Here is a 144,179-nt window from a genome sequence, read left to right as displayed (position 1 = left end):
CCTACAACAATTGTACCGATGAAAGCTTCCAAGTCCCGTGGAAGAGGTTCATGAATATCCCCAACGTAAGGTAATTTGCAAACATTGCAAAAATCCTGGAGTCACATGCGCCGGGGGATATCATAAAGTTTAAACTCAACCATTGGAGAATTCTTCCTCGGATAGAAGTTAAAGCTTTGTACGAAGATATTAGTGAGGAGGAGGTATTGTGGACACTTATCTTCAACGAAGGCGGTAAGGCCTGCGTTCTCCACCAAATGATAAAAGTCCTCATAAATTCCAGCGACGCGTAAGAACACATCGCTTGGCCACTCGCACGCTCGAACTTCTGCGACTCGAGGGACCAGATGCTTGGGCTTCTTCTCACTCCTATCATCCTTGGGGTCACGGCTTGACGAGCCTCTAAAGAACCTCCTCATCTTTTCCTTTTTCTATATCTGAAAATTTCTGAAATTTTTAGTGATTCTAAGGAAAAGTGAACAAGGCTGAACTAAACTCGTAGCAACTACTCCCACAAGTGCCTAGAGTCCATATTACGCATCAAAACTACTTGGGACCAGCTAAAATTAGCATACAAAGCTCAAGAACATGGTCACCCAGGCAACAAAAATACGCGAACTATAAGGCACTAGAGCAAAAACTAATTGGACCAATGGAGGAGTCACTTACCAAGGAGTAATTTCCCAAAACAGTTCGAAGAACGGTGATTTGAGCAAAGAGATCGAAAATCCCAACAAGAGGAGCAAGAACACGGGTTTGAGCTGCGAAACAATTTTTTCTCGAGGTAGGAGAACCAGATGAGAGAAAGAATGAGTGGAGGGGGTGCCTATGGGCCCCACAAGCCTGGGTGGCGCGGCCAGGGGGTGCCCGCGCCCCTAGGGCTTGTGGCCCACTGGTGTGGCCCGCAGACAAACTCTTTGTCTCAGAATTTTTCAAAAGTTCCAGAAAAAACCATACTTTATTTTCACGACGTTCGGAGAACTTCTATTTTTGGGGTACTTTTCTACCGGACGCGAAAACAGAAAACAGGGAAAACTAAACTAAATCTATCGTTTTTATTCTAAGCAACCGAAGGTGAAAGCTTGGAACAGATGTTCGTGACTCCTCGATTCATCCATCTCATGGTCATCGAAAGAAATCCGTCAATGGGGTTGATTAAGTCTCCTCGACAAACCTTTTCGAATCGCAGAAGAGAACGGATAATTCTCAAATAGCCACTAGGTCACCTCAATGGGGATGTGTATCTCCCCAACAAGCAAATAATACTTCATCTTGACACGAGGAATAGGGCATTCAAAGCTCCCAATAAGAATCCATGAAGTTTTTTTGATAGCATTGATGCAATGTACTCGATATTGTTTCTTCGGAAAGTGCACTGTATACTCATTACCGTTGACATGGAAAGTGACATTGCCTTTGTTGCAATCTATAACAGCCCCTGCAGTGTTTAAAAAGGGTCTTCCGAGGATGACCGCCATGGCATCGTCCTCAGGAATATCCAAGATAACAAAGTCTGTTAAGATGGTGACGTTAGCAACCACAACAGGCACATCCTCGCAAATGCCGATAGGGAAGGCAGTTGATTTGCCGGCCATTTGCAGAGAGATTTTAGTGGGTGTCAACTTATCCACTTCAAGTCTGCAATAAAGAGAGAGAGAGGCATAACACTAACACCGGCTCCAAGATCGCATAAAGCGGTTCTAATGTAATTGCCTTTAATGGAGCAAGGTATAGTGGGCACACCGGGATCACCTAGTTTCTTAGGAGTTCCACCCTTGAAGGTATAGTTAGCAAGCATGGTGGAAATCTCAACCTCAAGTATCCTCCTCTTATTAGTCACAATATCTTTCATGTACTTAGCATACGGAGACATCTTGAGCATATCCATCAAACGCATTTGCAGAAAGACAGGTCTAATCATTTCAACGAATCGCTCAAAATATTCATCATCCTTTTGCTCGGATGGTTTGGGAGGAAAGGGCATAGGTTTCTGAACCCATGGTTCCCTTTCTTTACCATGCTTCCTTGCAGCGAAGTCATTCTTATCGTATCTTCTATTCTTAGGCTGTGGGTTATCAATATCAGGTTCAATCTCCACATCATTTTCATTGCTCGGTTGAGCATCATCATGAATATCACTATTGATATTATCATTAGGCTCATGTTCATCACCAGATTGTGTTTCAGCATCAGAGACAGAGGCGTCGTTTCGACTCTCAGGGGTAGCAGCAACAGTGTTGATAGTGTGCAAGTTCTTATCATCTTTCTTCTTCTTTCTAAGATGACTAGGTGCATCAGTGCTAACTCCTTGAGACTCTTGTTCAATTCTCTTCGGATGACCCTCAGGATACAAAGGTTCCTGGGTCATTCTACCGCCTCTAGTAACGACTCTGACAGAATTGTCATTCAACTCATTGAGCAAGTCATTATGAGCTTTAAGTACTTGTTCTACTTGAGTAGTAACCATAGAGGCATGTTTACTCAGAAGCTTAAGATCATTGACATTTCTGTCCACACAAGCACTTAAATGACTAAGCATACGAGCATTCTGTTCCAATTGTCTGCTAACATAATCATTGAAGCTTTGTTGTTTGGCAACAAAGTTATCAAATTCATCCAGGCATAAGCTAGCAGGTTTATCAAAAAGGAATATCACTCTCATCAAACCTACGCAGAGAATTTACTTCTACTACCTGTATCGGGTTATCGAGACCATGGATCTCTTCGATAGGTGGTAGATTTTTGAAATCTTCGGATTTAATGCCTTTCTCTCGCATAGATTTCTTGGCTTCTTGCACATCTTCAGGACTGAGGAATAGAATACCTCTTTTCTTCGGAGTTGTCTTAGGAGGTGGTTCTGGAATAGTCCAAGCATTTTCATTGCACAAGATGTTATTCAACAGAATCTCAGCTTGTTCTACAGTTCGTTCCCTAAAAACACTACCAGCACAACTATCAAGTATTTCATTCTTCTCAAGAGGGTGATCAGGCAAAGCATTCAGTAGCTGGATGAGCCTCCCCCAAGCTTGTGGGAGACTCTGTTCTTCAGCTTGAGCAAAGTTGTATATTTCCCGCAAGGCAGCTTGCTTCTTATGGGCAGGGAAATATTTTTCAGAGAAGTAGTAGACCATATCCTGGGGGCTACGCACACAACCAGGAGCAAGAGAAGTGAACCAAGTCTTAGCATCATCCTTTAGTGAGAAAGGAAACAACTTGAGCATGTAGTTGTGGTGGATCTTTTCCTCACTAGTGAATAGGGTGGCTATATCATGCAGTTTGGTAAGATGGGCTACAATTGTTTTAGACTCATAACCGTGAAAATGATCTGATTCGACCAGAGTGTTTAACTCAGGGTCGACAGAGAATCCATAATCCTTATCGGTCACAAAGATAGGCGAAGTAGCAAACTTCGGGTCGTATTTCATCCTAGCGTTCAGAGATTTTTCTTTCCACTTGCGCAGTAAATTCTCAACATCTTAGCTATCCTTACACACAAGAAAATCCTCAGGTACCTCTCCCTCCATAACATAGCGCGTATCAGGCATAACAGGTAATTCAGGCATAGTAGCAGGTTCTACTTCAATAGTATCAGCAGTTTCACGAGTATCATCACGTCTAGCGGCAACTCTAGCAATATGTGCATCAAGGGCACCTAGTGGCAAAGCAGTATCAGGCATAGAATCATCAGGCATAGTATCAAGCATAGCATCATCATAAGCATCATGGGCAGCAGAAGTAGCATCATCAAGCACAGGCGACATATCAAGATTTCTAGCAGGAGGCGAAGTCGCAAACTTTCTCAAAACCGATGGTGAATCAAGTGCTGAGCTAGATGGCGGTTCCTTACCTCTCCTCGTAGTGGAAGGCAAGATTTTAGTTCTTGGGTCTTTTGGATTCCTCATAGTGATCAGCAGACGTCAATCCCAAGTGACTCAGAGAATATAGCTGTGCTTCCCCGGCAATGGCGCCAGAAAAAGGTCTTGATAACCCACAAGTGTAGAGATATTCGACCCAAATTTATTGATTCACTCACCAGGGGAAGCTAAAGTATATTCTCAAGTATTACCAGCTGAGTTTGTCAGATTCAACCACACCTGAAAGATTAGTGTCTGCAAGCAAAGTATCAGTAGCAAAGTAGTATGATAGCAACGGTGCCAGAAACGATCTGTTGACGACAGACTATTCCTAACTGTTGTATCAATGGCGCCAGTAGGTTGCACGTTGATGGGGGATTATTCTTGAGAAGAATTCTTCCCTGGCTACGGCTCCAGAAAAGTCTTGCAACAAGTAACAACGAAGTAGCAAGAAACAACAGTAGCGGGAGCAACAAGGTAACAACAGTAGGAACAGTAGCAGCAAAGTGACAACAGTAGCAACAGTAGCAGCAAAGTGGCCCAATCCCTTTTGTAGCAAGGGACAAGCCTAGACAAAGTAACTTAGCGAGAATCAGTAGTAAAAGACTCGTAGGCAGTGGATCGGTGATGGATGAGTATGACGGATGTGATTCATCATGTAACAGCTATAACACGGAGAGATATGTAACTAGCTCCCGTTAGTCAATCTAATGTAGGCATGTATTCCGTAAGTAGTCATACGTGCTTAGGGAAAAGAACTTGCATGACATCTATTGTCCATCCCTCCCGTGGCAGCGGGGTCCTAATGGAAACTACGGGATATTAAGGTTCTCCTTTTAATAAAGAACCGGACCAACGCATTAACACGTGGTGAATACATGAACTCCTCATACTATGGTCATCCCCGGGAGTGGTTCCGGCTATAGTCACTCCGGGGTTGCCGGGTCATAACACATAGTAGGTGACTACAACTTGCAAGATAGGATCTAAAACACACATATATTGGCGACAACATAATAGGTTCAGATCTGAAATCATGGCACTCGGGCCCTAGTGACAAGCATTAAGCATAGCCAAGTAGTAGCAACATCAATCTAGAACATAGTGGATACTAGGGATCAATCCCCGTCAAGAACTAACTCGATTACATGATAGATCTCATCCAACTCATCACCGTCCAGCAAGCCTACGATGAGATTACTCACGAACGATGAAGAGCATCATGGAATTGTCGATGGAGAAAGGTTGATGATGACGATGGCGACGATTTCCCCTCTCCGGAGCCCGAAACGGACTCCAGATCGGCCCTCCGGATGAAGAACAGGATGTTGAGGCGCCTCCGTATCACAAAACGCGATGAATCCTTCTCTCTAATTTTTTTCCGGGCGAGACGGAAGATATAGATCTGAGTTTGGGGGTGATGGAACCACGTGGACCCCACAAGCCCTCACGGTGCAGCCAGGGGGGTGGCCGCGTTCTGTGGGCTTGTGGGCCAGTGGTCCACCTCCTCCGGTGGATCTTTGCGCAGGTATTTTTCTTTTATTCCAAAAAAAATCTCCGTAAATTTTCAGGACATTCCGAGAACTTTTATTTCTGCACAAAAACAACACCATGGCAATTCTGCTGAAAACAACGTCAGTCCGGGTTAGTTCCATTCAAATCATGCACATTAGAGTCCAAAACAAGGGAAAAAGAGTTCACAAAAGTAGATACGACGGAGACGTATCACTCCCCTCCTTCCTCCTCCTCCCACGGTGCTTGGCGAAGCCCTGTCGGGAGATCTCGTCTCTCCAGCGACACCACGCCATCGTGCCGTTGGAGATCTTCCCCAACCTCTCCCTCCTCCTTGCTGGATCAAGGTGTGGGAGACGTCACCGGGCTGCACGTGTGTTGAACGCGGAGGTGTCGTGGTTCGGCACTAGATCGGAATCACACCACAATCTGAATCGCCGCGAGTACGACTCCATCAACCGCTTTCTAGCAACGCTTCCGCTTAGCGATCTTCAAAGGTATGAAGATGCACTCACCCCTCTCTCATTGATGGTCTCTCCATAGGAAGATCTGAATATTCGTAGGAATTTTTTTGAATTTATGCTACGTATCCCACCAGTGGCATCCGAGCCAGGTTTTGTATGCGTAGATTCTATGCACGAGTAGAACATAAAAGGTTGTGGGCGATGATTTGTCAATTGCTTGCCGCTACTAGTCTTATTCTTTTCCGGTGGTATTGTGGGATGAAGCGGCCCGGACCGACCTTACACGTACGCTTACATGAGACTAGTTCCATTGACAGACATGCACACCGTGCGTATAGTTGGCTAGCGGGTGTCTGTCTCTCCCACTCTAGTCGGAGTGGATTTGATGAAAAGGGTCCTTATGAAGGGTAAATAGCTTTGACATATCATCGTTGTGGCTATCATGTAGGTAAAAAGGCGTTCTTGCTAGAAACCCATATCATCCACGTAAAAACTTGCAACAACAATTAGAGGACGTCTAACTTGTTTTTGCAGGGTTTGACATGTGATGTGATATGGCCAAAGTTGTGATGTTGCATGTATGATGTATGAGATGATCATGTTATTGTAATAGGTTTCACGACTTGCATGTCGATGAGTATGACAACCGGCAGGAGCCATAGGAGTTGTCTTAATTTATTGTATGAGATGCAACGCCATGTGCTTACTACTTTTACTTCATTGCTAACGGTTATCTATAGTAGTAGTGATAGTAGTAGTTGGCGTGACGACTTCACGGAGACACGATGATGGAGATCATGATGATGGAGATCATGGTGTCACACCGGTGACAATGATGATCATGCGATGCCTGAAGATGGAGATCGAAAGAGCAAAGATGATAATGGCCATATCATGTCACTATATGATTGCATTGTGATGTTTATCATGTTTTTCATCTTATTGCTTAGAACGATGGTAGAATAATAAGATGATCCCTCTAAAAAAATTCGAGAACGTATTCCCCTAAGTGTGCATCGTTGCGAAGGATCGTTGTCTCGGGTGTGATAGATTCTAACGTTCGCATACAACGGGTGTAAGCCAGATTTACACACGCGAAACACCTCGGTTGACTCGACGAGCTTAGCATGTACAGACATGACCTCGAATACAATAGACCAAAAGGTTGAACATGAGTCGTATGGTTGAATACGATCAACATGAAGTTGCTCACCATGATGACTAGTCCGTCTCACGTGATGTTCGGACACGGGTTAGTCAACATGGATCATGTATCACTTAGATGACTGGAGGGATGTCGATTTAAGTGGGAGTTCATACCTAATTTTATTAAATGAACTTAATTTTCATGAACTTAGTCTAAAAGTTGTATTTATAAATATTGTAGATGGCCAACGTCAACCTCAATTTCAACGCATTCCTAGAGAAAAACAAGCTCAAAGATGATGGTCGCAACTATGCGGACTGGGTCCGCAACTTGAAGCTCATCACTTGCACGCTCCATTGTTCCGGAGAACGGAGTCTTAGTCATCTTGTCCATGAGGCATGGTTCGCACGTGTCAAGTGATTCAAAATCAAGTGACTCCAAAAGCCCATCAGTATGGAGTTTCTTCATGCGCTTTACTCCAATATGACCTAAGCGGCAGTGCCACAAAAACGTGGCGCTATCGTTGTTAACTCTACATCTTTTGGTCTCAATGTTATGTATATGTGTGTCATCACAATCAAGATTCAATATGAACAAACCTCTCACATTGGGTGCATGACCATAAAAGATATTACTCATAAAAATAGAACAACCATTATTCTATGACTTTAATGAGTAACAGTCTCGCGATAAACAAGATCCCGATATAATGTTCATGCTTAACGCAAGCACTAAATAACAATTATTTAAGTTCATAACTAATCCTGATGGTAACTGAAGTGAGACTGTGCCGACGGCGATTGCATCAACCTTGGAACCATTTCCCACGCGCATCGTCTCTTGATCCTTCGTCAGCCTTCGTTTATTCCGCAATTCCTGCTTCGAGTTGCAAATGTGAGCAATAGAATCGGTATCAAATACCCAGGCACTACTACAAGAGTTGGTTAAGTACACATCAATAACATGTATATTACATATACCTGATTTTTCTTTGGCCGCCTTCTTATTAGCCAAATACTTGGGGCAGTTGCGCTTCCAGTGACCCATCCCCTTGCTATAATAGAACTCTGTTTCCGGCTTAGGTCCAGCCTTGCGTTTCTTCGTCGGATTGGCAACAGTTTTGCCGCTCTTCTTGGAGTTACCCTTCTTGCCTTTGCCGTTTCTCTTGAAACCAGTGGTCTTATTGACTATCAACACCTAATGCTCTTTCCGGAGTTCTGACTCTGCGACTTTCAGCATCGCGAATAACTCGCCGGGTGACTTGTTCATCCCTTGCATGTTATAGTTCAACACAAAAATCTTATAGCCAGGTGGCAGTGATTGAAGAATTATGTCAGTGACAACCTCTTGCGGGAGTTCAATCCCTAGCTCAGCTAGACGGTTTGATTACCCAGATATTTTGAGCACTTGTTCACTGACAGACGAATTCTCCTCCATCTTGCAAGCATAGAATTTATCGGAGGTCTCATACCTCTCGATCCGGGCGCTCTTCTGAAAGATAAACTTCAACTCCTGGAAAATCTCATATGCTCCATGACGCTCAAAAAACCGTTGAAGTCCCGGTTCTAAGCCATACAAGACTGCACATTGAACTACTGAGTAGTCCTCCTTACGTGATTGCCAAGTGTTCAAAGCATCTTGGTCAGACGTAGCGGGTGGTTCATCTCCTAGTGCAGCATCAAGGACATAATTCTTTTTCCCAGCTTGTAGGATGAGCCTAAGATTACGTGCCCAGTCTACAAAGTTGCTCCCATCATCATTCAACTTAGCTTTCTCTAGGAACGTATTAAAATTCAGGGTTGCTATTGCATGAGCCATTGATCTACAACATAAAATATTGCAAAGTGGACTTAGACTATGTTTAAGATAATTAGAGTTTAACTAATCAAATTAATAAACTCCCACTCAAATAGACATCCCTCTAGTTACTTGAGTGTGGCATGATCCAAATTCACTAACTCAAGTCCGATCATCACGTGAGTTGAGTATAGTTTCAGTGGTAAACATCTCTATGCTAATGATATCAACTATACGATTCATGCTCGACCTTTCGGTATCGTGTGTTTTGAGGTCATGTCTGCACATCCTAGGCTCGTCAAGTTTAACCCAAGTGTTCCGTGTGTGCAACTATTTTGCACCCGTTGTATGTGAACATTGAGTCTATCACACCCGATCATCACGTGGTGTCTCGAAACGATGAACTCTCGCAACGGTGCACAGTCTGGGAGAACACAATTTTATCTTGAAATTTTAGTCAGGGATTGATACGTCCATTTTGCATCATGTTTTCATGTTGATATTTATCGCTTCTTGGGCTGTTATTTCACTTCACGGTACAATTCTTATGCCTTTTCTCTTTTATTTTGCAAGGTTTACATGAAGAGGGAGAATGCCGGCAACTGGAATTCTGGCCTGAAAGTGGAGAAAAGTTGAGATACATATTCTGCGCAACTCCAAACACCGTGAAAATCAACGAGGATTTTTTCCCGATTTATCAAAAATACTGGGCCGAAGAAGTGCCAGAGGGGGGCGTGCAGGTGGCCACAAGCCTGCACGGCGCGACCACCCCCCAGGCCGCGCCATGAGGTCTTGTGGGCAGCCTGTAGGCCCACTTGCCCCCCTCTTTTGCTATATGAAGGGTTTCATCCAGGAAAAAAAATATCAGGGATGAGCTTTTTCGTGGATTCGTCGCCGCCACGAGGCGGAACATGAGCAGAACCAATCTAGAGCTCCGGTAGGACGATCCTGCCGGGGAAACTTCCCTCCCGGAGGGGGAAATCGTCGCCATCGTCATCACCAACACTCCTCTCATCGGAGGGGACTCGTCACCATCAACATCTTCATCAGCACCATCTCATCTCCAAACCCTAGTTCATCACTTGTAACCAATCTCCGTCTCGCGACTCCGATTGGTACTTATAAGGTTGCTAGTAGTATTGATTACTCTTTGTAGTTGATGCTAGTTGGATTGTTTGGTGGAAGAGTTTATGTTCATATCCTTGATGCTACTCATTACCTCTCTGGTCATGAATATGATTATGCTTTGTGAGTAGTTACTTTTGTTCCCGAGGACATGGGATAAGTCATGCTAATAGTAGTAATGTGAATTTGGTATTCGTTTGGTAATTTGATATGTTGTATGTTGTTTTTCCTCTAGTGGTGTTATGTGAACGTCGACTACATAACACTTCACCATTATTTGGGCCTAGAGGAAGGCATTGGGAAGTAGTAAGTAGATGATGGGTTGCTAGAGTGACAGAAGCTTAAACTCTAGTTTATGTGTTGCTTCGTAAGGGGCTGATTTCGATCCACTAGTTTAATTCTATGGTTAGACTTTGTCTTAATTCTTCTTTCGTAGTTGCGGATGCTTGCGAGAGGGGTTAATCATAAGTGGGATGCTTGTCCAAGTAAGGGCAGTACCCAAGCGCCGGTCCACCCACATATCAAACTATCAAAGTAACGAACGCGAATCATATAAACATGATGAAACTAGCATGACAAAAATTCTCGTGTGTCCTCGGGAGCGCTTTTCCTCCTATAAGACTTTGTCCAGGCTTGTCCCTTGCTACAAAAGGGATTGGGCCACTTTGCTGCACCGTTGCTACTTTTGTTACTTGTTGCTTGCTACGAATCGTCTCACCACACAATCACTTGTTACCGATAATTTCAGTGCTTGCAGATATTTCCTTCCTGAAAACCACTTGTCAGATCCTTCTGCTCCTCGTTGGGTTCGACACTCTTACTTATTGAAAGGACTACGATTGATCCCCGATACTTGTGGGTCATCAAGACTCTTTTCTGGCGCCGTTGCCGGGGAGTGAAGCGCCTTTGGTAAGTGCAAGTTGGTAAGGAAACATTCATATAGTGTGCTGAAATTTATTTTCACTTGTCACTATGGATACTAATCCTTTGAGGGGCTTGTTTGGGGTATCTTCACCTCGAACGGAAGCACAAATAGTTGCTCCTCAACCTGCTGCACCTACTGAAAATATTTTCTTTGAATTTCCTTCGGGTATGCTTGAGAAACTGCTGGCTAATCCTTTTACAGGAGATGGAACATCACATCCAGACTTGCATCTAATCTATGTAGATGAAGTTTGTGGTTTATTTAAGCTTGTAGGTGTGCCCGAGGATGAGGTCAAGAAGAAGGTCTTTCCTTTATCTTTGAAGGATAAGGCATTGACATGGTATAGGCTATGTGCTGATACTGGATCATGGGACTACAATCGGTTGAAATTGGAATTTCATCAAAAGTTTTATCCTATGCATTTAGTACATCGTGATCGGAATTATATTTATAATTTTTGGCCTCGTGACAGAGAAAGCATCGCTCAAGCTTGGGGGAGGCTTCAATTAATGCTATATTCATGCCCCAATCATGATCTCTCGAGAGAAATTATCATTCAGAACTTCTATGCTCGGCTTTCTCATGATGATCGCACCATGCTTGACACTTGTTGTACCGGTTCTTTTATGAAGAGAGATATTGACTTCAAATGGAATTTATTGGAGAAAATTAAACGCAACTCTGAAGATTGGGAGCTTGAAGAAGGTAAGGAGTCAGGTATGAATTTCACGTTTGATTGCGTTAAATCCTTTGTTGAGACAAATACTTTTTGTGACTTTAGCGCTAAGTATGGACTTGACTATGAGATAGTAGCTTCATTGTGTGAATCCTTTGCTGCTCATATTGATCTCCCCAAAGAGAAGTGGTTTAAATATCATCCTCCTTTAGAAGTCAATGTAGTTAAACCCACTCCAGTTGAAGAGAAATTCATTGCCTATAATGATCCTGTTGTTCCCAGTGCTTACATTGAGAAACCACCTTTCCCTGTTAGGATAAAGGATCATTCTAAAGCTTCAACTGTGATACGTAGAGGCTATATTAGAACACCTACGCCGCCTGAGCAAATTAGAGTTGAACCTAGCATTGCTATTGTCAAAGATCTTCTGTCCGACGATGTTGAGGGACATAATATTCACTTATGTGAAGATGCTGCTAGAATTGCTAAACCTCACGTTAGAGACAAACATAGGCATGTTGTTCGCACGCCTGTGGTTTCTGTTAAGATAGGAGATCATTGTTATCATGGATTATGTGACGTGGGTGCTAGTGTTAGTGCAATACCTCAATCCTTATACGATGAAATCAAAGACGAGATTGCACCTGTTGAGATAGAGCCTATTGATGTCACTATTCAGCTTGCCAATAGAGATACTATCTGCCATGTGGGAATTGTTAGGGATGTTGAAGTCTTGTGTGGTAAAACGAAGTATCCTGCTGATTTCCTCGTTCTTGATGCCGCACAAGATAGCTTTTGTCCTATCATATTTGGCAGATCCTTCCTCAATACCGTCAATGCTCATATTGACTGTGAGAAGCAAATTGTCACTGTTGGCTTTCAAGGTGTGTCACACGAGTTCAATTTCTCCAAGTTTGGTAGACAACCTCATGAAAAAGAGTTGCCTAGTAGGGATGAAACTATTGCCTTAGCTTCTATTGTCGTGCCTCCTACTGATCCCTTAGAGCAATACTTGCTTGAGCATGAAAATGATATGCATATGGATGAAAGGGATGAGATAGATAGAGTTGTCTTAGAACAATATCCTATCCTTAGGAATAATCTGCCTGTTGAACTGCTTGGGGATCCACCTCCACCAAAGGGTGATCCTATGTTCGAGCTTAAACAGTTGCCTGATACTCTTAAGTATGCCTATCTTGATGAAAAAGAGATATATCCTGTCAATATTAGTGCTAGCCTCTCAGAGCATGAAGAAAAGAAGTTACTAAAAACTCTGAGGAAGCACCGTGCTGCTATTGGATATACTCTTGATGATCTTAAGGGCATTAGTCCCACTCTATGCCAGCACAAGATTAAAACCAATCCTGATTTCAAACCAGTTGCTGATCATCAAAGGAGATTGAATCCTAAGATGAAAGAAGTAGTAAGACAAGAAATACCCAAGCTCCTGGAAGCGGGTATTATCTATCCTGTTGCTCATAGCGATTGGGTGAGTCTGGTGCATTGCGTCCCTAAGAAGGGAGGCATTACCATTGTCCCTAATGATAAGGATGAATTGATCCCACATAGGATTATTACTAGCTATAGGATGGTGATCAATTTCAGGAAACTGAATAAATCCACTAGGAAAGATCATTACCCTTTGCCTTTTACCGACCAAATGCTAGAAAGGCTGTCCAAACACACACACTTCTGCTTTTTAGACGGATATTCTGGTTTCTCCCAAATACCAGTTGCACAATCTGATTAGGAGAAAACCACTTTCACCTGTCCTTTCAGTACCTTTGCTTATAGGCGTATGCCTTTTGGCTTATGTAATGCACCTGTCACCTTTCAAAGATGTATGATGGCTATATTCTCTGACTTTTGTGAAAATATTGTCGAGGTTTTCATGGATGACTTTTCTGTTTACGGGTCTTCTTTTGATGATTGCCTCAGCAACCTTGATCGAGTCTTACAGAGATGTAAAGACACCAATCTTGTCTTGAATTGGGAGAAGTGCCACTTTATGGTTAATGAAGGCATCGTCTTAGGACATAAAATTTCCGAAAAAGGTATTGAAGTCGATAAGGCTAAGGTTGATGCAATCGAGAAAATGCCATACCCCACAGATATCAAAGGGATAAGAAGTTTCCTTGGTCATGCTGGTTTTAATAGAAGGTTTATTAAAGACTTCTCCAAGATTTCTAGGCCTCTTACCAATCTCTTACAAAAGGATATTCCTTTTGTTTTTGACGATGATTGTGAGGAAGCCTTCGAAATACTTAAGAGCGCTTTGATAACCGCACCTATTGTTCAACCACCTGATTGGAACCTACCTTTTGAGATCATGTGTGATGCTAGCGATTATGCTATTGGTGCTGTTCTAGGGCAAAGAGTTGATAAGAAGTTGAATGTTATTCATTACGCTAGTAAAACTCTAGACAGTGCCCAGAGAAACTATGCTACTACGGAGAAGGAATTTTTAGCAGTCGTGTTTGCATGTGAAAAGTTCAGGTCTTACATAGTTGATTCCAAAGTCACTATTCACACTGATCATCCTGCTATTAAGTACCTCATGGAGAAGAAGGACGTTAAACCTAGACTTATCAGATGGGTTCTCTTGCTACAAGAATTTGATTTGACGTTGTCGACAGAAAGGGTGCTGATAACCCAGTAGCAGATAACTTGTCTAGGTTGGAGAACGTTCTTGATGACCCACAACCTATTGATGATAGCTTTCCCGATGAGCAACTGAATGTCATCAATGCTTCACGTAGTGCACCGTGGTATGCTGATTATGCAAACTATATCGTTGCCAAATATATACCACCTAGTTTCACGTAACAACAAAAGAAGAAATGTCACTATGAGGCCTACAGAGGACACCATGCGGGAGATAGAACTGCACACAAGGTATTGCAATCAGGTTTTTATTGGCCCACTTTCTTCAAGGATGCCCGTAAGTTTGTCTTGTCTTGTGACGAATGTCAAAGAATAGGTAATATTAGCAAACGTCACGAAATGCCTATGAACTATTCACTTGTCATTGAACCATTTGATGTTTGGGGCTTTGATTATATGGGACCTTTTCCAAAATCTAATGGGTATACTCATATCCTAGTTGTTATTGATTACGTCACTAAGTGGGTAGAAGCTATCCCCACTAGTAGTGCTGATCAGAACACCTCTATCAGGATGCTGAAAAAAGTTATCTTTCCTAGATTTGGAGTCCCTAGATATCTAATGACCGACGGTGGTTCACACTTGATTCATGGTGCTTTCCGTAAAACGCTTGCTAAGTATGATGTCAACCATAGAATTGTGTCTCCCTATCACCCTCAGTCCAGTGTTCCAGTAGAGCTAAGTAATAGAGAGATTAAACTAATTCTGCAAAAGACTGTTAACAGGTCTAGAAAGAATTGGTCTAAGAAGCTCGATGATGCACTGTGGGCTTATAGAACTGCCTATAAGAATCCAATGGGCATGTCTCCATACAAAATGGTGTACGGTAAAGCATGTCATTTACCTCTTGAGCTAGAGCATAAAGCTTATTGGGCAATCAAAGAGCTCAACTTTGATTTCAAACTTGCCGGTGAGAAGAGGTTATTTGATATTAGCTCGCTTGATGAGTGGAGAACTCAGGCATATGAGAATGCCAAGTTGTTCAAAGAGAAGGTTAAGAGGTGGCATGATAAGAGGATACAAAAGCATGAGTTCAATGTAGGTGATTATGTCTTGCTATATAACTCTCGTTTAAGATTCTTTGCAGGCAAGCTTCTCTCTAAATAGGAAGGTCCCTATGTTGTTGAGGAAGTATATCGTTCCGCTGCTATCAAGATCAACAACACGGAAGGTAATTCTCCGAGAGTGGTAAATGGGCACAGAATCAAGCATCATATCTCAGGTACTCCCATAAATGTTGAAAGCAATATTATCAATACCATAACTCCGGAAGAATACCTAAGGGATATTTATCAGCCTGTTTCAGACTCCGAAAACGAAGAGGTATGTGATTCGGTAAGAAAACAGAGTCCAAAACTTTTCCAGTAGGAATTTTTCTCCGTTTTGGAATATTTGAAAAAATAAGAAAATTGCAAGTAGTCCGGAAAGTGCGCGAGGAGGCGACAAGCCTGCACGACGCGGGCCCACCCCCTGGCCGCGCCGTGAGGGCTTGTGGACACCTCGTGCGCCTCCCGGACTTCGTTTTCATCCAGGGTACTCCTTCTGGTATGAAAACAATCATTATATATACTTCCGTTTGGTTTGACCCCTGCATCACGCAGATATCCTATGTTTTTTGTTTCAAGCCTGTTTTCTGTCGCAGATTTAGAGCAAGATGTCATCCCAGGAATCTATGGGGAGAACAAACTCCGTCAAATCTATGGAGAAGTTCATGCTGATCTAAAAAGGATGGAGGTCATGGAGGCTAAGGAAAGGCTATCTAAAGAAAACAAGTTCAAAGCTAAGGGGAAGGATCAGGCATGGGACGAAGTGCAATCTGTGCTCAACAAGGAAGAAGTTGAAGAAGTGGATTTCCTCCAAGCCTACCTCGACCTATCGTCTCCATATTTGATTGAACTCTTGAGGTTTTGTGAAACAACTCGTGCTCGCAATACTTGTCTCACTCGTGAAGTTGTTTTGCTAGAGAAACATATCACAGATCTCCAAGGTATAAATCAAAGATTGATGGCCCTCTTGGAATCAAAGGTTGCAACAACTCCACCATCACCACCCAAGGAAGACAACTGAGCATTGGTATGGGCAATCCCCTTGGCTTGTGCCAAGCTTGGGGGAGTTGCCCCGGTATCGTATCACCATCACATATTTTGCCTTTACCTTTGTTTTAGTTTTCCTTTTCAGTTTTCTTTTTCTCTAGTAGATTAAAAGTCTTAGTGTTTTAGTCTTGAGTTTTTCTTTGTGTCACCCCCGATGTATTCGAGCTCGTGAGCCATATAATAAAGAGTGTCTTAGTTGAAGGGCTTTGCCTCTTGCCATGATCAAAAGAGTGAGAATAGAACAAAAGCATGAAAGATCATGTAATGATCTTATGGGAAGTGATGGCTTCACATATAAAAAGAATGAGGATTGAAACTTGTTGAGGGTAGGCAAAACGTAGACCTTGGTCATGGTTGCAATTAATAGGAAGTGATAAAGAAGGAGAGGTTCACATATAAATATATCATCTTTGACACCATCTATGATTGTGAACACTCACTAAACTATTGCATGCCTAGAAATAGATGTTGGACAAGGAAGACAACATAATGAATTGTGTTTGCTTGGCTCCGAACAATGTTGTATGATTAGAGATCCCTTAGCATGTGACGATTGCTTCCACCTCATATTAGCCAAAACCTCCCACACCAAGTAGAGATACTACTTGTGCATCCATAAACCTTCAGACCAGTTTTACCATGAGTGTCCACCATACCTACCTATGGATTGAATAAGATCCCTCAAGTAAGTTGTCATCGGTGCAAGCAATAAAAATTGCTCTCTAATATGTATGATCTATTAGTGTGTGGAAAATAAGCTTTGTACGAACCTGTGATGAGGAAGACACAAAAGCGACAGACTACATAATAAAGTTCTTTATCACAGGAGGCAATATAAAGTGACGTCCCTCCGCACTAAGAGGACACGCATACAAACCTCAAAAGCGCATGACAACCTCTGCTGCCCTCTGCGAAGGGCTTATCTTGTGCCTTTACTTTTTGCCCTTGAAAGAGTCATGGTGATCTTTACCAATTCCTTATCTCGCCTTTATCTTGGCTAACGTCATATGCTAGGGAAAGAGCTATATTCTTATGTCAACTTGGAGGTAATCATTCATGAATTATTATTGTTGACATTACCCTTGAGGTAAGCAGTTGTGAGGCAAAACTATAAGCCCCTATCTTTCTCTGTGTCCGGATGAAACTTTGATCTCATGAGTACCACGTGAGTCGTAGCAATTGTAGAGAACGAAAGAATGATTGAGTATGTGGATTTGCTTTACAAGCTCTTACTTGACTCTTTTTGATGTTGTGATAAATTGCAATTGCTTCCATGACTAAAGGCTATCGGTTGTTACTTCTGGTAAGGTTCTTGATCCGTGCTTTACTTTGTGAAGGAATTATCACTTTAGCATGAGAGATTATATGTTGGTATTGTTGTTCTCATCATGTTCATGATGCATGCATGTTCGTATCCTGTTTTGTCGACACCTCTCTCCCTAAACACGTGGAAATATTTATTGAGCTAGGTTTTCACTTGAGGACAAGCTAGGTATAAGCTTGGGGGAGTTGATACGTCCATTTTGCATCATGTTTTCATGTTGATATTTATTGCTTGTTGGGCTGTTATTTCACTTCACGGTACAATTCTTATGTATTTTCTCTCTTATTTTGCAAGGTTACATGAAGAGGGAGAATGCCGACAACTGGAATTCTGGCCTGAAAGTGGAGCAAAGATGAGATACCTATTCTACGCAACTCCAAATGCCGTGAAAATCAACGAGGATTTTTTTTCCCGATTTATCAAAAATACTCGGCCGAAGAAGTGCCAGAGGGGGGCCGTGCAGGTGGCCACAAGCCTGCACGGTGCGGCCACCCCCCAGGCCGCGCCATGAGGGCTTGTGGGCAGCCTGCAGGCCCACTTGCCCCCCTCTTTTGCTATATGAAGGGTTTCGTCCAGGAAACAATCAGGGAGGAGCTTTTTTGTGGATTCGCTGCGGCCACGAGGCGGAACTTGAGCAGAACCAATCTAGAGCTCCGGCAGGACGATCCTGCCGGGGAAACTTCCCTCCCGGAGGGGGAAATCGTCACCATCGTCATCGCCAACACTCCTCTCATCGGAGGGGACTCGTCACCATCAATATCTTCATCAGCACCATCTCATCTCCAAACCCTAGTTCATCACTTGTAACTAATCTCCGTCTCGCGACTCCGATTGGTACTTGTAAGGTTGCTAGTAGTGTTGATTACTCTTTGTAGTTGATGCTAGTTGGATTGTTTGGTGGAAGAGTTTATGTTCAGATCCTTGATGCTACTCATTACCTCTCTGGTCATGAATATGATTATGCTTTGTGAGTAGTTACTTTTGTTCCTGAGGACATGGGATAAGTCATGCTAATAGTAGTTATGTGAATTTGGTATTCGTTCGGTAATTTGATATGTTGTATGTTGTTTTTCCTCTAGTGGTGTTTCCTTCCCGAAAACCACTTCTCACATCCTTCTGCTCCTCGTTGGGTTCGACACTCTTACTTACCGAAAGGACTACGATTGATCCCCTATACTTGTGGGTCATCAGGGATCACCTTATAGTGCTACCGTCGTTCTTAGCAAGATAAGGTGCATAAAAGGATTAACATCACATGCAATTCATAAGTGACATGATATGGCCATGATCTTGTGCTTCTTGATCTCCATCACCAAAGCACCGGCATGATCTTCTTGTCACCGGTGCCACACCATGATCTCCATCATCGTGCTGCCATCGAGATTGTCGTGCTATCTATGCTATTACTACTAAAGCTAGGACCTAGCAATATAGTAAACGCATCTCCAAACACAAATGTTAATTTAAAGACAACCCTATGGCTCCTGCCGGTTGCCGTAGCATCGATGTGCAAGTGGATATTAACTATTACAACATGATCATCTCATACATCCAATATATCACATCATGTCTTTGGCCATATCACATCAGAAGGATGCCCTGCAAAAACAAGTTAGACGTCCTCTAATTTGTTGCTGCATGTTTTACATGGCTGCTATGGGTATCTAGTATGATCGCATCTTACTTACGCAAAAACCACAACGGAAATGTGCAAGTTGCTATTTAACCTCTCTCCAAGGACCACCTCGGTCAAATCCAATTCAACTAAAGTTGAAGAAACCGACACCCGCTAGTCATGTTTATGCAACAAGTTTCATGTTGGTCAGTGAAACTAGCCTCTCGTAAGCTTACGAGTAATGTCGGTCCAGGATGCTTCAATCCAACAATACAACCGAATCGAGAAAAGACCAAGGAGGGAAGAAAATCAAACATCAACGCCCACAAAAGCTTTTGTGTTCTACTCGAGATTACATCTACGCATGAACCTAGCTCATGATGCCACTGTTGTGGAAAGTTGCATGGGAAACAAAAAATTTCCTACGCACATGAAGACCTAACATGGTGATGTTCATCTACGAGAGGGAGATCGGATCCACATACCCTTGTAGATCGCTAAGCGAGAAGCATTAAGAACCGCTGTTGATGTAGTGGTACGGCTTTGTGATTCAAATCACTGTCGTCCCACGATCAATCCCACGATTCGTCCCGATCTAGCACCGAACGGACGACACCTCTGCGTTCAGCACATGTACAACTCGATGACGATCTCCGCCTTCTTGATCCAGCAAGAGAGTCGGGGAAGTAGATGAGTTCCGCGGCAGCGTGACGGTGCTCCGGTGATGGTGATGATCTATTCCTGCAGGGCTCCACCCGAGCTCCGCAGATATCCGATCTAGAGGAAGAACTACGAGGTATAGGTTTGAGTTGCACGTGGCAAAGTTGTGTATCAAAAGCCCTAAAACCACCAATATATGTAGGAGGAGGGGAGGGGCTATCCTTGGGACTCAAGGGATCCCCAAGGGCGCCGGTCGAGAGTAGGAGGTGGACTCCCACCCCAATTCGGTTTGGGGAAGGAGGAGTCCACTCCATCCTTCCCACCTCCCTCTTTCCTTTTTTTCTTTTCCTTTGGGTTTTCTTCTTGTGGTGCCATAGCCCACTTGGGCTGGCCTCACCAGCCCACTAAGGGTTGGTGCGCCACGCTAGTGGTATTGGGCTCACTCCCGGGTGGGTGGGCCCCTCCCGGTGAATATCCGGAACCCATTCGTCACCCCCGGTACATTGCCGGTAATGCCCGAAATCTTTCGGGTGACCAAATAAAACCATCCTATATATCAATCTTCGTTTCCAACCATTCCGGAAACCCTCATGACGTCCGTGATTTCATCTGGGACTTCGAACAACCTTCGGTCACCAACACATATAACTCAATTATACTAAAACGTTACCGAACCTTAAGTGTGCACACCCTGCGGGTTCGAGAACTATGCATACATGACCTGAGACACTCCTCGGTCAATATCCAATAGCGGGACCTGGATGTCCATATTGGATCCTACATATTCTACGAAAATCTTATCGGTTGAACCTCTGTGCCAAGGATTCATATAATCCCGTATAACATTCCCTTTGTACTTCGGTATGTTACTTGCCCGAGATTTGATCGTCGGTATCTCCGTACCTATTTCAATTTCGTTACCGGCAAGTGTCTTTACTCGTTCCATACTAGAAGATCCCGTGACTAACACTTGAGTCACATTGCTTGCAAGGCTTATATGTGATGTTGTATTACCGAGTGGGCCCCGAGATACCTCTCCGTCACACGGAGTGACAAATCCCAGTCTTGATCCATACTAACTCAACTAACACCTTCGGAGATAACTGTAGAGCATCTTTATAGTCACCCAGTTACGTTGCGACGTTTGATACACACAAGGTATTCCTCCGGTGTCAGTGAGTTACATGATCTCATGGTCATAGGAATGAATACTCGACACGCAGAAAACAATAGCAACAAAATGGCACGATCACATGCTACGTTCATAGTTTGGGTCTCGTCCATCACATCATTCTCCTAATCAAGTGGCAACACTTGCATATGGTCAGAAAACCTTAACCATCCCTGATCAACTGGCTAGCCAACTAGAGGGTTTACTAGGGACATTGTTTTGTCTATATATCCACACATGTCTCTATGCTTTCATTCAATACAATTATAGCATGGATAATAAACGATTATCTTGAAATAGAAAATATAATAATAACTATTTTATCATTTCCTCTAGGGCATATTTCCAACAACACGTTCAAAACGGTGCAACGGTTCAACAATTACAAGCAAAACAAGAAATAACTACAATCTGCCAAAAACAATAACATGGCATTTTCTACACCCTAAAACAACAATCTACAAGATTCGAAAAAGCTCAAGCAAGGCATGAGGCAGTAGTGGTAAAGATGCACAACAACACCCTACTTAATACAACTAGTATGGAAGCATGGATCGCTAGGGAAAGAACTCACAAAATGACAAGTTGCACACAGTTTCAGACTTAGTGAAAATAACAGTTTTGGACAGTGCAGTTTTCAACCAGAAGGCATATTGGCAGCATTAAAACTATATTCTATATGGCATATAATGGCATGAAAATTTATAACATGCTAGAGAATCTTCAGAACTACAAATAACTCCATTGTGCTAACCGCAAAGGGGCTGTAGATCACTAGAAAATCTCATGGCAAGACATCAACAAAATATTATAGATTTCAGACTTAGAAATATTTTAGCACCTCAAATCAACACTATTTTTCTAGCATGTTGGCAACACGAAAACAACACCTAAACATGGATTTCTATAGCAACTAAAATTACTAGGGGCTAGCATGCATGTACAACGGCATATCTCATGTTCACAAGTAATTCATACCATGCATGGATTTAATCACACATAAATAACCAAAAGGGCATCATGACAAAATATCATGCACACTAACTTACTCAAAAGACAAAACTAAATGCACAGTTAAATGCTATGGATTTTTATACCCCGAAAACATATATAATATGTGGGATTTGGAATAAAACTAATGCCACTACATATATGCGAGAAAATGACATAAACCGGTCCTATCAAACTATTTTTGCCACCTACATAAGAACAACAATGTACCTATTTTACCATGCATGGAAACACGGTGCAAACAACATGAACATTTTACATACTAGGTTTGAGTAAACTGGATGCACACATAAATAGCTACGGAATAAAAACACCTAAACATAATAGCATGCAAAACTAGGCAAAAGCAGGTCAAACAGTTTCAAACATTCATGTAAGTTGGAAAAAATTAATCTACACGAAATTCTACATGATTTAGATATAAAACTTATTTATATTTGACACACGGTTTAAAAGATATAAGCATTTTCATATAAGCATGTTTTCTGCAAATAAATAGCAGGTTAATAAATATTACATACGGGTCGGATCTAGTGGCGTCGGATAGTTAAACTGCGCTCACGATGAGGGATAGAGGGGCTGGTAGGGGGTGCTCAGCGTGGCCACATGGGCCAGCTGGAGAGGAGGGCGACGGGGCTGGGGCGTTGGCCCACCTGGCCGGCGGACGACACTGGGGGTGGCCTCGTCCCGATCATGATCGGGACCGAGAGAGGCTAGCAGTGGCGGCAGCCTCCCACGACGGCGGTCGGTGGGGCTCCGACGAGAGGCGGTGCTGGCGCTGCGACAGGGCATGGCGGTGGCCGGCGGCAGGCGGCGGGGACAGGAGGAGGTCGGAGGAGGCGAGCTCCACGGCTAGCTAGCCGGAGCAGATCGCGACTGGCGAGATCCCCACGGTTGCTGGTGCTGCGGTCCGGTAATGGCGACGGCTGAGGTGGGATCCGCCCGAGATCCAGGCGAGGGCTGACCGAGGCGCGGGATCCGGCGGCTCCTTGCGGCGAGGGCTCCGGTGACCGGCGGGGAGCTTCGGCACGTGGTGGAGCTCGGGCTTCTCATGGCTGCGTGCATGGTTGCATTGCACTGTGGTCGACAGACATGTCCGGGTTGGCAGGAGACATGTCCGGTAGGTGGGAAATCTGGTGTTTCTGGGCCTTTGGATGAAGATCCAATGGTACAGATGTGACCCACATATGGATTTCAGGAGAGACGGGAGGTGGAGCTAGCAGGTGGTTTTTCTAGGGGGGTGGCTGCAAATTCGGCTAGGGGGAAACTCTTGTAGAGTGAGAGAGCTTTCTCCATGGGTTGGCCTTATATAGGGTTTGGTCTATGGTGGATAGACCTCGTCCGCCCGATCGCGATTCGACAACCAAGGACGGAGGAAGTGGCTAGATGGGTCTAGTGGGCTGTGTAGTTGGGCTATTTAGGGATGAGAAGGAAATGGTGCACCGCGTGACACAATTTTAAAACACCGAACGTCCGACAATTAAACTGGCTATAATGCCGTTACATAATAAATGATATGGGTATCAAACGAACTATGATTGCGACAAAATTTGGCAGGCGGCCTACCTACAATAAAATAAGACCGCACGACAGGTTTCAACCCAATCTGAGAAAGTTTTATACAAACTTTTTAAAACAAGATTTTAACGATGCCGCGGGCGCGTGCGTGTGTGGTTGGTCTCAAAATGGTCAACGACAAAACGAAGAGAATCGGCACCTAATAACGTATGCATGTTTTGAAAACTAGCGACAATGGAGTGCCCATGCAATGCGGATGATGCGCAAGATGCAATGGTGAAACCGACAGATAATCTAATCGCACGGCAGTAACAGAATAAAAGGGGAATCTTCTGGAGTGTCGGTCTCGTGCTATACAAATCTCCTACACTAAGAGCAGATCTCGACCCGAGATCTAAGAATGGAAGGGGAAGAGAATGATAAATAGCAAGAGGTAAAACTTAGTCGCTTCTTTGACAAACGAGTGAAACCAACGATCCTTGAAGGTTCCAAAGAGATGAAGAATGATATGAGAAACAAGCAAGAATTCACACAAAATTTCGGCATCACTTCGGTAGGAAATTGAGGCAAAATTTGATAAGATGGAACGATCTTGACAAGCTTCACAACAAACCAACTAAACTGATAAGCAAGGAAATAACATGAAATAAGACACAACACTCGGTTTAAGTGAATAAGGAAGGAAAGAACACAATCTTGAGAAAACTAAATAATGGATAAAAGAGAGCAACATCACAATAACTCCTGAACAAGAAATAGAAACTAGATCATTGGGAAGAAAGAATGGAGAAGAAAATGAAAACTTCTACCACAGTTGAATTTTAAAAGAATCCTACAAAGGAGGATTGAATCAAGTTGTTGTAAAATCAATAACTAAAAGAACAAGCTTGTAGTGAACTTATGAAAACCATCACAAAATAATGAGGTGACAACCAGCCACTAACAGAACAAGGATTGATTGGGAGCAACAAGATATGCATTCCATATACTCACCTCTTCAGTACATGTACTTGTAACGATATCCATTATTCCAAAACGACGAGACGCGCTTCTATCCCTATCGAGGCCCTCGAGCCAAAATAAGGATATGATCGCATCTTGGGTATTACATTGTGCTACATATACTTCTTCTTCTAGAGGACCATTAAGAAAAGCACGCTTAACATCCATTTGGTGTAAAGTAAAACCATTGAAGGCAACATAAGAAAGTAAAATGTGAATTGATTCAAGACGGGCAACGGGGGCAAAGGTCCCATCAAAGTCCAAACCTTCAACTTGTGAGAACCCTTATGCCACTAACCTTGCCTTATTTCTGATGATAACACTATTTTTATCTTGTTTGTTCTTGAAAATCCATTTCATTCCAATGACATTGTGCTCCTTAGTTGGCCTTTCGATAAAGACCACACTTGGTTGCGCTCGAAGCTGTTCAACTATTGTTGCATAGCAACAAGCTAGTTGTGGCCCATCAACACATGTTGTGCCTTGAGAGACACAACACTAGAGACAAAGTAGAAGTGAGCACAAAAGTTTGTCAATTGTTTACGAGTGACTCTACCTTCTGATATCTTGGTGAGAATTTGGTCAATGTTAACACAACCAGCCACACGAGGCATGATGGAGGTTAAGGTTTCACAAGGTACAACTTCATTCCCATCATCAGCATCCTCAACATAAGGATCCAGAATGTGTGGAGGAAGATCCTCATGCATCATTTGTTGAGGTTCATCATCAGCAGCAATTTCATCAATGTCGACACATGCATGTTCTTGGTCTTGTACTTGATGATGGACTTGTTCTTGTTCTTGTACTTGATCGTGAACATCTTCTTGTTCTTGAATTATGGACTCCACTTGAGGGATGATATCATATGGTGGCAAAGTCATAGTAGTTGTATGAGTATGAGTGTGAGCGGTGCTTGTTTTCTCATCTTCACTTGCATAGGGAACATGTTCCATTGTAAGGAGAGCACCTACACCCATGGTCAAAATGTCTTGCAATGGATCTTCTTCACCGGCGTCACTTAGATAAACTTTCTCCCCATGTGAGCCATTAAATTCATCAAACACCACGTCACAAGTTTCTACAACGCATCTGGTGGATTTTTTGTAGATCCTATAGGCATGAGAGTTTGATCCATATCCAATAAATATGCCATCGGTTGTTTTAGATTGAAATTTTCCTAATCATTCTTTCTTGTTGAGAATGAAACATTTATAGCCAAATACCCAAAAATACTTGACATTTGGCTTGTTTTCGAAATGAGCTCATATGGTGTCTTCTCCAAGATCTTGTGGAGGAAGAGACGATTTGAGGCACGACATGCGGTGTTCACGACTTCAGCCCAAAAGCTATGGGGAGACTTGTACTCATCCAGTATGGATCTTGCCATCTCCACAAGAGTGTGGTTCTTTCTTTCAACTATCCTATTTTGTTGTGGGGTATATGGTGCAGAGTATTGATGCTCAATTAATTCATCAATGAGAAACTCTTCCATGGTGTAGTTCTTGAATTCGGATCCATTGTCACTTCTTATTGCCAAGATTTGTTTGTCAAACTTGTATTGAGCTTGCTTGGGAAAATCAATGAAGGTGATCTTTGTCTCATCCTTGGATTTAAGAAAGAACACCCATGTATACCTTTAGTAATCATCAACAATGACAAACCCATACTTCTTCCCACCAAGTTTATCCCATGAAGGAGGCCCAAAGATATCCACATGAAGGAGTTCCAAGGGTCTTGAGGTTGATACGATATTCTTGGGAGGATGTTTTGATTGATGTTGCTTCCCTGCAATGCGTGCACTGCACACACGATCTTTCTTTAACGGTACATTGGTTAGTCCAAGGATGTGTTCACTCTTTAAGATATCTTGAAGATTTCTCATACCGGCATGGGCTGGCCGGTGATGCCATAGCCATCCCTTGTCGGCCTTGGCCATGAGGCAAGTTGCATGGAATGTGCTCTCTTTCGATAAATCAAAGTTATAAAGGTTGTCATCCAACTCCCCCACAAAGGCAACTTCAAGAGGATATCTGTTAAAGACTTTCACATTCGTCAGTCCAAAAAGTGTAGCATAGCCAACCAAGGCCAATTGATGAACAAAGAGCAAGTGATATTTAAGGGATTGGACAAGCATCACATTTGCATGTGACATGTCATTTGTGATGGCTACCTTGCCCAACCCAAGTACCTGTCCTTTAGACCCACCGCCAAATACAATGCTCATAAATGGTCGAATTGCTTCGATGAAGTCCATAAGCAATGTGCCATCTCCGGTCATAAGATTTGTTCATCCACTATCAATCACCCATTTAACTCCATCGGAGAAGGCAACCTACACACATTTCAAGCCTTGGTTAGAGGTACCCATTTTACAATGGGACCTCTCATGTTAGTAACAAGAATCTTAGGAACCCAAATTGCATAGAATCGAAAAGCATTTTGAGGCCCAACAAATTGAGCATAGACATCTCCATCTTTTGCCTTACGGACCACATATGATGGAGGTATGCATTATTTTGGCTTGTTGGGAGCAGGCTGGCCTCTAGTAGCCTTCCTACTCGCAACCTTCTCGATGTCTCTCAATCTGTTTTCCTTGTGCCCTTCTTGCAAAAATGTCACCTTGAGGGGAGATGTGGACTTATGTGTCGTTATTTCATTCCTGTTTAAGCTTGGATTAAATCCAAGCCCTTCTTTAGCTACTACCTCCTTGTGTTGACTCAACACCTCATTGAGGTTCTTTTGTCCTTAGGCACATGACATGAGCCCTTTTTTCAATTTGATCTTTTAGCAACTGGTTCTCCTCAAGAATACTAGCTAGGTCACCACTCGGGTTAGTAGCACAAGCATCACCATTTATAATAAGAGAGGAGTAAACTTTGCCTAGAATGTTAAGATATGTAAGCTTGAGCTCATCAAAATTCTTTGTAAGAGTGTCGGGCTCTACTTTGTTTGTATTGAGAGACAAATGTAAGAGCTCATAGTCCTTAGAAAGAGCGGAATGAGACTCATCAAGATTACACTTGTTTCTTTTTAACACTTCATATGCGCTTTCAGTCTTTGTTAAAGAGACGAGTTCTTTAGTGTGCTTTTCAATGTGCACCTATTTTTAAGCACAATTAGTCACTACGTGCTTCCTCATATAGGACTTTTTGCTCAAGGATTTCACATTTTTCCTTTTCCTCGGTAACGAGGGTTTAGAGTTCCTTAATGGAGGTGGTGTGCTTACTCACCATCTATGTAAGCATATGAAACATAATGACCTTCTTTTCTTTGAGCGAGCACATGACTTTCTTCGTTTTAGCAAACATAGCATCACTTATTTCAGCTTCATGATCATGATCCTCACCATCAAGATATTCATCACTAGATGTGATGGAGGAAAATAGAGGAGGGTTAGGTCGTGGAGTTACCTTTACTTTGTCTGAAGATGTTTGTGCCTCATCATCTTCCACCACACCTTTTGCCATGAGACATTTGTGTGCATTACCTTTGTAGTCTTTCATGTAGTTGTCCGTGAGAACATCACTACCTTTGTTGACCAGTCTTAATGTGGTTTGAGTGTCTTGGGCTACGCGTGCGACACCCCCAACATCATCGGGGCCAGGTTCATCTTGAACAACCATTGCCTTCCCATCTCTCTTCCTGAACTTGGAGTTTAATGGGTTTGGCAATTTCTTGTTTACAAAGGTCTTCGGAAATCTTGTTTTGTCTTCTCTCTTCTCATAGGGACACTCGTTTGAGAAGTGGTTGGTTTCTTCACAATTGTAGCAAGTAATTACTTTCTTCTTTTGGAATCTTCCATTGAATTTTCCTGCACTAAACTTCTTGACAAAGAGAGCCATGTCTTCATATAAGAGCCCGTCATTTGATTCATCTTCATAGCCTTCCTCTTCATCTTCCTCTTCTTCTTCACTAACATCATCATCCTTCACATGTTTGGCCTTCAAGACAAGATTTATCTTGGGTGATGACGAGCCATGCAAGGCAAGATGGCTTGTAGCGTTGGCTTTTGGTTATTCGAATAATTGTAAGGTTGAGATGGCATCACCGGGATACATGTCCTTAAAACCATGTTCTCTCCTTATGTCCCATACCATTTGATGGTGGTATGGAGCAAGAGCATTTAGGAGTTTATCCAAAAGAAACCGTTTCGTCAGATTGAATTCATCTTGACTCTTGCCACAATCATATGATTCTATGTCGGCAGCAAGTGTCATTAATCTCTCAAGAAGATGCTTGGGTTCTCTCCTTTTTCCATGCAGAAATATTGTAATGCCCCTTTTGAAATCTCATATTGTGCAAGACGAAGAGAGGACGTTCCTATCTTGGTCATCACAATGCTATCGAGAGTTCTTTTGCATTTGATAGGTGAATGTAAGGCCTTTTCTGCTTGTCGGATATGCCCTTTCTTATGAGCATGATCACGGTGTCATTGAGGTGTTTGTCATATACTTCACCCGGTGTGAGGTCCTTGTGGTTCACACGGTTGTAACCTTTCTCCAAGATCTCCACCATCTCATCGTTAGCAAACCTAAGATGATCCTGTATACCAACTCTCCACAAAGAAAAATCGGAAGTGTCATCAAGTAAAGGAGGGTTTCTCCCAACATTATACTTAGGTTTCTCCACTCTAGGTTTTGCATATAACCATGGAACACCGGTGTTGTTGTCAGTTTGAGGTTGTTGGCCCAAATTAGTGAGAGATGCACTTGATTGTTTTATCACACCAGTTGGGGTTCTCCAACGGTGTCATTTTTGCACCCAATGCATCCAACCTCATTTTGACCAAAGACTCAATAGAAACATCATGATCCTCTTTATGCTTAGCAAGGGCCCGTTTGAGATCTTCACGTTAAAGATCTCCTTTCATCCATGGATGAAGCTCTTCCCTCAAGGGGAGGAGCAATCAGTGGGTTCCCATCCTTATCCATCTCGCTCTAGGGCGGTTAAGCCACACAATTAGAGCACGAGGCTCTGATACCAATTGAAAGGATCGAGATGGACCTAGAGGGGGGGGGGGTAAATAGATAAAATTACAAATTTTAATTATTACTTAAAAAATTTAGGCAATATTGCGAAATATGAAAGTGAGCGTAACAATTGCAAGGATGGTAGTCGTGCTACGTGTACTAAGCAACACAACAAATAAGTGGTTAGGTAAGCACATGTAATACAAGTAATACAAGAAATACCACAAAGACAAATAACCACAAGTAGGGAGTTAGGGTTAGGGATAACCGCAACTCCGAGATACGAGGATGTATGCCGTTGTTCACTTCCTTGGAGGGAGGCTACATCACTGTTTAGACAGGTGGATGTTACCACGAAGGCACACCAATGCCATGAAGGCTCACCCTATTATCTCCTTGAGACAACACCACAAAGGCATTTCTCAGTCACTAGTGGTAGACCTTGGGGAGGTCTCCAAACCCTCACATACTTTCCGGGGGTAATCACAATGAACGATTCTTCACCGGAGTACTCCTACCGCCTAGGAGTCTCCAACCTCCAAGAGTAACAAGATGCACCACGAAAACAAGGGGGAATCAACTTTCTCTTTGGTGGATGTGTAGATCAGGCACTCCCCCTTCACACCTCAAAAGATCAGGATATTTGGTTGGCTAAGGAGGGAGAAGTCCAATAAATCGAGGTCATAAAATTGTGGAGAGAGAAATGGAGTCGTCAACATCTTCATGTGGAAGAAGGAGACTATTTATAGGTGGGGATGGAATCCAGCCATTGGGGCTGGATTCCTGCCAAGCTCGGAAGTTCCAGGGATGGCTTGAGGTTTCGGACACCAAAAGTTCTGGCCAAGTTCCGGGCAGGTTCCAGGCTACACAGGGTGTTTGCATCCACCATTGTGTACCCCAGAAGCTGCCAGAACCAGGACAAAAGTTCCTGTGACGGAAGTTCCAGCCGACCCGGAAGTGCCGGCCAGGGTCCGAAAAAGTTGCGACCTACACAGAGAGATTGCACAGAAGAGCAGTTTCTCTTGGTAGGCTGGAAGCTTTTTGGACCTTCTGGTCCCCAGAAGTTCCGGCCTAGGCAGAAACTTTACGCCATCAATTCAAACAAACTTTGAGAAATGATTTTTCCAGATCTCATGTGTATATGGAGTTGATTCCCTGATGATTTCATGACGCATCCCCTCTTAATAGTGCGGCTGCCCTAGGGACTCAAGAAGGAAAGAAAAACAATCATGGCACTCCTCCTTTTTCCTTTTTCCGAGTAGAGGGGAAGTAACCATCCATGCTTCACTTTAACTTTGACGATGTTGTTTACACTAGAGCATGTGGTTAGAAACACAAATCAAATTATCATAAATGTTAAGAACAATTAAGGGCAATGATGCACTTTCAACATGACATGCATGTATTGTTAACATTCAGGATAAAAAGATGGGGTGTATTCCTACATGAATAGATCTTGTCTACATCATGTCATCATTCTGAAGGCATTACTCCATTTCTGAATGAACTCAATACACTAGATGCATGCTGGATAGTGATATATGTGTGGATTAATAGAAGTAGATGGAGGTCATGCTTATATACTTGATCATTGTCATGAATATCATCATAATTATTTGCTTTTCTATAAATTTCCTAACAGTAATTTGTCTACCCACCGCTTGCTATTTTCTCGAGAGAAGCCACTAGTGAAACCTACGGCCCCCGGGTCTACTTCACATCATCTATTTGCAATCTCTACTTTGCTATTTTGTTTTCCACTTTACTTGCTCTTTTTTAGATCTATATTATAAAAAACCAAAAATACCTTGCTGCATTCTATTTGCAATGACTCTTACTTGCATATATCAATCTATCCTTACTTTACCCACGAGGGATTGACAACCCCTCTATGTGTTGGGTTGTCACAATTTGCTATTTGTGTGCAGGGGCTGCTTACATCTATACCTTGGTTTATACCTTGTGGATCTTCGTACTCGATTTATACCTTGGTTTCTTAAATGAGGGAAATACTTGCCGTCGCTGTGCTACATCACCCTTTAAGCTTGGAGGGAGACCAACGCACTTGCGAGGAACGCCATCTCACATGAGTTCTCGGCAACGTACACACCTCACCAAAATGGAGTTGTTGAGAGGAAGAACTGAACTCTCATAGAGATGGCCAAAGCAATGCTTGACGAATACAAGATTCCAAGACACTTTTGGGCAGAAGCCATGGAAACAGCTTGTCACGCCATAAACTGACTCTACTTACACAAGCTTCTGAGTAAAACGGCATACGAGCTACTCATGGGTAACAAACCCCAAGTTGGATACTTTCGAGTATTCGGCTCTAAGTCCTACATTCTTGATAAGCATCATTGCTCTAAATTTGCCCCTAAATCTCATGAAGGTTTCCTACTTGGTTATGAATCAAACTTTCAGACTTACCGTGTCTACAATAGCTTCACTCGAAAAGTCAAAGAGACGATAGATGTGAAGTTCTATGAAACTAATGGTTCGCAAGTCGAACAATTTCCAAATGATGTAGGAGATGAGGAACCTTTGGAGGCCATCCAAGATCTACCTATCGGCAAGATTCGTCCCATGGAGGTGAAGGAAAGTACTTCATCAACTCAAGTGGAAGCACCTACTTCGCTTCAAGGCGAACCACAAAATGACATGGAGGCATCCACAAGCGGTACATCGTGATGATCCACCTAAACCTTCCTCACCACCACCTCAAGGAATTGACACCGTCAATGACAACGAGCAAGAAGACGATGATGAAGAAGCTCCACCATCCAACAAAAATAAGTTGTCACGAGTTTGAGCAAGAGTGGACAAAGATCATCCGCTGAATCAAATCTTCGTTGACATACAAACCGGGAGAATCACTCGATCTAAATCTCGTTTAGCTAATTTTTGTGAACATTATTTATTTATCTCTAGCATTGAGCCTATGAAGGTAGAAGAAGCCCTTCAAGTCCCGGATTGGGTGAATGCCATGCACGAAGAGCTACACAACTTCAAGAGGAATCAAGTGTGGACACTTGTTGAAAAGCCCGAGGAGGAGCACAACATCATCGGTACAAAATGGGTGCTTCGGAACAGGCAAGATGAAGATGACCAAGTTGTACGCAACAAGGCGCGTCTTGTAGCCTAAGGATGCATGCAAATCGAAGGTATGGACTATAATGAGGCCTATGCCCTATTGCTAGACTTGAAGCCATTCACATTCTTCTCACTTATGCAAATCACCATGATACTACCTTTACCAAATAGATATCAAAAGTGCTTATCTAAATGGAGAAATCTATGAGGACGTTTATGTCAAACAACCTTCTTGCTTTGTGAACCCCAAGAAACCTAATCATGTTTACAAACTTCGTAAAGCCTTATATGGTCTCAAACAACCACCTAGAGCTTGGTACAAATGCCTAACAAAGTTTCTCGTTGAAAAGGGTTTTGAGATTAGTAAAATTGACGCAACCTTTTTCACTAATAGAGTTAATGGAGAACTATTTGTGTGCCAATTATATGTGGATGATATTATCTTTGGTTCTACTAACCCACATTGTAGTGAAAAATTTGGAAGGTTGATGTCGCAGTAGTATGAGATGTCTATAATGTGTGAGATGAAATTCTTCCTTGGTTTGCAAATTAAACAATCGAGAGAAGGTACGTTTATCTCTCAATCCAGGAACACCAAGGACTTAATCAGGACGGTCAACATGCAAGAGTGCAAAGGTATGAGAACCCCCATGCCTACTAGTGGACATGTTGACCTCACTAAGGAGGACAAACCAGTTGATCAAAAGGTTTATCGATCAGTGATCGGTTCATTTCTATATCTATGTGCCTCCCGTCTCGATATCATGTTGAGTGTTTGCATATGTGCCCGATATCAAGCGGAACCTAAAGAGTGTCATCTATTGGCTGTGAAAAGAATCATGAGATACCTTATACATACACCAAACTTGGGCATATGGTATCCCAAGGGATCTTCTTTTAATCTTGTTGGCTATTCCGACTCGGACTATTCCGGAGACAAGGTTGATAGAAAATACATGTCTGGTACATGTCAATTTCTTGGGATATCTCTTGTGTCTTGGTCATTCAAGAAACAAAACTCGGTATCTTTATCCACTACCGAAGCGAAATATATTGCCGCTGGATTATGTTGTGCGCAATTACTACGGATGACTCAAACTCTTAAGGATTATGGCATCCATGTGATACATGTTCCATTATTCTGTGACAATGAAAGTGCTATTAAAATTACCTATAATCCTGTGCAACATTCTCAAAGTAAACATATTCAAGTGCGACGTCATTTCATTCGTGATGATGTTAGTAAAGGAGATATAGATCTCAAGCATGTTCATACCGACAAACAATTAGCTGATATCTTTACCAACCACTTGATGAGAAAGTATTTTGTCATTTGAGGAGTGAGTTGAACATCATTGATGCTTCAAAATTGAGCTATACTCACTCGAATGCATGCAAGGACATGATCTTGATTGTCTATTCCTTGGTGCCATTTATTTGATACCATCTTGTATCTTGGAAAAACTATGCTCCCTTGTATTGCAACTAACCTATTGTAGGTAGTTTGAAGAACTACACTTCACAAGATTGCCATCAACTCAAATCAAAAGCAATCTTGTCATGGCCAAGTATAAATAATCCCTTCTTCGGAGATGAAGGAAGAAGACAACAAAATCATATCCTTGATAATTATATGATGATGAAATTCACTCATGTCATTTGGATATATTACGTTCTTCCTTGCATGACTAACCAATGTAGGTGAAAAGCAAACCAAAACGACAAGGATAGATCCCAACTCAAGATCATCATCATCAACTTTGAGCATCCATGACAAGTTCACCTACATGCCATGTCATCAACATCATTCGAAGGTATGTACTCATATCCTTGATAAAACTTTGCACCAAGTCATGAGGTAAAGCAACTCAAGTGATATGAAGACATTAAATAGCTTATTTGAAAAATGGTAACCCCATTTTGCACTTAACAATGAGTATGACCTATGATCACGCATTCTTGCTTGAATCCTCAAGTCAATACACTCTAATATAGGTGACCTAGTCACCGCCCGACATCTAGATGGAGATTCTTGTATGGTTCACATTTTTCATGGCATGCTTTCTTGGAACCATTCAACTCTCATCTATATGTATGTATATATTTTCAAAAAACAAAGAAAACCAAAAAAAATTGTGTTCTTTTCTCGTATTTCCTTTTAATCTTTGGATATTTCCTTTTTCAAAGTGTGTGAATATTTTCTGTCTATTTTGAGTTAAGGAGTTGAGTTTCATTGCAACTCGGTCTCGCCGCTGTGGGAAACCGATTTCTTCCAAAATCCTACTATCATTCTCGGTTCTACCAAACCATATTGGCTCGGTGACTCTAAAATTTATCACTACCTATGATTTTCTGATATTTCCTAGACTTTTGCCTAAGGTAGAGAAAGATTATCAATGGTCCCAAGTTTTATTACCTCCTAAGATCATATTTAAAATTTCCAATTTTGCCAAAGGAGAGAAAGAATATCTTGCTTCTTAAATTTTTTGAGCGGGAGAAAACTTCTCTAGGGGAGAAATCCCTAGTGATCCCACAATATAACAGGGAGAAACATCCAGGATCCCTAACATAGGGGGAGATAGTTCAAGGAACTCTTAATTTATTCTTAAGTGGAGAGAAGACAAAATCAAGGAACAGTTATCAAACAGGGAAGAATAAAGGACCCTTCTCTCTCAATGATACCTTACCCTCTTACCTTTTTGGAAATTAATGCCAAAGGGGAGAAATATCAAAGCTTCCAATAAGCTTCAGTCAAAGGGGGAGATATGTTTACCTAAGGGAGGTCTACCTAAGGGGAGATCTACCAAAGGGGGAGATATATCAAACCTTACATATTCAGGGGGAGAAATACCATTAAGGGGGAGAGAGATATAAGATATAATTGTTTTATTGCTATCTTTGGATTGAACTTGTCACACCCTACCTACTGTCAATATCTACATGCTATGATTCACGGGGAGAGGAAATTCTTACATATTCATCCTTAGGGGAGAAAGTTCTAAATTCTCTTGGAGATATATCTATCATCAAATCCTATTTTCAATATCTCTTCAATATCTTGGTACTTCTGAAGATCTGTGGGTACCCCGACTTGTAAGTCGTGATCACTGGTTGCACGTGTACAGTGATCCCACAGATCAATGCTCACTAAACACACATAAGCTGAATAACAAGAGTCTTACATCCATACATACCATGTGATACAAATAAGGACCATTAACGCAAAGTCTTACATCGATAGGGCTGCAAAGGCCTACACACCAACCATAACTAATGGCAGGTATCTTGAATGAAAGCGTGAACCCATGCCAGCTGCCTTAACCTATAGGCATTCTTACTAGGAAGAGTCGTAGTTCACATGTTCGTCGCTGATGAACTCTTCTCCAAACTCCTTCTCTTCCATGGCTGGCTAATTAAATAAATAGTGGCAAGCCAATGAGTACTTTGAATGTACTCGCAAGCAACCCATGATATGGAACAAGGCAATAGTGAAGTATGACATAAAACTAGTATGCTATTTTGCGGAAAGAAGATTTTCCCTAGTGCAATAATATTATCCACTCTCGTGCGACATGCATCATAAGGTAAACGGTAGCCATGTGCATAGGTTACATATATCAATATCAACTGAGGGTTGATCGACCCATGTTCACCCTTCATGCCAAGTCATCTGTCTTAGCTCATTATTCGTACTACCACCATCCCCCCTCACAAACTTGGTTTACACGAAAACTCCTGGACGTAGTTTAAGAAGCACCACCCAACTATTTTAACAGAGTGTTAAAATGCCTAAAACAGGGGTTTGAAAATAATACAATGCATGCAACCTTTTGTAAAAAATGCGCAAGTGGCACCTTAAAATAATATATAATATTACAAGATTTGTGTTGGAGGAATATTCGAATTTGGATAAATATTCAATCCTGTGGGAGTTTTACAAAACAGAATTAAAGGAAAAAAGAAAGGGGCCATAGTTCATGGGCGAGAAGCTGTTGGCCAAATCGGCCTAGCAACCAAAAGATGCTGAGGCAGGCCAGCCGCGCGCACTCGTCGGGGTTTAAACCCGATACTCGGGGCCCATCCACCAGTGGCAGCGAGGGGAGGCAAGGGAGAGGTGAGGATGACACATGGCCCCACCTGTTATCTTCAACCTCGGGACAATGAGGGCGGAAAGCGCACCAGCGATGGTCGAGGGCACGACGAGGGCACATAGGGGTGGAAATGTGTAACAGCCCGAGACTGACGGCCCAGAAGATTCCCCTTTTATTCCTTTGTCGCCTTGTGAATTTTTTGTTTGCCGCATTCTTCATTGCATCATCCGCATTGCATCGGCACTTCGCTGCTGCCAGTTTTCAAAACATGCATCCGTTATTAGTTGTCGGTTCTCTCCGTTATTATCGTTGACCGTATCGAGACCAACCACACTCGCATGCGTCCATGACATCGTTAAAATATTGCTTTTAAAAGTGTGTATAAAACATTCTCGGATTGGGTTGAAACCTGATGTGCGGTATTACTTTAATATAGGTAGTCTGCGTACCAAATTTCGTCGCAATCAGAGTTCGTTTGATACATGTATCGTTAAATATATAGCGATACTATAGCTGGTACAATCGTGAGACGTTTCGGTGTTTTCAAAACTGTGTCACCGGGCACACTATTTCCCTCTCATCCTTACATAACCCAACTACACAGCCCACTAAACCCACCTAGTCCCTTCCCCCATTTGTGGTCGTCGGATCGCGATCGGACGGATGAGGTCCGTCCCACCTTATACCAAACCCTATATAAAAGCCATCCCATGGAGAGAGCTCTCTCACTCCACTAGGGTTTTGCCCTAGCTGAATTTACAACCACCCCCTAAAAAATCTCACATGTAAGCCCACATCCTCCAAATCCCGCGGCAACTCGGACATGTCCGGGCGACCGAAGCTATGACCGCAGCCTCTCCCTCTCATTCCCCACCTCGCTTTCCCCATCAGGCTAACCAGAGCCACTCGCCCGCAGCCATAGCTTCCCCCGCAAGCGTCGCACGCAACAGCAAGCAGCAGCCAGCGCCGCGCCTAGAAGCAGCGCCGACAGCCATAGGTCGTCGCTGCCCCACCGCCCTCGCGCAGACCCAACCGCGTCGCTGCCTGTAGAGCCCCGAGCCGCCCGAGCCAGCATTCCCCCCGATCAGCCGCACCGCCTCGCAACTGCTCACCAGAGTCCTGCCATCGCCGCCCGGTCCCGAGGCCTCCTACGAGCCACAAGTGTCGCCGGCCCTGCCCGCCGGAGCTGGGTGCCTCCGCGCGTCGCGTGGCCCCAAGCCGCTGCACATCGCTGTGGCCGTTGCCCTGGCCTCGCCCCGTGGGAGCAGCAACAACAGCTGCCAACGCAGGGAAGGAGGTCCCCTGCCGGAGCCGTCGCGCCGCCCTGCCGACCAACGAGGTAATGTCCCCGTGCCCCCATCTTCTTCCCATCCCCTTTATCATGCTCGCTTTCTCCCTCTGTGTTTCACGCATGGGAGCCCGCAGCGGCGCCGCTTTGCAGCCTGGACCTTGCTGTCGTTGGGAACGGAATGGCCGCCCCCGGATAAGGCCCCGACGCCTGTCCCCGCCACGAAGAGCCTCGCCGGATCCGGACGGAGCAAGCCCCTCCGCGCCATGGCTACCTCTCTTGTTCGCTGGTCCGTGCTTCCCAGATGTGAGAAGTTCTAGCATAACTGTAATTCAGTGTTTTGGGCTAGATCCGTTTTGCCACGTTGATGTTATATGTTGTTGCGTTATTATCCCCCGCAAGTAGTCTATTAGCCGAGATGGTTAGTGCAGGACTGCTACATTCTGAAGGTCTAGGGATCAAAACACCATGGTCTTCCTTTTATTTCATCCTGTGTATTTATTTTTCATTTGCATGCATGTTGCATCCATGTGAGTTAATCTTGTGTTGTTCGTAGTTAGTTAACCGTAGCTCTGTTGGAGATGAGCTATATATGTAAACCGACTGTAATGACATGTACTTTCACGTGCTCCACTTTATTTTGTTGTTTAATAAACATAAAATGTGTTTATGACACATCTGAACAGATTTCAAAGTTAACGCATGGGGTTGTTTCGGAAATGCTATATGATGTTTGCGGCCTCATTTAAAATGCTCAAATAGGTAGTTTATTTGTGCTTCACCTCTTGCCATGTCTAACAACATTTAATATTGCTGTGTACCTAAACGGGAGTGAACTAAAGAATTCGTATGTGGAGTTTCGTCAATATGCAACTCGTTGCATATTGAGATTCACTTAATGTGTAGCATTTGATTGTTGTGAATTTCCATGCCATGCCTTGCATAATTAAACTGGACAAGCATCATACTAGGATGGGTATCATATTTTGCATTCGTTGTGGTGTTAGCGTGTGTTGATTGTTGTTCCGGATTTTTTCTTCTCGATAGAGTTCTGAACCGCTTCGGAGTGTGAGGATTCGTTCGACCACCTCGGTTCGTCTGCTTCACGGATTCGTTCTTCTTCCAAGCGAAATCACAGGTTAAATGATGGTCTTTCTTTTATTTCATCCTGTGTATTTATTTTTCATTTGCATGCATGTTGCATCCATGTCAGTTAATCTTGTGTTGTTCGTAGTTAGTTAACCGTAGCTCTGTTGGATATGAGCTATATATGTAAACCGACTATAATGACATGTAGTTTCACGTGCTCCACTTTATTTTGTCATTTAATAAACATAAAATGTGTTTATGACACATCTGGACAGATTTCAAAGTTAACGCATGGGGTTGTTTCGGAAATGCTATATCATGTTTGCGGCCTCATTTAAAATGCCCAAATAGGTAGTTTATTTGTGCTTCACCTCTTGCCATGTCTAACAACATTTAATATTGCTGTGTACCTAAATGGGAGTGAACTAAAGAATTCGTATGTGGAGTTTCGTCGATATGCAACTCGTTGCATATTGAGCTTCACTTAATGTGTAGCATTTGATTGTTGTGAATTTCCATGCCATGCCTTGCATAATTAAACTGGACAAGTATCATACTAGGATGGGCATCATATTGTGCATTCGTTGTGGTGTTAGCGTGTGTTGATTGTTGTTCCGGATTTTTTCTTCTCGATAGAGTTCTGAACCGTTTCGGAGTGTGAGGATTCGTTCGACTACCTCGGTTCGTCTGCTTCACGGATTCGTTCTTCTTCCAAGCAAAATCACAGGCAAAATGACCATTTCCCTAGATACCATTACTATCAATGCCATGCTAGTTGTCTTGTTTCTTTCTTCATGTCTCGTTGCCCACCACCAGTTAAATGTCAGCCTCTCAACATTGTCATGAAAACCTTCAACCTTTCTACAACCTAGCAAACCATTGATTGGCTATGTTACCGTTTGCTTAACCATTGGATAATATTGCTAGTTGCAGGTGCAATTGCTTCCATGTGATAACATGGGTTCCTTCTTATATAACCATATAATTGCTACTTAATTTAATGCACCTATATACTTGGTAAAAGGTGGAAGGCTTGGCATTCTAGCCTGGTGTTTTGTTCCACCTTTGTCGCCTTAGTTTCGACTACCAGTGTTATATTTCATAATTGAGTGCTTCTAACACGCTCGGGGTTGTTATGGAGACCCCTTGATAATTCGTTTTAGTTTAAGACAGGTTCGGCAAGGCCCAACTTTGGTACTACATTTGCATAATAACCTAATAAAATTTCATAGGGACCTTCCGGACCCCGTGGATAATTAATCAACCCCCAGGTCAGTGCTCTTCATGAGTGTTGGTCCCAAAAGGGAAGACTTCGAGGCCACCGCGGGGAAACTTGAGGTCTGGTTTCACTTGTAGGCTTTCCCATCCAATCGTGTCCTCAGAACGAGATATGCGGCTCCTATCTGGTTCGTCGACACGTCGGGCGGCCTTGCTGGACTTGTTTTTACCTTGGATGAAATATCTTGTGCATTGGGATTACGGTGATGCTTTTGGCTATCTCATAGTTGAGGTTTTCCACTAAGTAATCCGAGGAGACCACGAGCTTCGTGAACGAGGCTTTCTACGCAGCTTGTGGTAATTTGTGATGGACTAGTTGGAGCACCCCTGCACGGTTAAATCTTTTGGAAAGTCGTGCCCGTGGTTATGTGGAAAACTTGGAAACTTTATTTAACATCCGGTTCTAAATAACTTGAAGTAAACGTAATTAAAACTTTGCAACTGTGTGCGTAACCGTGATTGTATCTTCTCGTGAGTTCTGTATCCGAAAGAGGACATGGTGGGGTTATGTGTGACGTAAGTAGGTGTTCAGGATCATTGATTTGATCATCATTAGTTCACGTCTCATTATGCGTAGACCACCCCCCTCGTTTTCTTGTACTCATAAGTTAGACACCTCAAATAAATGCTTAGTCACTTGTTGCAGCCTCACAACTTAACCATACCTCACCCATTAAGCTATGCTAGTCTTGATACATTTGGAAATGAGATTACAAAGTCCATGTGGCTCATAGATTACTACAACACCAGTTGCAGGTACTGGTAAATCAATACTTTGACGTGAGCACGATGATTGTTCTATTTGGAGTTTCTTCTTCTTCTTCATTGATCTAGGATGGGTTTCAGGCTGACAGCCTGGGGTAGCAATGATGGATGTTGTTCTTTTATCTTTTTATTTTCGTCTGTAGTCGGAACCCGCTCTTCTTCATGATGATTGAATATGTTGTTGTACTAATGTGAACTTGTTGTAGCTTGTGGCAAGTGTAATCCAATTCCATATACTCATCTCTTCAGTACATGTATTTGTAACAATATCCATTCTTGCAAAAGAATGAGATGCGCTTCTATCGCTGTCGAGGCCCTCGTGCCAAAATAAGGATAGGATCGCATCTTGCGCGTTACAAGTTGGTATTAGAGCAGTACCGACCTAGGAGGCCCCTTGATTGACGAAACTTGCCCGAGTCGAGTCTAGTGAAAATCTGCTTTCAGTCTAGTTATATATTGGTGAGTAGGGTTCTTTTTACTCTTCCCCTATGCTCTCGTGAGGTTATGACTGAGGAATTTTAATTATACTCCTCTTCTCACTCAAATTTTTATTTAGGATCACGCAGATATTTTGGACTCTATATGATGTTGACATGAAAGAGTTCTGTCTTGGTGCCTCAAGTCTGACTTGATCTCTCACGGTAGTTGAGCTCCAGGGGATTCTTGTGCACATTGTTATCATTCAGATTTCTTAGTATCTCAGGACGGAGGATGTTCTATATTTCTTCTATGCTAGTACTGGCGAGAGGAGCCGGGGCCCTCGTGCCAAAATAAGGATATGATCGCATATGAGGCATTACAAAATGGGTCCAGGGTGAGCTATTGTTCGAGTGGTGGTGGAGAGAGGAGTCAGGGTGCAGGGAGTCGCCGACGACGAGGTCCCGCAGCGGAGGCGCTTCGGGAGGGTGGTAATCGGGGCCGAATCCCGCAACAAAAGAACACAGGAGAGAGGGGGACATCATGAAGCTGTTGTGATTCCATTGGTAAAGAAATGAGACCCAAATCTGCCTTGTAATATGGGATTGCCGGAATTCTGATGCGGCGGATCCCGAGCTTGATCTCGAGCACGGGGGCTCCTGGCGATGATTGGGTGGCTCAGGGGTGCGATTAGGTGTAGCAGGAGGTAGAAGGGCTGGAGAGGGAGGCTAGGGGTGGTGTTATATAGACGGGGCATGGTCCACCAAATGTTCGTGCGCCGGCGAGACCGTGGCGACGGTCAGGGGAGGAGAGAGGACTTGGGAACGCGTGTGCGGTCTTCGTGGATGCGGTATGGGGTTGGAACAAGGTCGAGAAGGAGCAGGAGCTGGCTCCTGGCGTGCCGCCGTGGCGGGCGCCATCTGGCCGAATCGGCCGCCGGGAGCACGCGTCGTAGGGGGAGGGGGAAGGGGAGAAAGGAGGGGCATGGTGCGACACAGGGCTCCTGCCGTCGAGGGGGTCGCGGGGGACAACCGGAGGGGTCCAAATCTTGTCGTGGATGGCCTCCCAAGGTGCGGGTGCACAATGTAGTGCGTCCAGAGCGCAACGTTGGCATGCCATGGCATGCTGGCGTGCTCTGGCGCGTGCCACCTTGTCCTCAATTGTATGGGTATGTGGGTATGCTCGTGGGATGCTTGGGAGCGAGGGGGAGGCTGTGGTCAAAGGAAGAGATGTAAAAGGCTCCTACCAAGGTGGACCTGGGGGTAATTGGGTTTTTGTCTAACTCCATGGTTTAAACATAGATGGATCTTGCTAATGCACGTGAAGAGTGACTTTGTGGGCTTGTGGTAAAAACTTGGAGTGAAGGAGAATAGTGCAAGGTGTGAAAGTAACACTTTTACCAAATCACCACAAGGTGTTTGATGCTGGTTTGAGAAAGATAAACCTCATCACTTGTAGTGATATTTAATAGGATTAAATTATGAGCAAAATCAGTAGGGTTCACCAAGTTTGAGACCATTTGAACAAAGTTGATAATGCAGACATGAAAAACCCTAGAAATGGACAGAATCAGATTTCTGTGGACCAAGGTGATTAAATCAACTCCCACATATGCACAACTTGGTGTGGCATCCTTATTTGGGTGCTGGATTACTCCTGTAAAGTTTGGGATCAATTGGGTAAAGTTGACACTATAAAGTTGCTCAAAATTGATTCAGGACAAGAAGGGTTTTGGGATTAATGGGTGGATCAAATCAACTTGGATTGAGAGGAGACCTTGCAGGATCACCCCATTTATCATGTGTGACTTGCTAGAATTTTCCTGCAAATTATTGAGAATATTTCCTACGGAAATATTTCAAAAGCTTGAAATAGGCAGAAAGGGTTTGGAGGGGTTTTGTCCAATATTTTTAACATGACCATGTGTTGAAACTCTTATGTATGGAAAATCTATGTCCACTGAGTTTCCCTAAATTTTCTCAAATATTTATGAAGCAGGAAAATACATTTGATGGAGTCCATCCCGACTTTGCCCCACTTCCATTGAGGAACTTGGAGAGGTTGTAGCAGTCCAGCGAGTCGCTGATTCTCAGCCTTGACCCTCTGGCATACAACGCATTTAGCGACATAAGAGGCTACCTCTCTCTTCATGCCATGCCACCAGAATCTTGCCTTGAGGTATTGGTACATCTTTGTTCCTCCGGGGCGAATGAAATATGGAGTGTCATGTGCTTCTTGCAAGATCAGGTTCTTGAGCTCAGCTTTGTTGGGTACGAAGATGCGGTCCCCAAATCATACAACTCCATGTTCATCCATGGAGAATCTTGGGGCCTTGCCATCCTTGATCTTCTTCTTGCTACCTTCGATGCTCTCGTTTCCCTTCTGATCTTCCTTGATATTGTCCATCAATAGACTTCGCTTCGAGGTTGGCCAGAAATCCTGGTGCGACTAGCTCCAACTAGAAACTCTCAAGTTCCTCATACAGGGCGCATAGCCTTTCCTTGATCATATCATTCAAGGAACAAGCCTTTCTGGTTGAGACATCTGCTACCACATTGGCCTTTCCGGGGTGGTATGGAATACTGAGGTCGTAATCTTTGATCAACTCCAACCATCTTCGCTGCCTCATGTTCAATTCTTTCTGAGTGAAAATATACTTCAAACTCTTGTGGTCTGTGTATATCTCACATCGCCTCCTCACAAGGTAATGTCACCATATCTTCAAACCATGAACCACTGATGCGAGATCAAGACCGTGAGTGGCGTAGTTCTATTTGTGAGGACGGAACTATTGGGAAAGATATGTCATGACTCTGCCTCTTGCATCAGAACACAACCAAGCCCGGTCCTTGAAGCATCACAATATATCACCAACTCCTTGTGAATATCAGGGGTGTCTAGAATCGGGGCCATTGTCAACCTCTTCTTGAGATCTTGGAAACTTTCCTCGCACTTCGGTGTCCATTAGATCTTCTTATTCTTCTTCAAGAGTTGAGTCACAGGTCGGGCAATGCTTGAGAATCCTTCAACAAACTTGCGGTAGTATCCCGTGAGTATGAGGAAGCTTATGACTTCGTTCACACCGATCGGTGATTTCCACTTCGTCATGGCTTCAATCTTGGCAGGATCAACTGACAATCCGTGTATTGTCATCACATGGCCCCAAAACCCAACTTCATGCAGCCAGAATTCACACTTGCTGAATTTAGCATAAAGCCAGTGCTCTCGAAGCTTCTCTAGCACCATCCTCAAGTGTTGTTCATGCTCTTCTTCAGACTTGGAGAAGACGAGTATGTCGTTAATGAAGACAATGAAAAACTTGTCTAGATAATACATGAAGACTTTGTTCATGAGGTACAGGAAGTAGGCTGGGGCATTGGTTAACCCAAATGACATGACCGTGTACTCACAGATGCCATATCTGGTCACAAATGCCGTCTTAGGGATATCCTCGGGTTTGATCTTCAACTAGTAATATCAAGACCCGAGATAGATATTGGAGAATACCTTGGCACCATTCATCTGATCGAACATGCCTTCAATCTTGGGGAGCGGATACTTGTTATTTATTGTGACTTCTTTGTGAGAACGGTAAGCAACACAGAGCCGAATGGTTCCGTCCTTCTTTGTCACATATATAAGAGGCGATCCCCAAGGAGAGGTGCTAAACACAGAGCCGAATGGTTCCATCCTTCTTTGCCATATATATAAGAGGCGATCCCCAAAGGAGAGGTGCTAGGACGAATGAATATATGGCAATTGCTCCTTCAGTTCAGTCAACTCTTCGGTTCAGTTCAGTCAACTCTTCGGATCCCATTCTATATGGCATCTTATAGATGGGTCCTCCTCCATGCGTTAGCTCAATAATGAACTCAATATCATGATCATGTGGCATTCCAGGCAGTTCGTGAGGAAATACCTTTGGGTATTCACATACCACTGGTACCTGATCCATCCTAACTTCCGAAAGGAAATTAACCTAAGGGGCTTGATTGGAGGTAGGGTTGGGAGCGTACTTGACCTTGACTCCTTTGCTATTGGTCATCGTAATAGCTCTCTTGGCATAGACCAACAAGCCTTGGTCCTTGGCTAACTAATGCATGCCAAGGATCACGTCCAAGCCTTGCGACTTAAGGATGATGAGATCTGCTAAGATGTCTACCTCGTTGATGTTGATCCCAACTCCTCTACACCCTAGCTTGGTCTTCAATACTGCACCTAGGGTTTGTACCGTCATGTGACCACTCAATTGCGTAGGCTTCAAGCTACTCTCTAGCGCAAAATTTTGGGTGACAAAAGAATGCGAAGCACCACAATCAAACATATCTGTCGGTGGGGTTGAGTTGACAAGGAACGTACCCAGTGTGACATCTGGGTCCTACTGGGCTTCCTGTACGGAGACGCGATGCACACTACCCTTGCCATTGTTGGGCATGTTGCGAGGAGCTTGGTTCCTGGGTGGCGCCCCATGACCTTGTCCCTCATTTGGCGCATTGGGGCGCGGTGCTTGTGGCTTCTTGTTGGGGCACTGCCTCGAGATCTGTCCAAGCTGATCACACCCGAAGCAAGTGACCTGACCGAAGTTGTTGGTCTTTTCGCCATTGTTGTTGCGAGGGTTGTATGACGGCTTGGGGTTGGCATACGGCTGAGGATGGTAGCTCGAACGAGGTGCATGAGTCCTGGGTTGCTGAGGCTGATAGTTTGGCTTCGCTCGGGCTGATTTCCACGAGCGAGTTATCTAGTTGCTTGTCGGTGTTCTGGGAATGGGGGTACCCAGACCTGCCTGCCTGCGGCCCAGGGATGGACTACTTCATCAACCCAACATCCGCAGGCTCGGCGTCACTCAAGGCAAGGTCCTCGCGAGGGGCCAAGCCTCGCGAGGAGGAATGGCATCAAGACCCGCAGGGGGCCTCCTCGGGACCCCTCCGGAGCGGAGGATATTCCGAGACAAGGGTTGGCCTCACGAGTCAAGGATGACGTATGTGAAGGACAGGCGACAAGGAGACGGCATGACGGTGCAGTTTCCCCTTTAGTGCAAAGGGGGCAAGGACGTACCAGGGTTCCCAAGGCATCTTCCAAAGGTTTCCTTTCTGGAGCAACAAGGCCGTTGCCGCCCGCCAACAGGACATGCGTCATTCTCGGGCCCGTCCCTGCAGCACGGGCAACCGCATTGCAGGCGAAGACCACCTTTGGGAAGGGGAGCATGTTCCCCTGTTCCCCTTCAAAACTGGTCGTTGTGGGATCCCTTCCCGCTGAAATGATAAGGGAAGAGGACTGGGGCCGACACTATATATAGAGGATAGGTTGCTTCGTAGAAGGGGCACCGATCTGAATGATTCATTCACCCACTAGCACCACGCAAAGCCACCCAGCCTCCGGAGGCGGCCAAACACTGTACTAGTTCATCCACCAACCTCCACGAGAGGCAATCCACCAAAGCAGGAGTAGGGTTTTACGCTTCACAGTGGCCCAAACCTGGGTAAACTGTTGTGTTCTGTGTTTCCCTCACCATCGAGTGTGTTTCCTGCCATCCCAAGCGAGTAGCAAGCTAGGTGAGGCGAACTAGTGAGGGATCTTCGTACACGCCCCTGAGTTTGAATCTTTAGGGTTTTGCGGAGCACGAAATCCGACATTTGGCGTGCCAGGTAGGGGGCGTGTCAAGGTTTCCTCGAAGCTTCGCCTTCACCAAGCTTCGCCTCTCCGATGGCTGACGCCTGCGGGGCTCGCGCAGAGCGTTGCGCCACCCACGTTGCCCAGACGGCGCCCGTCGGTGCCGCCAGCGCGCACCGGTCACCATCGCCCGTGGCGAATGCTGCCACATGCCCCGAAGTTCAAGAGCAACAGGGTTCCTCTCAGCCGGTGACCGAGCAGGCCGATGGCCACACGACCACTCTGTCACTCGTCCGGGCTTCAAGGTCGGCATCGCGCGCTCGGCCGGAGGCGCCGCATGGCTGGCGCGCGCTTGCCATGGACACTGAGGTGCTCCGCTACCAGCCCGCCCCTGACCGCCACAACGACTGGCTCCAACGCATCGAGGACCTCGTCGCCGCCGCTGGTGACTCCGCGGTGCTCTCCTTCTCGTTCCGATCCCAATCGTCTTTGGCAAACAACGAGGAGCAAGACACGCCACCCCCACCTCTACGGCCTGGCGCGGACCCCGAGCCCAGACAGGAAGCGCGTCCCCGCGACCGGCCTCGCGAACTCAGGGCGGGCCAGGAGATGAAGCCAGTTGCCAGGTGGTTGCTCGGCCCCGTGCCGACGTGCGCGCGCCCCTGGCACCGCAAATCCTGCGTCGTGAGCAAGCCCCACTTGAAGTAGACACAGTGGAGCAACAAGACCCGGCTGCTCCCGCGCGCGCCGCACCTATCGTGCAAGCGGGGTGCCTCACCATTCGCCCCGAGATTTACCCAACTACGTGGCCCTGCAAGTTCAAGCCCGATCTACCCCCACGCTACGACGGCTCCCTCGACCCGGTCGAGTTCCTGCAACTCTACACGCTAAGCATCAGGGTGGCAGGAGGAGGTGACAAGGTCATGGTGTGCTGGTTCCCCATGGCGCTCAAGGGCGGCGTGCTCTCTTGGTTGCTCAACCTCCCAAAGGCGTCCATCACCTCTTGGGACGATCTGCGCGAGCACTTCATCGCCAACTTCCATGGCACCCGTGATAACGCTCCTACCGTGAACGACCTGCGGCGCATCAAGCAGCAGGAGGGGGAGATCGTGCACAAGTTCATACAATGCTTCTCGTCATGCGCCTCAGGATCCCCAAGGCGTCGGACGAAGCCGTCATCTCGGCCTTCTCTGACGGAGTCACCGACCTCAAGAGGAAGGAGGATGTCGGTGCATTAGAGACTGGGGTCTCGTGTGCCCCAAACTTGTGCACGGGCACCTGCAAGACACTTGGCGGCAACACACCAAGACAACCGATGGAAGGTAAACCCCAGGCTTGCCAAGACCTTGCCCCACCAAAGGTGTGAAGAGCCAGCCCAGGCTACAAGGCCCTTGCGAGCCCTCCTCGTCGGGAAGACTCACAAGACCCCGGCAAGCCCTCCTTGCTGGGAAGGCTCGCAAGGCCTCGGCAAGCCCTCCTTGCCGGGAAGACTCGCAAGGCCCCAGCAAGGCCTCCTTGCCGGGAAGATGTCCAAGACCACAGCAAGCCATCCTTGTCGGGAAGATGGGCGAAGCCGCATGCAAGGAGGCCAGGCCGGCAGGCTCTCTTCGCCCGCCAGGTGTCCCTCCTACCACAATGCCACCGACCGCCACCGCTCTAGCGCATCCCTCATGCGCCAGCACAAAGCCGAGGTGTCAACACACCTGGGTACGTGTCGAAGGCACCTTGATGCTGGTTAGGGGGCTTGCCATGGCATTTACTGCCCCTGACACCACAGTAGAAAGATAAGCGGTCAACCCTATTCACTATGCAACCCGTGAGCACACTGTTGGTGACCCCTTTGCCTATAAAAGGAGGCCCGAGGCTCATTTCTAGTAGGGTTGGACATTTTGGGTTTTGGGACTCTCTAATCACCAGCTAAATTACTGTAGCAAATAACCCTATAGTAAGCACCCAATACAAATGAAGCAGGAGTAGGGTTTTACGCGCCACGCGGCCCGAACCTGGATAAACGACCTTGCCGATGCTGATCGCTAGCTCCGCTCTCGGCGCCACCTCTCTCCTTCGCCGAACGATCAAGAAACCCTTAGAGCTTCTCATAGGTGTCGTTTTCCCGACATCTTTGGCACGCCAGGTAGGGGTTGGTAGCGCCTGAGAGATTTTTCGCGGATTCGAGCAAGTTCCACACCAGATCTTGGGAAGTTGAGTGCACCGTCGCAGTTCCCAAAGGCGGAATGCAGCGATCATCGCTCCACTTCGCTATGGCCTCCTAACGCCTGTGCGAGCGCGCCGTTGCGTGAGCGCGGGCCAAGGAGGCGGAGACCCCGAGCTTGATGGCATCAGGTTGATGCACTGCTCCAGGACAGTGCGTTGCGGTTGAGGGTGTGCCTGGGGGCTTTGGCGAGGCCTCCGACGCATACTCTGGTTGACGCACCTCCGCTGAGTGATGCATAGCCATCGAGGATGCACCAACAGGCCTCGAGGCCCGGAAACGCACTCCAGCAAAAATGCTTTCCCCCTATGGAAGCGTCGCGTCGCCGCCGAAGGTGCGCTCGGGGGCTCCGCCTGCACAGCCTAGCAAAAGAAAAAAAGGAGTTATACTTCGGCAACACCTTTCCTATACGATAGTGACGGACTATCGGCAAGAACCTTGTCGGAGCAGAAGCTGTCGGGAGAGTGTAACATCCTGCTTGCCCGGGATCTGAGGCCCCAGCAAAAGACCTAAACGCCACGAGAAGAAGTGTCGCGGCACAACAGATAAGTGATACAAATTCTAAATGAAATTTCAGAGTAGATAGGTTGTTTCCTTTCTAAAAATCCCGAACTTTGTTTGATAAACCTGCGCGCAGATGGAACCTTGTCAGGATCAGTGCACCTTGGCTCTGTTTCGAACTCGTTCAACGACCTGAATGGCCACAGAGCGCCTTAACACTGTTTCAAACTAGTTCAACAAACCAAGCGGCTACGCATCACCTTATTTCGCCTCGAGCCGCGCTCGACGATCTAATGGTTGCACTGAGTGCGGCAACGAGTCTTGCCGGTAACGACCCCTCCGACGAACTGCTAAGGATCCGTTCCTCAAAGCACTAGTGGCAGGACTAGTCACGCCGAAAAGCTTCCGGAAAACGCAAAGGGTGTATCATACAAAGAGAAGGATCAGACACAAAGGAAACAACATTTCATTCATCTATTTGAGGCAGACTCAAACATATTACATGGATGATTTTTACTACTCTAACCTATGATATTGTATTTTGGCGAGGGACATGCTTGCCCGATAGAAGTTCAAGCATACAAAAAGTGGCAAGGCCTCCAGCGCAACCCAGGCTGGCTCCTCCTGGACCAGCATTCCTTAGAGGAGAACGGGGCCAACAGGGACGACAAAGATGGGAACCAAGCGCTTCCCGCAATATGCGGCAGCGTCGGTTCTTCCGGCTCATCGGTCCCAATAGGGGAGGAGGAGGACCGCGAACTGACGGTGATGGTGCGACCGATGGTCAGTCCGAGGTCAGATCCTCGTACCCAGGCTTAGCCTGCCGAGGGTCTGACCCGTACCCGTTGTCGCTACCATCTGTCTCGACCTCGTCGCCCTCGCGCAAGGAAGGGCTTTTAGTCCCGCTTGAGCTCTCTTCGCAGCAGCTGAGGCACACACCTAAGCTCCTGTATATTTTGACGGAGAGCAGGTTGTTCGCCATCATCTGGAAGCGAAGAACGTGCCCATCCCACAGATTATGGGCATGAGCGAAGCTCTTCCACCCGCGGCCGAGGAACAGGAGCCGAGGCCCCAGTTGCTCCATGGCCACCGGTACGGCGCCGTTGCCGCAACCATGCACCCGAAGCCACAACATCGAGAGCTTCTCTTCGCTCATCACCTTGGCGAAGGCGATTGGGAGTTTGAGCCGTGTACTGATGCGGCCTTGTAGTTTGACGAGAAACTCCAACGGAGTCCTTTCAACATGAGTCCCTGCGGGAATGAGCCTGGGAGAAGACGGGGGTGCTGGAGTAGCACTTCGCCTTCCCCGGCCACGGCCTCTGCGCGACCGCGGCCCCTCGCCCCTTCGCCACCTCGGGCGACCGGGCCGCCCTTTGTAGCGGCGGCTCGTGAAGCTGTGGCATGATCCGTATGGGATTCTCTTGCCGTCCTGGCAGCCGATGCTGGCCGCCCGCATCCACTAGCCATGGTAAGGGATGAGCGCCACCTGATGCTGAAGAAGACACGACAGGCACAAGCCGGGGATGCCGAATGTTTTAGGAGTTAGATGGATGAGAAAACCCCCTCACAAACCTCCTAATTTATAGGGCGAGGCGCTGGGGCTAGCTCTCCTCACTCTAGAAACCGCCGCCCCTCTCGTCCAATCACTCGTGATCACGGGCGAACAGGGAACCACCGTGCTGCACCAATGCATGTGGGGGCGGTCCCTGTAATGACTGCAGCCATTAAGGCCACGAACGCCAATTGCCTGACCGTTACTGTGCATGCCTCACGCGTGGCAGTAATGCTTCGGGGGGTGGGGAGGCCACTGCATGCACACCTCTCCACCTCGTGCGCTCGATGCGCGACGTGGGGAAGGGTCACTTGCAATGGCTCCAAGCTTCCAATCAGAAACCCATGCACAACTTTGGGCTTGGGCCAACTACGCCTGGCATGCTGTGTGGCCCAGGCCCGGGGGCTCGTGTCGGTGCACTAGAGACTGGGGTCTCCTGTGCCCTAGACTTGTGCACAGGCACTAGCGACACACTTGGCGGCAACACACCAAGACAGCCGACGGGAAGGTAAACCCCACGCTTGCCAAGACCACGCCCCACCAAAGGTGTGAAGAGCCAGCCCAAGATACAAGGCCCCCGTGAGCCCTCCTCGCGGGGAAGACTCACAAGACCCCGACAAGCCCTCCTTGCCAGGAAGGCTCGCAAGGCCCCGACAAGCCCTCTTTGCCGGGAAAACTCGCAAGGTCCCAGCAAGTCCTCCTTTCCGGGAAGATGTCCAAGACCATGACAAGCCATCCTTGCCGAGAAGATGGGCGAGGCCGCTAGCAAGGACGCCAGGCCGGCACGCTCTCTTCGCTTGCCAGGTGTCCCTCCATCCATAGTGCCACCGACTGCCACCGCTCCAGCGCATCCCTCATCTGCCAGCACAAAGCCCAGGTGTCAACACACCTGGGTACATGTCGAATCCACCTTGATGCTGGTCAGGGGGCCTGCCAAGGCATTTACTGCCCCTGACACCACAGTAGAAAGATAAGCGATGAACCCTGTTCACTATGCAACCCGTGAGCACATTGTTGGTGACCCCTTTGTATATAAAAGGAGGCCCGAGGCTCATTTCTAGTGGTTTGACCTTTGGGTTTTGATACTCTCTAATCACCAGCTAAAGTACTGTAGCAAATAACCCTACAGTAAGCACTCAATACAAACGAAGCAGGAGTAGGGTTTTACACGCCAAGCAGCCCGATCCTGGGTAAACGACCTTCCCGGTGAAGATCGCTAGCTCTGCTCTCGGCGCCACCTCTCTCCCTCCGCTGAATGATCAAGGGATCCGTAGAGCTTCCCATAAGTGTCGTTTTCCCGACAGAGGAGCTCGCCATGAATGACGAAATGAGAACTGCGCTGGAAATGTTCAACCTAGCAAGAAATGCACCAGGGCTGAAGAAGGGCGCATGTCGCTCCTCGGGCCCCAGGCGACGGACCAAGAAGAGAAGAAGGCCAAGGCCAAGGAGGTGAAGCACAAGGCTCTGGTGGTGCTCGCCACCAAGCCTGAGGCGAAGCATGGCCGAGGGGGAGAGTGTTCGTCCGGAGGGGGGCCAACGTGCATCTTCCACGACACTAGCGGCCATGATACTTCAGAGTGCCACGAGCTCCGACTAGTTCGTGCTGAGCACTTCAGCAGGCGCCCCAGACACGGAGATAGAGCCCCCCCCCCCCCCCGCGTGGTAGTGGCTGCAGTGGTGGCCGCTGGGACGACCGAGAGCCACGTCAGGGGTGGTACGAGCAGCCTCAGGAGGACCGCTGGCATGGCCAGCCTCAGGAGGACCGCTGGCACGACGACCTTCAATAGGGGCAATGATGCGGTTAGCCTCGTGAGGCTCGCCCTCGTGAGGCTGGGCTGCCTCTGCTGCCTCCATCACCCAGAAGGAGGGATGAAGACAACCAGAACAATGGGGCTAGGGGCTTCTAGGAGGTCAGGGCAGTGGCTCCATCCTGGGCGGCGTCTAGACCCCAGCCTCAAACCGCATCTTCAAGCAGTTTGTTCGGGAGGTGAATGCCGCTCTCCTGAGGCTTGAAGCGATGCGCCCCCTAAACTGGTCCCAGAACATCATCATGTTTGACCCTAGTGATCAGCTCAGATGCTCGTTCATGGCCGGCAAGCTCCCCATGATGTGCACCCCAACCATCAGCAACGTCCTCATCACCAAGACGCTCATCAACACTCGAGCGGTGCTCAACGTCCTCTCGGTCAAGACCTTCGAGAGACTCCAGCTGCCTTACGAGCAGATCATGCCCACCAAGCCCTTCTTGGGGGTCACGGTAGGGTCCACTTTGCCCATCGGGCAGGTGCGCGTGCCAGTCACCTTTGACGAACGCAAAAACTACCACATTGAGATCATCGTCTTCGATGTCGCACACATCCACCTGCCATACACTACGATCCTCGGGTATCCGGCTCTCGCCGAGTTCATAGTAGTAACCCACCATGGCTACAACATCCTCAAGATGCCAGGGAGCGGCAGCGTCATCACCATCGCCTGCGATGAGAATGATGCTCTCTGCACCCTCGAGCGCGCCTACCGTGAAGCGGCGGCCGAATGCTCGGACGACGAAGGAGACGAGGCACCTCGCGAGGACCCACACAAGAAGAAGAAGCAACTCCTCCTCACATAGCGCCTGGGACTTCAGGCCCTGAGCCCAGGGATGGTCCCATGCCTCCCATCGAATAGGAAGCCTCCTTCGGCGCCACCCCTTGGGTCGGGCCTGGGGTCTCCCACTAGGGAGATCCCCAGCCTGATTAGTGAGGCGGGGGTGGCACTCTAACACAACTCGATGGCGAGCTCCGGCGCGCGTCCGCCCAGCTCCCGTGAGTCCGTCATCAGAGCAATACGAGAACTTCGAGAGGCCCAAGCCGAGCAAGGCGGGGGCTGCCCTGCACCACCAATCGCAGTCACCGTCATCGGCACGGTTGACCGGCACCGCATCTGCATCAACGCGCTCGCAACCGACAAAGCCACGGCTCAAGGCCCTTTCTGGCCCGTGATAACTGACCATCGGTGGGTGTACCTGCGCGGATGCCCTCATGCCCTTTGGGCTAGGGAACACGGCTGCCACCTACCAACAGCTCCAGCGGGCCATGCTCATTCCTCGCCTGCTGGGTCGTGGCGAGGAAGAGGAGGAGATGCTCGGGCCGAGTGAAGGCCCCGAGCCTCGGGAGACGGCAGACCCATGAGGGTCGCGACCGCGGAGGCAGGAGATGGGATGACGCCGCCGCCTTTGGCACTTCAGCGGCATGGCCGCCAGGTGACGTTTTGTCGGCTGCTGTCTTGTAACTTTTTGGCTCACCCTGTGCGAGAATGCCCTCAGGGCCAGATGGCCTCCAGGAGCTCAGGGCTCTCCCCTAGCTGCTACTTTCATTTACACACCCTTCAGTTGTTTCTATCTCACCCATTTTGAACCCTAACATTCTACCTTGCTTGTATTGTCGGGCGGTCAGCCCCCCGCTTTGGGGCTCTGGTCGAAGCTCATCCGTCCAGGCCTTCGGAGGCAGCAAATACCCAGCTTCACTCCTGAAGAAGAAGAAGTCAGCCGGGTTTGCTAGTAACCCAAATAAAATCGACACAGTCCACCAGTGACTCGGGGGTAGGGACACTCGCGAGGCCATAGCATCTTCGCGACCTCCCATATACACCCCCGCTGTGACACTCTCACGTAATAACGAGCCGAGGCTGTATACGCCAAGGCCCCCCCGAGGACACGGAGGGGTCCATCCCACGCCTAGTGGCAGCCCTATGCTCCGCGCTGGGGAGAAGACAGAGGTAATCAAGAATGTCCGCCAATGACTTATGAAATCAGGCGCCTAATGCCTCGGGGGTAGGGACACTCGCGAGGCCAAAGCGTCCTCGCAACCTCCCATATACACCCCCACCGTGACACCCTCACACAATAACGAGCCGAGGCTGTATACACCTAGGGCCCTCCGAGGACGCGGAGGGGTCCATCCCACGCCTAGTGGAAGCCCTACGCTCCGCACTGGGGAGAAGATGAAGGCAATCAACACAGTCCACCAATGACTATGCCCGGAGCTGGCACCAACATAATCCACCAATGACTCCGCATGCAGCTAGCAAAGAAATCAACACAGTCCGCCAATGACTATGCCCATAGCTGGCAAGGAAATCAGCACAATCCACCTGCGACTACGCCCACACCAAGTGCAGGGGACACACAACCTGAGGTACAGAGCCACTCGTACATCAAGGGGGACCACTGAGCATCGCGACTCAGGGGCCTAACTGCGCCAGTAGCCCCTCCCCCTTTGGGCCGTCCTTGGTTTCTGGTCGGTTCAATCGTGGGGAGGTACGCGCGGGGCGGGCCGTGCCGACGCAGAGCCTAGTGCGCTCAACAAGCCACCTCAAATCTCTTAGGAAGAACGCTGGAGTCACTCGTACGTCAAGGGAGACTCCTGAGCATCACGACTCAGGAGCGTGAACTGCGCCCGTAGCCCCTTCCCCTTTTGGGCCGTCCTTGGTTTCCGGTTGGTTCAACCGCGGGGAGGTACGCGCGGGGCGGGCCCTGCCGACGCAGAGTGCTGAAAGAGTTCAGGAGTCTCAAACTATCAGCCTCCTAGGAGGGACATTGGAATCGCTCGCACGTCAAGGGGGACCCTTGAGCATCGCGACTCAGGGTCCGAACTGTGCTCGTAGCCCCTTCCCCCTTTGGGCTGTCCTTGGTTTCCAGCCAGTCCAATCGCAGGGAGGTACGCGTGGGGTGGGCCCTGCCGATGCAGAGTGCTGTAGGTGTTCTGAAGTTTCGAAATCCTCGCCGCGTTCTCCTCATGAGGGAAGCTCGCACATCAAGGGGGAGTCCTGAGCATCACGACTCAGGGGCCTAACTGCGCTCGTAGCCCCTTCCCCTTTTGGGCCATCCTGGAATTCCGGTCGGTCCAACCGCGACAATGGTACGCGCGGGGCAGGCCCTGCCGACGCAGAGTAACATAGCAAACATGACAGCAACGAGGCAAAGCAAACATTCAAGCATTCAGTTATTACAAGCCTTAACAAGTTCATGAAAATGCAAATGAGTTTGACGCCTCCACAAGGCACGATGTGCATTGGAGGGAAAAGACATGGAGAAGAAATCAGGAGGAGCCACCGCCAGTCGCCACCTCCTCAGGGGGCTGGTCGTCGACGTCAGAAGCGTCGTCTTCGTGGTCGTCGGCTTCGGCGGCATCTGGAGACGAAGGAGTTGCGACGCGGGCGATCCTCTTCACCAACGCCTCCACAGGGCCCTTCACCACATCCGCGGCCTGGTCGCGGACCTTGGCAGGGACCTACAGGATCACGGAGCCGAGGTCAAATCCCGTCTCGGGAAGATGAAGGTGGGTGAAGACGCGTGTCACGGCCGCGAAGAAGAGGTCGCGGCACTCGTTGTCCAAGATCTTGTCCACCTGAACGACGATGTCCTGCAGCACCACGACGAGCTCCGTCACGAGCACGGCAAAGCCGCCCTCTGGGGTGGCCACAGGCTTGTCGAATCCGTCTCGGCAAAGGGAGTGGAGCGTTGTGCGAAGCTTGAGCTCTATGTCAGGGAAGCAGGCCAGCTCCGCGGCCCTCTTCCTCTCGGCCGCCGCGAGGGATTCCCCGTGGGAATCAAGGAGGGCCTCCCTCGAGGCGGCCTCCTTCTCATGCTCTTCCAAGCGTGCCTGCTTCGTGCCCAGGCGATTCGCCTCCTGGGGCAGCTTTTCTTCCCCGGCGGCAAGCTTGGCCTCGCGGGCCTCAAGTCCCTCCTCCTACAGGCGGCACTGCTCGGCTAGCTTGGCATGTTCCCCTTGGAGGGCCTGCAGGTGGGCCTCCACCTCTTTGGAGCATTTGGCAGCCGCCTTGGCTTCCTTCAGCGCCTCCTCACGCGCAGTGTGGGCGGCCTTGGCCTTCCTCTCGCCCTTCCCCATCTCGACTATGACCTTGCCCAGGGCAGTGAAGCCCACATTCAGGACACCCTGGGTGTATACCAAGGTCCTCTAGACCTCCTCCTGAAGAGCTTCCAGTGTTGTCGCGGGCGATGCCGTCGGGGAGGCAATGTCATGAGGAATAAGGGACTCTGACGGCTACCTGGAGGTTGCAAGCATTGGCGCATCAGCAGGCTGATGCCCCCAGAGCCTGCCCCTCGGGCAATGACGTCACCACGACCGCCTCAGGGCGCTTCGGGTGCTCGGGGGCGCGATGATCAAGGCCTGGGAGGTTGCCTCGCGAGCCTCCCCCTCTCCATCGGCTGGCGGCGACGCATTAGAGAGAGCTGGCGGTGCGTCAGGAGTCACCTTTGGATTGACGCCCATCTTCTTCCTCCTCGCCCTCGGCAAGACGACGTCCTTGGACATCAGGAAAAATAGGGAATCAGCCAAGCGCGGACTTCGGACACACGTGGCGTGCCAAGACAAGTGACTCACTCATCGGGGTCAAACCACATCTTCCTCTTCACCGCTCCCGTGCCGGTGGGAGCAACAGGGCTCCCCTCGGAGAGGGGCGACCCCGACACGTCAGGTTTTCCACCCGCGGAGGCGGGATGCACCAAGAATGACCCAGCCTCGCACTTCTAGGGATGGGCACGCACGCGGACCGTGTAGAGCGCGGGGTCAATGTGGGTCCCCTGTAGGTCCTGGTCGGGTGCGGGGAGACCCCTGCGGAGACCTCACTGGCGACATCATCATCTGCAAGCTCGCGCAAAAGGATGACCTATGACGGGAGAGGCACACTCACCGGGCAGTCATCAACGGTCTTCTCCGAATCCTCCTCATCGGAGGTGTCGCCAGATGACACCTCTACCGGACCGGAGCCCTCGGCTGGGAGGAGCCCCCACTCATCAAAGACAGGCAGCCCGCCGATCACCTCGACCCGGTCGTCAAGACTGTACAGCGGACCCAGAGCGTCAGGCAGGTCACCAGGGTCACCGCCCAGCAAGATCGCCACAACCCTGCTCACCTCCTAAGTGGGAAGGTCCTGCGACCATAGCCCGAGCTCGTTGTCACCATCACGGTAGTCCCACAGAGGCCTGGAGTGGGCCTAAAGGGGCGCCAAGCGCTTTGCAAAGAATTCCTTCAATATCATCCCACCGGTGAGCCTCTTGGCATCGATGTCGCTGGAGAAGCGCTCTAGGACGAGCCCGACCCCAGGGTCGGAGAGCTTCGCCGAGCTCCACCCGGAAATCTTCTCCGGCAACCCCTTCGGCTACTCTAGCCGAGGGTTGGCGTCCTTGAGGCTCATAAAAACCCAACGATGCCTGAAGTTATCCACCTTCTTCCCAGCCTTCAGGAGCAGATTGCCAGTCTGGGCCGCCATGAAGGAAACACATGCCGACAAATGGGTGCCGTCATGCAGGCGCATGCTGAAGAAATGACGGAAGAGAGCCACGGAAGGCTGCACACCTATGAAACCCTCGAAGTAGAAAGCAAAGACGGACAGGAGCAAGACAAAGTTGGGCTGGAGGTGAAGGGCATGTATCCCGTAGTGGTTCAAGATGGCGGTGAAGAACGAGGAGAAAGGCGGCACCAGCCTGGCGAAGACGCTGTGAAGGAAGAAGGAGTACACCGCCTTCGACGCGTGCCGCTGCTCTATGGTGCCAGGCTAGATCGGGGTCCGCCCGTGCTCGTTGGACTCGGCTGCAGTCCATGGAAGCACGGGGGCAAGATCCACGTCCTTGGAAACGGCGGACTCCAAGAGCGGAGGAGCCGGGGATGGACCTTGCACCTCTGGCTTCTGCTTGCCGGTGGGCGCCTTCACTGGACTGGCGAGGGAGCGGCGTGACGCTTGATCTGGGGGATGCCGGTTGGAGTTGAAGACTCAGGATGAAGAGCGAGTGTGGGAGAAGGAAAGCAATAATTCACCGACGTAACAAGCCAGGCTCCTAATAAGTTGGGCGGAGACAAAAGACAAGGAAGACCCAACACCAGCCGTGTGATGCGCACTGGCCTGGCCCACAAGCATTTAGGGCTCGCGGTGCCTCATGCCACATCCGAGGCTTCGCCCAGAAGACATTCCGAGCGCGTCGTGAGCCCGGGGGCTACTGTCGGTGTTCTAGGAATGGGGGTACCTAGACCTTCCTACCTGAGGCCCAGGGTTGGCCCACTTCATCAACCCAACATCCGCAGGCTCGACGTCACTCAAGGCAAGGCCCTCACGAGGGACCAAACCTCGCGAGGAGGAACATCATCATGACCCTCAAGGGGCCTCCTCAGGACCCCTCCGGAGCGGCGGATATTCCGAGGCAAGGCTGGACCTCAGGAATCAAGGATGACATATGGGAAGGACAGACGAGTAGCAGACAACATGATGGTGCAGTTCCCCCTTTAGTGCAAAGGGGGCTAGGACATACCAGGCTTCCCAAGGCATCTTCCAAAGGTTTGCTTTTTGGTGCAACAAGGCCGTCACCGCCCACCAGCAGGACATACGTCATCCCCGGGCCCGTCCCTGCAACGCGGGCAGCCGCTTTGCACGCGAGGACCACCTTTGGGCAGGGGAGCATGTTCCCGTGTCCCCCTTCAAAATTGGCTAATGTGGGATCCCTTCGTGCTGAAACGATAAGGGAATAGGACCGGGGCCGCCACTATATATAGAGGATAGGTTGCTTCGTAGAAGGGGACCTGATCCGAACGAGTCATTCACTCACTATCACCACGCAAAGCCACCCGGCCTCCGGATGCGCCCAAACATTGTACTAGTTCATCCACCAACCTCCACAAGAGGCAATCCACCTAAGAAGGAGTAGGGTTTTACGCTTCACATCGGCCCAAACCTGGGTAAACTGTTGTGTTCTGTGTTTCCCTCACCATCGAGTGAGTTTCCTGCCATCACAAGCGAGTGGCATGCTAGGTAAGGCAACCAGTGAGAGATCTTGATGGCCATAATCCCAGAAGGGATATGGGCAGTACGAAATCCTGGCATGAAATCATCCCAGATCATAACACGCTTGCCTTGGATGACCTTGAATCCATCCCACCAAGCTCTGGTTGTACCTCTGAGGTAGTGAGAGGCATAATGAACCTTCTCATAGTCCTCATTGCAGTTGACCAATGCAAGGAGGTCATCGATGGTGTGGATCATGTCATTAGCATCCAAAGGTTCAACTGTCTCGGTGAAGGTCAGTGGCAAAGACGTCATCAACTCTGACAGAGTGGAACGACCGTTGTTGTTCCAGCCCTGCCGCAGATTGTTCACGAGAACCTAACCATCTGCTCGATAGAGGCAATGTTGGCTTGGCATTCCTCCCAAAGAGCTTGGAGAAACTGAGCCATAGTCATTTTCTCTGGCAGAGGTGGTGGCGGGGGAATATCGTCTTGTGGCTGCTCCTGGTAACCTCCAGCTTGAGCAGACTCACCGACTTCTAGCTGCTGGCTAGAGTCGTCGGTGCTGGAGTTTCCAAAAGTACTGGTATGAGTAGCAGTCACAATTTTGTTTGGAGCACCTAAGTCAAACAACTGGACTAGACGAAAGGAATAGCAACAAGACGGAACGCGCGTGAAGAGGTGTTGGTACAGTGCAAGTGTGTCAAACAAAGGGTCGAAAGACCCATCACATAACCTTAAGATAAGATAGGCGATCTAGTCGCTTACATGTTGCATAAGGCAAAAGTGTGACTTGCATGAAAACACAAACACAAAAACAACAACAAGCACACATGGTTTCATATGAACCATTTGTCCGATTTCGGGCTCTACAAAACCCTAAAGATTCGAACTCAGGGGCATGTACGAAGATCTCTCGCGGGCTCGCCTCACCTAACGCGCTACTCGTCGGGGATGGCAGAGAGCTCACTCGATGGTGGATTGCCTCTTCTGGAGGTTGGTGGATGAACTAGTATCGTGTTCGAGGGCCTCCAGAGGCTTGGTGGCCTTTGTGTGGTGCCGATGGACGAATGAATGAATCGGGGGCCCCTACGAAGTAACCTACTCTCTCTATATGTAGTGGCGGCCCTGGTGCTCTTCACTTATCGTTTCGGCGGGAAGGGATCCGACTACGGCCAATTTTGAAGGGGAATAGGGGAACATGCTTCCCTTGTGCAAAAGTAGTCTTAGACTGCAAAGTGGCTGTCAACACAGCAGGGACGGGTCCAGGGGTGACGTTCGTCCTGCTGGCGGGCGGTGGTGGCCTTGTTGCACCAGAATGGAAACCTTTGGGAGATGCATTGGAGACTTGCGTGCGTCCTCGCCCCTTATGCACCAGAGGGGGAACTGCACCGTCCTTCTGTCTGCTGCCCGCCTGTCCTTCCCCCGCATCATCCTTGACTCCTGAGGTCGGGTCTCGCCTTGGAATATCCGCCACTCCGAAGGGGTCCTGAGGAGGCCCCCTGTGGGTCTTGATGTTGTTCCTCCTTGTGAGGTTTGGCCCCTCGCGAGGGCTTTGCCTTGAGTGGTGCCGGGCCTGTTGGTTTTTCGTCGATGAAGTGGGCCAACCCTGGGCCATAAGCAGGCAGGTCTGGGTACCCCCATTCCTAAAACGACGACAGTAGCCCCCGGGCCCAAGGCGTGCTCGAGCTGGCTTCTGGGCGAAGCCTTGGGGGCGGCCCGGAGCATCATGGGCCCTAATTTCCCGCGGGCCAGGCCCTATAAACGGCAAACTCAAAGCTTGTCTTCCCATCGTCTCCGCGCCAGACCAGCCTCAGCAAGGCTTGCTGAACCACTTGACCTGCATATGCGAGCCGCCTTTGTCTCCCGTCGATTTCGTCGTCGGTTCTTCCTCCTGTGCGATCCTGACTCCCTCCTCCGAGCCCCCGCGCACCTTGTTATTTTCCCCTCATTCTCCACGCCATGCCTCCGAAAGGGGGAAAAAGCGGAGGATCGTGGGGTACGACCGTCTCGACGGCGCCTCAGCCCGCGTTGGGCCGGTCAACGGTGGTGAACTTCGAGGGGTTGGAGAAGATCCGTCTGGTAGTCGCGACCGGCTACAATGAGTGGGGGGCCACCAAGATCTTGGCAGGCTCACGGGGCGAGATGGTGACACCCGCGGTTCCCCTTCATATCCACGCTCTTCTTTCTCTTGTACTGTCGTCGTTCTCGAGCTTCCTCATTGCAGTGCTTTTGCATTACCAGATCCACACGCTCCACCTTGACCCCAGTTCTTCGGTTCTCCTCTCGGCCTTTGCGTTCTTGTGCGAGGCCTTTGTTGGCGTTACCCCTTCCGTGGCATTGCTTCGCCACTTCTTCTCCCTTGAATTGGTCTATGAGGAGCAGTGCTCCGGGTGCGCGTCCTTGAGAACGGCCGACGCATCGGTCCCGGGGGCCCTCGATGCCGGCTCCTCCCCGAAGCAAAGGGGTTCTGGCGGCAGTGGGTGTAGGTCGAAACTGCCGAAGCCGGAGCCCTCTTCCAACCCCCGCCGACCACCGCAACGTCGAACCAGGGGTGGATGCGCGAGGAGCTTAATGACCCCCGGCTCATGTTGGTCCTGACCCGACTGGAGAAGCTGAAGCGGGCGGGGGTGACGATGGCGATGGTGGTGTGGGAGTTTATCTGTCGGCGGATCGCTCCTCTCCAGCGCCACTCCCGTCCGACATGGGCCTACGCGGGACCTTGTGACCCAATGAGGATCCAGGTCCTGCCTCTCTCCCCTGACGTCTTGCGTGAGTTGCTCCATCAGCTGACTGGTGGCGATCCTGATGAGCTTCCCCAGAATGGCGTCCCATTGTATAACTTCAGGGCCCCGGAAGCTCTTGTCGCAGAGATGCCGCTCTTTGATGAGTGGGGGTTCCTCCTTGGGGGGGGACGCGCACCCCGGTAGGCCTCGACCCTTGGGGTTTAGGCCCCCGAAAACTCTGGTCGTGTCGCCCCTCCTGTAGCCGGGGTAGGCGGTGTATTGCCGCCCGCTCCCCCGGCTCTTGCTCCGGGTCGAGCCGGGGTTGGTTGTGACGACCGGTCGATGGTGGAAGTCGCCGCCCCCGCCTTCAAGCTTCATCTGAGGGCCATCGGGTCTCCACGCTAGGATACCCGCGTCGGTCGAAAGAGGAGGTCGCCTTAGGGCGGACGCCCCTCGACGTGGTGGGCTCCGGTGAAGAAGAAGTGGGTCTCCGTAGACGAGTAAGCGCCCGTACCCTCCTTCCTCCTTTATTTCAGTGCCTCCCTTCTGAGTCTTTGTTTTGCAGGCTCTCCAACGGCGACAAGGGAGGCGGGTCGGTGCTGCCTGCCCCTGAGATTGTGGAGCATATGGTGGTTTCTTCCCTCGCACCCAACGGGGTTCAACCTCCCGAGTCCCTCACGCGTGAGTCTTCCACGGTCTTCCTCGCCCGCGGCGTCCAACTCCCCAAAAGAGTGCCATTCCCCTCGCCTGCGGCCCCTCCTAGGGTCATGCTACGCCTCCATTACGGACCCCTTCTTCTTGGTGACGTGAGGCCTTAGGGGGTGCTTCCTTCCAATGAAACACCTGTGCGTGAGCCCCCAGCCCCCGAGCATGGATTCGGGCTGAGAGACTCCTCGCCTGCATCCCCCGTTCGCCATGTAGGAAGTGAGAGCTCTTGTTGGCCACTTGAGCCTGTTGAAGGTTTGCGTGTCGCGCTGTGGGGCTTGCTTCACACCACGGCGGACGCGCTTCGGCATCTAGGAGCTGGGCTTGCCAGCAATGAAGTTCGTCTGGAGGATGAGCGCTGGTACCTTGCGTCTGGGTGGCGCCAGCTTGAAGTTGCCGTGAAACTCGGTCGACTGCAGCGTGAGCGCGCCCGCGCGGAGGTAGAGGGGACCCTTGCCACGGCGGCAAAAGCCCGTGAGCATGCTCTCTCCGAGGCTCAGGAGGCTGAATGTCGGGGCATGGCCTCCGAGAATCGCCACAGGGAGCTTTGCACCCTCAACGCCGATTTTGAAGAGCAGGCACAACTGAGGGCCACCCTAGGGGGTCCGCCTGCTGGGTTCTTCCCTGTTGGCGTGGATTTCGAGCGTCTGCCGATTCGCTGGCGCTTGTAGAGGTGCAGCAGATCCTTGAGCAGGAGCGTCTGGAGACGAGGGAGCGCCAGGTGTCGCTTGCTGAGGAATCCCTTGCCTCTCGTGAGGCGAAGCTTCAGGAGGACATCGACAGGGGGGTGGTGGAGGCTCAGCGTTCCCTTCTTCTTGACTATCGTGCGAAGCTGAGGCTCCAGGAGTCCCGCTTCCGCGAGTGCCAAGGCCACCTGAAAAACGAGGTCGATGCCCTTTGGAAAAGGTTGGATCAGGAAGTGAAACGTCGGTAGGTCGCACAGGACGCACAGGCTACTGCCGAAGGTAAACTATCTCTTCTTTACAAACATGTGAAAGGCGCAGATTCCCTGGTTGGAGAGGCCTCCGAAGAGGCGATCCATGCTCGCTGCCTCCAGCTTGAACGCTCCCGGATGTTCCAATCCCTCGAGAGGACGGCCTCCCGAGCTTTGAGCGAGATATGTGGCGAGGGTGTCTCAAGCCCCCTGGTCCCCAACGACGCTGGGTACTTGGGCTTCTTTCGTGTTGCGGAATGTCTTGAGGCGGGTGCCGAGAAGCCCTACACGCTTGTAGAGGAGAAGAGTCGTGACCTCTTGGGTCAAGCGGCCTCGGACGTCTTGAACCACCTCCTTCTCCTTGACCCAGACTTTGACTTCGCCGTAGTGTTGGGTCCGGTGCCGGAGACGATCTGCGCCACCCTGTCCGAATGGGTCGAGGTCCACGTGGAGGACCTGGTGACAAAGCTTGCTCCTGAAGGCTGTGGCGTGAGCTCTGGTGACGATGCGTCCTCCTGATCAGCCTCCTTGTTCTCCTGATAGGGTTATGTCCTAGGTTTAACAACAACTTTGATGTATATGGAGGGTACCTTTCAATGCATTCTCTGAAGACGAGGTGTGCACAATGTTTTCCTCCTAGTTGTGGCCGTTGCCAGCCCTGTGTTGTCGCGACGCTGACGATCTAGCCCGCAAGCATGGATCCGTTCGTGGCGCTTCCTCCCTGCTTGTGGGGCGGTTTGAGGACCCTTTCGGCACTCTGTGTCTGCAGGTCCCTGTCCCGCACATTTCCCTGTCGCCGTGACACGCAACCCGTTACCAAGGTCATTCCTCACAGGGAAAGCCCCAACGTCATGGTTGCTGACATGGGCGGCCGAGTGGCCTTGCGACCGGTAAGGCTCCTGAGGCATGTTGCTCAGGAGTCCCCCTTGACACTCAAACCGCTCTACATCGACAGGTCCCAGTCCTGCACATTTCCCCACCACGATTAGGTACGGCCACGAAGGGCGCGTCTAAGGGGCATGGTCCCGCCCCCTGATACCGACCAGAATTCCAGGATGGCATCAAAGAGGGCTAGTGGCCTTATGACCGGTAAGGCTCCCCAAGCGCGTCTCAGGAGTCCCCTTTGGCGCTCGAGCGATTCCCCATTCCACCCCTCTTGTGGTTGCCTCGGGAGGCCGGTGGTCTCCCTATGTTTCCGTGAAACACCAACCAAAACAAAGGGAAAAAGAGAACTCGAGTTTGGTAAAACGAGACAACATAGAGAAGAAATATCCGCCCTTCTTTTGTTTTCAAAACATTAAGAAAAGAGATCTTCTAGCCTTTGATAGATCAAAATACAAAAGGGGAGTCCCTTGAGGGTCACAACTTGAAAATGCAAGAAAGGAACGAGAAAACGGTCGCGTACGGCACCTAAGCTATTCTCCGCAACCAGCTCCCCCCAGCGCAGAGCATAGGGCTTCCACTAGGCATGGGAGGGACCCCGTCGAATCATCAGGGGGCCCCGGGCATATACAGCCGCAACTCGTTATTATGTGAGAGTGTTACGGCGGGGGTGTATCTGGGAGGTCGCAAGGACGCTTTGGCCTCACGAGTGTCCCTACCCCTGAGGCATAGTCATTCGTGGACTGTGTTGATTGCCTCCGTCTTCTCCCCAGCGCGGAGCGTAGGGCTGCCACTAGGCATGGGAGGGACACCTCCGCGTCCTCGGGGTTCCCGGGCGTATACAGTCGTGGCTCCTTATTACGTGAGAGTGTCACTGGATGAACTAGGTTCCGGAAGGATTTTAGGATGATGCAGAGACGACACGGTTCGATGTAGGTCCCGCGGACGCTTCGGTTGCCCCATGCCTCACACGCGCGTGCCCCGCTCGTGGTCCCCGGGCTCGTAGAAGCGTGGCGTGGTCCGCCTTGAATGAGCCCTCGAGCATGGGAGGAGCCCCCAGCGCTCGCTGGCCAAAGAGCTTGCCAAGGCGATAGGTCCTGATTCCCCGGGGCGTTGCCCCAACGCACCTCACTAGGCCCCCCAGGTTCCCAAGATGGTACCCTGGGTCATGCCCCTAGGCCGGGCTAGCCCAACCTGAGGGCGACGAAGGGTACCCGAACACCCGCTGGCGATCGAACGAAGCCCGCACTGGCAACATGGGCATTTGTTCCACCCTCAGTCCCAAACGGGCGTCGCACGCCCGGATATATCGCCCCGGCCTCTAGGTTAGGATCGTCTGGCCAGGCAACATGGGCGTGTACTCCACCCTCCATTCCCAGGCTGGGGGCTTCTCAGCCTGGATAAAAGGGTGCGTCCACCCTGTCCCAGTCGAGAGGTCCCCGGTCCCCAGACCCAGATATTTGCCAGAAGCAGCTCCCGGCCAGCAGGTGTGCCCCGCGAGGACACCCGTGCTGGGTGTCCCCGCGAAGCCACCCCCGCGGGTCACCCCCGTGGTGCTGTTCATATATGTTTGCGTGAGGGCTGCCCGCGGGGACGCACGTGTGCCTCCTGCCGCACTTATTGTCTACGCTGCTTCCTCCGTAGCCCGAACGTGTGCCGACGCGGTCGTCGTCGAACTGCGCGTGCCTCCAGAGGTTGATGTAGTCGGGCCTCCGGTACTCCCTCCTCGTTCCATGAAGCACGTAGGGGGACGCTGGATGACGCCTCCCTAGCGCGGCCAAATCCCGTGCCTCCAAGAATTCCCGTCGGATCCCCGGCGGGGGCAGGCCTGAGTGGATGTTTGGGACACACCCGCGTGGTTCCCCCATTGTAACCCTTGGCGATGCGGGCTGACGAGTGCAGGTCAAGAGCATGCATGTGCCCGCCTACGTAGTGGCGGCGGGCGGCGTGTCGGCGCCTGAGCTCATGTGCCACCACGAGCGCGACATATCTGTGCGTCGGGTGCTGACAGACTCGAAAGGGGGAGGAACAACCTGGATGCATGGAAGGGACGAGGTGACGGGGGGGGGATGCCATGTGGTTGGTGAAGGCGTCAGCCGCCGGCGCTCATTGGAAGCCCGCCCAGTGTGAACATCGGCCGACGGGGTGGCGGAGCGTCGTAGGGCGTCCTGGCCCGCCTGTGCCGGTCGCGCCATGCTAGCGGCCCGAGTCTCCGCGTGGATTCATCGTCTCCTTACCATGAGTGTGATCATCTTTCATGGATCAGGCCCTGGGACCTTGGCACACCCCCTACCAGGCGCGCCAAATATCGGATTTCGGGCTCCGCAAAACCCTAAAGATTCGAACTCAGGGGCGTGTACGAAGATCTCTCGCGGTCTCGGCTCACCTAACTCGCTACTCGCTGGGGATGGCAGAGAGCTCACTCAATGGTGAGGAAGACACTGAACACGGCAATTTACCCATGTTCGGGCCACTCAGAAGCGTAATACCCTACTCCTGCTTTGGTGGATTACCTCTTGTGAAGGTTGGTGGATGAACTAGTACAATGTTTGAGGGCCTCCGGAGGCTGGGTGGCCTTTGTGTGGTGCCGGTGGACGAATGAATGAATGGGGGGCCCTACGAAGTAACCTACTCTCTCTATATATAGTGTCGGCCCTAGTCCTATTCCCTTATCGTTTTCGCGGGAAGGGATCCCACAACAACCAATTTTTAAGGGGAACGGGGAACATGCTTTCCCTGTCCCAAAGTAGTCTTCGCCTGCAAAGTGGCTGTCAAGGCAGCAGGGACGGGTCTTGGGGTGACGTCCGTCCTGTTGGCGGGCGGTGGTGGCCTAGTTGCACCAGAATGGAAACCTTTGGGAGATGCCATGGAGACTTGCGTGCGTCCTCACCCCATTTGCACTAAAGGGGGAACTACACCGTCCTACTATCTGCTGCTCGCCTGTCCTGCCCCCGCGTCATCCTCGACTCCTGAGGCCGGGTCTCGCCTCGGAATATCTGCTGCTCCAGAGGGGTCCTGAGGAGGCCCCCTGCGGGTCTTGATGTTGTTCCTCCTCGCGAGGCTTGTCCCCTCGCGAGGGCCTTGCCTTGAGTGGTGTCGGGCCTATTGGTTTTTGGTCGATGAAGTGGGCCAACCCTAGGCCGCACGATAGCAGGTTTGGGTACCCTCATTACTAGAATGCCAACACCATTACACTGACTCGACTTCGCTTGAGGCATTCATAGCTTATCCTACCCTAGGGGTTCTCGGACTCAAGTAGTGGAGTGCTCGGTCTCGTACTCACGCTCCTCTGGGTCTTCCTCCTAGTCATCATTGGTACGTCCATCGTCCCCCGTCATGGCAGTCGGGGAACGGGGAGGTCCATCCCGACGATGCTTCGCAGGTGGAGCAGTGAAGAGCTCATGGTACTCCTTCACACTCATGTGATGACGCCATGTAGGTGTACCTCTAGCTGGGGGTACTCCTCTATAAGCGACATCGGGTAGACCCTCAGGGGCTCCATCCTTCTTGATCTTGCATGGCTTCATCTTAGCTTGACGATGTAGCTCATGGGTGTGGTGAAGGTCCTGGTGGAGCTTCACGGATTACTTGATCAGGTTGTGAGCCAGGCTCTCGGCGGAGAGGCTCAAGAAGATCTGGAATCCGAGTGGTGCTCATTCTTCCCGGGATGGAGTCAACGTCCAACTCCCACCAACATCATCCTTCATGAAAGGAAAGTGGCGAGTAGCGGGTTCGTCAGCCATCTCACGGAGGATGTCGCGAAGGTGGATGAGCGTCCTCCGTGCCACTGTCTCGACTGCTAACACCAGAGTCTCCATCTGTGGTCCTTCAAAGAACCATCTAGTCAGGAAGTCATTTGCCTTCATGACCACATCAACGTGGTACTCCATCGCGGTGGCATTGACCCAGTGTTCATGGTAGAGGAAAACGGGTGATCGGTGGACCCGACACTTCTCCAAGCTATCCTCAAGGAGTAGGGTAAAGCCGGATACTAGGAGGTTTTCGGGTACGACGAACATCTAAAAGGTTTAAGGAGAGGTGTGAGTAAATGGTTTTGAAAATAGAGTGGAAGAGGCAAGAGATGCAGAATCTCCTAAGTGTAAAGACTAGGTGTAGCTTTTGAAAGGGTTTCATCCTATCTGGTGTCCATGCTAGCTAAGGCTTCCTATAGTCACGATGGCTGTGATACCATCTCTGTAGGGACCCCAACTTGTAAGTCGTGATCACAGAATGCACGTGTGCAGTGATCCCAGAGATCAATGCTTACTGGGCATGCAAAAGATGAATAACAAGAGTCTTACATCCATACATACCATCTCATACAAATAAGGACCATTAAGGCCATGTCTTACATCGATAGGGCCGCGAAGGTTGACACATCAAACACAACTAACATCGGATATCTTGATTCAAAGCATGACCCATGCCATCTGCCTTAACCTATAGGCATTCTCATTGGGAAGTGTCCTAGTTCGCATGTTCGTCAATGACGAACTCTTCTCCAAACTCCTACTCTTCCATGCCTGGCCAATTAAATAACCAGTGGCAAGCCAATGAGTACTTTGAATGTACTCACAAGAAACCCATGATTAGGAACAAGGCAATAATAAAGTATGACATAACACTAGTATGCTATTTTGCAGAAAGCAAATTTTTTTATAGTGCAGTAACATGATCCACTCTCGCGCGACATGCATAATAAGGTAAATGATAGCCAAGTGAACATGTTACAAATATCAATATTAACTGATGGTTGATCGAGCCATGTTCACCCATCATGCCAAGTCATCTGACTTAGCTCATTATCCGTACTTCCACCATTCCCCCACCACACACACTTGGTTTATGTGAAAACTCCTTGACGTAGTATAAGCAGCACCACCCAACTGTCCTCGACCGTGGACACGACTATTCGAATAGTTTTAGAGGTTGCACACTTCCACAAGACTCAGGAAACTTCCATGTCAGAACATGACTCGTGGTATTTATGTCACATCCCTGGATTCCCTGTTAGGGTTTAACAACTTGTGCTCATGTCTTCTTTCATTGCATTCAAGAAATGGAAATAAACTCAAAAGAAGTGGTGAAATCCGAAGCAAAAACCTAGCCACTCCTTATTCAAAAGAAATCCAACCCTTGTCAAAATCAATGAATCCAAAATGGCCATTAGAAAAGTTCATCTTTTCTGATAAATATAGAAAAACAAGATATTAGAGATGAAACCTATTTTCAAAATACTTTTGGCATTTTAAATTTAAGTTAAAAGCTACTGAAATCAATTATATATTTGATTTCAAATAATTCAAAGTTTCCAAAAATGTTGAAAAGTTTATGAGTGGTTGGAAATATTCCAACTAACACTCTAGTATTTTTCAAACTATTTTAGGAATAGTTTGGAGCCAAAAATAAAACAAAACAAATGTCAGAAAGAATAAACAGAAAACAGAAAAGAAGAAAAATGGAAAAGACCTATCTAGCGCTCACCTGTAGCCCATCCCACTTAGCCCCGTCGTCTTCCTCCTGCGAGTCGGAGCAGGAGGTGGCCGCCGCCTTCCCCGGCGCGCCCACGCAGTTGCGTGCCTACCTGGCCACCGTATCACGCTGGCGTGAACGGGGATAAGCTCCCCGAGGTCTCCCCGAGCTCATCCCCTCCTCATTCGCCCCTGTTCTCTCTCTCTCTCTTGGCCGCCATGACCGCAAGCTTGAGCTCGAGCTCGCCGTCGCTCCTGCCCCTCTCCCTCTCTCCTGAGCTGCGCGTTAGCTTCGCCTTCGCTCCCTGAAGCTCTCCAGCTAGTCGCGCGATGCCGAGAAGCTCTGAAACGCCATGAAGCCGTCATGTTCCTCCTTGGGTCATCGGAGCTCGCCGCCGTCGTTCTTCCTCCTCAGGCCATCCCCGAGCCCACTCTCGACGCCTCTACACTCCCTGTGAGCTCAGGGTTCTTTCCCCCAAGTTTTCCCCCTCGATCCCTTCCTCTAGGCCCCGATTCCACCGAAGCCCGACGAGATCCGCCGCGGGAGCTCGTCGCCGGTAGCTCTCCAGTGATCAGGTGGTCCATCTGAGGCCACCAATGGCTTCAGTGCATCGTGTAGATGTTGTAGGAGCCCAGCCCCGCACGTGATGCCCTCTTTTTCGATGACCTCGATGACGCCCGAGCTTCGATCGCCGCCAAGCTCGTCACCGGCGTCATCTCCGGCCATTTCATTCCCTGCTGCGTGCAAAAATAGAGCCGCGAGTGAAGTGTCGTTCGTCTGGTGCCTTCCCCGTGAAGTGTGGTCATCGAAGATGCATTTCTGAGCCCCTCCGCCGTTCTGGTGGTCGCCGGAGGCTCACCGCCAGCGAGATCGACCTCGCTGCCGGTGGAACTGACTCCCCTGAGTCACTGGAATGTGGGGCGAGCCCCCTGGCTAATTAGGATTAGTCTAATAAAAATAATTAATTAAATAAAAACTTAAACAGACACTGACACGTGGGTCCTACTCTGTTAATTAGCTAATTAAGTTAAATTTAAACTAAAAAACTAGCCAGCGACACTGACCAGTGGGTCCCACTGGTCAGGTTTGACTTTCAACGGCCAATTGGACCTGCTGATGTCATGTTGATGCAATAAAGACTTTTCTGTTTAAAAATAAATCCAGAATAAGTTCATATCTTTGGAAATTAATAGAAAATTCAATAAAACTCCAAATTTGATAAATAATATATGTAAATGGATCAGAAAAATTCAAGGAATCCAATGGTGCTATTTTCATGCATGAAAAAGAAAGTTATGAAACAACATCAGGTCAAATCTATTAAAAGAATTTGATAAATTATAATTCAAATGATATTTGAATTATGATTTCAAATCAAGATCACCCCAAAGGGTTCTGCTAGTCATCTCAAACCATGCTACATTGCATTTCATGCATCATTTTGTTGCATATGTTTGATATTGATTGATTGTTGTTATTCCGGTAGGCTCTGCCCCTCCGGATACGACTGATTATCCGACATACGGATATAACCCCTCTGCTGAGCAAGAAGGCAAGCAACCATTTTGATCATCCCGATAAATCCCATGTTCTCGCTCCTGCTCTTATTTATTGCATTAGGATCAAATGCTTTAAATGCTTTTGCCACGTTAGTTGAACCCACTTCCTTTGCATGACCTGTCCTTGTCACAGTAAATAGCTGAACCTTGCAACCTAGCATACCTGGTAGATGCTTGAGCCATGATGTGCCTTATCCTGCTATGCATGCTATGCTTAGAGTTGCGTATGGTCTGTCATCTGGGTGATGAACAGGATCGTGAGAATGTGTTCAATTGGTAAAGGTCGTGTGTTGAACCTGATTTGGTAAAGGTACCGGTGAAAGGCTATGTAGCAGTACATGGCGGGTTGTTTCATTGGAACCGTCCTTAGGAACTGAGTTCCGTGTATGTAATCCAAGACTAGATACTACCACACGTTGGGATACTTAATTGACCCTCTCGACTTATTAATCGCTTAATACTCGGTCCAGGAGTTGCAAGTAGTTTCTGGTGTTTATAGTCATGCTGGAGGCCGTGCGTAGCGCTGACCTTAGAGGTGGGCTATGATGCGGTAGGCAGTGGCACGATGTACCAAGTGGCACCCGGATGGTGGGCTTGGGAACCCTGCGCACATCGTTTGGGGCCGTGGCGGAAACCTCGGCCGGACTTCTGTGCGGGTTACCATCAGATAGGCGATAAACTTGGACTAAGTATTAGCGTGGTTAACGGTCGTGGCCGACTCCCTCGCCGGGCTTCCCCTTGAAGGTTTCTGAGGTGCATGACGTGCACATGACGATAAGTGGCGAAAGCGTGTGTGAAGAAGTACACCCCTCCAGGGTTATGATCTATTCGAATAGTCGCGTCCGCGGATATGGACTACTTGGAAACATATGTTGTTCATAGATAACTATAATGGCTACTCATAAAATTGTCAAAATAAGCGTGAGTGTCATGGATGGCATTTCCGTAGGGAGACAGAATGATTCCACGATGGATTATTGTTGTGGTGTTAGTGGACTCGTGTGCGAGAAACATAGTTGTCAAAACTATTTAAAAAAATGCAAGTTGTCTAGCCAAGAGACAAATGCTGGCTTTCCGCATGAAACCCCACAACTCCTTGTTGATACATTGCATGAGTAGATAGATTTCCTAAAGTCTTGCTGAGTACTTTTGTACTCACGTTTGCTTAATAATTTTTTGCAGAGGTTGTTAATAACCGTAATGGAGGGTTCTACCTAGACATCGACGACGACGAGTAGCTGGTATCCCAGCTACGATCTGGCCCTAGGATGGGTCTGTAGATAGTCAGGCCATGTGCCTTTATCTTTCCATCTGTCTGTACTCAGACAGTTTTACTCTTCCGTTGGCTTGTAAGACTTGTGTGTATGAATTATGATGATGGGTCGTGAGGCCCCTAACTGTGTAATATTATGTGTGAGGCTCTTCCGAGCCTTCTAAATAAAGTTTGTATGTTTATGGTTATGTTGTGATGCCATCGATGTATCTATACATATTGGTATGCCATTCGTACGTGTGTTGTACTTGATATGTATGGGGTTCGAATACCTAGTCGTATGCCTTAATAGCACTCCTTACGGGGAAATTCCCCTTTGTGATTCCATCGAGCCTTGGTACTTCGCTACTGCTCCGGACACATTGGTTGACCGACATGTGTCCTGCTTAGCTGTTGTCTCCGTCCCTTTGGGAAATGTCACGCGTATGTAATGGAGTCCTTGTAGCTTGCTACTACTCGTCTACATTCGTTGATGACCGACACCTGCTTTGCTGGGTCATGTATGCCTGTCCCTGTACGGAACTGCCACTTTAGCTTATGACTAGACATGTCGATCCGGGTTCTTTGACATTGGATTGCTAGCGACACAATCGCATACGCGAGTCAAAAGGCTGCAGCCGTGGGGATAACCGTGCGTGAGACCGCAAAGAGATGCGATGTGTTACAGGCTGGATTCCTATGGCTTAGGATCGGGGTCCCGACAACGTTGGTATCAGAGCCTGACTGACTGTAGGATTACTAAGCCAAACTGGTCGAAGTTGAGTCTAGAATTCCTTTAGTTACATATAAGGGAATTATTTGTGGAAGGGAACGTAAGACTCTTGTTTCTCTTCTCAAGTTATTCTATTCTGGTCATCCTCGTCTTTTCTGCGGGGATTAAGGACTAGGTTACATATCTTTCTCTTAGGCTCGTGTTTCAGATCCGTAGATTATAGGACAACGAGTCGATAGTTACTTCGAGTTTCTTTTATTCCAAGGAAAAGAAAGTAAGTTTTGATGACCATGGAATTGAACTTGATAGTTGAGTGGTTATGCTATCCTATCTTTATGGGTTGTCTCAAAATTGTTTTTGAGCATTTACAACCGTTATACTGGCCAATTTTGTCTTCACAGCTCTAATGCTTTTTTGCATTACTCTCTATTTTCAGATGCATGGCCGTCCTTCTCGTCAGGTGGTCCGTCTGACTAGGTGCATTGATGTGCCAGGTCATACGGCCATGCTAGTCAGGATGATGTCAGTATCCAGTTACTGCTGGTACCCAGAGTACACAGTGGAGGAGCAGTATCGGGATTTTAATCAGAGTCAGTATCTCTGCACTGTTAGGGTATTTCCAGATTACCCTGGAGCTGAGGAGCCGATCCATTGGTCTTATGGATTGGGGGTCACTTTTGACATGGCAGTACAAGATGCTGCCTATTCAATGCTGACCATCATGAGGGCTAGACATGCACTGCTGCAGAATTCAGAGTTCTGCTATGTTCCTGCCTCTCAGCCAGGAGAAGAAGGATACCTCAGTGGGGTCTACTTTGATTCCTCTATGGAGGATCCGCTGCTGCAGTCCTCTGCCGAGATGCTAGAAAATAGAGACAGGGATGCTCGTGCCCTTCGTATGGAGCTCTATGCTACACGTGCCCGTCTGTGGACGGCTTTGACACAGCTGGCACCTGTAGTCCAGACAGGGTATGGAGATATGGAGATGCTGAACCCTGTTAGGACCCATCTTCCGGCTCATGTTGACTGGCCTGCTTTAGGAGGAGTTATCCCTCTTCGGGGACCTCTACTACCACCAGTCAGGGGATCAAAGCCACACCCATGTCCTTACGGATCCCAGGGGTCTCACGCTGGAGTATTTCCTGATCCGCAGGTTGAGCTTCCAGGCCATGGAGGCAACCTTTATGAGATGTTCTATGCGGATGCCTGAACCCATGAGTGGAAGGATAGTATGGTAGTAGTTATACTTCCGCAGTCCTGTGTGACTTGTGGAGTATGCTTGTGTCATGAGATGAATTCCGGAGGCATAGATAAATAATGTATAGGAAGCCTAGAAAGCCTTCGATGAGTAGTTTCATGTTTTCAGTAGTTTGCTCTTCGGTTAAGGTTGTACTGAACTATGTAATGATGTGTATGAACCATGGTGTATATATAGCAGTTGCTTGTTACCATGCTGTTCGGATGTTCATTTCCGCATTCCATGTGTTCAGTGCATTCTTAATCCATAGTTAGTTTGATGTTGATATTGGTCTAAGCTGTGAGTTTGTTTGTCTGGATGGTGTTCACCAGGTTGAACCGTGCCCCTGCTCATGAGCAAGGAGAGGGTAGTCAAGCATCGCAGGAGGAACTACCTCACCCGCCCTCTCCGGCGGAAGTTATGCTTGAGGCACAAAGAAACAAAAGGGAGACCAACCGTCTGTTAGAGCGTACTGAGCAAAATACGTCTCGTCAGCCTAGAAATGATGCAGTGTCCCTCAATGACTTCGTGAAGCTGAATCCTCCGAAGTTCCATCACTCCGTCGATCCTCTCGACGCTGATGATTGGTTGTGCAGTATATCCCGCAAGATTTGCTCTGCAAATGTTTCCGAGGCCGACAAGGTGACCTTTGCGGCGTACTTTCTAGAAGGACCTGCCAATCTATGGTGGGAGAACTTTGAAGCTATGCGTCCTGCCGGACCAGTAGCCACATGGGCAGACTTTAGTGCAGCCTTCCGTCTGCACCATATTCCAGAGGGCCTGATGGACAGAAAGAGAGAGGAGATATGTGCATTCACCCAGGGAAAATTGACCGTGGATGCCTATAGCCGTGAGTTCGGAAACCTCGCCCGCTATGCAACTGAGGAGGTGTCAACTAACGCCAAGAAGCAAGCAAGATTCCGTAAGGGTCTGAGCCCTGAACTTCTTCGTGATTTGCGCCTCCACGAATGTACAAGTTTTCAAGATCTTGTCAACAAGGCGATCAGTGCCGAGACTGGTCATACCGACTATGAAGCCACAAAGAAGCACTCCCTTGACTCTGGCTCGTCATCTGGTTCCACGTTTCCAAAATGCAGGCTGTGGGTTCCAAATAGTTCTCTGTCGCCAAGATATACTCCGAGGCCATCCTATGGGGCGCCTCAGACGAATCAGACCAACCCTCCAGCAAAAACCTATGGTGGTCCAGCGAGCAATGCTGCACCACGTGCCAATCAGGTGATCTGTTACCAGCGTGGAGAACCGGGGCACTATTCTCGAGAGTGTCCTCAGAATATGGGTGCCAAGCAACCCGAAAAGTCCGTTGGGCAAGGCAAGTCGGGCAAAGCTTACTATGTGAATCCAACTCCTGCACGTGGCCTTGTGAATTGTGTTACAGCAGAAGAAGCTGCAGAGGATCCCGACGTCATACTGGGTACACTCCTTGTTAATCATCACCAAGCGTCTGTTCTTTTTGACACTGGGTCATCTCATTCCTTCATTTCAGAAAGTTATGCATAGTTCCATAACATGTCTTTTTGTGATATGCCAATCCCATTGGTTGTCCAAACCCCTAGTAGTAAGTGGCAAACCTCTAGGATAACCTATGACAATGAAATTCTAGTAGTCAGGCTAGTTTTCTAGCATCTTTGATAACCCTGAAATCTTCGGATATCAATATTATCTTGGGTATGGACTAGATGTCAGCTCATTATGCCAAGATTGATACTCATTCTAGAATTGTTTAGCTTACGCATCCCTCGGGTGAGATAGTCAATGTCTCTACTCGAGTTGCCAAATGCCAACTCTATTCCCTCAATGCCAACCCTCTTCCGGAACTTGAAGATATTCCAGTAGTCCGTGACTTCCCGGATGTTTTTCCAGAGGAACTGCCAGGAATTCCACCTGACAGAGATGTAGAGTTTGTGATAGACATTGTTCCGGGAACCGTTCCATTAGCCAGAAGACCTTATAAGATGGCACCCCTGGAGCTAACCGAACTTAAGAAGCAACTAGATGAGGCCTTGAATAAAGGTTTCATTCGTCCTAGCTCTTCCCCTTGGGCTTGTCCCGTGCTCTTCGTCAAGAAGAAAGACGGAACATATCGGATGGTTGTAGATTACCGACCATTTAACCTGGTCACCATAAAGAACGAGTATCCGCTCCCCAGGATCTACGACCTGTATGATCAGCTCGCGGGATCGTCAATCTTCTCAAAAATGGATTTGTGGTTGGGTTACCATCAAATCAAGATCAAGAACGGGGACATTCCAAAAACGGCTTTTGTCACTCGTTATGGCCAATACGAGTACACCGTCATGTCCTTCGGTTTAACCACTGCCCCAGCCACCTTCTCTCGCTTGATGAATTCAATCTTCATGGAGTATTTGGACAAATTCGTCGTAGTATACCTCGATGATATTCTCATCTACTCGAAGAACGAACAAGAACATGCCGAGCATCTAAGGCTGGTATTGATGAAACTTCGAGAGCATCGCCTTTATGCCAAGTTTTCAAAATGTGAATTTTGGTTACCAGAAGTGACCTATCTAGGTCATGTAATCTCTGGTAAGGGTATTGCTATCAATCCCGAGAGAGTTCAAGCTGTCCTTGATTGGACTCAACCTGAATAGGTTAAGCAAGTTAGGAGTTTTCTTGGTCTAGGGAGCTATTGTCGCCGCTTTGTTGAGGATTTCTCCAAGGCTGCAAAGCCTCTAACTGAACTCCTCAAGAAAGATAAAAAGTTCGAGTGGACACCACAGTGTGAGCATAGTTTTCAGGAACTGAAAAGACGCCTGACTTCCGCACCTGTGTTGTTACCACCAGATCTTTCTAAGGACTTTGTTCTCTACTACAATGCCTCGCGACAAGGATTAGGTTGCATTCTCATGCAGGATCGTCATGTGATTGCATACGCATCTCGACAGTTGTGTCCACATGAGGATAAATATCCCACACATGATCTTGAGCTTGCAGCAGTAGTCCATGCACTTAAAACCTGGCGACATTACCTTCTTAGTAATCGTTGTGAAATATTCACTGATCACCAAAGTCTGAAATATATCTTCACCCAGCCGGATTTGAATCTCAGGCAAAGATGGTGGGTTGAGTTATTCATGGATTACGACCTAGGGAGAACTTACACCCCCGGGAAGGCCAATGTTATGGCTGATGCACTAAGTTGTAAGTTTTATTGTAACAACCTGATGCTACAACGAGGTCAACCACATCTCTATGAGGAATTTCGAAAGTTAAATCTTCACATTGTTCCTCAAGGATTCCTTTCTACCCTGGTGGCGAAGCCTACTCTTAGGGATCATATCATAGCCGTGCAGGCATATGATAAGGGTATATCCTGGATCAAGGAGAATATTGCTAGCGGAAATGCTAGGGATTTCTCTATCAATGAGCAAGGTGTTGTGTTCTTTCAGAACCGTCTAATGGTTCGTAAGAGCAAACGTCTGCGGCAATTGATCCTTAAGGAGGCTGATGATTCTGCTCTCACCATTCATCCTAGTAGTACTAAGATGTATCAGGACCTACGCAGAGGTTTTGGTGGACTAGGATGAAGAGAGAAATTGCTGAGTTCGTTGCTAACTGCGACGTTTGTCGTCGAGTTAAGGCAGAACATCAAAGGCCTGCTGGCACCCTTCAACCTTAAACTATTCCCGAATGGAAATGGGATAAAGTCAGTATGGATTTCATCACCGGATTTCCCAAGACCAAGAAAGGAAATAACACTATCTTTGTGGTCATTGACCGTCTTTCCAAAGTAGCTCATTTTCTTCCAGTTCGTGAGAGTATAACAGCTAGCCAGCTATCAAAGTTATATATCTCTCGAATAGTGTCTCTTCATGGTGTTCCTCTGGAGATTAACTCAGACCGTGGAAGTATCTTTACTTCTCGCTTCTGGGAGAGTTTTCAGAATGCCATGGGGACTCACTTATCTTTTAGCACTGCTTTCCATCCTCAATCAAGTGGTCAAGTAGAAAGAGTGAATCAAGTCCTAGAAGATATGCTCCCAGCTTGTGTTATATCGTTCGGTATGAATTGGGAGAAGTGCCTTCCATTCGCCGAATTTGCTTATAACAATAGTTATCAATAAATCTTGGGCAAAGCTTCTTTTGAAGTTCTCTATGGCCGAAGATGTCGAACACCTCTTAAGTCGTCAGAAACCGGAGAGAGACAACTCTTTGGCCTGGATATGATCCTGGATGCAGAAGAGCAAGTTCGCACTATTCGTGAAAAGTTGAAAACAGCCCAGTCTCATCAAAAGAGCCAATATGATCGTCATCATAAGGCTGTGACCTTTGAAGTTGACGAGAAGGCTTACCTTCGGGTTACACCTTTGAAGGGTACCCATTGATTCGGTATCAAGGGCAAGTCGGCTCCTCGTTACATTGGTCCTTTTCGCATTCTTGCCAAACGAAGAGAAGTTGCCTACCAATTGGAACTTCCTCTGCATCTTTCCAAGGTTCATGATGTATTCCACGTCTTGCAACTCAGGCGTTGCTTTTCGGATCCTATCCGCGAAGTGGACCACGAAACGCTTGATCTCCAAGATAACCTTTCATACCGAGAATACCCTGTGCGTATTCTTGATCAAGCTGAGCATACCACTCAACGTCGAAACCTCAAGTTTCTTCAAGTTCAATGGTCAAATCATTCTGAAAAGGAGGCAACATGGGAAAGAGAGGATCGTCTCCGACTTGAGTATCCCGCACTATTCCTGACGACTTCCAAATCTAGGGACGAGATTCTTTTGAGTGGGGGTGAGTTGTCACATCCCTGGATTCCCTGTTAGGGTTTAACAACTTGTGCTCATGTCTTCTTTCATTGCATTCAAGAAATGGAAATAAACTCAAAAGAAGTGGTGAAATCCAAAGCAAAACCCTAGCCAGTCCTTATTCAAAAGAAATCCAACCCTCGTCAAAATCAATGAATCTAAAATGGCCATTAGAAAAGTTCATCTTTTCTGATAAATATAGAAAACAAGATATCAGAGATGAAACCTATTTTCGAAATACTCTTGGCATTTTAAATTTAAGCTAAAAGCTACTCAAATCAATTATATATTTGATTTCAAATAATTCAAAGTTTCCAAAAATGTTGAAAACTTTATTAGTGGTTGGAAATATTCCAACTAACACTCTAGTATTTTTCAAACTATTTTAGGAATAGTTTGGAGCCAAAAATAAAACAAAACAAATGACAGAAAGAATAAACAGAAAACAGAAAAGAAGAAAAATGGAAAAGACCTATCTAGCGCTCACCTGAAGCCCAGCCCACTTAGCCCTGTCGTCTTCCTCCTGCCAGTCGGACCAGGAGGTGGCCGCCGCGTTCCCCGGGGCGCCCACGCAACTGCGTGCCTGCGTGGCCACCGTATCACACTGGCGCGAACGGGGATAAGCTCCCCGAGGTCTCCTCAAGCTCATCCCCTCCTCATTCGCGCCTGTTCTCTCTCTCTCTCGGCCGCCATGACCGCAAGCTTGAGCTCGAGCTCGCCATCACTCCTGCCCCCTCTCCCACTCTCTTGAGGTGCGCGTCAGCTTCGCCTTCGCTCCCTGAAGCTCTCCAGCTAGTCGCGCGACGCCGAGAAGCTCTGAAACGCCGTGACGCCGTCATCTTCCTCCTCGGGTCACCGGAGCTCGCCACCGTCGTTCTTCCTCCTCAGGCCATCCCTGAGCCCACTCTCGACGCCTCTGCACTCGCCGTGAGCTCAGGGTTCTTTCCCCCATGTTTTCCCCTGGATCCCTTCCTCTAGGCCCCGATTCCACCGGAGCCCGATGAGATCCCTGGGACCTCGTCGCCGGTAGCTCTCCGGTGATCGGCTGGTCTATCTGAGGCTACCAATGGCTTCAGTGCATCGTGTAGATGCTGTAGGAGCCCAGCCTCGTGCGTGATGCCCTCTGTTTCGATGACCCCGATGATGCCCAAGCTTCGGCCATCGCCAAGCTCGTCGCCGGCGTCATCTCCGACCATTTCATTCCCTGCTGCATGCGAAAATGGAGCCGCGGGTGAAGTGTCGTTCGTCTGGTGCCCTCTGCGTGAAGTTTGGTCATCAGAGATGCATTTCCGAGCCCCTCCGTCGTTCTGGTGGTCGCCGGAGGCTCACCGCCCGCGAGATCGACCTCGCCGCCGGTGGAACTGACTCGCCTAAGTCACTGGCATGTGGGGCCAGCCCCCTGGCTAATTAGGATTAGTCTAATAAAAATAATTAATTAAATAAAAACTTAAACAGACACTGACAGGCGGGTCCTACTCTGTTAATTAGCTAATTAAGTTAAATCTAAACTAAAAAACTAGCCAGAGACACTGACGAGTGGGTCCCACTGGTCAGGTTTGACTTTCAACGGCCAATTGTTCCTGGTGATGTCATGCTGATGCAATAAAGACTTTTCTGTTTAAAAATAATTCCAGAATAAGTTCAAAACTTTGGAAATTCATAGAAAATTGAATAAAACTCCAAATTTGACAAATAATATATGTAAATGGATCAGAAAAATTCAAGGAATCCAATGGTGCTATTTTCATGCATGAAAAACAAAGTTATGAAACCGCATCAGGTCAAATCAATTAAAAGAATTTGATAAATTATAATTCAAATGATATTTGAATTATGAATTCAAATCAAGATCACCCCAAAGGGTTCTTCTAGTCATCTCAAACCATGCTACATTCCATTTCATGCATCCTTTTGTTGCATATGTTTGATATTGATTGATTGTTGTTATTCCGGTAGGCTCCGCCCCTCCGGATACGACTGATTATCCAACTGACGGATATCACCCCACTGCTGAGCAACAAGGCAAGCAACCATTTTGATCATCCCGATAAATCCCATGTGCTCGCTCCTGCTCTTATTTATTGCATTAGGATCAAATGCTTTAAATGCTTTTGCCACATTAGTTGAACCGACTTCCTTTGCATGACCTGTCCTTGTCACAGTAAATAGCTAAACCTTGCAACCTAGCATACCTGGTAGATGCTTGAGCCATGATGTGCCTTATCCTGCTATGCATGCTATGCTTAGAGTTGCGTATGGTCTGTCATCTGGGTGATGAACAGGATCGTGAGAATGTGTTCAATTGGTAAAGGTCGTGTGTTGAACCTGATTTCATAAAGGTATCGGTGAAAGGCTATGTAGGAGTACATGGTGGGTTTTTTCATTGGAACCGTCCTTAGGAACCGAGTTCCGTGTATGTCATCCAAGACTAGATACTACCACACGTTGGGATACTTAATTGACCCTCTCGAGTTATTAATCGCTTAGTACTCGGTCCAGGAGTTGCAAGTAGTTTGTGGTGTTTATAGTCATGCTGGAGGCCGTGCGTAGCGCTGACCTTAGAGGTGGGCTATGATGCGGTAGGCAGTGGCACGGTGTACCAAGTGGCACCCGGATGGTGTGCTTGGGAACCCTACGCACATCGTTTGGGGCCGTGGCGGAAACCTCGGCCGGACTTCCGTGCGGGTTACCCTCAGATAGGCGATAAACCTGGACTAAGTATTAGCGTGGTTAACGGTCGTGGCCGACTCCCTCGCTGGGCTTCCGCTTGAAGGTAGCCGAGGTGCATGACGTGCACATGGCGATAAGTGGCGAGAGAGTGTGTGAAGAAGTTCACCCCTGCAGGGTTATGATCTATTCGAATAGTCGCGTCCGCGGATATGGACTACTTGGAAAGATATGTTGTTCATAGATAACTATAATGGCTACTCATAAAATTGTCAAGATAAGCGTGAGTGTCGTGGACAACATTTCCGTAGGGAGACGGAATGATTCCACGATGGAGTATTGTTGTGGTGTTAGTGGACTCGTGTGCAAGAAATATAGTTGTCAAAACTATTTAAAAAATGCAAGTTGTCTAGCCAAGAGTCAAATGATGGCTTTCCGCATGAAACCCCACAACTCCTTGTTGATACATTGCATGAGTAGATAGATTTCCTAAAGTCTTGCTGAGTACTTTTGTACTCACGTTTTCTTAATAATTTGTTGCTGAGGTTGTTAATGACCCTAATGGAGGGTTCTACCTAGACATCGACGACGACGAGTAGCTGGTATCCCAGCTACGATCTGGCCCTAGGATGGGTCTGTAGATAGTCAGGCCATGTGCCTTTATCTTTCCATCTGTCTGTACTCAGACAGTTTTACTCTTGTGCTGGCTCGTAAGACTTGTGTGTATGAATTATGATGATGGGTCGTGAGGCCTCTAACTATGTAATATTATGTGTGAGGCTCTTCCGAGCCTTCTAAATAAAGTTTGTATGTTTATGGTTATGTTGTGATGCCATCGATGTATCTATACATATTGGTATGCCATGCGTACGTGTGTTGTACTTGATATGTATGGGGTTCGAATACCTAGTCGTATGCCTTAGTAGCACTCCTTACGGGGAAATGCCCCTTTGTGATTCCATCGAGCCTTGGTAGTTCGCTATGGCTCCGTACACATTTGGTGACCGACATGTGTCCTGCTTAGCTGCTGTGTCCGTCCCTTTGGGAAATGTCACGCGTATGTAATGGAGTCCTTGTAGCTTGCTATGACTCGTCTACATTCGTTGATGACCAACACCTGCTTTGCTGGGTCATGTATGCCTGTCCCTGTACGGAACTGCCACTTTAGCTTATGACTAGACATGTCGATCCGGGTTCTTTGACATTGGATTGCTAGCGACACAATCGCATACGCGAGTCAAAAGGCGCAAACGGTCCCGGCTAAGGTAAGGCTGCAGCCGTGGGGATAACCGTGCGTGAGACCGCAAAGAGATGCGATGTGTTACAGACTGGATTCCTATGGCTTAGGATCGGGGTCCCGACAATTTATCATACCTGAGGTAAGTACCCGAACATCACCTTTCCCATGATGATACTCACAAAGAGTCCGCTCGTTGGTGACTGTCCCTCGTGATGCACATCACACGTATCATCCACGAGGGGATGCAACAGTGTGCCCGGTGTCTGTAAAAACAGCTCATGGTTGCCCTTTTTCCTGGCACGACCCCGTCTCGAGAGTGACCACGTCACTCCCGCCACTAGTAATGTGGGCTTTCTACTAGCACCGACCATAGTAGTCAGCAAAGCCCCGTCCCATAAGGGGTATTGCGGTCGTACATGTAAGGTTGGGACGGTCGACAAATCTTAAATCTAATCCAGTTTTCAGAAACCACTCACACAATTGGCCTCGATATACCACTCCCTCATTAAGTAGTTACCTAGCTCAACACATCACCCTCGGGCATTAGTTGCACCCGACGGGGTTTTCGTAAAACATTTGAAATCACCTCCTTTTTCCGTCTCCATGCATGTACCTAGTCCCATGCATTGCACTACCAGCAACCTAAATACTTCCCACCCGCACAACCCTGATAGGAAGGTAGGGTCATGCCCAAGTGCAAGTATCAACGAGGACTTACTAGAAACCACCCACCAAGGTGGTAACCGATTCAACATCAACATGATTCAATGCATCTGGATGAAGTGCTATTTGGCATGCATAAAACTAGTTTCTTAGACATTGTCAAAGGCTTGCTTGCCTTGCTCAAAAAAGTCTCCGGGGTCTTCAAGGTCTTCTGTTCCAAGACCCTCGTCAGCAACACAATCTATCGCTGCAATATAAATGAGCAAAAATAAGTAGTTAACCAAAAACAGGGAAAATAACCTACTCAGAAAAATGTCACACCATATTTGTAAAATACTAGGGTGAGTATAGATTCTCTAAACATTGTTGGGTTTTATATTTGGAATGCAAAAGTTGTAGAAACTATTTTAACAGAGTGTTAAAATGCCTAAAATAGGGTTTTCAAAATAATACAATGCATGCCCCCTTTTGTAAAAAATGCACAAGTGGCACCCTAATATACTACATAATATTACAATATTAGTGGTGGAGGAATATTTGAATTTGGATAAATATTCAATCCTGTGGGATTTTTACCAAAGAGAATTAAAAGTAAAAAAGAAAAGGGCCACAGTTCCTAGGCAAGAAGCTGCTGGCCAAATCGGCCTAGCTAGTGAAACCACCCCAGGCAGGTGAGGCGCGCGCACCCTCCGGGGTTTAAACCCGACAAGCGGGGCCCAACTGCCAGTGGCAGTGAGTGGAGGCGAGGGAGAGGTGAGGATGACAGGTGGCCCCCACCTGCCATCTTCAACCTCGGGAAAGAGAGGGCGAAGAGCTCACCGGTAACAGCAGAGGGCACTACGAGGGCTGCTAGGAGTGGAAATGGGTCCAGGGGCGAGCCGCCGTGCGACTGGTGGTGGAGAGGGGAGCCAGAGTGCAGGGAGTCACTGGTGACGAGGTCCCGTGACAGAGGCGCTTCAGGAGGGTGGCCTTCGGGGACGAATCCTGCAGCAAAATAACACGGGAGAGAGGGGGAGCATCAGGAAGATATTGCGGTTCCATTGGAAAGAAATGAGAGTCGCAACGGCCTTGTACCCAGGGATTGCTGAAATCCCGATGCGGCGGATCCGGAGCTCAAGAGCTCGGGGGCTCCTGGTGATTATTGGGTGGCTCAGGGGTGCGATTATGTGTAGCTGGAGGTCGAAGGAAGGGAGAGGGAGGCTAGGGGTGGCGTTATATAGAGGGGACACAGTTCACCGAAAGTTCATGCGTCAGCGAGACTATGGGGACGATCAGGGGAGGGGAGAGGACCTGGGAATGCATCTGCGGTCTTCGTGGACAAGGCCCGGGGTTGGAACAAGGTTGAGGAGGAGCGGGAGCTGGCTCCTGGCGTGCGCCATCTGACCGAATCGACCACCGGGGGAACACGTCGTAGGGGGAACAAGAAGGGGAGAAAGGAGGGGCACGACATGGCGCATGGCTCCTGCGTCGAGGGGGCCGCGGGGGACAACTGGAGGGGTACAAACATGGTCTTGGCTGGCCTCCCAAGGTGTGGGTGTGCACTGTAGTACGTCCACATCACAGCTTTGGCATGCCACGACATGCTAGCACGCTCTAGCGCGTGCCACCTTGTACTCTACCATCTGGGGGATGTGGGGATGCTCGTGGGATGCTTTGAAGCCGAGGTGGATATTGTGGTCAAAGGAAGAGAGGTAAAAGGCTCCTGATAGGGTGGACCAAGGGGATAATTGGGTTTTTTGGCTAACTCCACGGTTGAACCAGAGCTGGATTTTGCTACCGTAGGTGAAGATCGACTCTATGGGTCGTGGTAAAAACTTGGACTGAAGGAGAATAGTGCAAGGGCTAAAAGTAGATGTTTTACCAAATCACCAGAGGGTGTTTGATGCTGGTTTGAGAAATATAAACCTCATGAGTTGCTGTGATATTTGACATAATTAAATTATGATTACAATCAGTAGGATTCACCAAGTTTGAGCTCATTTGAGCAAAGTTGACAATGTAGCCATGAAAAAGTCTAGAAATGGACAAAATCAGATTTCCATGGACCAAGGTGATCAAATCAACTCCCACAAACACACAACTTGGTGTGGCATCCTTATTTGGGTACTGGATCACTCCTGTACAATTTGGGATCAATTGGGTAAACTTGGCAATGTAAAGTTGCTCAAATTTGGTTCATTACAAGAAGTGTTTTGGGATTAATAGGTGGATGAAATCAATTTGGATTGAGATGAGACTTTCCAGGATCACCACATTTATCATGTGTGACTTGCTAGAATTTTCCTGGAATTTATTGTGAATATTTCCTATGGAATTTTTTGAGAAGCTTGAAATAGGAAGAAAGGAATTGGAGGGGTTTTGTCAAATATTTTGAACATGACCATGTGTTGAAACTCTTACGTATGGAAACTATATGTCCATTGAGTTTCCCCATATTTTATCAAATACTTATGAAGTAGGACAATGAAATTTCCCTATGAAATACCAATTATGGCCTCAGAAAAAGTTATTTAATTTAAATAGGAAAATAACTTTGAAAATAATTATTTTGTGTTTTTGGGAAGTATTTTGAATAACCGGATTAAAATAAACTCTTTGGTGTAAAACATCCCGCCTAATTTAGGGACTTGTAGTGCAAATCCCAATCAATGGTGTTGGAGAACTTGAAATGATTAAATGCCTTGTGTTAAAAATAATATTTATAAAAATGGATTTTTGGTTCAATTCACATGGCATGATCATTGGGAAAGGGCTTGGGGTCAAGGTGGTAGGTTTTAGATAGGAGAACAACTATAGTGATTCAAAAACTCAATCAGTTACACAAGCAAGTTGCATCAGAAATCAATCATCACACACACGCAACAATTTTAATTGGTCCCAAATTTTCATAAAAACAACATGTGGCAAAAGTGGTACAAACACAGGGTGTGACAAGCTCTTTGCATCTTTATAATAGAGTACTCTTGTGTTATCTAACATTTGTTTTTCCAAGTGTACTCCTACTGCTAAGACACTCAAGAACCTCGATGTAAGTATATGCACCATATCCTTGTTGAGGATGATCTCTTGCCTCTTGCACATACTCTTTGCAAGAGTGAGTCTTGAACATGGAAGTTATTCATTCACATATTATTGGTACATATAGCCAAGATTTAGATGCTTGTCCTGTCCTATTACCATGTGTGTGCCTATGCAGTCCAAAGCAACTATCCTTTAAAAGGGACCACACACATGTAGGGGGGGCTTGTACTAGTCATGTATCCTTCAAAGCTATCATATTCTAACGCCTATCTTTAATTGGAGCTTCGATTGTTTGTTGTCATCAATTAACAAAAATGGGGAGATTGAAAGCACATATGCTCCCTTGGTGGTTTTGATAATTCATGACAACATACGTTGTATCTTGGACTAACACTTCTACCTAGTATATTTCAGGTATAGTCCAGAGAGAGCATTGGTCAAAGGATTGTGAGAATAAGCCCTTTTATGCAAGGAAATGAAGAAGATTGTCTCAAGCTTCAAGCAAGAAGAATCTACATTTTACATTTGTGAGAAATCACTTTGAGTTCATAGGAAAGCCAATACTATTAAAGGGGGTGAGGTATTACGATGATTTGGTTGCTCAAGTGCTTAGAGGAAGCCACCAAAAATATTCACTCATTCGCCCACAAAATATATCTGTCCAAAGCTAAACCAGCAAAATCGATGGCACCAACTTTTTCCACTCGGCCCTACCGATTTTCCACCAGACAAATCCTTTGCCAAAACCCTAATCTCTCGGTACCAACAAATTTCATATCGGTGCCACCGAGATTCAGTGACCAACTTTCTGTTGAGAAAATTCCATGAATCCGAATTTCCTAGAATGTAGTCAGTCTCACCGAGATTTGGAAACAGGTCTAGGTCATCGTATCGGTACCGGCGAGATTTTTATATCAATGTCACCGAGAATTCAAAAGTTGCCACATTTCAGTGTAACCGATATTCATTTCGGTGCATCGAGTTGGGCGATAATGTTGAAGCGGTTCGATTTTGGGGGATGCCTATATATACCCCTCCACCTGCTCTCATTCATAGAGGAAGCACACAGAACACACTTACACTTGGGAGATCCATTTTTCTTAGAGAGTGCCACCTACTCATGTGTTGAGATCAAGAGATTCTAATTTAACCATTTTGGAACTTGATCTCTAGCCTCCCCAAGTTGCTTTCCACAAGATCAATCTCTCCTACCCCTGCCAAATCTGTGAGAGGGTGATTGAGTGTTGAGGAGACTATCTTTTGAAGCACAAGAGCAAGGAGTTTATCGTTCTAACGAATCTATTACATTTTGGAGGGTTGTGCCTCCTAGATTAGTGAGGTGTCGCTTGGGAGCCTCCTACTTCGTGTTATGGAGTTGAACCAAGAAGTTTGTACCGGCAAGGAGATCACCTACTTCATGGAGATCTACCGTGAGTGAGGCTAGTCCCGTGTGGATGTAAGCTATGGTGGAATAAACAAGACCGCTTCTTCTTGGACCCCTTGTGGATGGATCCCTCTGTGTACTCTCGCAGTCGTTACCCTCCATGGGTTGAAGTCTCCACTAACGTAGACGTACGATAGCACCACCTGTCGAAACCATGCCAAAAATATATGTGTGAATCCTTGCGTTTGATCTTCCTAAACTGTACTCCTTACTTACATGTGCAATGTCTTTACTTTCCGCTACCAAATTTGTTGACTGGCGTGTGTAGGGTGCACTTGACTTGTTAGAATAGCTAAAATCTACCAACCTTTAAAATTAGGAAAATGGTAGGATTTTAAATTTTGCAAGTAGTCTATTCACTCCCCTCTAGACACCTCTTGTGTCGGTCCAACAATAGGTCCATGGTGAAATACTTACACATCATCATGAGGGCGGCAAGGTTGATGAAGAAGACCTCCGTGGTCGATCCCCCTCCGGTAGAGTGTCGGAAGGGAGCTCTAGATGTCATCCCATTGGAACAGAGACTTGCGGTGGCATAAAACGTGTTCAGGGACCGCCCTCGAAGGTTTTAGGGTAAATAATAATTTATAGGCCAGAGAACAGAGTCACGAGAGCCACGAGGGGGCCACAAGCCATTAGGGCGCCTCGAGGACGCGCCCTGTTGGCTTGTGGGGGCCACATGCGCCCTCCAGCCTTCTTCCGATGCTCCTCGGTCTTGTTTTGGTCTAGAAAAATTAACAAAAAAATTCAGGTCAATTGGGCTTCGTTTGGTACTGGAACTTGAAAGTGGAAAACATACAAAAAACAGAAACTAGCAGCGGGTCAATAGGTTAGTGCTAAAAAATAATATAAATTGGTAGATAAGTTCATAATAGGTGTTCTAAAATGATAACATAATAGCATGGAACAATAAAAAATTATAGATACGTTGGAGAGGTATCAAGCATCGCCTAGCTTAATTCTTGCTCATCCTCGAGTAGGTAAATGATAAAAACAGAATTTTTGATGTGACATGCTATCCATGATGTATTCTTATGCTTGTATACTCATTGAGAAATGACGAATTAACAAATACTAACACACAATATTTATAAGTAAAAGCATCAAAACAAATAATTGTTTGAAAGTGTACGATCTTCAAAGATTGTTTCAACTCTATCCATCTTTATTATATTAGCAAGGCATGGATCCATCTTCACCACATAACTACAAATGTCAAGCACCATTGTGCCCAAGTTAGGCAATTGGATTGTACCTTTTCAATATAAATCAACTTTTTATTATTCACGCAATACATGGGCGTGAACCATTGGACATAGCATATAGGTGGAATATAGTAAGGTGGTAGGTTTCAAAGGAGTTAAAAAGGGGAGAAGATAGTCTCGTATCAACTAGGCGTACCAACGGGCTATGGAGATGCCCATCGATAGATATTGACACAAGGAATAGGGATTGCCATGCAAATGATGCACTAGAGCTATAAGTGTATGAAAGCTCTATTGAAGCTAGGTGGCGTGTGCATCCAAATTCCTTGCTCATGAAGACCCCGGGCATTTGAGGATGCCATTTATTGGAATATACAAGCCAACTTTATAATTTTTTTGATTCCCACTAGCATATGAATGATATAACATGCGACTCTCTACATGATGAATATGGTGCCAGTTTGAGGCACAAGTGTGGTAAAGGATAGTAGAAAAGTCCCTTCTCTTTTTCTTCTCATTCATTTTTTATTGAAAAAATTTATTAGTCTTATCACAAATATAATTATTGAAAAAATTTATTAGTCTTATCACAAATCAACGTACTACTTGCATGCCCTGAGGGAGAGGGTTGGTAGGAATTAACCATCGCACGACTCCGACTCGAAACAACACTAGGTTTTCAACGAGGAATAGAAATGCTCACACATCATGACCATGCCTTTTAATTTTTCAGATGTTCAATAAGTTTAACATGTATTATTATCAACACCTCTCTAAATTAATGATTATGCATTCACACCTTTTCATATCACCACATCAATATCATTAACCACAATTTCCCTATATGTGCAACATTATGGTTTTAATTATCACTTATTGAATACTCATTATTTATCTAGTATTATGACCCATGCAAATTACCATCACTATTTATCAACTCTCATAAAAATATAAGTGAGGAATAAGCGCATATTATTTGTATAAAATCAACAAAACACCATGCTCAAAAAGATATAAGTGAGGTACTAGAGCAACTTCTAAGCTCAAAAGATATAAGTGAAGCACATAGAGTATTCTAACAAATTATGATGATGGTGTCTCTCTATCAAATAGGTGTGTCTAGAAAACAATGATTGTGGCAAACTGAAAGTAAAATTAAACAAAAGCATACAACGCTCCAAGCAAAACTCATATCATGTGACGAATAAAAATGTAGCTCCATGTAACATACCGATGGATTGAGACAAAAGGGGGGATGCCTTCCCGGGGCATCCCAAGCTTAGATGCTTGAGTCTTCCTAGAATATTACCATGGGGTGCCTTGGGCATCCCCAGGATTAGGCTCTTGCCACTTCTCATTCCTATGTCCATCAAGATAATACCCAAAACTTGAAAACTTCAATCACACAAAACTCAACAAAACTTTGTGAGATCCGTTACTATAGGCAGCAGAATAAACATTTTTAGGTACTGTTATAAATTTATTCTTTTTTTAGCATAAGCTAATTTATTCTAACTTATCCATAGCTTATACCCCCAATATAAGCCATAGCATAATCAAAACATGCAAACTATGCATGCAAAAATAGAATATGTTTAAAATAGAATAGTCTGTAAATATATTTAATTTCACTACTTCCATAACTCTACAAAATCTGAAAAAATAGGATGGCCTGAGGAATTTATATATAAGTAATGTGTAAAAAAATTCAGCTTAAAAATACCTTCTAGTAAAATCAGAGAAATTTTGTACTTGGCATCAAAGTCTCTGTTTTTTTACATCGTATCAATTCTACTTATCATGCAAATCATCCCAAAGGTGTTACTTGGCACAAACACTAACTGAAACATAAAAACACAATTTTTAGAGAGGAAATAATCATTTTATCACACACTAATAGCAAGTAGAAAGAAAAAAAAAGATAACTATTGGGTTGCCTCGCAACAAGCGCTATCATTTTACGCCTCGAGATAGGCATATTGCATAGTTTCAAGTGTTGTCACACTTGACCTCAAGATCCTTAATAATACAACCAGGGATAGTAGGAACAATAGGAAAATTGAAAATAGGTTCTTTTATCAGGTTTATAAAGTTGGGGAGAACACTAATCATTTTAAGATCTTTGTTTCTATGGTAGGAGGTGTACTAATGCTCTTAGGATTGTAAATAAATTTAGGACTCTTGCTTCGAGAAGACTAGCATTAGTTTTGGATGATGTAAAAGTGGAACCTACTTTGTCAACCACCTACTCCATTTTGTAAATTCCACTCAAACCTTGTTCCACCCTCTCGTCAATAATAATGTCCTTTTCTCTTAAGGATTTCAAAGTCATTCCTACGCGTGATCCAAGTTGAGTGATGTGGTTGTGCAATTTTTTTATCTAATTTCCCAATTGGTTTATGAGTATCCATTTTCCTTTCAATAGCATCAAGTCTTTTCATAACATGTTCGAAGGTTAAATTGGTTAACAAGATTTTCAATGGCATTATAGGCATCCAAAGTGTGTCACATAAAAAAGTTCCCACCCGTGATAGTATCAAGGACAAACCTATACCAAGTGGTTATACCAACATAAAAAATATGAAGCAAAGTAGTGTGGATAGATTATTCGTTTCCTTATTTTGAGCGTAGCAAATCCTATACCACGCATCTTTCAAACTATCTCCTCCCCTTTGTTCAAACTTGACAAGATCATTATCGGGAGTAACATGAACAAAGGAAGAACTAGACATGACTTCAAACTAGAAAACTAGTAATAAGAAAAGGTGAATATTTTTGTATTTTTATTTTTTAGGAGACAAACAAAATATACTAGAAAATAAAAAGAGTAACAAGTGAATGAAATTATGCGTGGAATTACTTGATAGTTGGTGATGATATTTCCCTCAACGGCGTTAGAAATACTTCCTCATACTCGTGATTTGCGTTGGGTTTTCCGTGAAGAGGAACGGGATATCGTAGCAAAAAATGAGTAATTATTTACCTTAGTTATGAAACCAAGGTTTATTGAACCAATAGTAATATCAACCACAAACGTCTTCAGCAACAACACACAAAAGAACAAACAACTTGCACCCAATGAGGGCAAGAGGGTTGTCAATCCCCTTGGTCTCGTTATTTGCAAGCGAATGAGGTGTGTAGATAATTGTAAAATGAAAAATAAAATCAAATCAAATAAATTTCAGCGAGGCATTGGAGGTTTTAGCAATATGTTGTGAATAGATCCGAGGGCCATAGCTTTCCCTAATGACATCTCTCATGAAGATATCACATGGTGGGTAAACAAATTACTGTTGGGCAATTGATAGAAGGGCGGGTAGTTATGCGATTTTCTTGACAATGATCATGTAAATGTAGGCATCACGTACATAAAAAAATAGGCCGACTCCTGCCTGCACCTATTACTATTACTTGACTTCAAGAGCACTTCTATGCTTGCCTCTCTACGTATTAAGTTCATGACAAACAAAGTAATGCTTGTAGTAAGATGACATGATGTAGACAAAGTAAACTAGATCAATATGAATAAACCCCATTATTTTACCCGTAGGAGCAGCAACACAAAGACGCAAATTGGCCCCCTTTATCACTAGGATACAGAAACTCGCCAGGTTGAACCTACTACAACGCACCTCTCTCACCGAAGAAATATCAATCTAGTTGGCCAAACTGTTTCAATTGATCGAAGAGGATTACGAAGTTATCATAATCATACACATAAGAATCATATTATATATCAAAGGAGACTAAAATATTAATCATGAATAATCTGATCATAAACCCACAATTCATCAGATCCCAACAAATGCATCGTACAAAAGATTTACATCATATGGATCAAAGAAAAGATGTGATGATCATTGTATTGAAGATCAAAAAGAGAGAGAGAGATTAACATCTAGGTAGTGCTATGAACCTATATGTCCATGGTGAACTAGTCACGTGTCTTCGTGAGGGCAGTAAGGTTGATGAAGAAGCCCTCCATGATCAATCCCCCTCTGGCAGAGTGCTGGAATGGATCTCTAGATGGCCTCCCATCGGAACAAAGACTTGTGGCAGCATAAAAAGTGTTCCGGGACCTCCCTCAAAGCTTTTAGCGTAAATAAGAATTTATAGGCTAGAGAACGGAGTTGGGAGAGCCACGAGGGGGCCACAAGCCATCAGGGCACCTCCTGAGGCCACGTCGTGTTGGGTTGTGGGGATCTCGTTCGCCCTCCGGCCTTCTTCCAATGCTCCACGGTCTTGTTTTGGTCTAGAAAAAAATCACAAAAGTTCAAGTCAATTGGGCTTCATTTGGTACTGGAAACCGAAAAGTGGAAAAACATGCAGGAAACAACAACTGGCACTGGGCACTAAGTCAATAGGTTAATGCTAAAAAATAATATAAAATGGTAGATAAGTTCGTAAAAAGTGTTCTAAAATGATAACATAATAGCATGGAACAATAAAAAATTATAGATAAGTTGGTGACGTATCAACTACTATGATTTTTTTTTGCACATAAAAGTTCTCGGATTGAGCTGAAATTTTACGGAGAATATTTTTGGAATTAATAAAAAATACCAGCGTCAAGATCCACCGAAGGGGTCCAGCAAGGGGCCACAAGCGTGGTGGGCACCCCATAGGGCGCGCCCACTGAGCTTGTGGGTCCCTCGGGACTCCGGCTAACCTAATTCCAATGCTATAAGTTCTGTTTCATGGAGAAAAAATCATAGAGAAGTTTTCATCATGTTTTACGAGACATATCCTCCGTGTAGTAGCCCGGAACTGACGCTCGAGAAGATTATCTTTTTATTTCGTTATCACCATGTGATTTATTTGATTTTTGCATTCGTCATCGCATCATGTGGATCATCCGCAATGTATCGACACTCCATTGGCATCATTTTTTTCAAAACTTGCATCTGTTATTCGTTGTCGGTTCTTTCCGTTCTTGTCATTGATTGTTTCCATACCAACCACACACGCGCATGCCTACGACATCGAAAATATTGTTTTTAAAGTGTGTATAAAACTTTCTTGGAATGGGTTAAAGTTAGCGTGCGGTCTCATTATATTGTAGGTAGTCCTGCCAAATATCGCCGCATTTAGAGGACGTTTGATACACGAACCGTTAAACCTATAGCGGCCCTATAGCCGGTCAAACATGAGACGTTTTCGGTGTTTAACAATCTGATGCTGGGCTGCTCGTCTTCCTTATCGTCTCTGCCTAGCCTGTTTGCACAATGCATTGACCTATACGCAACCTAGTCCAAAAACTTCCCCGAACACGAAATGTAGGATCGTTACCGTTTGGTCTGGATCAACCCCGTAATACCCCAAACCATCATTTGTTTCTCAATGGGACTTCCCTAGCCTTTATTTTCTCGACCTCCCGTTTGTGATTCTAGGGACAAGATAGCACCTAGTCTAATCCCACATCGGTATATAACAATCAAGGACGAGTCTAGCTGGCGGCCGGTGGCTCACTAGCACTCGCGAGAGGCTCGACAGAAAAGGTAAGCCCGTGCCCCCATGGTCCTAGGAAGGAAAGGTCCTTCCACGCCAGTTGTTCCCACGCATCTGTCCCCTGGCCCCAGGAAGGAAGGATCCACCCACCACTGTTGCTGTCACATGATACCAATAAACTCCCAAACACCTTTCACGCCCCCTCGCAAACTTTTTCCCCATAAAAGAAAATGGATCCAGGCCTAGGACATTAACCAAATCCTGTAGAGCTGCCATGGCACAACAGTCAAGGTGATCAGGTTTGGTCACAAAACAGCGAGAAGAGATGAGAGGCTTACCAGGCAACACAGAAATCCTTCTGCTCTCTCATACATCTCCAACATATCTATAATTTTTGGTCGTTCCATGTTGATATATTGTCATTCTATAATTCTTGGTATTTATTTACCAATTTATATTATTTTTGAGCACTAACCTATTGACGCAGTGCCCAGTGCAGTTGTTGTTTTCTACATGTTTTTACTTTTCAGGTTTCCATACCAAACGAAGTCCAATTGCCCTGAAACTTTTTGGTGACTTTTTTGGACCAAAAGAAGAACAACGTGCATCGGAAGAAGGATGGAGGCCTCACACGGGGCCCACAAGCCAACACGACACGATCTAGGGGGCGCCATGATGGCTTGTGCCTCTCGTGGCCCTCCCAACTTTGTTCTTTTGCTTATAAAATCTCACCTACCATAAGAACACCAGAGGGAGTCCCGAAACACTTTTTATTCCCCACAAGTCTTTGTTTCCATGGGAGACCATCTGGAGCTCCGTTCCGGCACCCTGCCGGAGGGGGGTCGATCACGGAGGGCCTCTTCATCAACCTTGTTTCCCATACCATGATGTGTGAGTAGTTCACCACAGACCTACGGGTCCATGTCAAGTAACTAGATGGCAACTCTCTCTCTCTTTGTGATCTTCAATACAATGATCATCAAATCTTCGCTTTGATCCATATAATGTAATTCCTTTTGTGCTGTGTGTTTGTTCGGATCCAATGAATTGTGGGTTTATGTTCATATTATTCATGATAAATATTCGAGTCTCCTCTGAATTGTTGTATGATTCTTATGTCCATGATTATAATAGTTTCGTCATTCTCTTCGATCTATTGAAATAGTTTGGCCAACCAAATCGATATTTCTTCGGTGAGATAGGTGCATTGTGGTAGGTTCAACGTGGCAAATTTCTATATCCCAGTGACAAAAGGGGACACGATGCGTCTTTGTGTTACTTCTACTAAGGATAAAATGATGGGATTTATTCATATTACTTCAGTTTACTTTGTCTACATCATGTCATTGTTCTCGATGCATTACTCTATTTTACGTGATACTCTAAATGCACACTAGACAACGACCGATGAGTGGAGTAATAATAATAGGTGCAGGAAGGATTCAGACTGTTTGCTTATGGACGTGATGCCTATATACACATGATCATTACCATGAATATCATATAACTATTCGATTTTCTGTCAATTGCCCAAAAGTAATTTGTTTACCAATCGTATTCTATTTTTCGTGAGAGATGCCATTAAGGAAAGCTATGGCCCCCAGGTATATGAAAAACATATTGATAAAACCTTCATTACCTTACTGCCATTGTCTTGTTTTTATTTTATATTGCTTTATACAGTTATCTACACACCTCACTTGCTTGCAAATAACAAGACAAGAGGATTCAAAACCCTCTTTCCCGCATTGGGTGCAAGTAGTTTGTTCTTTTGTGTGTAGCCGCTCAAGTTAGTTGTGGTTGATATTCCTTGGTTTCATAATAGAGGCAAATACTTACCTTGGTTTATATAACTTTGTTTCATAACCGAGTGAAATACTTACCCACATTGTGCTATGATAACCCATTCCTCTTCCTGAAAAACCCAATGCAGATCACAAGTATCACGAAGGATTTCTCGCGCTGTTGCTGGGGAGTATCATCACAAACTAACAATTAACTCCACAGAAAATTTCATTCACTTGTCCTCTTTTTATTTGATGGTATATTTAGTTTGTCCCATAAAAAATAAAAATACAAAAATATATATCTTTGCTTTTTTTTGCTTGTCACTAGATTACATCTTCGCTCTTTAGTTTGCTTGTCTTGCTTGTTACTTTGCTTGCTCAACCACCATGTCTCATGTAGATTAGACACTATGTCTTACTACCAAAGGTTGTTCGAAATAGAAGGTACCATGAAGACCTTCATGACTTCACAATATGAGCACAATAAATTCTTTGCTTTTGAGGTAAATACCATTCAACTTTCTTAGATGCTATAAGTAAACAACTTGATGGAATTAATAAAGAAGTGTCTAGCCTCCAATCACAAGTTGCTCTCACCGAAGAGTTAAAAGGAAAAAACTCCGATAATCAAACCACTCTAGTAAATAGGATGGCTGCTAAACCAGAATTTTTATCCATTAAAATCATGATGTAGATCTTAAAATGAATAAATGATTGGTACTTGTCATAATGAATCTCTATTTACTTCTCTGAATGCTTATGAGTCAACTGTAGTAAAGGAGCATCCCGTTTGCTTGGAGTATGATGATTTTAATGCTAAAACTGAAAAAGTGGGTTTTGAGAGGTTAAAACTTTAACTAGTGGTATGCCCAATATTTTGGATTATAAGGACTTTAATTATGATAATTTCTCTTTAGTTGAATATATTTCTTGTTGCAATCCATTATTAGCTCACCCAATGCTTATGAACAAAACAGGTCTTTTACTGAACATATAGTGGAAGCTATGGTGAAAGCTTATGATGAGAAAATTGAGCTTGAAGTTTCTATTCCTAGAAAATTACAAGATGAGTGGGAACCTACTATCAAAATTAAGATAAATAAATATGAATGCAATTCTTTGTGTGACCTTGGAGCTAGTGTTTCAACCATACCTAAAACTTTATGTGATGTGCTTGGTCCCACTAATATTGAAGAATGTTCCCTAAACTTGCATCTTGCGGATTGTACCATAAAAAAGCCCTTGGGTAGAAAAATGATGTGCTGATAATAGAAAATAAAACTTTTGTGCATCTAGATTTCATTGTGCTTGATATTTATTGCAACCCTACTTGTCCAATTATAATTGAAAGACCCTTCCTTCGAACTATAGGTGCAATCATTGATGTGAAAGATGGAAATGTAAGGTTCCAATTTCCATTAAAGGAAGGAATAGAACACTTACCTAAAAAGAGAATTATCCCACCATATCAATCAATCATGAGAGCCACTTATGGGTTGAATGTCAAAGATAACAACACTTGAAACTATGCAATACGCCTAGCTAGGGGCGTAAAACAATAGCGCTTGTTGCGAGGCAACCCAATAGTTATCCTTATTTTTGATTTTTATTTTCTGTTATTTTGTAATAACATGAGTATTATCTCTACAATTATTGTGTTTTTATGTTTTAATTATTGTTTGTTCCAAATAAAGCTTTTAGGATGATTTGCATGATGAGTAGAATTGATACGATGCAATAACAGAAACTTTGACGTCCAGTGCATAATTTTTCTGATTTTACTAGAACATATTTTTAAGTTGAATGTCTTGCACAATATTTCTATACAAATTCCTCAGGACTTATAAATGTTTCCTAATTTTTGGAATTACATAAGTACAGATTCCTTACAGATTACTACAGATTATTCTGTTGCAGTCAGATTCTGTTTTTGCATGTGTAGTTTGCTTGTTTTGATGAAGGCGTCGATTGTATCAGGAGGTATAAATCATGGAGGAGTTAAGATACAATACCTTATGATAAATTCAAATAACAATAAACTTGTAACAACACCTGAAAATATTTGATATGTTGCTTATACTAACAGATCTCACAAAGTTTTGTTGAGTTTTATGTGATTGAAGTTTTCAAGTTTTGGGTATCGTCCCTATAGACAAAGGATTGAGGAGCAATAAAAGCCTAAGCTTGGGGATGCACAAGGCACCCCAAGGTAATATTATAGCAAGAATGAAGCATCTAAGCTTGGGTATGCCACGGAAGGCGTCCCCTCTTTTCGTCTCAATCCATCGGTATGTTACTTGGAGCTATATTTTTATTCATCACATGATGTGAGTTTTGCTTGGAGCATCGTTTACTTTTACTTTCAGTTTACCACATACATTGTTTGGTGGTCACACTTATTTGATAGACATACCACATCATCACAATTTGTTAGAATACTCTACTTGCTTCACTTATATCTTTTGATCTTAGCAGTTGCTCTAGCACTTCACTTTTATCTTTTTGAGCACGGTGCCGTCTAGATTTTATAGAAATACTATGCTATCGTTCTTCACTTATATTTGTTTGATAGATGGAAAAATAGTGACAATAATTTGCATGGGTCATAAGACTAGATAAAAAATAATGAGTATTGAATGAGTGATAATCAAAACCATCATATAGCAAATATAGAGAAATTGTCGGTTAATGATATTGATGTGCTAATATGAAAAAAGTGTGAGAGCACTATTATTAATTCAGATAGGTGTCGATATTAAGAGATGTTAAACTTCTTGTTCATCTAAAAAATTAAAAAGGCATGGTGATGATGTGTGAGCATTTCTAGTCCTCGTTGAAATCCTAGTGTTGTTTTGAGGCGGAGTCGCGCGATGGTTAATTCCTAACAACCCTATCCCTCGGGGCATGCGAGTAGTACTTTGATTTGTGATAAAACTAATAAAACTTTGCAATAAATACGCAAGTTCTTCATGACTAATGAGACACCATGGACATACACACTCTCATCTCCTCATATTTGCTAGCATCTTTAGTATTGTGCATCGCCCATTCTCACATTGAGGATCGCTGCAACTTTCGTCGGTTCATACAAACCCCATGACATGACACACTCCATTGCACTTAAACCTTTTTATATCCTCCTCAAAACATCCACCATACCTACCTATCATGGCAGTTCCATAGCAATTCCGAGTTATATTGCCATGCAAATGCCATCATCACTTCACATGACTAGTTTGTTCATCATCATAATGCTTTGCATGATCACACAGAGCTGACATAGTATTTGTGGAAAAGCCACCGTTTGTCATATTTTGTGATACATGTCACACTAAATTTTTGCAAATCCTGGTACACTGCGAGAGGCATTCATTCAAAGTCATATCATCCTATCAGTTTTCATATTGAGTTGTAAGTAAATAAAAGTGTGATGATCATCATTATTAGAGCATTGTCCAAGCGAGGAACTAAAAATAGGGGAGGCCAAATGATCCCACCATAATAAAAAAATGAATGAGAGAAAACGGGAGAAGGGACTTTGCTATTATCCTTTACCACACTTGTGCCTGAAAGTGGCACATTGTTCTTTTTATAGAGAGTCTCATGTTATATCATTCATATGCTAGTGGGAATAACTTTTTGATAACATGGTTTGCATATTCCGATGACGGGATTCCTCAAATGCCCAAGGTCTTCATGAGCAAGCAAGTTGGATGCACAACCCACTTAGCTTCAGTGGAACTTTCATACACTTATAGCTCTTGTGCATCATTTGCCTGGCAATCCCTACTCCTCGCATCGATATCTATCGTTGGGCATCTTCAAAGCTCGTTGGTACACCTAGTTGATGGGATAATATCTTCTCCACTTTTACCCCTTTGAAACCTACCACCATATTCTATTTCACCTTTATGCTATGTCTAAAGGTTCACGCTCACGTATTGCGTGAAGAATAAAAAGTTGTTGCATACTGAAAAAGTACGATCCAGTTGCTTGACTTGGACACCGTGGTGCTTGACATTTATATTAATGTGGTGAAGATGGAGCCATGCCTTTCTAACATAATAAAGATGGATGGGGGGTAAAACAATCTTTGAGGATCGTATACTTTAAAAAATTAATGATTTGCTGCTTATACCTATAAGTATTGTTGTGTTAATATGTGTTAATTCATCGTTTCTCAATGAGCATACATCACTACAAGAAACACAAAATTTCCATCAGTACACTCTTGGTAGTGTGCTAGAGGACGACAAAGAAGGGACTTTGTCATCTGCTTCCCAATAGAAGACGGTAAAGAAATGACTCATGGCAAATATATGTTTTGCCATCAGTCCATTCTTTGTCGTCTGCTAGCGGATGACAAACACCATAAAAGCGAACGACAAAGAAACGGCTGACGACATCTAAAAAGAAGGGAGATGATAAAGTTTTAACCTAATGACTTGGTCAAAAAAAACACTAATGGCCACATCTCACTTACCCCCCGCTGCGCTCGACCCCCCACCCTCCCCCACCTCGCCGCTTCCTCCTGCCCTACAGAACGGCCCTGGCGCCTCCTCCTCCTCCTTCCCATCCTTCCCTACCCCGCGGCCACCTCCTGCCCGACACAACTTCCCTGGCGCCTCCTCCTCCTCCTCCCTCACCCTCCCTCACCCCGCCGCCTACTCCTCCAACTCTGTCCGCAGCCGCCACTGCAACCTCTTTACCGCCGCTGCCGCCTCTCGTTCCCCTTCACCCCATCGCTCGAGCGCCGAGCCGCCCCAGGACCCCACCACCCCCGCCGCCCTACCGCCCCTCCTCCTAGGTGAGTTTTTCTCTATTATTTAGCTTAGTGTTATGTTAGTGCTATGTTAGTTAGAAAAGAAAGATGAAAAAACAAGAATAGGAGGAAAAAGGAAAAGAAGGAAGAATAATAATAAGAAGAAAAAGAAGAGAAGGAGAAGAAGAAAAGAAGAAGAAGAAAAACAAAAGAATAAGAGGAAAAAGGAAAAGAAGGAATAATAATAATAATAATAATAATAATAATAATAATAATAATAATAATAATAATAATAATAATAATAAGAAGAAGAAGAAGAGAACGAGACGAAGAAAAGAAGAAGAAGAAAAACAAAGGAAGATGAGCAGAAGAGCAAAAAGGAAAATAAAGAAGAAGAAAAGAAGAGGAAGAAGAAGAGGAGGAGGAGGAGGAGAAAAGAAGAAGAAGAAGGCGAAGACGAAGAAGAAGAAGAAGAAGAAGAAGAAGACGACGAAGAAGAAGAAGAAGAGGAAAAAGGGAAATAAGGAAGAAGAAGAAGAAGAAGAGGAGGAGGAGAAGAAAGCAAGAAGAATGAGGAGGAGGAGGAGAAGAATAAAATAGAAGTAGAAAAGTAGTTTTATATAGAGGGATTTTTTATCAGGATTGAATATTCATGTTGATCGGGTGGATTTAAATATGTAGTAATGTTGTCGTTACAAGTGATGGGGTTGTACCTTAGGGGTAGGCCTACGGACCTACTTTCTTTTTCCCACCTAGGACCCCTGTCGTACATCACTGTCCTACAAGTTAGCGTTGAAGCCTCGACCTCACTCGGTTCGACGACCATCACTCGGCCTGCTCAGAGCCACTCGGACAACCTTGCATCAGTCAAATGCATCTCGTCACTCGGCCCACAACAAGGTGAAAAGACCAAAGAGGCAACAACAGCTAAGGACTTAATCCACCACATGAAGTGCAGTGAAGACCCATGTTACCAGTAACACCAGGGGTGAAAGCTGTCGTTTGTTGTAACTTCCCTCTTTATTGCCATTTATTGCCTTGTAATGGAGCTCTGCCGGTTGTGGCAGCCACTATATAAGCCACCCCCGGGCACCAACTCAAGGGTTCAACACTTGTAATCTTTTACATCCCCCATAAGAAAACACAAGCCTCAGGGCTCGAGACGTAGGGCTATTACCACTTCCGAGTGGGGCCTAAACTCATAAATTCGAGTGTATCCACTACGCCTAGCTAGACTTCACCCCTTAGTTCGTACCCCTTGTACTATTGTCAGGATCATTCCCACGATAGTTGGCACCCACCGTGGGGTTGCGCTTCTAGTAAATCTAGCACGGTTGGAGATTTTTCACACTTTTGTCAACATCATGACACTCGGCGGAGAGATCCTCTTCGGTTCCCTCAGCTTCATCATTGACAATTCGGCGTGGCTGTAGGATGCGCCACTGGACACCGACGCCCTCCTCCCACGAGGTGCATCGCATTTCAGCGCAGTAGCGCACGGAGTCCTGATCCGGCAGCTAGTGGTGCCGTATCATTCAACATCGCCATGACTTGCTGCCGTGCGCCGCAACTGCTCTGGGAGCTCGCGGATGCAGCGATGGATCAAGCACGCTATGGCCAACAAGGCCATCTCCGGACAGGTGGTCATGCTCAACTCTGATGAGCCCACCATCAGCCACTTCCCTTCATCAAGTGAGGGGTCATTCGGCGACTCCGAGTGCGACAGCAGCAGGGGTGCAGTCGAGATTCTGATGGCCGACACCAACAGGGGAGGAAACTCCGATCACGCCATGGAGAACTCTCTCGAATGCGATGCCAGGGAGCGTCGCCACGGCGACGGCACCCGCCACATTCCGCACCTGCTCACTGAGCAGCAGCGTGAAGAACTGGGGCGGAGGAGCGACCAAGTCCCTCGCACCCCATCACCTGCAACACCCCGAAGGAGATTGCGTTGGAGAACGTGCGACTGGCCAACCTGGCTGAGGTGAGCGCCTCGAGGGGCTCGAGTATCCACTCGATGCTTGAGCGGAAAGAGACCAGCTGATGTCAGTGTTCTAGTAACGGGGGCACCCAGACTCGCCTGTGTGCGGCCCAGGGCTGGCCCACTCCATCGACCGAGCATCGGCAGGCTCGACAAGGCCCTCTTGAGGGGCCAGGTCTCATGAGGAGGAACGGCGTCAAGACCCGTAGGAGGCCTCCTCGGGACCCCTCCGACGCGGCTAGCATTCCGAGGCTAGGACCGGCCTCATGAGTGAAGGGTGATGCCAGGAAAGGACAAGCAAGCAACAGATGGCAGAGCGGGGCAGTTTCCCTTTGGTGCAAAGGAGGCGGGAGCGTACAGGGGTTCCAGAGGCATCTTCCAAAGGTTTCCCTTCTGGTGCAACAAACCCACCGCTGCCCGCCAATAGGGAAAACGTCATCCTCGGGCCCGTCTCTGATGGCACGGACATTAGCTTTGCAGACGAAGACCACCTTTCGGTAGGGGAGCATGTTCCCCTCTTCCCCTTCAAAATTGGCCGATGTGGGATCCCTTCCCGCCGAAGCTATAAGGGAAGAGGACCCGAGCCTCTGCTATAAATAGAGAGGGTAGGATACTTAGAGAGGCACATTCGAACGGCAGGACAACACACCTAGCCACTTAGCCTCCGGAGGCTCGAGAGCACTGTACTAGTTCATCCACCACCTCCGCGAGAGGTAATCCATCAAAAGAAAGAGTAGGGTTTTATGCTTCGCAACGGCCCGAACCTGGGTAAACTTCCATGTTTCTGGTCTCCCTCACCGTCGTGTGAGTTCTTAGCCTTACTGATCGAGTGACGAGCCTGGAAAAATCGAATCTGTTGAGTGACCTCCGTGCGCGCCCCTGAGTTCGAATCCTTGGGGTTTTGTGGAGCCTGAAATCCGACATTTGGCGCGCCAGGTAGGGAGCGCGTGTCGGAGCCTCCACGCCAACAACAGGAACCAGATCTCGACTCGGCGGCACCAGGGCAAGTGAAACCACCGACGACCGCCGGTCCGCGGCGGTGGACGGCGTCCGAGCAAGCGGGGCCGTCCCTGCGGTCGCGCTGTATTCTCGGTGGATCGCAGGCGCCACCCTCTAGCCGCCATGTCAAGCGTTTCCTGCATCGCGGCTGTGGGGGGGGGGGCTGGCCTAAGACTCGAGCCCCCGGAACGCCATGTGTGGCCGGAGGTCAACATCACCTTCGGCCCCGACGATCACCCTAAAGCCACGACGGCTGTCGGGGCGCTTCCCATGCTGTGGCATCGACCATCTCCGGCATGGCTGTCTCGAAGACCCTCATCGATGGTGGTGCAGGCCTCAGCATCATCTCAATGGAGGCCTTCGACGCGTCGTAGTTACCTCGAGAGGAGCTCGTACCCTTGAAGCCCTTTTCTGGGGTTGTGGCGGGAACCGTCATTCCCGTCGGACGAATCCGTCTCCCTGTCATGTTCGTCACCCGCTCCAACTTCCGCACTGAGAATATCGATTTAGACTTCCCCCCACATCCACCTTCCGTACAATGCTATACTCGGCTACCCCGCCCTCGCGTAGTTCATGGCGGCGACGCACCCGGGCTATAACATCGTCAAGATGCCAGGGAGCGACATCATGCTTACCGTCGTGGGAGACATCAAGGACGCCCCACGAGTGCTCGGGCTATCCCATAAGGCCGCGGCCGCAGCGCATGCCGACTCCAGGGGCGAGGCGCTGTAACACCCTGGATTTTTCCCATTTCTTTTTCTTTTTCTTTTGATCTGATTTTGCTTTTTGAGGCTTAACAGTTTTGAAACCTAAAGGGATTACTCTTGATTTCTTTTCTTAGTGGCTTGCCAATCTTCAAACCACCCCAAGACCTAGCCATTTCCATCTTGAGCCAATCCCAAGATTCTTTTCCATGGGAATATTCCTTTTTCTTGTAAAGGAATAATCCTGTTTGCCTTGGGTTGTGAAGCAACCCCCATTTACATATCTCCAAAAATTCCCAAATAATTCTCATTGATCTATTGGGTCATATCTTCCTCAGATATGACAAAATATTTCCTTGCCATGTTCAAAAATATTTTCCAAAAATGCTTTTTCTGATTCTACTACATCTATCAAGTTGTAAAGCAAGCACCCTTTTCATTTGCTTGATTGCTCTCAAAATTTGTGGGCACTCTTTCCTAGCCATATCATTGCCTCACGCCAAAATTCAACTCAATATAGCTAGTAACTATTACTTGGCAAATTTCCAAAGATTCTGATGTAGAGTAAGCTTTGTGAAGCAAGTGCTAGCTAGGTGTGTTAAAATGAGTCGAAACTTGGCCATCACCTCAATATGCTCAAATTATGCCTCTCCACCAAATTTGAGAATCACACCTTCAACCATGTGACCATAGCTTCAAATCTTTGTCTTTGGTTATTATTTGGATTTGTGAAGCAACTATATTTTATGTTGCCCCATAAATTCTGAAATTTTACCATGGCAGTCTCCTATCTATAAAACCTTGCTAAACTAGTTTTGAGCCCATTTTATCTAGCCAATTAATCCCAGTAATTCTTTTAAGTTTCTGTCAAGAGAGATACTGTGTGAAGGAAGTGCCACTTTGGCTTATTAAGATGGCATTAAATTTATACAACATCTTCATAACCCCATAATATTTATCTCCTCCAAGTTTCAGCTCCATCCAAGCAAGTATGTGAGTGCCACATCAAAATCTCTATTCTGGACCAGATTAGCTAGTTCCAAAGCAACCCTATTAAATCTTGATCCTCTTCTTCTCGAACTTCACAGGATTGTAGTCCCTCCTACCCTGAGCCTCCCAGACATAATCTTTTGATATTATCACCTTCCTGCTGATCACAATGTGGTGTCCAAGTCTGCTGCAGGAACCTTCAAGTGACCCCTCCCATCCAACCACAGTCTTTTGCTTCGAGCCATCACCTGTGGGGGGCTATGCCTTGAAGGGACTTCACTCCTGAAATAGTGAGGGGAGCAGTGGCACACTAGAGCACGTAGTGCACGTGGTGACCTCGCCCACAACAAGCCATAATGGTGCTCTGTGCATTGTTAGAGACAGGAGCTCCTCTCCAGCGAGCACTGGCTTGTCCACGAGCACCGGGGAGCTCTCCACCACTCGCGTACACCCTCTAGAGTGTTCTACACTTGGTCCCGTATCTCCGGGCCGCCTATGTCGATCGCCGGAAGGCCGCCAAGGCGATGTCCATCGCGAAGCTTCGGCCATCGTTGTGCAGCTCCTCCCCCGTGCCTATTTAAGGCGTGCCCCGAGCCCTCCTTGCCAGGAGAATCCAAACCCCCTCCCGTTCGAGCTCAGGAGAGCTTTTCTCCTCGCCCACAGTCGCCCTATGCCGTTGGCCATCTAGCCTTGATTCCGGCAGCCCGAGCCTCCTCTCCACTCCCTGGCCCCTCCATCCATTTCCCTGAGTGCCGGGGATCCTTTTCCCCTTCTCAACTCGCCGCCGGAGCGCCCCTAGCGCCACGAGCCACCGGCGCCACTGATGGCCGCGACCGACCATGGCCTCCCTGCACTCCTCTCCCGCCTGAGGCATCCCCGGGACGTGGTGCTCGCCGGGGGGGGCACTCCCGACCGCTCGCCGGCCGGAGTAGCTCACCGGAGCAGAGCGCCCCCTCGCCGGCCGAGCCCTGCACGACCTCCTCTGTTTCTCCTGTGGGCAGGAGGAAGAAGGCAAGGAGGGAGGAGAGAGACACGGGGGAGAAGGTCAACGCAGGCCCACGCGTCAGTGGCCCTAAGGCCGGCCCCGCCTTGCCACGTCGGTTTAAGTGGAAACGCCTCAGGAGCGTTTACGCTTTCCTCAAGGGAAAGCGTATTCTCCCCGAGTGCGCGACCAAATCAGCTGCCAGGGACCCGAATGTAAATACTTTTATTGCAGAATAGCCACTAGCACCAAAACCTTCATATCTTTTTACCCGTAGCTCTGATGCCAGTGATTCCAAAGCCCACGTCTTCGTCTCGTCGAAACCGTCATGATGATATCATTTTCACTCTGTGTCCACATAGTAGAAATGACCATGTTTCCCTTGCCGTATACAGCCCTCCTCCAGGAGAGAACTGTTTCCGGTAATCCCTTCCGCGAGCTTCTTGCCCTTCTTCCCAACGGTTTCATCAACCCAGGCAAGCCACAAACTTCACTTGCTTCGTTGCATTGCAATATCATAGTCTAATTAACTACTTTAATAATGAATATATCTATTGATAGTCTGGAATGTGAGCATGCACTGTCTGAATAGATGACTGCCGTGTTGAGCACAAGACCGTTAATAACTAATACTTTCACCCACTAATTTAAACTATACTGTTGAGATTATTGTCTATGATTACTTTGTGAACATGGATCAACACTAGTGGCTTGAGCTTATTAATTATCGGATTGCTATGGCATTAGAGTGTCAACTATGACATACATATTATTCGGAGATAAGATAATCTAGTTAGTTGATCAGAGTCACCTGTCTGGGCTCATTAGTGCAACCACATTTGCCGATATGGGATGACCTTGACTTGAGCTGATCGCGTGCTCTTTCACCGGTACTTCCAAAGAGGGAGGGTTATGCACGCGTGCTACCTTGGCCCGGTGGGCGGTGATAACCCTGTGAGCCAGTTGAGTTGTTTGTGCCGGCGTCCTTGGATGGGACAGTTTAGTTTGGCCACGACGGTGGCAGGTGTCATGAGGACACAGGGCCACCCAGGGCAGGTCTCCGAGGGAGGACGAATGTCGGTGGTACGATGAAAGAGTCACCGGTCAGGCAAGTTTTGTTGGAGCAACACTGGTCCACCCGAATGGGATCACGAGGTTAGTGCTCCATCGTGTGGGTAAAGTGTGCAACCTCTGCAGAGTGTCAAACCTATTCGAATAGCCGAGTCCACAGTATTGGACAACCCGACCAGACCTCAGTAGATGGTCAATCATGTTGATGTTAGTAATGATGGAAGAACGTCGTTTTAGTATGTTACAGTTGGGCATCGTGCCGGTGTAACAGTTGGGCATCGTGCCGGTGATAAGTCTTGGTATCCGTCTTGAGGATACTCGCTAAAGGTCCTTGGTAAGAACATAAGAGTTGGTATTCTCCGAGTATGGTGAGAGTAGCCTGGTATAGTTTGTTTGCCACCACTCCATTAGTAATAACCACCCTTTACTTAATCTTGATTGCTATGATGTTGTCTTGCCTTAATGCTGATGTTTGTTGTGAGCTTGCGAGTACATCCAAAGTACTCACCTGGCTTGTCATGCCATTTTGCAGGTCATACCTTGATTGTTTGATTGCCGAGGGTTCCGAGTTGCGAGCTAGGATGCGCGTTCCAGCCAGAGTCCCCACGGAGTGGAGTTCATCACATCAGTAGTTGTTCCGCTGCTAGCGTAGGATTTACCGTAGGCAGGCGTAGTATCGCCAAGGTGATGAAATTAATGTATCCTTGTAATCTTTTCCATAGTAATAAAGAGTTGATTTGTTATGTGCCAACGGTTCCATATTCTAGAAGACCGGTCCTTGGGCTAGAATACTGGGCGTTCCGGTTTCCTCTGAGCCGGGGTGCCACAAGAGTTGGTATCAGAGCAGGTTTGGCCGTAGGACGCCCTAGACTGCGCGAGCGCTAGTAACCGGTAGTATAGGATCCGGTTGGTTTGCGGCACTTGTTTGTTGCATTTGATTGTGCATGGCATGCATATACACTAGATATGTTATTACTAACAATGGATCTGGTGAGTGTAGGTGGCATCGTTGTCAGTTCACCACATGCACTCTCCAGCCTGCTTTCTTCTTTCTTGGTGTGGTGTCATCTTCGCTTCAGCAGAGTGATACCAAGGTGCCTGGTAATGTCGATCCCTTGTCGGATTGACGCCCCGGTACCACATCAATGCATTCTCTTTAGCACCCCTGTTGTTTCGGTGATAGACATGCTTCTATCCCGGATCTTGCCCATCCCTCTAGCCGCGTTGGCAACCCTCACTGATCTTGGTTATCAGAAAAGGGCAATGCCCGCAAGCCCTTCTTTTCATAGTTATCCTTCTCTTCCATTCATTCTCTGGACGAGTACGGTTCCCTTCCGTACGCTTGATGACAATGTGGTCGAGACCCTGTCTTCCGACCCACAATCACCAAGTTCGTCCTTGCCACCGTGTCCGTCGAGACGGAACCAGTGTAAGCCCCTGATTGGTGTAGCCTTGTTTACACCGACCTCCTTCCACACACTGATTCACCTTCGTGCACACCGCCACAACATGTTAGACCGTAGTACCGGAATTCTTGCGAGATTTTTGTGCTTAAGTAGGAATGCATATCATTATTGTGAATAGCTGTAGAGTGTGTGCTATTACCGGTATGAGATTTTGCTACTTTGTGTGTTTGTCGTTTGCTTCTTTCTTTGGGCCCTTGGTGTTACCTTATTTTCCCCTTATGGAAATTGCTCACCGACATTGGACTCAAAGGAAACAGTGAAGAGCCAGTTATTTGGAAGCTCAGTTCAGCAAGATGGAATTATCAGCAGACTATATTATATGAGGAATATCGAGCCTGAATAAAAATGGTATCCTTACTAGATGAATTATCAGCATCAAGTATACATCCTTGCAACTTTTCAGCATCAATCATCAACAAGAAGGAAGAGATGCGTACAGTGCGAGTCAAAGGTTAGCCGAATACGCTATTGCATATAACAAGTGACCGACAACAAGAACGTTAAGGAGATATTCATGCACTTAGGATGCATATGGAAAAAGAAAGCTTCGTGTGTAAGCAACCCAGTCGTTCCTCACAAGCTACACAAAAATCTTATGGCACAAGATTCAGGTGGATTCCTCAATGTGACACACGGAGCTTTGTTCAAGACACCCATGCTTCTCCAGTAAGACATCACAGCAAGCTTCTAGCATACGGTACCGAGTCGTACCCAGCAAGTCTTCAAGAAAGGAAAGCACTGGAGATATAGTACCCAAGCTTCTTCAAGAAGATACCCCGATCGAAGCATCAAGTACAAGCTACCCAGTCTTCCTTGACACGATACTATTGATGACTTACAAGACAAGCTAAGTAAACCTTTGTTGGAAAGGCATCGCATCCTCAATGATACAAGTTATTCCACTGAGAGTTTGCAGCATATGACCATGCATCACGAGGATCAGGTCCACAACAATTGGCGAGAAAACAAAATAGTCAGTCAAGACACAAGCCTACTTCAGGAATCAAGAACTACGCTACATAGACCTAATATATATGGTGGACATGCTACCGAGGCCATAGGAGTTGATCATACAATGACGTCAACCCGATGAGAATCCGACTATTGTATGAGCTATATAAAGAAGAAGGACACTCGTGGTACACTTCAGTGAGATGACCAACAACATATGGATAAGATGAATGGGACACGGATGAACCCTTTCCTATCTTTCTTTGGTGACGGCACCACGCGTGTGCTCTGGGCTGTTTTCGGCCGTCCGGGGTGGATGCCGACTTCTATTTCTCTTGTCAGCAACTGGCCCGTGCTCCGAGCTGCTTTCCCGGCCGTCTCGGACATTTGTTGAGTTTCTCTTCGTAGTAGTGACCCTATGCTCTGAGCTATTTATCGACCGTCTTATCGACCGTAGTAGTGACCTACGGGTCATTCCAGTTTCCTCTGAGCTGGGGTGCCACAGGCACGCTTCACGGAGGAGCCAGGAGATGTCCATGACATGGCGCCCGTGAAGAAGAAGCATTTGTTTTCCTAGGACCGGGTGGAGACGAAGCAAGTGCCGGTGGACGAAGGGAGCCTCGCCCCCATATTCACCATCGGCGCGAATCTCCCTCAAGACCAAGAGAAGGCATTGGTGGATTCCCTCACGGCGAACAAGAGCACGTTCTCCTGGAACGCCTTCGACCTTGTGGTGGTTCCGAGGGACGTCATCGAGCACCACCTTATGGTGTGTCCGAACGTGTGTCCGGTGAAGCAGAAGGCAAGGCGACAATCCCCGGAGAAGCAGGGGTTCGTCGCTCAAGAGGTGCGCAAGCTTAAGGAACCAGGGGTCATAAGGGAGGTGCGCTACCCAGAATGGGTGGCCAACCCGGTGGTTGTCCCAAAGAAGTGTGGGAAGGAGCGCATGTGCATCGACTTCACGAACCTCAACAAGGCTTGCCCCCAGGACCTGTTCCCGCTACAATGCGTCGACCAGATCGTGGACTGTACCACGGAATGCGACCTCCTGTGCTTCTTGAATGCATTCTCGGGCTAGCACCAAATCAAGATGGCTGTGGAGGATGTCGAGAAAACAGCCTTCCTCTCCCCGCGCGGGGTGTACTACTACGAGTGTATGCCTTTCGGGCTGCGAAACGCCGGGGCAACCTTCTAGTGGTTGATGCATATTGCCTTGGGGCCACAGCTCGGGAGGAACGTGGAGGCCTACGTCGATGACATCGTGGTCAAGTCAAGGCAAGCAAAGACCCTAGGGAAGGATCTGGAGGAGACCTTCGCTAGCCTGCAGGAGGTGAACCTGAAGGTGAACCCCGACAAGTGCGTCTTCGGAGTCCCAGCAGGCAAGCTACTCGGTTTCGTGGTGTCACACCGGAGGATCGAGGCTAACCCAGTAAAGGTAAATGCCAAAAACAAGATGAGGGCGCCCACAACCCTCAAGGAAATGAAGCAGCTGGCGGGGTGTGTCACCTCCCTGGGTCGTTTCATCTCCATGCTTGGCGAGCGGGCCCTGCCCTTCTTCAAAATCATGAAAAGGAAGGGGCCCTTCGAGTGGACCCCGGAGGCCGACGCTGCCTTGGACAAGCTCAAGCGTTACCTCACGAGCCCGCCGGTCATGGTGGCGTCTCGCCCTCGGGAGCCCCTGCTACTGTACCTCGCCACCACCGCACACTCCGCCATCGCCGCGTTGGTGGAAGTAAGGGAGGAGGAAGCCGTCAAGGGCGCTACTTTGGGAAGCCTCAGTGGACCCTCACTCGATGCGCCTGAGGGCTCACACGATTCACAAGCTCCAACTCCTCCGCGAGCGGAGGGATCTGAGGCCCAGACTGGCGAATCATGTCATGAAGAGCCTTGACCACCCAAGGCCCCGACTTTTCATCCAAACGACAAAGCGCCCCAACCACTCGAAGCCACCAAGGAGCACGACGCCCCGGGAGGACGCATCCTCGTCAAGCACCTTAGTACTTCGTCAGAACGGTACCGCGGGACGCGCGCTCGGGCTACCCCATGCAGCAGAAACTCCTTCTGGCGCTCCTTGTTGCCTCGCAAAAACTGCGTCACTACTTCCAAGGACACCCGATCAAGGTCGTCTCCGCTTACCCCTTGGATAAGATCCTGCACAACCCAATCGCAGCAGGAAGAGTTGCAGAATGGAACATCAAGCTTCAAGCGTTCAACATCGAATTCAGCATGACCAAGGTCATCAAGGGAGCTGCCCTGGATGACTTTGTGGCAGAATGGATGGAGGCACCGTACCGGAGGCTAGAAGGGAGCCAATACCTTTCCCCAGGAACAGAGACACCCGAGGGATGGACAATGCACTTCGACACAGCCTTCGCGCGAATGGGAGCGGGGGCTGGGAGATAATATCCGCTGCGCCGTGCAACTCAGCTTCCAACGGGGGGAGAAGGTATCCAACAACATAGCGGAGTACGAGGGCCTCTTCTCCGGCCTCAAGGCATTGGCGGCCTTGGGGGTCCAGCGCCTCATCATGATGGGCGATTCTCAGCTCCTCGTCAACTTCTCGAACAAGGAGTACACACCCAAGGACGAACATATGGAGGTGTATCTGCAGGAGGTACATAAGATTGAGAAATGTTTTCAGGGCCTCGAGCTGCAGCACGTCCCACGAGGTGAATACAAGGAGGCAGACGACATCGCTAAAATAGCTTTGCGTCGCGAGGCTCAGGATCCAGGCGTTCTTGAGGAGCGACTCTTCAAGCCTTCTGCGACGCTGTCACCTAAGGACCTGGTGCCACGCGGAAAAGGGGCTCCGGACTTCGGCCAGGCCTCGGGGGCTCGATTGCTCCTGGCCTTGGAGGCTCAAGACGATGATTGGATGCAGGAACTCGGAGCATATCTGCTCCGTGGCATATTGCCGAAGAAGGAAGAGGATGAGGAATGCGTAGTACGACAAGCCTCAACTTACTATGTCCGATACGGCTCCTTGTACCGGAGGAGCCCGAACGACGTCGCGCTATGGTGCATTTCTAGGGAGAATGGGCGCGAGCTACTGGCCGACATTCATGGAGGGGACTGCGGATATCATTCCTCCCCGCACACGCTCACAGGTAAGGCGTTCAGGTTAGGTTTTTACTAGCCCACAACTCTCGACGACGCCATCGAGCTGGTCAGGTCTTGCGAGGCCTGCCAGTTCCACGCCAAGCAGATCCACCAGTCCGCACGGGGCCTCGAGACCATCCCGATCACCTGGCCTTTTGCGGTCTGGGGGCTGCACATATTGGGGCCCTTCCCGCGGGCTTGGGGGGGGGTTCCGCTACGTCTACGTCACCATCGACAAATTCACCAAGTGGGCGGAGGTGGAGCCCGTGGGCACCATCCCGGCTGGGTCTGCCGTCATGTTCATCAAGGGCCTCGTGAGCCTCTTCGGCAGCCCCAACTGCATCATCACTGATAATGGTTCGTAGTTCACCAATCAGCTCTTCAAGGTTTACTGCACTAACCTCGGTACACAGATATGCTATGCATCGGTGGCCCACCCACAGAGCAATGGCCAGGCGGAGCGCGCCAACGCAGAGGTCCTGCGGGGTCTCCAAGTGAGGAGTTTCAAAAAGAAGCTCGAAGCTTGCGGCCGAGGTTGGGTCGATGAGCTCCTGTCGGTACTATCGTCCACCCGCACCACTGCAACCAAACCCACCGGCAAAACCCCGTTCTTCCTCGTCTACAGAGCAGAGGCGGTTCTTCCCCACGAAATCAAGCACTGCTGCCCACCGGTCTTGGCATTCGATGGGGAGCGTGAGGAGGCTGCGCGGGGGGAGGACCTCATACTTGGGGAGGAGGTGAGCCGCCGGGCCTCTCTCCGAGCCGCGAGGTACCAGTAGGCCTTGCGGCTCTACCAGTGCCGCGACATCTGCTCCAGGACCCTCGAAGTCGGCGATCTCGTCCTGAGGCAGGTCCAGACCAGGGAAGGCTTGCGTAAGCTTTCGCCCATGTGGGAAGGCCCATTCAAGGTCGTCCACGTCTCCAGGCCTGGCTCATTGTGTCTGGAAACTCAAGATGGAGTTCCCATCCAGAATGCCTGGAACATCCAGCACCTCCGCAAGTTCTACCCATGACGACTCTGCACGGCCCCCTGCACTGCATCCGTGCCGCCTCTGCATCGACCCTGCATCCTCCTTCAATTCTTTCGGAACCTACTTCATCCCGTGACTCTCTCACGAAATAACGATCCGAGGCTGTATACGCGCCGGGCCCCCCGAGGACGCAAAAGGGGTCCATCCCAAGCCTAGTGGGGAAGACGGAGGAAATGAACACAGTCCACCAATGACTTCCGGAATCAGGCGCCTAATGTCTCGGGGGTAGGGCACTCACGAGGCCAAAGTCCCCTCGCGACCTCCCAGATACACCCCCATCGTGACACTCTCACGTAATAACGAGCCGAGGCTGTATACGCTCAGGGCCCCCCGAGGACGCGGAAGGGGTCCACCCCACGCCTAGTGGAAGCCCTATACTCAGCGCTGGGGGCAATGGAGGCGTAGAATAGATTAGGTGCCGGAGCGACTTGCATTTGCTTTTTCTGGCTTGGATTTACTGGTATTTACGAAATCAAAACTCGGGGCCTTTCCAAATGATTCTTTCTTCAAAAACTTATTTTCCCTGCAACTGTTCGCAGCACGCTCTTTTCCTATGAGTCGAGCATCCGTCTGCCCTCACCTGCTCGTACCCCGCGAGCAGGGACTGGGGGCACAGTGTCGGCACCTCGCCAAGGCCTTGGCACCCGAATCCACGTGTGGTACTCATTGACGAGTCGACAGACTCATGCCAACTAGTACTCGCTCAAGAGGTCTATTCGTGGCTCGGCGCATCGTCCTGGAGAGGGAACAACATTTGGTCTTTCCTCACACCAGTTATTTATCTTGGGACAGTTTGAGGGCCTAAGGGGGCTCTTGAGCATAACACCTCAGGATCCTTACCGGTCACAAAGCCACCTGGCACCCCGGTGCCGGTGCCTGGCCCCGTGAGGAACCACGTTGGTAACGGGTTGCACGTCATGACGGCGAGGAAATGTGTGGGACTAGGGCCTGCCGACGCAGAGCTTCCTGAATGCATATTAGGGACCTCCAAAAACAGAACTCGCAAGGGCCTCTTGAAGGTCTAAGGGGGCTCCTGAGCATCGCGCCTCAGGAACCTTACCGGTCGCAAAGCCACCTCGTACCCGGGTGTCAGGGCCTTGTTTCGCGAGGGGAGGCCTTGACAAGTCGTGCCTCGCGACAGGGAAATGTGCAGGGCTGGGACCTGTCGATGTAGAGCCGCTTGAATGTCTAAGGGGGCTCCTGAGCACAACGCCTCAGGAGCCTTACCGGTCAAAAAGCCACCTAGCACGCTGGTGCGAGGGCTTTGCCCCGTGAGGAACGACCTTGGTAACAGGTCACGCCCCATGGAGGCAGGGAGATGTGCGGGACCGGGCCCATCAGACATAGAGGATGGACCCACTTCACCTGCAGGAAGGAAACGACTAACCGACCAATGCCCCCCACCCGAGCACCACAGTCATGCGTCACAACAATGGAGTTCCCCGCAAGTGTACCAAGCTAAGTATCTAAACCAGCAGAGAAGCAACATCACTGACAAAAGGAGGCGGCCACTCAAATCCATTACGCACCCGAAGGGCCTATCCTTGTTTCTTTGGATGCAGGGTCAAAAGCAAGGAGGAGACAACCAACGATGGAGATCCGAGAGGAGGATCATCGCCGCTGATGCCCAGCACCCGCATGCCGAAACTCAGTCCATGTCCTCCTCCTCCTTCACCGGCGCCGCAGGAGCAGGCGGGCGGTGCAGTGATTGGGGGCTCCTCCCCGAGGACCAGATACGGCGGCGAGGAGGCTCACCGTAGCGGTTGTTGCTGCTGTCGCTCGGGCTCTTTCCGAAGGAGGTCTCGCCGCCGGTGGGGGATCAGCGCCCGCCATTGGATATGGGCTCCTCTACCGAGCCGCCACGGCAGGCCTCCTCCAGGCAGCAACCCAGGAGATAGCCCTCGACCCCGAAGATCTTGACGAAGAGCGTCGCTTCCCCGTCGTACTTGAAGAGGAGGTAACGCCCCCCCTTCAGGCCTCATGCGCGGGCGAAGGTCTCACACCCGTGGTTGGGGTACACGTAGCCGTCGGGGGTGACCTCAACCTCCACCCAGGATGCCCTGCCACAGCAGCCGTTGGCCGACAACCAAAGACCCCGAGGCCCGCCGGCCGGCAGCGCCTTCGCGAAGAAGTTGGGAAGCTGGAGCCAAGCAATTTCCGACCTCTCCACCCACGTCATGAACTCCATCGCCATATCAGACGAATGGAGTCGTGGGCGAGGCGGCCAGTTGGCCATCACTGACCTCCCATTCCGGCGCTACGGGCACCCGCTCCAGCCGACGCCACGTCATTGCTGCCGACAGAGGTTCACGGGCATGCGGAACCGCGACTGCGCCCGCCGGAGGCCACTGCCGACCCCACTGCATACTTCCGGAGGCGGCCTCCCCCCTCTTGGCAGGTGGAGCAGCAGGACCTTCGCCAGGGGCCTTCCCTTGTCGGTAGAAGAGAATCTCCTCATCGGCGCCATGCTGAGGGAACGAAGTGCTCAAGGTGGGAGGCAAAGAAGACTGGGCGACGCAAGCCTTATCACCCACGCCGGGTTAAATAGGCAGCCCAAAGCAGGTTGGCATCCCTTTGCGTCCGTGGGCCCGCGCAATTCGCAAGGGGACGAGCCCGCGTCGTGGGCATACATGCATCGCCCCCAAGGAACAGTGATGGCTGGTGCTGCACCCATGCGTCACATCAATTTGACCAAGCGCGCCTCTAGGCGCCTCGGGAACTGGAGTGTTGCCACCAGGCTGCGTGGCGCGCGTGAAGCCTGACCCGCAGACATTTAGGGCCTGCGACGCTCTAGACTGCCTCCAAGGCTTTGCCAGGAAGCCAGCCCGGGCGCGCCTTGGGCCCGGGGGTTACTGTCGGTGTTCGGGGAACGGGGGTACAAAGACTCACCTGTCTGTGGCCCAGGGCGGGCCCACTCCATCGACCAAGCATTGGCGGCTCTACAAGGCCCTTGTGAGGGGCCACACCTCATGAGAAGGAACGATGTCAAGACCCGCTGGAGGCCTCCACAAGACCCCTCCGGAGCGACGGACATTCCGAGGCAGGGCCCAGCCTCAGGAGTCAAGGGTGACGCTAGGAAAGGACACGCGAGCAGCAGATGGCAAAGTTGGGCAGTTTCCCCTTTAGTGTAAAGGAGGCGGGAGCGTACAGGGGTTCCAAAGGCATCTTCGAGAGGTTTCTCTTTTGGTGCAACGAAGCCACCGCCGCCCGCCGTTAGGGCATACGTCATCCTTGGGCCCGTCTCTGATGGCGCCGAGAGTTACTTTATAGACGAAGACCGCCTTTGGGCAGGGGATCATATTCCCGTGTTCCCCTTCAAAATTGGCCACTGTGGAATCCCTTCCTGCCGAAGCTATGAGGGAAGAGGACCCGGGCCTCCGCTATAAATAGAGAGGGTAGGATACTTGAGAGAGGCCCATTCGAACAGCAGGACAACACACCTAGCCACTTAGCCTTCGGAGGCTCGAGAGCACTGTACTAGTTCATCGACCACCTCCGCGAGAGGCAATCCTCCAAATGCAGGAGTAGGCTTTTACGCTTCGCAGCGGCCCGAACCTGAGTAAACTTCCGTGTTTCTGGTCTCCCTCACACTCACGTGAGTTCTTAGCCTTACTGATCGAGTGACGATCCTGGAAAATCGAATCTGTTGAGTGGCCTCCGTGCACGCCCTTGAGTTCGAGTCCTTAGGGTTTTGCAGAACCCAAAATCGGACAGCCGAGCTCCAGTCGCAGTCGCAAGGAGTTGTTTTCAAACCACCACTCGCGGCATATCGAGGTTATGCGGAGTCCTCTGTTGAACCTGGCCGCCGCCAATCGGATCCCTGATTCCACTCAGCCGAGTGATAGTGCGGTCGGGGAAGCCATTCGACAGATCCAAGCTGTGTTGAAGACAGCCTTACAACAAAATTTTGCAGTGTCACAATCGTGGCACCGTATTCAGAAAAAGTCCGTCCATGCAGACACCATGCAATCGGCTCATAGCCCGCACGTGCATAGGTGACACCAAAGGTCTCCTCATCTTTCGAGAGGCCCACAGGGAGACTGGAGGCAAGGTCATCAAGACCAAAGAAAGTTACCCCCTCAAGGGAGTGGCTCACTCGGCCGCCGTCCTCACGATCGGAGGACAATTCGCAATCAGCATCGGGGTCACGAGGGCGGCGACTACCGGGCCCATGAGTTCAACACTCGGTCCATCATCACACATCACGTGATCGATCAATCACGAGCAGGTCGGGGAGTGTTCGGCCTCGAGTGCTTTGGCCGACACATCCGATAGGCCGAAATCCCCTCCAACTACCGTTGGCCACGGGAATTGGCCAATTCAATGTGGACTAGAAGCCAAAGACCTGGCTGGAAGACTACTGAGTGGCCGTCCAGATCGGCGACAGCGACGACTACGTCGTGATGAAGCACTTGCCCCTCATGTTGGAGGGGTCTACGAGGGCGTGGCTCAACCAGCTGTCCCCCAAGAGCATCCACAGCTAGGGCGATCTCGTCCGAGTGTTTATCAAGACATTCGAGGGCATGTACAAACGCCCAGGCAGACTGACAAAGCTGCAACACTGCGTCTAGAAGGCCAACGAGACTCTCCGGGAGTACATTCAGCGATGGACTACTCTCCACAACACATTTAAGAACGTCACCGAGCACGAGGCCGTGTGCGCTTTCAAAGCAGGCAGTCTGTATCGGGAGCTCGTCCTCAAGTTCGGCCGATCGGGAAACCTCTCTCTCGGTAGGGCCATGGAGATCGCCAATCGGTACGCGAATGGCGACAAAGAAGATCGCATCTGCAGCGGCATGGGCCGATCCAGCGAAGCCCCTCAGTCGGGTAATGCTGGAAAGAAACAAAAGCGAAAAGGCAACCCATCGGGTAAGGCTGAAGTAGCTGCTGTCCCAGGACAGGGCCCAAGCAAAACCAAGAAGAAGAAGGACTGGGTTGGCAAGAAGAAAGTCGAGTCGAAGAGCAATCTGCTAGACCAGCCATGTCTGATCCATTCTCGCAAAGACGAGGAGGGGGAAACAATCCCCGCCAAGCACACGACTCGCGAGTGCCGACTACTCCGGACATAGATGGGTGGAGAGACCTGCGGAGACAAGGAGGATGAGGACGACCCTACGGATGCCTCCGGTTATCCTAACATTGAAGCGACCCTCATGATCTTTGCTGACTGGAGAGCAAGACCTGATTGAAAGTTATCAATCGGGAGATGAACATGGCAGCTCGGACTGTCACCTTCGACCAGTCAGACCACCCGACCAGCATAGCCACCCCCGGGAGGCAGGAGCTAGTGGTCGACCCCGCATTCAAGAGGTTCTGACTACAAAAAGTCCTCATGGACGTAGGCAGCGACCTCAACATCATCTACGTGGACACTCCGAAGGCCACAGACATTCCATTGTCCCGGCTAAGCAAGAGCAACATGCAGTTCCACGGGGTCATCCCCGGAAAGAAAGCCGAGTCACTCGGTCAGATCACTCTGGGCGTTGTATTCGGCAACGAGAATTTTTTTCGCAAGGAGAGGTTCACCTTCGAGGTGGTCGACTTTCGCAACGCCTATCAAGCCATCCTATGTAGGCCCGCCTACGCAGGTTTCATGGCACGCCCATGTTATGTGTATCTTAAACTTAAGATGCCAGGTCCAAAGGGCGTGATCATGGTGACTGGAAATTGGAAGATTGCCGAAGAGTTCCTCCAGCAAGGCCCTGGGATCACTAACGAGCAGGTCCTTGCAGTCGATATGGATGGGTACAAGAAGGCAATGGACACCGCCGATCTGCTCAAGTCGAAGCGGCCAATCACTGAATCTTCCTTTTAGTCGGTCGACGAGACGATGTAGTATCAGATCCACCCTACCGATCCGAGTGCTGCTGCGACCAACACCTCACTCGAAGACAGATAGGAAGCCGGGCTCATCTAGTTCCTTCGTTAGAAGTAGGACATCTTTGCATGGAAGCCATCTAACATGCCAGGGATCCCTAGGGAGCTTGCTGAGCATCGCCTCCGAGTGGACCCGAAGATCATGCCCGACAATGAGCACCTACGCCGCTCCTCCATGGAGAAGCGTAAGGCAATCGATGAGGAGATCGCTTGGATCCTAGCTGCCGTGTTCATCCGCGAGGTTTACCACTTCGAGTGGTTGGCGAAGGTGGTCCTGGTGCCAAAGAAGAACAATACACTCCGAATGTGTATTGACTTCAAGAACCTCAATCGGGCCTGCCCGAAGGATCACTTTGGTTTGCCTAGCATAGATCAAATCATAGATACTACTCCCAGATGTGAACGCGTGTCGTACCTGGATGCGTACTTCGGGTACCACAAGATCCGAATGTATGGACTGGATGAAATAAAGACAACCTTCATCACTCCATTCGGGTGTTTTTGTTACATCACGATGCCATTTGGCTTCAAAAACGCTGGAGCTACATTCTAGCGTATGATTCAAAAATGTTTGCAGAAACATATTTGTCGGAATGTCAAAGCGTACATAGACGACATCATGGTCAAGTCCAGGAAAGGTTCCGACCTCCTGGCCGGCCTCGCAAAAACCTTCATAGAGTTTCGAAGCTTCGGGATCAAGCTCAACCCGGCCAAGTGCACCTTCAATGTACCGACCAGTAAGCTACTCGGTTTTCTCATTTCCGAGAGAGGGATCTATGCTAACCCCGACAAGATCGGAGCCATCATCCAGATGAGATGGCCGGAGCACATCCACGACGTGCAAATGCTTACGGGCTTCCTCGCGGCCCTCAGTCAGTCCATCTCGCGACTCAGTGAGAACGCCCTGCCTCTCTACCGACTGATGAAGAAATCCGACAGGTTTGGGTGCACCGATGAAGCGCACGTTGCATTCGACCAACTCAAGGCCCTACTTTCCACCCAGCCAGTGTTGGCTTCTCTGAGCAGCCCCTTCCTTATGTACATCGCTGCCACTAGCCAAATGGTTAGCACCGTACTCATCGTGGAGCGGAAAGAATCGGGCAAAGCTTACAAGGTACAAAGACCAATCTACTACATTTCCTAAGTGTTGACCCCTTCAAAACAAAGGTATCTGGACTATCAGAAGCTGGTCTATGGGATCTACCTGACCGTGAAGAAGGTGGTCCACTGTTTCCAAGACCACTCGTTCACTGTCATCAGCGACGCTCCCTTAGCGGAAATTCTGCACAATCGGGATGTGACTGGCCGAGCGGCCAAATGGGCGATCCAAATGGGCGATCCAAATGGGCGATCGAGCTCCTGCCGCTAGAGATCAAGTTCGAAGACAAGAAAGTGATCAAGTCTTAGGGCCTCGTGGATTTTTCTTGCTGACTGGGTAGATCAAGAGGAGCCTCTCAGTCGTCCCCGAGAATTGGACTATGTTCTTCGATGGATCCTAGATGCTCCATGGCTCGGGGGCTCAGGTGGTTCTCGTTTCCCCCCTGGGGAGACCGATTGAGCTTAATGCTACAAATTCACTTTGATTCATCGAACAATGAATCCGGGTACGAGGCCCTCCTGTACGGGCTCCGCATGGCCATCTCACTCGGTATCCGCCATTTGATGGTTTATGGAGACTCGGATCTCGTTGTCAACAAAGTCATGAAGGAATGGGACATTCAAAACCCAGCGATGACAGCCTACTGCAGCAAGGTCAGGAAGGCGGAGAAGAACTTTGAAGGATTGGAACTACACCATGTGCCCCGAGCCAAGAACCAAGCAGGTGACGACTTGGAGAAGATCGGGTCAACTCGGAGGATTGTTCCAACGGGCATGTTTCTCGAGCACCTACGCGCCCCCTCGGTCAAAGAGGATCCTTCCATCGAGGAGCCCCCACAAGCAATCGGTTTGTCCGATCTAACTAAGATTAATGTCCCGGCCATGGTCAACCTCATCAACGAGATGCTGGTCATCACTCCCGAATGGATACAACCTTATCTATATTACTTGCACCGGCAAGAGCTTCCCGAGGACGGGGAGGAAGCCCACTAGATCTTTCGACGGTCTAAAGCTTTCGAAGTACTCAGAGACAAACTATACAAGAAGAGCGTCACAAGAGTCAGCCAGAAGTGCATCTCTCCGGAGGAAGGGCATCAAATCCTGCACGAGATCCACTCAGGAACCTGCGGACACCATGCATCCTCTCGAACCTTGGTATCAAAGACCTTCCGAGCGGGTTTTTATTGGCCCCACGCGAATCAGGCGACAAAGGACATGGTGGACGTTGATAACCCACAAGTATAGAGGATCACTTGTAGCCTTTCACGTAAGTAAGAGTGTCGAACCCAACGAGGAGCTAAAGGTAGAAATAATATTCCCTCAAGTTCTATCGACCACCGATACAACTCTACGCATGCTTAACGTTCGCTTTACCTAGAACAAGTATGAAACTAGAAGTGCTTTGTAGGTGTGATACCATAGGTTTGCAAGAAAACAAAGAATACATAAATAAAAACTAGGGGCTGCTAATATAAAGAAACAACTAAGTTGGTCTTAGTAGAGATCTTTTTGTCACAAGAAGGTTATTTGTCCCTAGGCAATCGATAACTAGATCGGTAATCATTATTGCAATTTTATATGAGGGAGAGGCATAAGGTAACATACATTCTCTGCTTGGATCATATGCACTTATGATCGGAACTCTAGCAAGCATCCGCAACTACTAAAGATCATTAAGGTAAAATCCAACCATAGCGTTATAATGTATCAAGTCCTCTATATTCCCATACGCAAACAACCTACTTACTCGGTATGTGCTTATGTCACTCACGCCACCCACCATAAGTGAATCATAAACATATTGCAAGCCCTACAGCGGGGATTGCTCACGCTTGCGCGACATGGAGAGCACCGTAGGACAGCACCAATAATAAAACATGCAACTCAAACCAATCATGATCATCAATCAACCCATAGGACAAAACGGATCTACTCAAACATCGTAGGATAGCCATACATCATTGGGAAATAATATATAGCGTTGAGCACCATGTTTAAGTAGAGATTACAGTGGGGAGAAGGGGTGTTACACCGCTGCATAGAGGGGGAGAGAGTTGGTGATGACGGCGGTAAAGTTGTTGGTGTAGATCATCGTCATGATGATGGCCCCAGCGGCGTTCCAGTGCCACCGGGAGAGTGGGGGAAACGGCCCCCCTACTTCTTCGTCTTACTTGGCCTCCCGCCCTAGATGGGAGGAGGGTTTCTCCTCTAGTCCTTGGCCTCCATGCCGGCGGAGGGGCGAGAGCCCCTCCGAGATTGGATCTCTCTCTCTCTCTCTGTTTCTTTCTGCTTCTGCCTTCTTTTGCATTCCCGATTCTGGCGTTTCACCGTTTCTTATATTCCCAGAGATCCGTAACTCCGATTCTTCTGAAATTTTAACACGTTTTTATCCGGAAATTAGCTTTCTTGCAGCGAAAGAAGGGAACCAACCGCCTTACGGGGTGGCCACAAGCGTGCCCGGCGCGACCTACCCCCCACGCCACGCCCCTATGGCTTGTGCCCCCCTCGGGCACCGCCTTTTATTGATTTAACTTCCCAAAATTCACAAATATTCCAAAAAAAATATCCGTAAGCTTTTATCCCGTTTGGACTTCGTTTGATATGGATTTTCTACGAAAAAACATGCAACAAACTGGAACTGGCACTAGGCACTGGATCAATATGTTAGTCCCAAAAATTGTATAAAAGGTTGCCAAAAGTATATGAAAGTTGTATAATATTGGCATGAAACGATCAAAAAATATGAATACAATGGAGACGTATCAGCATCCCCAAGCTTAATTGTTGCTCGTCCTCGAGTAGCTAAATGATAAAAAAGATAATTTTTGATGTGGAATGCTACCAAGCATAATCTTGATAATATAATCTAATAATGGCATGAATATTAAGACAAAGTGATTCAAAGCAATAGTCTACTATTTGACATTAAGACAATAATACTTCAAGCATACTAATAAATCAGTCATGTCTTGTGAAAATATCAACACTAAAGGAAGTTATCCCTAGCCCATCATGCTCAATCATTGATCCATTCATGAAACACACTCAAATATTAGCTATGCCCAATGCTCAAATACGATCATAGTGTTCCCTAGTTGGTGCTTATAAGAGAAGTTGGAGACTCAAAGCAAAAATAAAAATTGCATAAAGTAAATAGATAGGCCCTTCGCAGAGGGAAGTAGGGATTTGTAGAGGTGCCAGAGCTCAAGGTTTAAATTCAGAGAGAAAAATTATTTTGAGTAGCATGCTTTTCCTGTCAACGAAAACAATAAAGTAGCTCACAATACTTTCCATGCTAGATACATTATAGGCGGTTCCCAAACAGAATGGTAAAGTTTATGCTCCCCCTCCACCAATCAATCACACTCCACGGCGAGCCGAATCCACGGGTACCGTCATACCAACAACATTCCTAGGGGAGTTTTGTTTCACTATATTTGATTTGATTTTTGAGCATGGAACTGGGCATCCCAAATACCAGCCACTTTCTCGTGAATGATAGTGAATCAAGACATATCATGAGAATAACCCAGCTAGCATGGAAAAATATTGGATACTCCCCACCATTTCATGAGCGGTATGGGCACACAAAAGAGAAAAAATATTTTTAAAATTTACAGATGGCACATACAAATTTGCTTGGAACGGCATGGAAATACCGCATATAGGTAGGTATGGTGGACACATGAGGCTCAACTTGGTTTATGGAGTTTGGATGCACAAGTAGTATTTCTACTTAGTACGAATGAAGGCTAGCAAATAGATTTGGAAGCAATGAAACAAAGAAACGAAAATTCACATAAGTGAGCATTAAGTCATAACTAAAGCCGAATAATGCACCACAGAAGGATGCAACTTCATTGCATAACTATTGACTTTCGTGCATGCATAGGGAATCACAAACCTTAACACCAATGTTCCTACATAAAGCATAATTACTCACTAACATGACTCTAATATCACCATCTTTATATCGCAAAACTTTTGCAAGGAATCAAACATGTCATATTCCGTCATCTACAAGTTTTATGTAGGATTTTATGACTAACCATGTGAATGACCAACTCATGTTAACTCTCTAAATAGATATAAGTGAAGCATGAGAGTTTAATTCTTTCTACAAAAGATATGCCCATGCTCTAACAAATATAAGTGAAGAAAAAGAGCATTCTACAAATGGCGGTCTTCTATGTGTTGATAAACACGCAATCCAAATTTCAAATGATATAACTGAAGCACATGAAGCATTCTATAAAGCCATACCCAAAATATAAGAGAGGTGCAAATTGCCTTCTATAAATCAACCAAGCACTTTCTCATACCAGCATGGTTCATTATTAAAATTAAAATAAAAAGCACATGACGCTCCAAGATTTATGCATATCATGTGATGAATAAAAATATAGCTCCAAGTAAAATTACCGATGGTTGTTAGAAGAAAGAGGGGATACCTTCTGGGGCATCCCCAAGCTTAGTTGGTTGGGAGTCCTTGAATATTACCTTGGGGTGCCTCGGGAATGCCCAAGCTTAATCTCTTTCCACTCCTTATTCCTTCATCCATCGTGCTCTCGCCCAAAACTTAGAAACCTCAATCACACAAAACTTAACAAAACCCTCGTGAGATCCGTTAGTAATAATAAAGCAAATTACAACTTTATGTATTGTTGAAAACCAATTCATATTTTGTTTTTGCATTGTATCTACTATCATATAACTTTTCCATGGCTTATACCACCGAAAGAATCGATACTTTCATCAAAACGAGCAAAGCAATGCATCAAAAACAGAATCTGTCAAAAACAGGACAGTCTGTAGGAATCTGTACATTAACTATGCTTATGTAACTCTAAAAATTCTGAAAACTTAGGAAGAAATAAACAATTTTCATATAAGTACTGTGTAAGAATTTCAGAAAATTTTGACATTCCAGTAAAAAATGTAAATTCACGCACTACAACCAAAGTTTCTGTTTTTGCATTGCACACCAAACAAGCAATCTAATCATCCTAAAGGAAAATCTTGGCACATTATTTTTATAATACAATGGATCTATACAAGGGGATAATTATTTTTGTTGAAAATTTTCTGTAATTAACATTCTCAAAGTTTTCATAGGCATGAACAAAGTTCAAGGAGCTCCCCCACTTCAACGGTGCTCATTCTTCTTACTTTCGCTTCTCTTTTTGAAAAAGTTTTAGGTTCCCCTGTTTATTTTTTGTTTCTAAACTATATGAAATCACACAACAGAATACAATGACTCTCTGAAACTTCCGGGTTGTCTCCCTGGCAGTGCTTTCTTTAAAGCCATTAAGTGCTCAAGTAATGGATCCACCCGGATCCAAAGGTATATCAAAGCCAATTTTAATTAACAATTATTTGTAATTTAGTAGTGAGCACAATGTAACATATATCACACAACAACGAAGTCTAACTCTCTTCCTATGCATTGGCATGTCATAAAAGAACAATTCATGCACAGAAAGTAAAGGCCAATGCATAGTATAAACAATTTCTTGCTATTTTATCGTATTGGAAACATAGAGAGGCGGAGATGTAGTTCCTCTCTCGTAATAATTGCAAGTAGGAGCAACAAGCACATGCATACTATATCTATCAAAATTATCATGTGTAATAGTAAAAGGCAACCCATCTATAGAATCTTTAATAAGTGCAAACTTCTCCAATATAGTGTAGTTGGGAGAATTCAAAAAGATAATAGGACTATCATGTGTGGGTGCAATAGCAAAAATTTCATTCTTAACATAATGAACTATAGCAAGCTCATCTCCATAATCATCATTCATATTGGCATCATGGCCACAAGCATAGAATGCATCAAGTTCATCAAAAAGGGATATTTCTAATGAATCCAAGGGATCATAGCAATTATCATAGCATTCATCCTTAGGTAAGCATGAAGGGAAATTAAACAATGTATGAGTTCAAGAGTTACTCTCATTAGAAGGTGGGAACGGGTAGCTAATCTGCTCTTCCTCCTTTGTTCTTCGCTCTCCTCCTCATCTTTGTGTGAGGAGGAGAGAGTTGGTGATGACGGTGGTGAAGTTGTTGGTGTAGATCGCCGTCATGATGATGGCCCCAGCGGCGTTCCGGTGCCACCGAGAGAGAGGGGGAGAGATCCTCCTCCTTCTTATTCTTCATTGGCCTCCCCCATAGATTGGAGGAGGGTTTCCCCTCTGGTCCTTGGACTCCATGCGGTGGAGGGGCGAGAGCCCCTCCGAGATTGGATCTCTCTCTCTGTTTCTTTTTGTTTCTGCCTTCTTTTGCGTTATAGATTCCGGCGTTTCACCGTTTCTTATATTATCGGGGATCCGTAACTCCGATTGTGCTGAAATTTTAACACGACTTTTATCCAAAAAATAGATTTCTTCCGACGAAAGAAGGGCACCAACCGCCTTATGGGGTGGCCTCATGCCTTGCCGGCACGACCTACCCCCCAGGTCGCGCCTGTATGGCTTGTGGCCACCTCGGGCATAGCCTTATGTTGATTCCACTTCCGAAAATTAAAAAATATTCAAAAACAAATCTTCGTATATTTTTATCCCGTTCGGACATCGTTTGATATGGATTTTCTGCGAAACGAAAAACATGCAAGAAACACGAACTGGCATCGGGCACTGGATCAATATGTTAGACCCAAAAGTAGTATAGAAAGTTGCCAAAAGTATATGAAAGTTGTAGAATATTGGCATGAAACAATCAAGAATTACAGATACGACAGAGACGTATCCGACGTGTGCGTCGGATGCCACTTCTACAAGAACTAGTCGCACAAGCCTGCGTCCGTCCTGAAGACGATCCCGCTGACTTGGCCATTTGACGTATGGGGCCTCGGCATGGTTGGCCCTCTACGCACCGAGTCGAGTGGATTCACCCACCTACTAGTTGTGGTGGATAAGATCACCAAGTGGGTCGAAGCCAAACCCATCAAAAGCTTGGACTTGGCGACTACCGTCGGCCTCATTCAGCAAATCATCTTCAGATTCGGAGTTCCCCAGGACATCATCACCGACAATGGGTCCAACTTAGACTCAAATAATTCCGTGAGTTCTGCTACTCCCAGGGCACTTGGGTTAACTATGCCGATGTGGCACACTCACAAAAGAATGGACACGCGGAACACGCGAATGGCATGATACTACAATGCTTGAAGCCCCGGCCGATCAGAGATCTCAAATACGCCGTTGGCGCTTGGGTCGAGGAGTTACCATCCGTCTTGTGGGGTATGCGAACATCTCCAAATCGTTCAACCAGGAGAACTCCCTTCTTCTTGGTGTACGGCTCAGAAGCCATCCTGCCGATTGACCTGCGTCACAACTCCCCCTCTAGTGGATGAGTCCAATGAATCCGAAGCCGAAGCAGCACGCCATGAGAACCTTGATCTTCGGGATGAGGAGAGGTAACTAGCCCTTATTAAATCCAGGCATACTAGCAAGACCTTTGACTCTACCATGACAGACAGGTCAGGGGCCGAGTGTTTCAAGAGGGGGATCTGGTCCTTCGACTGAACCAACAGAAACCCCACAAGCTGGCACCTCCGTGGCAAGGGCCAGACGTCATCTCCAAAGTCCTCCACAATGGGGCTTACCGACTATACAACATCAACAACGACATAGGGGAACCCAGAGCCTCGAACACGGACCTGCTCTGCAAGTTCTACACATAGAGGTTTCATCATTCCTCTAATGAATCTGAATGAATAGAAGAATGAAGTGCTTACTTTTTTCAACTATCTTGGACCACTTCACTCCGGTGAAACAAACCTCCAGTGGGTGCAAAATCCTTAACCGCAAACCCGTCTTCGCTTAATGTAAAACATGCCTTGAGTGCGGACGACCTCCTCACTTGGGGGCTTAGCCGCGGACCAACTTTTGCCTAAGTTAAAATGGTTCTGAATGAGGACAAGATCATCATTCGGATGCCATGATGGACAGGACCATCAACGAGTCCGAAAGGACTATCAACTCGATAGCGAATCCGTTTCGCCTAAGGTAAATCCTCACCCGAGTGATCGTCGAAACATCCACACTGAGGGAATTAGCTGGGAAACAGCTTTCGCCTAAGTTAAAGTGGTTCCAAATGTTGGCAAGACCTTCATTCGGGTGCCAAGATGAGCCGAACAAACATTTCTTGGTAGCGGACCCGTTCCGCCTAAGGTGGACCCTTCCTCGAGTGGTCGTGGAGACCTCCACACTCGGGGGCTTAGCGTCGAACCAGCTTTTTCCTAAGTCAGAGTGGTCCCTAATGGAAGCAAGACTTTCATTCGGATGCTAAGATGAACTGGACAATCATTCCTCAATAGCTTAAATCCTGCCCTAAGTAGAGACAACATCCATGCTTGGGGGCTTAGCCGAGGACCAGCTTTCTCCTAAGTCAAACCGTTTACGAATGAGATCACAATCGTCATTCGGATACCTTGATGGACAGCACGATCACGGAGTCCGCAAGGACTATCATCTCGGTACTGAACACGTTTCGCCTAAGGTGGACCCTTCCCCGAATGATCATGGAAAACTCCACACTCGGGGGGGGGGGGCTTAGCTGCGAACCATCTTTTGCCTAAGTCAAAGGGGTTTCGAGTGAAGGCAAGAGCTTCATTCGGGTGCCAAAACAAATACTTCTTGGTAGCGGACCAGTTTCTCGTAAGGTGGGCCCTTCCCCGAGGGATAGTTGAGACCTCCACACTCGAGGGATTAGCTCCGAACCAGTTTTAACCTAAATTAAAGGGGTTCCGAATGAGAGCAAGACTTTCATTCAGATACCAAGATGAACATGACGATCATCCCAAACTGCGATTCCATTTTTGCATAAGGAGACTCGATCCCGAGTGAGGACAACCTCCCCACTCGGGGGGCTTAGCCGCGATCCGGCTTTCTCCTAAGTCAAAATCAATCCCGAGTGAGGACAACTTCGACACTCGGGGACTCAGATGAAAGTAAACTTTCAACCGAGTATAAAACCACCTCAAACAAAGACGTCCAAGCAGATAAGATCCAAAACCAACTCCATATAAGCAAGATCAAGTTCAGATAATGATACCCAAAAGAGAGGGCTCAGGGCCCACTCGAAGTTTGAGGTTACATCCATCCACTCGGCATACCGAGGCAAATTAAAGTTTAAGTGTTTTTCCCTCTGAGCTTAACTCGGAGGCCAAAGACTCCACTACTTCGACAAAGATGTCAAGGTGAATCCCCTCTCAATCCGTGTGGCCTTTGACTTGAACATACCCATGAAGTCTTTGAATTTGATGCTCTTGTGATTGACGACCCGAAGATTCTTCAGCTTCTCTTCATCCACGCCCTTGCAATGGATGCAGACAAGCGAGAGGGCAATGTCAGCTCTGGCCCTTGCTGTTGACTTATTCCAGGACTTAAGCTCACTAGGGATGGCCTTCACTCGGTTCACAACGGCTTGCGTGTCCTTCATGGGGGTATCTTCTTGCACCTCCTCTTGGTCCATCTCTCCAATGGCTGACTGGAGCAGCTTGAAGCAAGCCACTACATAATCAACACGGTCCTCCAACAAGAGGAGACTCAAGGCAGCGCTATCTATCAGAAGACCGCTCTTGGGATCGAGCTCCTTCTCTATTCTCGTTGTTTCCTCTTTGATGTCAGCAACAAAGGCTACACTCGACAGAAATGGGGAATGAGAACGTCAGTCGAAAATCTCAGAATGATCACGGAAAGTACTCGGACATTCAACATACCTTTGAGCTTCTCACAAAGCTCTGCACTGAAGTCCGCAAAGAGCTTCTCCATCTCAGCCTTCTGTGTAGTGGCCTTCTCAAGATTGGCCTCCCACTCGGCATAGTGTTTATTTAGCTCTGCAAGATCCATCGTGGTCTTCTCTACACTGTCTTTCAAAAGCCGATTGTCCTGCTCAAGATCCCCAACCAATTTGAGGTTGGCCTCAGCCGCCAGGGTTTTCTGCTTGATCTCCTTCCAAGCAGATGCAAGTTCATCATCCCTCTTCTCAAGGGCCTCCTTCATGGTCACTAAATAAATGAAAATCTTGAGCCTTTCAGAGAGGCGATCTGGCAAGACACCTTCAGTCAGATAAGGAGAGACAACGTAATGGAGTATCAGTCGGATAACAAAGACATACCTTCAACTATCTTCTTCTCCAGCTCCGGTCTTGCACCCTTTGCCTTCTCCGCCTCAAGGCTCAGTCGAAGTCCCTACAATTCCTTTTCCATGGCCTTATCGCGGCAAACAGACCTGCATGCAGTCTGCAATCAATAAATATAAGAAAGGCATACAGTTTTGTCGCAACTCTAAGACTACCGCCGAGTGACTCAGTCAATGGTAGCCTCGGGGACTACACCCAGTGGGTGCGCTCAGCGCGCCCCCACTGGACTGACAAAGGACAAGGGGTCCGCTTCGGACTGACCTTTAGCTGTCGAAACAAAGAAACTGAGACTACTGCTGATTGCTTCAATCGACAGTCGCCTCGGGGACTACACCCAATGGGTGCGCTCAGCGCGCTCCCAGTGGAAAGATAGAAGAAGGGCAAAGGCTCCGTACCCTCTTGAATTTTGTCGGACACTCGAAAGAAAAATAGACTACCGCCGACTGACACAGTCGAGGTAGCCTCATGGACTACACCGAGTGGGTGTGCTCAGCATGCTCCCACTATCACCCAACCGGTGTGCCACTGCGCATGCCCACTCGGGACTCATAGAAAGAACGAAATTCAAAAAAATACATGCGTGAAGAACTTACCCGAATATTCCTCGCCACAACTTCACTCGCGTCATATGCCTCCTTCAGTCGCCTAGCCATCACGTCCAGGTGAGAGAAGGCCTCCTTACGTGCCTCCTATTAACACTTCGGGGTAGGATGGAGCTGGAAGAGGCTGCGGTCTTTGGGGTCAGATGACGAGGTGGTCAGCGGATAGTGTCCGAGTGACGCCCTGGCCGAAGCGGCCTCTTGCACCACATGAGCCTTGTCTTTGATGTTCACTCAGTCGGGTGTCGGATCTTGCCTCAACACATCTCCAGCTGCAGAAGGGATATCAACATAAAGTTTGATCATATCTTGTGGCCCTACACACACCCACAAGATGGTCCAAAGATCACTCGAATATCTCAAGCCTGAATTTTGAATGGATTGCTGGAAAAACAAAGGATTACCTTTCGACAAAGCAACGTCAACGTTAGCTCTACCCCTGTCAATAGTCTTGGGATCCACGAAAGCAGTCGAAGTGCCAGGCCTGCAACAGAAACAACAAAACCCAATCATCACTCGGGAGACAAGGTTCAAATCAAGACAACTCACTCGGTAAAGATACTTACGCCGAAGCCGCACACACGTCTACCTTGAGGCATGGCAGGACGACCTTACGAGACTTGGTGCTAGAGATCTTGGGTTGCTTGGCCGACTAATCCGGCATAGCTTCAGTCTCACTCGGACCCCGTTTGGAGGCGTGGGTCGGCATGGCTGAGGCACTCGGCTTCGCCGCCGGTGGAGTCTTTGGAGCGCCTACACGGACCCCAGGGTCCTGGCGCGCCTTGGATTGGGTTTCAACCTTCTTCTTGACCTGGACTTTGTCACACAGAGAGGATTCCGCCTCATCCCCGCGCTCCTCCTTGCTCTCTTCAGTCTCCGCGTCGTCATCAATGTCCTCAGCGTCCTCCGAGCCCTCCGGGAGCTCGGTGTCTTGGTTCTCCGTGTCACTTTCCACGTCAATCGGCGAGCGACTAACCGCTGGCATGGTGCTGACCTGCCTTGTGAAATCCTTCCGAATGAAAGAAGCACAACCATAAGTCGAAGTTAAAACAACAAAGAAGTTCACTCGGTTCGGGTCTTAAGTGACTCACCTCACTCGGCTTGTTATCCACCGCGAAGGGTTGCATCTGCTTGGAGCCTGTGGGGTTGTCCCTCATTGGAGTAATGGCACTGATCTTATTCTCCATCGCCTCTTCATAAAGCTCCTTAGGATGCACTCAGCTCTGATCATCCGACCCCTCATACTGCGACATCGGATGAGCTCTAGCCTGAAGGGGCTGCATCCTGCGCTGGAAGAAAACCTCCAAGAGGTCCATCCAATTCACCCCCTTTCGGATCAGAGACACCACTGCTACCATCAAGTTCTGTGCGTCGGTCTTCTCCCCTGTGGACAAGGTCAAAATAGGAGCCGAGTAACCCTATCAACCATTAAAGGAGGAAGGCCCGACTGACCCTCACCGACTGAAATATCTCAACAGTAAAACCAAGAGTCCTGCCAGTTCTTCACCGAGTCCGGGAAGCTCATCTGAGGGAAGCTACTTTTGCCTCTAAGCTGGATATTGAAACTGCCGCAAAGCTGAAATACATTGGCCTTTCCCCCCTAGGAAGGAGTCTTCTTCACAGTCATCACTCGACACGTGAACAAGCGATTAAACAAGCCCCAATGCGGATAACATCCGAGGAAGTTCTCGCACAAGGACAAAAACACGACCAAATAAGAAACAACATTAGGAGGAAAATGATGAAGGTAAGCCCCAAATAAAGCAAGGAATGCTAGGAAGAAAGGGTGCGGAGACAGAGAGAAACCTCACTCGACGTGGGTAACCAAGAGCACCCGCTCGTCGCTCTGGGGCGTCGGCTCGATGTTGCCGTCCTCAGGAAGTCACCAGCTCCCCTGGGCTATCAAGCCCTCGCCCTCCAATTCCTGTAATTGTGCCTCCTTGATGCAGGATGGCATCCAGTCACCCTGGATCCAGCCTCTCGCAAGCACTCTGGTGCTCAAGGAGGATCCACGCGACCCCCTCTTGGCTCGCTCGGCCTTCGACGTCGCCCCCTTCGCCATGGTCGGCGGTGGAGAAGTGGAAGTTGGAGATCGACAAAGACAGTCGGTCTTGTGTGGCAAGAGGTAGGAGCGGGGGCGGGAGGAATTTAATCTTAGGACGTGGTTCCTTCCCTCTTCCCCTGTTTTGGGCCTTAAATACCTAGCTGCACGAAATCCCCATCGAGCACATCGCTAATATAAGGGGGATCTATGGTATCCCGGGGATCACGCGCACTGTAGCGCGACGGCGACGTTTCATGCATGGAAATCGGGGCGCTGCTCCACTACTTCCACTACGCGTGTCTCCGCCGAAACTGCCGCCCGCGCGCGCCCCCCTTGATGAAAAAAATCACAAAAAATCCACCCCACCTCATAACCCGAATGGGTCTCATATCCGCGACGTCTGACGAGGTGATACGAATGATCTTTTCGCCCGTCCCCCTACAGGACCCCGATCATTCGGGAAATCAATGAGGACGACCTAATTTTCCAACCCTCAACACAGGCACGGGTCCATCCCCACTCGCCGATTGAGCTCGCGGAGTTCCGGACTCTCGTATGCCCAATTCACAAAACATATCTTCCCGAAAGATAATCTTTCACCACCAACTGCACCCATATCCGTATGGCAGGACAGTCGGGATTCATCACTCTTGAATCCGTGGAGGTTTGTCAAAAGTCCAAATGACCCAGCTCCGTGTTGCAACTCAAGAATTTCCAAAACTCCGAAGACATCGAAGGAAGTCATTCACTCGGTCAGCATAACCTCAACTTATTCGGGGGCTACTGATGGGATTGTACCATAGGGGTAGGCCTACGGACCTGCTTCCTTAGGCCCACCTAGGACCCCTTACATACATCGTTGTTCTACAGTTTATCGTTGAATCCTCGACCTCACTCGGTTCGACGACCATCACTCGTCCTGTTTAGAGCCACTCGGACAGCCTTGCGTCAGTCGGACGCATCTCGTCACTCGTCCCATAGCAAGGTGAAGAGATCGAAGAGGCAGCAACGGCTAAGGACTTAATCCACCACATGAAGTGTAGTGAAGGCCCAAGTTATGAGTAATAGCAAGGGTTAAGACTGCCGTTTCTTGTAATTCCCCTCTTTATTGTCATTTATTGCCTTGTAATGGAGCTTGGTCGGTTGTGGCAGCCACTATAAAGCCACCGCCGGGCACAAGCTCAAGGGTTCAACACTTGTAATCTTTTACACCCCATAAGAAAATAGCAGCCTCAGGGCTCGATACTTAGGGCTATTACCACTTCCGAGTGGGGCTTGAACTCGTAAATCCGAGTGTATCCAGTGCGCCTAGCTAGACTTGGCCCCTTAGTTTGTACCCCTGGTACTATTGTCAGGATCATTCCCATGACAGCAGCGGTGTGGTGTTCGATGACCTCCCCGTGCGTTCGACGAGCTCCCCTCCATTCGTGGATGAGCACAAATGACATCTCCTCCTCGGCCCTTTGTTTGCTCTGTTCTGGTCTTCATGCCGATGATACTTGCTTGCTATAGGTAGATTCAATCATCAGTATGCGTGACCAGTATGTGTCTCGTGTTCGAATGGGTTACAGTTAAAAATATACATGCATTTGCATATTTATATAACTGTGATTCTTTTAAATTTTCCAACGTTATTCATGGACAACCCGAGTATGTGTAGATTGGATTCGTTCTCCCATGCTTTACTCCGCATCCTATACAAAATTTCTTCAGTCCCTCCCTGTTGTTCTCCGTGTACACATCCTCTTTGTTTATTGCCGAGACATGTATGAGGAGAACAGTAGGGAGGTGATGCCGAAATTCTGCATTGGATACGGAGCAAAGCATGGGAAAATGAACCAAATCTACACATACTCGGGTGGGATTAGGACCTTTCTTTACCTATTAGTGTGAAGGTTGCATGGACGTAATAAAATTGACAAACTTGATTAACTAATGAATATATGTTGAATTATATATATATATTTCTTGTGTGTTTAGTATCCATGCAAGATGAGTGATCGTGCGTGGACGTACAACGGTCACACTAGTTAGAAAGAGATGAACAATGAATGGTTAACAAAAACCAAGGGGTTTGTGAAAGCCGCTTTGCAAATGGCAAGAGAAAAAGCTGGTACCCCTGGCATATGTGTGACAACTTTTCAGAGATGATAGAGGACGAAATGGGCAAACACCTATAGAAGGGGGGTTTACGTCTGATTATACGGTGTGGACATTTCATAGTGAGTCTGCCCAACGTACCAGAACTGAGGTGGTTCATTGTTGCACCGACGAGCATGGTACGAGGATCGAATACATGGTGCAAGACTTTGATGATGCTTAGGATTTAGATGATGAGATGGAGGAATCTGCAAAGGCCTACTATGAAATGTTGGAGTCTTCAAAACACCCTCTCCATGAGCACACTGAGCTTTGTCAGCTGGATGCCATCGCACAAGTAATGTCTTCGAAGACTCAATTCAACTTGGGAAGAGAATGCTACGACGCGATGATGACACTATTTGGACACCTTATACCCAAAGGCCATGTCATGCCTACAAACCTCTACTAGTCGGACAGAACACTCCACGTACTTAAGATGCCCTATGAGAATATAGATGCATGTGAGAATGGTTGTGCCTTATTTAGGCTTGAGTATGCGGACTTGAACTATTGTCCCATTTTCATGTCTTCTAGGTATGTTGTGGTAGACAACGGTATGGGTGAGAAGAGGCGGACCAAAATCCCCGTTAATGTTCTTTGGTATGTGCCAATCGTACCAAGACTTCAACGTGTTTTTGTGGTTGAAAAGACGACCAGACAGATGACATGGCACAAATTGAGCAAAAGAACCGAACTAGATGCAGATGGGAATTAGATGTTGGTACACACATTAGATGCTTTTGCGTGGATGCACTTTAATGCATTACATCTGGATAAAGCAACAGATCCAAGGCATCCTCGAGTCTGCATCGACATAGATGGGTTCAATCTGTTTGGTATGACGGCAACTCAATATAGTTGTTGGCATGTATTTGTCATTCCACTCAATCCCCCCATCCCCGAACAGATTATGCAAAGAAAGAACATATTCGTGGCATTCATAATTCCAGGGCCCAACTATCTGGGGAAGAATATGAATGTGTACATGCATCTTCTTGAGGATGAATTGCAAGAAGCTTGGGTAAATGCATTCAAGACATACGATGTCGCTAGAAAATAAAACTTCAAAACGCATGTCTGGTACATGTTCTCAATGCATGACTTTCCGGCGTATGCACTATTCGTTGGCTGGTGTGTGCATGGAAGGTTTCCGTGCCCCACATGCAAGGTAGCTCTTCAGTTTCATTGGTTCTAGGCGGGTCGGAAGTATTCTTGCTTCAACTAGCATAGACAGTTCCTGGATCCTCGCCGTGAGTTCAGAAAAGATAAGAAGAACTTCATCAAAGGTACAATTGTTAAAAACTCTACACCACTGCGTTGATAGGCCAATAGACCTTGGATGAGTTAAGCGCCCTTGAGCCCAATCTAGAGCGACCATGGTATTTCAAGGGGTATAATTTGGAACACGCCTGGACTTACAAGACATGCTTGCGGGATCTACCTTACTTCAAAGACCTCCTTCTTCCACACAACATCGATATGATGCACACTGAAAAGAATATCTGAGAGGCCATTTTTTGTACAATGTTCGGCATAGAGGGGAAGTCAAAGGGTAATCCTAAGGCTAGAGTACATCAATAGAGCCTATGTGATAAACTGTTACAAAACATGCGACAATCAAAATGAAAGCAGAACTTGTTGAAGCCAAAGGCCTGGTTCAATCTAAAAAGGGGATCCATGAGGAAATTATCTTGTGGGTGAAAATGCAGTTGATTTTCCCCGATGGGTATGCCGCGAATCTAAAGAGGGGAGCGAGTCTTGAAAAATTGAAAATATTTTGTCTCAAGAGTCATGATTGGAACATACGGCTTGAGCGGGTAATGTTTGTGATGTTACGTGGCTTTATTCTTGAGGATGAATGTATAGTACTAGCAGAGTTGAGCTCTTTCTTCTCTGTTCTTTGTGCTAAAGAACTATCACCTAACCTGGTAGATGTCATGAAGGAGTTGGCACCAGAGTTGTGCAAGTTAGAGAAGATCTTTCCACCGGGCTTATTTAAGCCAATGCAACATTTGATTTTACATCTCCCGACCGACGAAAGATTGGGGGCGTGCAAAATCGTTGGTGCTTTGCAACTGAGAGGATGCAGGAGGCTCTTCGAGCAAAATGTAAAAAATAAACATAGAACTGAAGCATTGATGACCGAGGCATTCATTACTGAGGAGGTAGCAAACATCGTGACAACACACTCCGAAGCCACAAATCATCTTTTTTAATAATCCGAAGCCTTGTTACAATGCTGGCAACCCAAAAAAAGGTGGATCCAACCTCAGCCTATTCAAAGGGAAGCTCACACCAAACGGTGCTTCGAAACCAATAGCATTGGATACTGAAGACTCGCCGACCATTTAGTTGTATATCTTCAACGACCCAATAGAAGTGCGATCGTACATCGAGTAAGTTATTGGTACATTGTTTCACAACTTCTAATTCCTTTCAAATTCTCTTATTCCCAAATATTTGATAAAGGCGATACGTCACCAAATTCTCACATGGAGTGGTGATCCAAAATGATTCCGTCGAAGAGTATGAGCTTCTGGCAAAGCATGGAGGAGGCTATCCCGGTTTCATCTCTCGGTTCAAACAAACAATAATTACCATTAGTGGTCCATTTCATTTATTGATATAATTCGCGGCTAAAGGAACAATCCTTTCATATTAAACTTGTAGGATAGTTCAGAGTCTATGGATGCCGAATTGAGACAAGGCACTAATGGTTCTGACTGTAAGGTCCGTTCATTTGAGAAATACAACATCAATAGGTATCGCTTTCGTACCTTTGGCAAAGAGCTATGTATGGCCAACCGAAAATCTATAAAATTGTGGTATCTCTACTATCGGCAAAGGAGGTACCAAGTATTATGGAAGAGTTGAAGCAATTTATGAACTTCAATTCTATGGCGAAGGAGGTACTAATTTGTTTTACTCTTTGTCATGGCAGGTGTGAAAGATGATGGGACCGGGTCGAGAGTGCTCCACGTGTACTTCTTCATCGGCGGCCCGTGGGAGGGGTACTTCCATTCAACCCCAATCTCTCCGGAGAGCATTGATAGATAGTATGAGGACACCGAAGGGCGCTTCTTCGACGACGTAGTTGCCCATCGGCAGATGAGTTCGTGGAGGTAAGAAGAAAGGTATGTGATTGTAATGAATATAACACCCATACAGTTGTGGGGTTCGATCATGTCTTGCTTGCGAAAGTGGTTTTTAGTCAACGGGTCTGAACCTTTCAGATCTGTGTGTGCTTTACAAATATGTATGTCATCCTATAGATGCTGCTAGCATGCGCCATTTGGAACTATTCCAAATGACTGCTCCACTATACGAATCCGGTTTACTACTTACAGTCATCTGGATTAGTGTCAAAGCTTGCATCAACGTAACCATTTACGACCAACTCTTTTATCACCTCCATAATTGAGAAAAATACTCAATCCGCTAGTTACTAAGGATAACTTTGACCGCTTTTCAGTGATTTAATCTTGGATCACTCTTTGTACCCCTTGACAGACTCATGGATAGGCACACATCAGGTGCGATACACAGCACGACATACTATAGAGTGTACGGCTAAGGCATAGGGGACGATCTTCGTCCTTTTCTTTCTTCTGCCGTGGTCGGGCTTTGAGTCTTACTTAAATTCACACCTTACAATACAGCCAAGAACGCCTTCTTTGCCGATCTATTTTGAACTCCTTCAAAAACATGTCAAGGCATGCATTTCGTTAAAAGTTTTATTAAGCGCTACGGTCTATCTCCATAGATCTTGATGCTCAATGTTAAAGTAGCTTAATCCAGGTTTTTCTTTGAAAAACTCCTTTCAAACAACCCTTTACGCTTTCCAGAAATTCTACATTATTTCCGATGAGCAATATGTCAATCACATATTCTAACTAGAAACTCTATAGTGCTCCCACTCACTTCCTTGGAAATACAAGTTTCTCATAAACTCTGTATAAACCCAAAAGCTTTGATCATCTCATCAAAGCGTATATTCTAACTCAGAGATGCTTGCACCAGTCCATAGAAGGATCGCTAGAGCTTGCATACTTGTTAGCATCCTTAGGATCGACAAAACCTTCTGGTTGTATCACATACAACCTTTCCTCAAGGAAACCGTCGAGGAAGCAATGTTTTGACATCCTATCTGTATTATTTCATAAATAATACAGTAATGCTAACATAATTCCAACAGACTTTTAGCATCGCTACGAGTAAGAAAGTGTCATCATAGTCAACTCTTTGAACTTGTCGGAAACATCTTTGCGACAAGTCGAGCTTTCTTAATTATGACTTTTCACCATCATCGTGTGTCTTCCTTTTAAAGATCCATCTGTACTTTAAAGTCCTATGACCATCAAGTAGTTCTTCCAAAGTCCACACTTTGTTTTATACATGGATCCTCTCTCGGATTTCATGGCCTCTGGCCATTTGTCAGAATCCGGGCCCACCATCGCTTCTCCATAGCTTGTAGGTTCATCGTTGTCCAACAACATAACCTCCAAGGTAGGGTTATCATACCACTCTGGATCAGTACGTGACCTTGTCAACCAACGAGGTCTGTAGTAACTTTATCCTGAAGCTTCATGATCACTATCATAGGCTTCGACTTCAATTGGTGTAGGTGCCACAGGAACAACTTCCTGCGCCGTGCTACACACTGGTTGAAGTGACGGTTCAATAACCTCATCAAGTTCCACCATCCTCCCACTCAATTCTTTTGAGAGAAACCTTTCCTTGAGAAAGGACCCATTTCTAGAAACAAACACTTCATTTCCGGATCTGAGATAGGAGATATACCCAACTGTTTTGGGTATCCTATGAAGATGCATTTATCCGCTTTGGGTTCGAGCTTATCAGACTGAAACTTTTTCACATAAGCGTCGCCGCCTCAAACTTTTAAGAAACGTCAGCTTAGGTTTCTCCAAACCATAGTTCATACGGTGTCACTTTAACGGAATTATGTGGTGCCCTATTTAAAGTGAATGCGGTTGTCTCTAATGCCTAACCCAAAAACGATAGTGGTAGTTCGATAAGAGAGATCATAGTTGTCACACCGTGTTTTTACTACCACATTCTTTGTATTTTGAAAATCTGAGCTTGTTAAAACTTTTTCAAAACTAATGATGTGAGTGCCATGATTGCCATTGTATGCTTGTGTGTGTGATCATGAGATGATAAAAACCCATTTCACAATACTGAAATTGTTTCTAAAAACCTTTACTTGTTTCTGATCAAGGTAAGAACCCTACTTTGAGTTGCACTACATGCGCTTGATGGCAAGAGGTGTTTCTACCCAAAGTTGGTGATTTGGTTTTTAACTTTTCTTTATATTCCAAAACCACAAAAATAATTATTTTTATAATCATTTCCCTAATTTAATTGCATGTCCATTTCTGAGTCCAGAATTGGTATTCCTACATGGAAAAATACTTTTTTGCCTTACAAAAATGTGATTAAATTTGGAGATGATCAGAAGGAATATATTTTCCATACATAAGATTTTAAACCCTATTCTATATTATAATTATTTGAATAAAACCCTGGAAGCCATTTTTGTGTGTTTTGACCTTTTGAAATATTTCCGAAGGAAATATTCTAAATAAAATCCTAGAAAATTCCAGTGGTATCCCCAAGCCATATTTGGTGTCCACATAAAGTTTCACCTTGATCCAAGGTGATTAAGGACCCCAAATAACCCTAAAACCCCTTCTGTCAAGATTGAAGTTAGAGCACCTCTACATAGCAAACTTTATCCACTAATGCTGAAACTTTGCAGGAGTGCCTAATACCTCAAATGAGGGTTCCACACCAAAAATGGGATTTGTGGGATTTAGTTTGCCCACACTCTCTTTGGAAGGGACAGATCTGGTCAAATTGAAGTGTTTTCAAGTTTACAAAGCTAAACTTGTCCATTGGAGCTCAAACTTGGTGAAACCCCATGTTTTAGCACCAAACCCAAACCTGTTAAGTTGCAGCACCAGTGGTGGGGTGCAACCCCCTCAAACCACTGTCGAGCACCTTCTGACAGATGCGAAAAAGCCAGCTTAGCTACAGCTAAACCCAACCCCTTTGCTCCAAACTCATAGATTAGGTGGCCAGTATCCATATCTAACCCCACTCAACTGGCCACTCACTCGTTCAAAGTGGAAAGGACAAAAACTCCAATTTAGGCTTCAGTTCAAGGCTGAGAGCACCAGTATTTCTTGTCTCCCTTGACCAACCAAATCTCCCACGAGACCCAAATGGCTAGCCACACTCCCAGCCAGTGCCAGGAC

This window comes from Hordeum vulgare, chromosome 6H (genome assembly GCF_904849725.1).
Source record: "Hordeum vulgare subsp. vulgare chromosome 6H, MorexV3_pseudomolecules_assembly, whole genome shotgun sequence".
NCBI classification, from domain to species: domain Eukaryota; kingdom Viridiplantae; phylum Streptophyta; class Magnoliopsida; order Poales; family Poaceae; genus Hordeum; species Hordeum vulgare.
Note: the sequence above shows the minus strand (reverse complement) of the source record.